The sequence below is a fragment of the Rhinolophus ferrumequinum genome (assembly GCF_004115265.2).
Source record: "Rhinolophus ferrumequinum isolate MPI-CBG mRhiFer1 chromosome 13 unlocalized genomic scaffold, mRhiFer1_v1.p Super_scaffold_3, whole genome shotgun sequence".
Classification (NCBI taxonomy): Eukaryota; Metazoa; Chordata; class Mammalia; order Chiroptera; family Rhinolophidae; genus Rhinolophus; species Rhinolophus ferrumequinum.
Window position 1 is genome coordinate 271,119 of NW_022680356.1, and position 104,853 is coordinate 375,971.

Here is a 104,853-nt window from a genome sequence, read left to right on the forward strand (position 1 = left end):
ATTGGCCCAGAGCAATGGCGGTGACCACCACCACAGGCAGTCCTGCTTCCACAGCTCCCTCCCCTTTGCCAGAACTAGTTGGGCTGCAGATCTGTGTGCAGACCACAGTTCTCAGAACTGCAAATATTCTGTTCTTTTGATCTGACACTGCTACTCTTCGGCTTCTAGCACTGGGCAGGTGGGGGCGCAGGGCGAGCTCTGGGAGGGTAGGGAGGGGGCGGCTAGTCTCAGTGCCTAAGGCTTCCATTCTCTGCGGCAGTGAGGGCTTAAACCACTGTTTTCAGCCTTCTTCCCTCAGTCTTTGCTCCCTGGTCTCTGCCATGAGCGTTGGGTTCAGCCATGCTATGTGCTGTCCCCTCAGCCCTGTGGGCCATAAATGGAGCCCTAGCAGTCCAAGTTCTTCCCTCTCCCACAGCTGCGGTAGTTCTGGGATGCAGCGAGTTCGGAGCACTGAGCTAGGTCTGCATCCTGCACCTGCGGGGCTTTGTCTCCACACTTCTCCCTTCCCACCTCCCCTGCTCATGTGATTTGCCCACCTTTAGGTGAATTCAGTAGTGGGCCTCTTCATCTTGCCTGTCTGCTGTGCAGGGAGTCCTTTGTGGAGTTATAGTTGCTCAATTTATTGTAAATTCCAGGGGAGATTTCCAGAGGCTCACTTCATGCCGCCATTTTGATGACGTCTCCCAATTTATGTTCAACTACAGTTGACACACAATGTTACATTAGTTCCACGTGTGCAGCATAGTGGTAAGACATTCATATAACTTATGAAGGCCCCCCCACCCATAAGTATAGTCCCCACCTGGCAGCATACACAGTTATTATGATATTATTGACTATCCCCTATGAAATGCTGTCATCACATCCCCGTGACTTCTTTTAAGGTGGAGGGGATTAAGACCCATGTCACCACTTTAATGGCTGCAGGTGCTCTGTAACTTCTTTGTCCCATCAATTCCTGATGGGTCTGTTTCTTTGCTGTAACACTGCATGTTGGTAAATGCTAAGTGAGCACGTGTCTGCAGGTTGGCCAGGGACTCTGAGGAGGAGTGGCTCCAGGTGGAAGTGGGGCCTGTGGCCGACTCTCTCATGATGTCTGGGAAGAACATTATGCTGGTAGCTCAGAAGCTCCATCTCCAGCCAGAATGTCAGAGCCACCGGGAGGAGCTGGTGACCACAGCTCAGCAGATTCTGCTGGCTACCACGAAGGTGAGGCTGATGTCAGCTGGCTGGCCGGTGGGGCTGGGCAGAGAGCTTGTTGCTGTGAGGCTTGGATGGGTCACACTACTCCCACAATGGACACCAGCCCCAGAGAGAGAAGCCTGCCTGTGTTTCTGCCAAGATCACAGGCACAGAGAGTATTACCAATTGAATAAATGCTACATGTGGAAGGTGCCTTAGGGAGCCGGGTAGACATACCGAGTTAGGGTCGGTGACCTTAACTCACGTGGAGCCCCAGCCCCACATATCCACCAATCCCAAATGAGAGGGTATCCCGGAGGGGTTCGTTTCCCACCCTGCCTGTGGCCAGAACCTACGGGGAGAAGCTACAGAAACCGCTGCAGCCCTCAGCTTGTTTGGCAAACCTGCTCCAGGAGGAAAGCTGTGCTCATTGGCCTATCGCTGAGGGGACGGCGGGGCCAGGACAGCCCCGCAGCCTCCGTGTCCCCTGCTCTGCATCTAGACGTGCTGTCATCTGGCACCACATCATGCACCCTGTTAGATTCTATGTGCTGTACATATCAAATATCAGCAATGTGCATCGTTAAACCTTTAGCACTGTGGGTGACTTGCGGGAGCATTTGTAATTTAACAGATCCGCACTGGAGTAAGATGGAAATGGGGAGGTGAGAGAGGCAGAGCCCAGGGCATGGGCACTGCTGACCTGAGAAAAGGGCAAAAAGTGCGGGCTCTTGGAAATGGTTGGGTGCCAGCTCTGTGGCAGGGGCGGGACAGGGCCCAGAGGGGCCATCAGGCTAGGAGCTTTCTCAGGGGCATCTCTCCTACCCCTGCCCCCACCATCCCCATCCAAACACTGAGCCCTTCCTAAACACCTTCTCCGGTTATGTGCCCGTCCCATGCGGACGTTGCCAGCCCCCACTTACCTGGAGATGGACACTCAACCCACGCTGGACCCCACAGGAGCTGTAGCTCCAGTTCAGGAGGCAGTTACTGCAAACGTCTTCCCTAAAGGACACTCCTAGGTGACTTTTTTGGGGGAAGGGGGTGAATTGAGATTCCATTTTCTTTAGTGTTGGGATGTTCGGACCTTCATTTGCAAAATGGGGCGGGGGTAGGGGAGGTCGCTGTCGCTCCGGACACATGTGGGCCTTTTCAAGCGTATCCCCCACTGTCCTCACAGGTGCTGCTACTGGAGGACGCTGCGGCGGCGAGGACCACGGCGCGAGCGGCTGGCCGGTGCCTGACCTGCCTGGACGCGTTGGAGGCAGCGGGCACGCGCTCGCCCCGAGGCCCCTGGGCCGACCTGGCCAGCGCGCTGCTGCGCCTGGGCAACCTGGGCGCGCGCGGGCCTCCCGGGCGCCTGCTGCGGGACCGGGTCCCCGCGCTGCTGGCCGCCGCCCGCGCCCATCCCCAGAGCCGGCGCCGCCTCTTGGCTCTGGCCCGGGAGGTCCTGGGCGAGCTGCTGGCACAGCTGGAGCCCGGCCCCCTGGGGCCCCCGGCCCCCGTGCGCGGTGCGCTGCCTCGGCACCTGCGGCAGCTGCACGCGCTGCTGGCGGCTCCCGGGCCGGAGCGCCTGCCGGGCCGGCTGGATTCGCTGCTGGCCGCGGTGCTCGGGCCCTGCATGCGCCTGGCCGTCGGGGCCACGCCGTCCGAGAGGCTGCGCCTGGTGGCCCGCTGCTGCCGGCTGCTAGAGCTGCGGGGGCTGGAGCCCGGGGAGCCGGGGGAGGAGAGCGCGGCGCTGCGGGCGGCCACCGAGGCCCTGTCCCAGGGGGTGCGTGCCGGTCTGCTGCGCCAGATCCTGCGCGCGTTCACCGACATGCACAGTCCTCTGCAAAAGCTGGTCCGGGCCGCCTCAGCGACGACGCCAGTCAGCTCCCCGTGCGACGGCGAGGTCGTGCCTAAGAGCCTCCAGCTTCTCCTTGCGGATTTCCACGACCAGGCCACGCGGATGCTGCGGGTGGCCCACTTGGTCTTGATTTGCTGTCCCCAACAAGAAACCGGCAGAGACTTGGAGGCCACCATGGCAGGCCTCTGGGGGCTTGTGGTGACAGTGCAGCAGCTTTTCTCACAAGGCCGGCAGGGGGCCGGTCTGGACTGGAGCCCTGCCGCCTTGCAGACCCTGCTCCAGGCCTGGGCCAGGGCCTCAGAACGCCTGCTGGCATGTTTCGACGGTGTTCTCTACATTCCTGAGTTCCTAAGCGTGTCCATTGAGGAAATGGCCAAGCACACAGGCTTCTTTTCGTGTGCCTTGAGGAGTGGGGATGGCAGAGGGTTTTCCAGGCTGGTGTCGTATGTGCAGGGCCGGGCCACACACATAGTGCAGGTGATGAGCAGGTACGTGGCCCAAGATCGAGACCCCATCTTCCGAAACGGCCTGAGGGTCTTGATCTGGCAGCTGGATCAAGCCTCCTTGGTCCTGGGTGTGGCCGCAGAGCGCTGCGAGGATGGACACCGGGCTTGGGACACAGAGGCGTGTCTGACGGCGGCGAAGCATCTCATCTGCGCAGCTCAGAGCCTCCGAGATGGATTGGATGGGGCTAACCACCCTGACCTCCTCAGCCCCCTTCGGGACCACGGCCAAATGTTTGACATGTCTCACAGACAGCCTTATTCCCTTCTCCTCAGCCGCCAGGACGCCCCAGCTCCAGGCCTGAAACCCCAGAGGCGGCGTGGGTCGGGGGAAAGTGACCCAGGCACTTGCTATGCCCCCAGGGACCATCTTTCTGGTCCCTTGGTTCCTGACACCTGTACACAGAGTTGGGGGCCTCCACTCCCCGCCACCGAAGAGCTCACCCTCACAGTAGAGAGCAGTGGCCATCAGGCAGTGGCATCAGCTGGCACCAACCCGCAGGAGCAGAGTGCAGCTATGGATACAGCTCAAGAATCCCCGGCAGGGGAGAGACCACTGGGACCGCAGAGGGTGACTGGACTCCAAGAAATCCCAACAACAGCACCTTCTGTTACTGACCTAGAAGGGGAGATGGCACAGTGCATAGCCGCTGCAGCCAACCGGCTTCTGGAAGTGTCTCTCCAGCTGTCTGAGAGAACCAGGGACGCCAGGCAGGGTTTGGTAGCCATGGCTGGTGACTGGTACACTCTGTGTCAACAGCTATTTTGTTGCAACCCAGCAGCTGACCTTCCAGGGAGCATAGCTGTGTTCATGGAGCTTCAGCAGAATTTAGTTTCAATGGTTCAACTAGCAACCAAAAGTGGGCCTGTGGATTTTGGTGAGAAGGACCCTGACTCAACTGGGCACCTAGAAGCACTTTCACAAATGCAAAGCCACCTGGAGGCGGCAGAAAGCCATGCTAAACAGCTGCTGAACAAGGTCCGGGCCTCTGGTGGCCTCCATGCCAGCAGACTATGGGAGGAAAGCTTCAAGGACAAGTGCCTTCTGTGGTCAGTAGCTGTCCAAGAGCTGCTGCAGGGCCTGGAGAGGCTCAGCGGGAGACAAGGGCTGTTCCTGCTGTCCCTGCGACAGGCTGTGAAGGGTCAGCAGGGGCTGCAGGGGGCGCTGGCTCAGATGGCAGACGTGTCCCAGAGGCTGCAGGAGGCGGCCCGGCTGTCTGGCCTCCTGTGTGGGGATGAGCAGGTGAGAGCTGAGCTCTCCTTCCTGTGCAGAGAGGTCCATGTGCTCACAGACGCTCTGCGGGACGTGGCGCAGGCCCTGGCGCCCTCCCCCAGGCCGTCCCCCAGCCTGTCCACGCGCTTCCAACTTCTCTGCCTGGAGCTCACCCTCCAAGCCAAGACCCTGACTGGCCACCTCAGCAGCATCAATGCCGACTATGGACAGGCCCTCGAAGATGCCTTCTGCCCAAGGCTCTCTGTCTGCAAAGACCCCCAGACTGCAGGCCTGAAGCCCCCCAGGCCAGAAAGCTCCCTGCAGAGAATGGTGTCTGGTATTGAAGCTGTGCAGGAGATGGTGGCAGGAGGCCAGGGGTCTGGGCCCTGCCCAGCAGGCCTTCCTGTGGCCTTGGACAGCATTCTTGTCCTCACCAAGGAGGTGGCCCAGAGGGTCCCCATGCTCCGAGAACACCCAGAGGACGGGGGGATGCACATGCTGGACTGGCTGCAGTGGGAGTGGGCGGCCAAGGCCCACCACGCCGTGGCTCAGCTCCAGGCCTGGCAAGGTGGCCACACGGAGGCCTGTAGACTCCTGGCTGGCTGCTTGAAGCCCAGTGACAGACAAGACCTCGCCCCGCCCCAGCTCCTCTGCTGGGAGGGAGCCTCAGGAGCGGCTGCAGCGGGCAGTGTGGATTCTCAGGGTGCCACCCCAGGGAGCTCAGCGGGGACCTGCACTGCTGGTCCAGATGTTCCCGGGACAACCGAAGCACACCTGGACGTGGTAGGACAGTCGCATCTGCTCTCCTCCCTGTCCTCAGCCCTCTTTCTAGTAACCAAAGCCCACTGCCAAGTTCCCGGGGAAGCTGTGTTGGTGGCCCCGTGGGAAAGCCTGCTCTGGCAGGCAGGGCAGGCAGCCTGTGAGAGCCCAGGCTCGGGAGTCAGACCTCCTGGGCTGCAGGCCACGGCGTGCAGTTCTGACACCGCACAGAAGCTTTGCAGCTATTTACACTCACGATTCTAGTCGAGAAAATGGGAATCTGATAGTTTCCTGGCGGAGGGTGAATGAAAGCATCCACATAAAATACTGGCCCTTGCCTGGCACATAGTGAGTGCCTTGCAGTGGGGCCATGATCTCTGACTTCCAGCTGGAAGTGGTTCCCCTGCCGTGACTGACAGCTCAGGCCACCTTGAGCTCCGTGATGGTACCGTCCTGCTCTGCTCAGGGTTCTTTTGTTTGCAAGTGGCAGGGATCCAAGTAGAATCAGCAAAAGGAAAGATTTGTTGGAAGGGTGCTGGGTCTGTTGAGCACCCTCCACACACAGGGCACAAGGCAGGACAGCTGGGCATCGTGCAGCCCCAACACCTGACTTACTTGCATGGATGGTGAGCAGAGGGAGACACAGTGGGTGCAGTGCCCGAGAAGTTCCCTAGCAGACGGCTCAGCCAGCGTTTTGGGCACAAACTCATCTGTCCCCTTTGTGACCTTATGCTTGGTGTCCCAGACCCTCCAAACCCATATAGGACAGCTGCTCATGTGAGAACCTTAGCTCTGCAGTCCCGAGGCGCCTGGCCTGACCCCACCCATGGCTGCTTGGCTGAGGAGTATGTGACAAGCACTGGACACAGCTGATCAGCAGGGGGGTGGAAGGACACTGGCACAGGCAGGTGTGTCCACGCCCGGAGCAGCTACCCTTTGATTTCCATTCCTCTCTTGCTGAAACACCTGCTACATTCAATATTTACATATATTTACAGCCTTGGACCAAACAAGGTCGTGAACTTAACTCCCTATTTAGATAGAGTTCACTGTCACGTCTGTGACTGTGTGCTTTTCCCACAGCTGCATCTATCCCATACAGGTGTTAGTATGCTTTGTGGGGTGCCAGGGTAGATGTGGGGTGGCGGGGAGGTTCCTGCACCATGCTCTCCTCCTCTCCCCACATGGGGCACAGCCCCTGCCCCCAGGAGCTTGGGATCTGGCTGGTGAGGCAGTGCGTGGTCAAGGCCACTCCTGACTGTTGTCACTGGAATTACCACCAATCGGAGGACAGCTTGTGTGGGTGTCTGAGTCTGGAGGAGGCTCAGGGAGGGTCCCGCAGGCCCCTGCATGACTAGGGTGGCTCTCTTCTCACAAGACAATATACCCGAGTTAATAGGGGAAATCTCTACTGTTCACAGCAGAACTGCCATGTCCTTTCGTGTAGGAGGTGGAAGTGTTGGGGTTCCCACAGGCGGGACATTCAGGGGGCCCTGATTTCAGAATCCACCATTTCTTCCTTCTCCCAGGTGAGGCCTGAAAATTCACGGAGGGAAAGGGACTGTGACATTTCAACTATCCTGCGGTCTGAGTATGCCCAGTCTTGTCCCACTTTATGCAAATTCTCGATGGATGGACCAGGGTGACGGGGATGCACTGTTTCCTCTTTGCATCATCTTCCTGTCTATTTGGAAAAGAGGCTGAGAGTGGACAGCCTGCTGGGAGCCGGGAACCCTCCTGGTCCCTGCTCTTCTTTAAAACACGACAGAAAGGCCACTAACTGCCCTCGCAGTTGAAAAGTTCTGAGGCGAGGCGTCTCATTAGCTCTGTCTTCTTCCCACAGCACAGGCCCGGCGGCACCCCTCCCCAGCTCCCCAGCTGCCCAGCCTGGCCGCTCACCGGGCTGGACCAGCCTCTCGCGGAGGACGGCAGCGCAGACAGTGGGGACAGAATCACCCAGATGACCCGGCAGATGGCCGAGGACGTGTTCCTAATGGCTCAGAGTTTGAGCAGCAGAGGACGTGGCTTGGTACTTGGCCTTCAGGGGGCTGCAGGGGTGGGCTGATGGGCGCCCAGCTCTTAGTGTTTTCACGTGCTCTCCTCTTTCTCTGTCTGGTGCATCACACACGTCTCTTCACGTCTCCCTGCCCTCCTCTTTGGGGTTCAATCACTACGGTTTTGTCTTATTCCACCAGGGGAGATAAGTTCACAAAAGCTGCGATTTTGTAAAAGCGAGGACTCATTTGTATCCCAGGAGAGTGAACTGAGGGGGCCACTTCCATATCTCAAAATCCCCAAGTACAGGAGCGAGGGCTGCAGCCTGCACAGGACACTGGTCACAGATGGGGGGAGGGGCTGCCTCCCACGGGTTTGGAGGCCAGCTCCCATCCTGTGCGACCTGTCCTGACTGTCTCGGGCCCTCAGTTCAGTTTAGGAAGCATTGTTTAACATCCACACAGCAGCCCCACTTACTGAGTGGCGAGCAGAGGAAGGGGGCAACGGCCCCAAAGCCATTCAGACAGCCTCCCGTAGGTCTGCCGGCTGCCAATGGCTCGAACACACGGCTGGGCCCTGTGGGCCCCATTTCTCATGCTGGGCAGGACAGGGGGCTAGACGAGAAGCTGGATGCCAGGGTGCCCCTAACCAGGTGACTGCCCAGCCAGACCCAGCAGCCCCACCACACTCAGCCCTGTCATTGTCCCCTCCCGCCTCCCCACCCCGTCCCACCTCAACCAGCCAGTGGCCCCAAGGTCATTAGGTCAGACATGGCAGTAGCTACCCCTTCTTGCTGACTGCCGTTCTCTTCCCAAACATCTCTGATACCCTAATTTCTATGGAACTTGAGTGCTGGCCATGCTGTGTGGCTGAGGGCCCTGGCATTTGCAAACCCTGGATCCCACGGAGTTCCCTGGGGAATGTCCCAGAGCGAGGCAGCAAAGGCAGGCCTAAGGGAGGCTTACGCCTGGTGAGAAGGGGGGACATGCAGAATTCCCCCCAAACCCTCACATGCCTGTCTTCACACCGACCAGGTTTCAACCACCAAAGTGCCTGGTGCTCCTGGGCCAAACAGAGAAAAGAATTTGAGACGGCGGTTGTGGGGGGGGGGGCATGGGCCACACAGGGGAGGGGGCCCAGGATTCCTGACACGGAGCCGGGAGCTTCTGTGACGTCACCTGGGGGGCCCGTTGGAGGTCTTCAGCATGGGGTTGTAGTGGAGCTGGAGGAAGGCGAGACGATGGGCACAGGTGTCCCCTGAGAGGCACAGAGGTCAGCGTGTCCTTCCTTGGCAGAGGTCTACACGACGCTGTTCTCTGGTCTGTTTTCTCTGGCCCCTCTGAGACCCGGGTTATGAGTTCTGGAGTATTCCAGCTTGAGCTCCACAGTTGAGCCCTTCCCCTTTGCACATGGAGGTGACCTCACTAAAGACTTCCCATGACGTCATGGTGTCTCAAATCAGCGTTTGCTCAACACATACTTGTTGAAGCCGAGACGGCCGGCTTCGCATGCGCAGTACAAGAAGGGGGAGCCAGCGCGGGTGTCGCTGGAAGAATGGGGCTGGCAGTCAAATCCTGCCCATCCCCTCAGTGCCCACCCCTCATGCATCAGGGGTTCCCTGGCTGGGCAGGTGCAGTGGGAGGCAGGCCCCCTTTGAGTGTTTGCTGACTGCCCCCAGCTCTGCTCCCCTCACTCCACACTGTGGGGAGCCCTGGCCCTGCCTCCTTGGGGGCCAGTGGAAGGTTCCAGCCACAGAGCCCTGGCCCATCCCTGACCTCTCCTGCTCCCTCTGGCCTTTGCGTACCTGGCAGGGAGCCTGCCCCACTGTCCCCAGCAAACTTCCTATGGGAGTAGTAAGCGTCTTCATACCTTGTTGGTTCATGGCTGGCATCACCCATCTGGACGTGTGGACTGGGTGTGGGAGGAAGGGTCCTGCCCGTCCCTGCAGGCGGGCTGTACCAGAGCACGCGTGGCCTTCCCTGGGTTTCCCCTTCCAGCCCGCATCCACTTTCCTGTGGCCTGTCAAAGGCCACGGCCTGCTTGTCCAGACCGATGGGAGGGGTTTTATTTGGGTTCAGCTGGTCAGCCCGGCTTTTATCCTATTAGCTGTCTCAGTAGTCGAGACTTTATTGGAGTAGACGGGCCCGTGGCTTTCAAAAAGGAAGAGTTTGGAGACTGATGACCTGGTCCAAACCTCTCTTTCCAAATGAAGAAAACCACAGCCTGGAAAGATTAAAATTTCGGCTGACTAGTAGGCAGCTTCTGCCATCAGCCCATCAAGTGTTAGTCCCCTTATGGGGTCTCCACATGTGACTGTTGTCCTTCACACCTTTGCTCCAGCCAAGACCCTCTTCAACGGGACGGTTCCCACATCTGGTCCTTAGGGCTGCATTTCTGCCCTGGGCCTACCGAACACCAGCTCTGAGCTCAGCGCAGGCAGCTCCTGAGACAAGGGTTGGGTCATGCCGGGGACTGCTGCCCCCACAGAGACAGGCCGGCCAGCTGGTTCTGCTGGTTTCCAGGGCGACAGTTTTCCTGCTGACCCAGGAGGGGCTCCTGACCCCTTAGGAGGAGGTTCAGGTCAAGTTGAAGTGTTCGCTCTGGGGCTGGAGCAGAGCTGCCAGGCATGCTGGCTCTTTACAGTGTGTCACTGACTTCTCAGGGGAAACGGTGATGGCACTGTCTGCCTGCATTCACTCCATCATTTCTTTTGACACAGACCAAAGAGGAGCTCATTGCCTCTGCGAGGAAGGTTGCGATGTCGGGACAAAGCTTCGCCCAACTTCTCCACATTGTCGCTGAGAGCTGCACTGATGCCAGGTGTTTGCAGGAGCTTCTGTGCGCCCTGGAGCAGGTGCAGACCACGAGCAACCAGCTCCACATCATCTCTAGGTGGGGACATTGTGGGGACACTGTGGGGACGGGTGTGGGGACGGGTATGGGACTCTGTGGGGACGGGTGTGGGGACACTGAGGATGCTGTGCGGATGGTTGTGGGGACATTGTGGGGACACTGGGGGGGATGACTGTGCGGATGGGTGTGAGGACACTGTGGGGACGGGTGTGGGACGCTGTGGGGACGGGTGTGGGACGCTGTGGGGATGGCTGTGTTTGTGTTGATAATATTGCACGTTGTAATGTGAGTATGGGACGGTTTCGTTTCAGCCCGAGTCCCTTAACATCTGCAGTGCACACTAGTCAGTAACAAATCTTTACTGGTAATATTCTGATGTGATGGAAAGCTTGATAGTTAAAACTGTCATCAATCACTGTGACACATGAAAACATCACCAAGACCAGAGGGTATAAACTGTGTTTAACCTAAAAATAAAACCTGGTCACTGTTCTCTAGGAAATAATGTTTCAGGTACCAGGTCATTCCAGATTAGCCACGCACACTTTTCTGCTGCAGGTACAGGACCTGTGATCAATCGCCGAATTTCAAATAGGGGGTAGTTGTCAGGGTGCTCCGGGCTGTTTGCGTTAGGCGTGGTAAGACTCACAAACGTGGAAATGACTCAGGAAGGAAGAAGACCTTCACAGACCCTAGAAAGAGGATGCTGTGCAGGGCCTGTCAGCAGCAGGAGTGACGGGAAACAGGCCAGAGACTCACTGGTTTCCTGGGAAGGAATGCGCGAGGCTTAGGGTAGGCTCTGCAGTGCAAGGCTGTCCCCACGTATGTGGGACCTGGCCATGATGGTGGGGTGTGCATTTGCTCGGTTAGTTTGCATATGGGAGGTGCATTTGCAGACGGTCATTGAGTATCTCTGGGAATTGAACCCCTGGAAGGGGCCGTCTTCCCAACGTCAGCAGGGGCCCAAGATGCTGGCGCACCAGAATAAAGATAAGACGGAGTGGATCACACAGGAGTGTCTGTCAAGCTCTTGATCCTCTAAAAGTCCTGAGATTTCATCCAAGTTCACCACTTAAGTCTCATGGTGTCTTCGTTTTCAATGGTGATAAACAACTTGTGTCACTGAATTCAGTTATGTTCAGTTTAAAACAGAAACTGTTGAGGTGTGTGATTCCCTCAGAAAGTACCAGCCCGATCTTTGGTTAGAACCTTTGCTCCAAGTCCTGAATGAAACAAAATGTCTCGTTGCCTTTCATCCTATGTGGATGCTGCCATTTGTTCTGCACTTCTCTGCAGTTATGTTCATTAAAAACATGCCTCCTCTTGTTAACGTACAGATAATGCATGAGTATCCAAATCTACATTTTATTTTCAACTGTTAAACGGCACCTTTAGAACAGCCTTTCTCTGACAGTCCCCACAAAGGCTCATGGTGTTACCTTCTGGTGCCTGCATTTGAGATGGTGTAATGTCAGCTGCTTTCCTCCCATAAACTCCAAGTGTGAAGGCCTCCCTGGCAAGAAGCAAGTCCTCTGAGGAGCTCCTGGTGGGAAATGCACAGCAGGTCCTCCACGCCGTTGGCAAGACCATGAAGGCTGCAGAGGCCGCGAGCCTCAGGGTGAGTGCTGGTCTCAAGCTGCATTGGTGTAGAGCACACGTGCATGGCACTGTCTCAGGTCACAGGTCGAGAGGAACATGATACACTGTAGACATTCTCAGCAAACTCTACCTTCTTAGCTATTAAATTCAACCCTTCCTTCTCGAACCTGCCACCTGGTTTCGTGAGTTTCAGGTTGGCTGATTTCTATCCACTTACTTTCAGCTTCACTGATTCTATCTTCAGCTGTGTCCATTCTGCTAATGAGCCTGTCAAAGCATTCTTCGTCTACTACTGTGGTTTTTCTTAGTTTTAGCATTTCTGTTCGATTGTTGCTAACAGTTTGCATCTCCGTGCTAAAATTCTCCATCTGTCCATGCATTTTGTCTACTTTTCCCACTAACATCAGCAATATATTAACCACGGTTATTTTAAACTTCCTACCTGATAGTGTCAACATGTGGCTCATATCTGAGTTTGGGTTTTTTGATTCCTTGTCTCTCAACAGTGGACTGTTTTTCTCTGCCCCCCGCCCCTTTTTGCATGTCTCATAATTTCCATTGAAAACTTGACTTTATATGTAGACTGTCAGAGATGAAATGAATAGTGTCCATGCCTGAAAATGGGCCTCCTCACTTAGACCTTTCACATGGGGTGAGTCAGGGCAGTCAGGAGTTGAGCTGAGTGTGGGTGTTATTGTTATAGTGACCCTTCAGGGCACCACTGGCTTCAAATTTCCTAGCATTACTTTTGTGTGTAGTTGGGGGTTTGGATTTTTATTAACATTCCTGCGCTACTCTCATCTTGAGGCTTGCCTTGTGAGTGTGCACCTCAGAGCTGCTCTTCTCCAGGTTCCTGTGTCTCCCATAGCTTACTTGTCACTTGTGACTTGAGGCCTGGAGAGGAGAGGGTGGCGTTCATCACTGTCCTCATTCAGCTCAATCGTAGGTAGGCCCGGTGTCCCAGGTCTCAGGATTGGGGCTTTCTCAGTGATTCTGCTTCTCCCTTAGCAATAGGGGATTTTCAGCAGTATGAATCCAGGATGATTTTCTGCTTCTTCCCCAGGGGTAGACCCTGTATTGTATTCCCTTTCTACAATTGACCTATGCCCTAGGGATGATGGTTTGCTGTCCTTCCCTTAGTGACTTCAGGCTTTTGTTCCATTAGGAAACAATGTGGGCAGAGCTTTGGGGTCCTTGTCACAGTGGTGGCTGCTTCCCTCCCCCACAGCCCGCACTGCAAGGAGCCATTCCCGACCACCTGTCCTACCCTGAGTCTTTCTCACAGTCCCAGGGAGGGCCTAGAGAAAGCCTGAGAGCAGGTGTTCAAGAAAAGTTATGATTTTGTGGATTATCTGACTTTTTCTTGTTGTTAGGGTGGGAGCAAGACTCTTTCCAGGTTTCTGTATCCTGAGCAGAGGATGGAAATGGGAAACATTTGAGTGCCTAAGAGAACACTGCCCAGGGCCTTGACAGGAGCTGACATGGGCATCGTTCTACCTGTGAGATGCATCTCTGTCCCCTTCACTTCTACCAAGTTCTCCCATATCTGGCTCCTTCTATTCTTTAGGCACCACATTAAATTCTAAACTACTGTATCTAAACTACATCACACCCAGTTTTCTCTATTTTAGTGCCGTGTACGATTCCTTTGTAACACTTATCAGTTCGTAGTTATATTTCTCTGTTTTCTTCCCCTGGCAATTATGTATTTGTCTGGCTCTTTTATTAGGATGTAAACTCCATGAAGCCACAGGCCTGGACCAGTGGGCTGTTGTATGGGGGTGCTGAGTACACAGAAGGAGAATTTTTCATTTCAACTTTTGAGAAACTGTGTACCAGTTAAGACCACAGAGTTTATAAAATAGACACACCCAGGGAAAAGCATTTGAAAACTGTGCCTATTTTAGCTACAAGTTCCGGAGTCTCTTGAATCTGAAGAAGGCTGAGAGGAAAGCTGGGGTCCAGCCCTTGTGTAGCAGTGTCTTTCCCCTAAGCACAACCACAGCCTCCTACTGACCCTGAGGCACCAGCTGACCGGCCAGTCCCCACGCCCCAATCTCCAGGCCACCCAGAGCAGGACAGCCTGAGAGTAAGGCCAAGTGTCCACCTGTGACCCAGCTTAACTTAGGCTAATGGCGAGACGCACGGAGAGTTTTCATAGAGCAAAATGGATAGGCAAGGTCCAAAAGGAGGCAGAATTAGGGGTAAAGAGATTTGTTTTTGTTTACTACATTCTCAGAACGTTCCATTGTGACAACGTAAGATCCTTTGCTCTGTTGTGCTTCTCCTTCAACCCTGAGGACCTCTTCAAACACCATTCCTCGGTTTCTGGTAAATGAGGGCTAGAAAGTCAGAAAAGCAGCTCCCACTCCCCACTCCTCTCGGAGCACTCCCCCAAGAGCTCCATCCAGCAGACAGGGGAGCCCACGGCCATCCAGTGCTGAACTCTGTCTGTCTCCTGCAGGGTTTGAGACACCCGTCCCCTGATCCGGAGGAACTGGACGTCGTTGCCTTGTGCATGCGGTGGAGGCGGAAACTGCTCCGGCACAGGCTTCGGGAAACTCGGAACCTGGCGGGTGGCGAGCTGGGCCTGCGCACCGCGAGCGCTGACCCTGCCCCCTCAACTCGCGGCCCTGGGGCCCCGGTTCCGGAAGCTGTATGAAAGCTAACAGAAGTTCTCCGAGTCGGACTCTGTTGACGTGGACGCTGGCTGCCCATGGGTACCAGCCTGTGGGGACACAGGTGACACGGCGGATTGGAGGGGTGCTCACTGTCATCAGTATCCCATCTTGGCACTGTGTGTGCTAGGCCTCGCCCTGTCACTGTCATCCTTCCTGTGCGGTGAGGAGCTCTCCAGCGATGGCACCGCCGGAGTTTCAGCGCCACCTTCCTGGAAGCGGGTGGCAGCAAGGAGACTGCTAACACCAGCTCCTGGAACAGCCGGCGACACGACTCAGTGAAGCCCGGGCTCGGTGCAAGCAGCACACCCCTTGGGACATCTGAGGAGCCTCTCTGAGCCCGTGTTCAAATGAAATAGAAACCGGTGCCTCACAGTAAACACCGACCTGTGTTGCCCCACCTGCTGCGCTGGCCGCCGGGGCTGCCACGCTGACCTCTGGGGACTTCCGGAAGGCAGGCTGACCTTTAGCATGTCCATGGGCCGCAGAGCTCAGTTCGCACAACTCATACGCGGAAAGCAGTGGTTTCTATGCCTTTACAGCACTGCGGGTGGTGGGGGGGCCTGCAGCTTTGTGTGGGTCCTGGGGTGACCCCCAACCACACTTGCTGGTCTCTGGTGCTGTGTCCACACCTGGGTACACTGTGACCCTCTCTTTTTGGCTGGGAAGTGCTCCCAGGGAGCATCAAGCACCCGCCTTCACAGACTTGGCTTCTCCTCAGCTCTTAACAGCTGACGAGCATCAGGGGACCCCTTCCCTGGCTTTTGCTGCGTGGTCACCTCGTGCTGTCAGAGGGCACCATGCCACACAGGAACAGTGAGTGCCCAGAGAATCAGGACGGAGCAAAACTGCTCGTTGGCGTGGCTGCTCCACAGAGTGAGGGGGCGTCCCAGAATCTCAGAAAGGATCCAGCTGCCACAACCCACCGTCCCCCAGAAAACATGTGGGCACCCGTCTCCACTTGCTTGTCTTTTCCTCAGAATTTTCAGGGATGAGAGGAAAAGCTTCCTTCACCCCAGTCCTCTCCTGCCTGGCCCTACATGACACTCTGGTCATCAACATATTGAGGGGGACAGAGGGACCCAGACAGTCATTTAGAACCAGGCTACTGGACTGCTGCAAAATCCCACTTTTGAGTGTCAAAGCTGAGTGTTACCTTTATTCCCTTTGTGGTCTTTGTAACAAATGATAACGGTCTCTCCCACTCCTCTGTCCACAGTCCTAGAAGGATGGATGTCACAAGCCAATGAGGCAAGTTCGCAAACTCAGAAAGACAAGAGAAATCCCATAAGTGATCTTAAAAACAACACACCTTTTAAAGGCCATTTCAGATGCTACCTCAGGGGTGGAGACAGAGCTAGGATGTAGAGAGGACTCGCTTACCTTTGGGAAAAGCACATCTGCAGGTATTAAGGATACTCGGGTCCCTCCAGCGGTCTGCTGTGCTGCTTGCCTAGATCAATGGAAAATCGGCTTGTCTTCGGTTATGGCTAATACACCCCTATTGGAATTCTGATTTGCTTTATAGGAACGCCTTGGTCTTTCCACTTTCTTGGGTGCCACCATGATGGCAGTGATGCCCATATTCACTGCTCTGATCCCACCTCCCGCAGTTGGCTGTCTGGCAGATCCCAGAAAGAGTTATTAGCATTTTTCTTACTCTACATACTCCGTGTACAGTGGAAGATGACTTTAAGTGTGTGAGCCTTTCCCAAGCTTTTCTAAGTAGAAACCAATTTATTCAGTCAATAAGTATGTATTGAGCATTGTATTAATGGTGTCCAAGGATGTGTTGTAGTGAAAAGAAATGATGTATGTGGACATGTCATGGTGAGTAATATTAAATAGCTGCTGCTGGGATGCATTTGCTTCTGGCTGGTCCCCTACTTTAGCTTAAGGCAAAATTGTCACACCTTGCATAAATTCGAGTTCTCTATCCTTTCTAACCTGCAATTACCAGACAAAGCGGGGAATTTACAATCATCTTGTCTGAAGTCCCTTTCAAGAGTAAAAAAAAATTGGATTTTAATTCTCCAGATAAAACGAAAGCTTTGTCTGCCTGTAAATACCATGTGCTGAGTGGACGTGACGTTTGCTGTTATGTGAGGGAGCCTGTGCAGAGTCACCCAAGACGATGCTGACTAGCCTCCTAATGGGAGGGGAGCAGCCCATTTGCAGGCAGTGAGGGATCAAGGATCTCTTTACCGCCCACTTCACAAAACCCAGACCACGATTCTGTAGCCCCGAGAAGGGTCTGGAGAGGCTACTGAAAAACAGTCACTCCCAGTTGTGTTTTGTGAAACCTGAGAACACCATGACTTGGGAAGTTGCTGGATGAGCAAATGAAAGGGATTTCGAGGAGAGGCATTTGTGCCAAGGGAGTGAGTTGTCACCAGAGTTGGGGCTCACTCTTCCAAGAGTCTGTGAGTGCTCAGGCCAGGCGCTCGGCTGGGCCGGTGTGTGCAAAGCCCAGTGCTGTCGGCGGCATGCAACCTCATCTCTGACAAGGAGGTGAGAGCCAGCTCCTGGGGACAAGGAGCGTCCTGCATCCCGCTGGTGGTTGGGCTGAGATGCCTGTGAACACCCAGCCAGCACACACTGGGGTCTGGCTGTAATTGCTGTGAACACTTGGGGGCGCTGCAACGCTGAGCGGATGGACGTGGCATCCGAGGGTGAGGGCAGCAGCACCCCCAGTGTGAAGACGGTGGAGGGGTACACTGCTGGGCCTCTGTGTCCATCACGCGTTTCTTCTGTTCCTTGGACTTTCTATGTTCTGTGCCCTGGATCATGTGATCATCAACACAGGGCAGTGTGACTTTGCAGTGTGACTTCGCCGTCGTCACTGAAGAAGCCATCCGCCTTAACCATCTCTGGAACTCAACATCCATCAGCGGACTCTATGTGCTGAAATCGCGGCAAGTCTCCATTTTGTGATGAGGAAGCGACGCCTGGTGACGCCCGGACTTACCTACTGTCATATGGCTCGGGGGACGGTGCCAGTTCCCAGGGACGGAGTGTCCACCACAAGCAAGGCTGGGGCGCCCTCACTTGAGACGGAACACATTCGAACAAGAAGCAGGAAAACTTCTCCTAATGAGGTCCCCTGACCTAGGAAGAAGCTTGACAGTGGCCTTGTCGTTACTCAGGACTGTGGGGGAGGAATGGCCAGGCTCTCGGGGTGAGACTCTAATTTGACCCTTAGCAGCACGTTTGCCAGCAGCCTCAGATGCAGACTCTCCAAGAAAACTAAGCTAAGCTAAGGCAATGTGCTTCCTGGAGGAGGCCGCAGTAGGAGGGGGCCTTAGAGCAGTCCATCGCTGTGCTACTGCAGCAGCCTCTGTGGCCAAGGGAACAACGAAGGACAAGCTCACTGCCACCCCCTCGTGTGAGTACACGGCTCCCTGTACTGTCTTTCAGTGCCAAAGATTTGTTAAAGCAAAGCCATGCACTGCCAGACAGATATTATTAGAAACATTTTTATTTAAAGTCAGACATGCAAAGGTGTCACAGATAAACAATGACAGGAACTCGCAATAACACAATGTAACTTAGAAAGTGATTAGTCAGCGAGAACAAATAATAGACGGTCCTGATCTTACCAAGTGATCTGCTCATCCTCACGCAGACTAATTTATTGATTCAGCAAAACAGCCTTTGTTGGAAACTTTTGAACAGTAGAGTAACAATTTAGCTAGTCTACTAAATTGGTATCTCCTAAAACCTCCCAGAGTGAAAACAATCAAGGCAGTATTTCCCTAACATTTGAGGTACAAACTGGGGAACTGAAATAATAAGTCTACGAAGATCAAGAAAACCCCATCTCATACTGAATAGGTTCACGTGGATTTCAGCCCACAGGTGGTGCTTCTAGATCTATTGTAAGTCTGGACGCAGCTCCCCACTACACACACACACACACACACACACACACACACACAGGCAGCCAGATACACGTGCATACACACATGTATATACACATGCACATGGCATCCGAGGACACAAGTGCCACCAGTGTCTTTGCCATGTGCAGGCACAGAAGCCCTAGACTAAGAACACAGTGGCCTGGGCCCTGCCACCCGGGTCTTTGCTGAGCCTTCCTGTATCCTGTGTAGGGGAGCCGTAGGTTTAGGGCAGGGAGTATAAAGGTTTTTTTAAACTTTGGCAAGTTAAGTGTACAAGTAACTAGTTCTTGATTGTCACTTTCATAAGGAAGTATCACTCTACCACTTGAAAGATATTCTAACTTATTTGACTTCCCTCTCAAACATTTGGAGGGCAAACTCCTGTAAAACACAGGTGGACTAGAACTTCTTACCTGTAATATGGTTCGTTTATTATTTTCCACCTTCTCTATTTAAAACACATACAGAAGGTAGAGTCTGTCACTGACAACTGACCCCAAGATCTTGCTCGTAATGGAGCTGTGGGAAAAGGGTTTTTTAAAAAAATTGGGCCTCTATATACTTAATTCCTTTACAATACACTCTATACCATGTTTCCCCCAAAATAAGACCAGGTCTTACGTTAAGCTTTGCTCCCAAAGACGCATTAGGGCTTATGTTCAGGGGATGTCATCCTGAAAAATCATGCTAGGGCTTATTTTCCAGTTAGTTGTCATTTTTGGGGAAACACAGTAACAGACCCGATAAAACAGTATTTATTACCTAATGCAACCAGTCACCGATTCCAGGAGATGCAGCCAGGAAGTCACGAGGAGGCTGAAACTGGGAAGGGCAGCAATGGAAGAACTATGAAAGGTCACCAAGAGCACACATGTGTCATGTCATTAGGGCCAAGGCTGAGACCAGCCCCCTCGTGTTCCCAATTCCTACGCACGGAATTTCGTGAACGCTGGACAGTGCAGAGGCTGAGAGGAATAAAATGATTCATTTGAAATTCGCGCTGGGGGAGAGCTCTGCGGACCCCCTGGACCCCCAAAAAGATGCACCAGTGGGTCAGAGCAAACAAACTAAGCCTGGAACACCACTGGAGGCAAAGGGACAAGATGAAACTGTCCTACTTCGGACACATGGTGACAAGGCCGGGTTCTCCGGGAAAGACAAGAATGCTGGGAAAACAGGAGGCAGAGGGGAGACAAAGGCCAAACGTGAGATGGACTGACTCCATAAAAAAAGCCAGAGGCTCAGTCTCCAGGAGCTGAGAGGGGCTGCTGGGGACAGGACACTGTGGACGTCACTCATTCGTGGGGTCACCAGGAGGCACAGCCGACTCAATGGCACGTCACACACAGAGAGTAATGAGTCAAGAAGTATGGGGCCTGATAATTCACAAAACTGATTTTTTGGTAAAATGCTACAATTAGTTGTACATTAACTTTTAAAAATAAATTCTAAGTTTAAAAAAGCGAGAGATTCAAGGATGAATAGAGCTATAAAATACTGTACCAAGAACTCAGTCTCATTTGAAGAAACAGATGTCCGCTGTGTCCACACGGTTCTGCCGCAGGGGCAGTGAAGGCCGTGTGAGGACCAAACACAGGACCCACGTTTACAGTCCAATTCAGGACTTGAAGAGTCAATTACTGTTCATGGTGTTAGGGGGAAAAAAAAGTTAAATGCTACTGGAAATTCACTAGGTTAGGCACATCTTCATAATTTTAGTTGATATCTTGAGGAGAACTGAGAGGTGGAAGTTAGAGAAATACATTTAAAAATAAAAACGTAAGACTCTGGTTATACAGTTCTTTGTCACAGAAAGAGTCTTTCGTAAATCTATCGGAATAAATCACTGATGTATCCAAACATCTGCAGGGAAGCAGTCAAGTTACCTCGTAGGTCTGGAGCATTCTTAAGAGTTACGGATTACTGTAGAAACGTTTAACTCCTACGGAACACTGTACCTTCCCAGTGCGCGGCTGATGGGCGAGGGGAGAAGGTAAGGGCCTGTGTCTACAGAAAAAGGTCTAAGTTATGAACTGTATTTCTTCTACTGCAATCTGTGGCTTTGTCACATCTGACAGCACCTGTGAAATCTAAACCTGGATGGATTCAGGGAGCAATCAAGATGCAGTTAATAAAGCACCCACTGTGTGCCTAGAGCTAGGTTTGTTGCTATGGGGAAACAGAAAAGTAAGAAGACACATGGGACCTGCTTTAAAAGCACAAAATACTGTTTAAAATGTGCTTTATTAACTTTTATTTAAAAATTAGAAACTCTAAACATTCTGTTGATGTTAATCTAAGGCCCTTAGGTCTGTATCCTCCTTTCTTGGGTCTCTGCCCTTCCCAAGAAAGGGAGGCAAATCTGGGCTTTGTTACAACTGATAGATACTGCTGATAACGTAATATACTCAAAACAAAATCCGAGTGATACAGCAAACGGCAGCTGCTGACACTGGTTCTGCAAATCACATTAAGCTACTTGACAAAAAGGCATAATGTAAATGCTACATCATGGCACATCTGGGAGGAAAACAGCCTTAAACACTCAGGCCCTGTTTGGTCACATTTTGTCGAAGCTTGGATTTCCTAAACCCAGAATTATTTAAACTAAGTTTGCTAATGACTGCTATGTGCTACTAGACTTTGTTTTGAGCATATTGATTACCAAATGCTTCCAATCCATTTTTGAAAAGACCATTACAAGCCTTCATTTTAAAAACTGACAGAAAGCCCACCTACTGAATGTTGCAGGGGCCTTGTCAGTGGACGGCCTGACTGCAGATCCCTGTTTGAGGTGGAGCCCCCCAGCCCAGAGCAGGAACTCGGGGAGCATCTCCACCAGAAGACTCTGTGTCGTGCAGATGGAAAGATTTTGCCAAACCCTCACATCTAGGCCCCTGGCACTTCCAAACGTCAAGTTGCCATTAACCAAAGGAAAATGATACCTTTATGAAGCAAGTCACTCCCCAAAACTTGCAGAAACATATACCAAGAGATGGGCATGAGGAGCTGTTGTTTCTGAGAGCCCAGGGCTCATACTGAACAAGCTGGCCACTCTGCCCACACGACACGCTCGAACTGAGCACACGCACCACATAGCACGCACGGTCACAGCACTGTGGGTGCCCCACCAATGTCCAACCTACACAGCTCTCACGAAGGAAGTCCTTTGTCTTCCTGACACACAGTGTGAAAGAACACTGCTAACGTGATGGGTTAACATTCTCTGGAGCAACTTCTCAGGCAATTCTCCTGTGTCTTCAATGTGTATCATCCGAAACTCCACAAATTTGGTGAAACACACAAACCATATCATGTTCTTTGGGACTTTGTACAACTTCATGCACCCTATTGGGAGTGTAATGATTATGTCTGTGAAAGTCACAAAGCAATTTTATCTTTACAAACACTTTAATAACTCACTCACTCCTTACATCAAATCTGTGGGCAGTCACAAGTATACCCACTTCACAGGGAAGGAACTAGACACTGAGATAAAATGCCTATAAATCCATTCAGAACAAGAATAGGAATTCATGGCCTTCAAACCTCCTGCCCTAATATGTTCGCCTCTCCTCCCTCTCCTAATTAATTCAGCAGAGTGCCATCTGTGAATATGCATACAGGGTTCCTTTAGCAATCAACCATTCTTCCCTTCTTACAAGAAGTAGGACTAGCAAGAAAAACTGAAAGCCCTATGCAAGTTAAAAGAGACAAACCTGAGCAAAGATGATTTCCTAATCAGGCTGTTTTGGCTGAGCCTGACTCTGGGGCTTGGCGCACATGGCTGGGTCACATAGGGATCCCTGGCAGAAGCAGACCTAACTGCTGAGGGGGTCTTTGAATCACTCCAACATTTGGTTCATTTTCAAGGTTCAGAATGAGGTCCTAACTGGGAAAGCTCCAGAGGCAGGAGTGTGGAGCAAAAACTAAGCAAGACATGGGAAGTCATCACTGAATTCAAATTATGATCACCCGGGAATCCCGTCAACACCCTGCTCTAACCGTGTTCAACACCCACGTGAGCTGGTACGAACAGCTGTCACATCTTCCAGACTCTTAAGACACAAGTTATACCTATTACCTATAAATATTTGGCTTCTAAGAACAGAGAAGCCAGAGAAGAACAGAGAAGTACACTTTTCAGTGTACTAGTGTAAATCAAATTCCATGGATTCTAAAATCACCATTCACTATAAAGAGGAGCTTATTCATTGGGGAAAATGGCTGCTTGTTAAATTTTGGTGAGAAAATAGGAAAAAAAAAAGAATATTAAAATAATCCAGGTTGACCGGCTATAAAAGAATATCCCCTAAAGTTACCTCAATTAAGAAAGCATCACAAATAGAAATCATTATTTTAAACATAAATAAAACATTTTCATATAAAATATAGTTAAAATTTTAAAGTTAAGTCCAAACTGTCTTGTGAAATAGCCTCTAGGACACCAGTTGATATAATAGGGACTCAAGAATACAGAGTAAATGAACATATTTTACACTCATGGTTTTTAATCCTTACTTTTTAATTAATCTTTTACTCTCTCTCTTAGTAGTAAAAAAAGAGTCTGTTAAGAATTTGGATTCTATTTTCATCTCTGACAAGGATAGAAAGAAAAATAGATAATCTTTTTTTCTGTCAGTTTTATCCATTTTATTGACTTTTCAATGAACAATAAAATTTGTTTGGACAGCAAATCAGAAAATACTTTCTATGGTGGCTTTAAACTGCATTTGTAATCTCAAAATGATATCCAGAGCCATTTTAGGGAACAATGTAACCAAAGCAGAAATAGCAGGCCTTCCCAGTCCCGCCAGCCCCACGGACGTCGGTGGGCGGAGGCGTTCCCCTAACTGCAGTCCCACGGATCCGCGCCCACAGCAAGACGGTAAAGGCAGAAGCGAGCGGAAAGGATGGCACTGACCTTAAACCACACGCCACCTGAGTGTCGGGTGCCCACAGAAACACTCTGCTCTGTATTTTTGACATCACTTCTCAAGGGTATTTGTTTTCATCCAAGGACTTTTTTCCTGCACTTTCATTATCTTTTATGATGAAAGGCTCCTTTTCAAATTACTGGAATTGTTACCAAAAATACTGCCGTAAGCTCCAGCTCAAGACATGAATGTCACCGTAATACTTAGTTTCTGTTATAAATAATAACTGTATAAAACAAATAGGGCTATTATTTTATACTGCAATAAATACACAAGAATGAATATATATTATTTTTCATAAAAATACAATTTATAACCAATTTAGGAGATTTCCAAACTATGAGGACATGAAATCCTTCCTGTCATAGCCCACCAGTCACATGGGATCTGGGAGTTTCTTTATTGTTAGGCACACAGCTGAATATACCATCTCTGTGTTTTCCTCCTATTTAAGAAAAAATATGGAACCTGCACATTTAAAACATTATCAATGCAGTAATCGGTACAGACTCTCACGGGATCTTTTCAAATTTTGTTAAGAATTGCTAAGATCATGATGAATACAATTATTGCAGCTACATCATTTGAAAAAGTAATATAAATTATGGTGCTAAAGACAAAAAACATCACAACACACAAACATCACAATGTGACAGCAGTTAACTCACAACTATTTAATAGGAAAAATTAAATTTAAAAAGTTATGTTAGAGGACTTGGGAAGTTTTCACTTTAGCAAAACAATCTATGTATTTCCAACTTCTATGATACAGTAAAATACTTTTAAAAGATATGACATTCAAATGCTTCATTTACACAAATAATATCGCCCACACTAATAAAAGTGATGCCTTACATGAACTGCTCTGCTAATTGTGATTAAAAAATGCTTTCTTTACTTCATTTTACATTTTAGCTAGCAGTTAGCATTCCATATGAATCGGGTATGTATTGACAAATAGAGAGGGTCCCAGTCAAAATACTGTTTCCCAAAAGGTACATATTGCTCCAAACTACAACCATATAAAAGTGGTCATTAATTATCCAAATTATGAAAGACAACTGGCAGATATTCAGGTGGAGTTGAGTTCATGACGGTTTATTTACAACGGAAGTACTTTTACTAAAGCTAACATGATCTATAAGTTTCTATGTCAATTACTACAGTCTCTTTTAAAGTTATAAAAATATTATATAAAATGCCACAGGCTTTAGAGGATATAACTTCATGTGGTTCTGATACTAGCAGCTGAAAAGTGTTTATAATTTAAAAATAAATAAACTATAGAGGTAAACCAGTTACAAAACAGCAGAGGACTGCAATAGTCACAAGACTGAAAAGAACTGCCTAATTACACAATAGCTAGCAAAATGGTGAAGCAGTTGGATCAAAAGTTTTAAAAACCTCTCTCAGAGACTTGTCATCTGTTTCCCTACTGGGGCCATCATCGGGGGTGGGGCTCAGCTGTCCCGGCTGCTGTGACTGCCTTGGGTCGCTGTACTGGGGTCTAATCAAGCCTGTCAGCGCCTGGACGGGGAGACTGTGCAGTGCGGGGCCCTGGCCAGCACAGGCGCTCCCGGGGGCATCTGCCTGTGGGTCAGCGGGCCCATCGACAGTGCCTTCCGTGTCCGGAGTGCTTTTCTGTGGCAGGACTGCCTCCCCAGGAGAAGGCTCCTTTCTGTCACTACTTCCTGTCTTGTGGTTCTCCGCAGTCCCTGCTGCTGGCTCTGATGCAGGTGACGCAGCCTGCTCCCTAGGGTCATACAAACCAGTGCCACTGAGAGCTGAACAGGGAGGCCCCAGTGGAAGGGCAGCTGAAGCGGGCTGTTTAGGGGTGCACGGAGGCCCAGCCCCGGGCCCCAAGCTGCCACTCCCTGTCCCTGAGGGCTGCGAGGCTGCGTGAGGCCCAGGCCCACTCTGTGACGCGTGTGACTGCTTCACCACCGCCTGCTGAGCCGCCCTGCTGTGCAGCCTGTGAAGTCTGGGATCACATTTTCTTTGCAGCCGAGGGTCTCCTAATTTACTTGGACTGTGCGAGTCCCCACACTGTTCCGGGTGGCCCTCTCTGTTGGCTGTATTAGTTTTGGCTTTGGCTGCTAATTTTGAATCGACGGGCACTGCGCTGGGGTGAAGATCGCGTTTCGCATCCCACAACTTACTGAGCCTTTGGTCAGCGATAAGCGGGGGCAGAGGTAAACTGATCGACGACACGGGGTCGGGCTTAGGCAAAGGGACCGGGAGCAAGTCTTCTGGAGCCCACACGATGTGTTTTGCGAAGTTGGGCTTGGTAAGGATAATGTCCATTTTAATGTGACTGAACTGTCTCAGCTGTGACCTTGGATCCTGGAGCACGACACTGGGGGAAGCGTCCAGAGGTATCAAGGAAGCCTTTTCTCTCAGCTCTCTTTCCATGTCCTCCTCCTCCTCATCTCCTCTCCTGTGTTTGACGTCAGCGCCAGCACCTGCGTGACGTAAACCGCACTTTGCTGCACCAGCGGAGGGGCCAACATGCCCACTCCCATCCCCTCTCAGCCTCCTGGGGTCCCATGCCAGCCTGAGACCCCGGGCAGCAGACTCAGACTTCCTACCGTCGTGCCTTGGGACAGTCCTAAGTCGAGGGTCAACGACCTGGCTCCCTTTACTCTTCTCTTTAGCAAGTCTCGGGTCAGCAGGGGTACTGGATTCTGAAGAAGGCTGCTGACTCCTTAAAGTTTCTGTCTGTTTCTGCAGTGTTTTCAGGATTGACTTGACACTGCTTCCTTCTTCCTCTTCACTACTGGAATACCAGTTAACAGTGTCATCTAAATGCAGACAAACACTCATTATAAAAAAGGAAGCATTCATATTAGACCTTAATTAAGATAAAAAACACATACTATTGCTGAAATAAGTGAGGTCTAACTTCAAGAAAGTACATCACAGAAGTACCAGTTTCAACACTAGAACAAGGTAAGATGCCAGGTATTGTAATGATCAATTCTGACACTATACTCCATAAAGAGCGAGCTGTGACATTGGAACATGTGCCATGTCCTTACAGCCAGAGAAAGTCAGGGCCTTTCATTCCAACGGGTCCAAGGGAACTCATGGAGTGTGTGACATGCCGGGAAGTGGGGTGGGGGGGGGGTAGATAGTCTGTGAAAAGAACACTAGTGCTTTGGATCTCTTTAAGCCAAGCAATCCTTAAACTCTGGATTTATCAATGCAGCAGGGAGAGATATAAAAAAATATTTGGAAAGAAAACAGAACACTGATAATATATATGGTTGAGGAACTGAGCAAATGAGGGGCAAGGTGGAGGCTTTTGTGTTTATACTTTACTACATTTTCAGATGTTTGATCTATGTGAATATATTAGCTACTCAAACATTAAATTAAAAATAACAAATAAGAGGAACATCCTCGAGTTTATATACTTGTCCTTCCTGAGAACACTCTGGGGCTTACTCCCGAAGCCCACTTAACCCTCCCTCGTGTGTTAGACACGAAATTGTGCTTAACTACCAGAGGCCTACTCTCTCGAGAGCAGGAGGGATTAGAGCGTGATTACTCTCCATTCAGACACACGGGCTGGCTGACTTTCCCCCACCCTAGAATATCCCGGATTGACACACTATCATCATCTCATTTTAACTCCTCGCACTGCTCACTAATGTGTTTCCACTACATGGAACTCGTGTTACACATTTAGTTTGCACAGAGCAGTGCTCACAAGACGAGCGGTGGCATTTAGGGTGGGGTGTGGCTTACGATGGAATACACTATGTCACTATGGCAAGAAGTTTTACTGGTATCTCAGTGTCTGGAAAGATGGCTTCTGGATACCAGGTCCCTTTACTTCTTCTCCTTGACCTCCAGGAAGCCCAGAGCTGGGCTTCTGATTCACTTCGAGTGTTTCTGAACATTAACTTCACTCCTCATAGAATTTGTTACCTGATCCCAATATGTAAGAAGCTACTTTAGTCTCACTTTCATATTAATATATTTTATAAGCAGTTAAATCCTTTTTGCCATGAGAATAGATATAGTACAGAAGGAAAGTAGAACAGCAGAAACAGGCCAACAGATAGCAGATATTATATAGGAAATGATGGTTAACAGCTTTTTATCAAAGGGCAGCTAAGATTTATAAAGATATTAAACTTTATAAAAATAGTGCTCGCTCCGGCAGCACATATACTAAAATTGGAACGATACAGAGAAGATTAGCATGGCCTCTGTGCAAGGATGACACACAAATTTGAGAAGCGTTCCATATTTTTCCAGTTTCTTAGCCTACTTGTCATGGTATTTTTCTGTAGAATGCATCTTCCAATAGTTTTATTATTTAGAAGTTTTTTCCCCCCACAAAACTGTCTGTGTTTTGGGCTTAATAAATTTGAAACTGCTGATAAAGAGAAAACTTTATAAAATAAACACAAACACGAAAAACCTAGTGGGTCAAGACTTTTTCTGTATGCAGAGAAAGCAGCCCTCATAAAACATCACCAATTGTATATTATAGTATAAAATTTTATATCATCTAGAAAAGTTTTAATCTTGTCTATGAAAACATAAAACTCTCTAAGACCTTATAGAAAGATTACCATTAAATGGTCGTTTCTTAAAATTAAGTTTTAGTGCTTAAAGGAATGAATATAAACTGTATAGGAAATTAACAGGAATCCTTCATTTCCCTGCATATAAATAAAGTTAATATTACCTTCTTTGAAAATATAACAAATAATGTTCATATAATAAACAGCCTATAGCTACCTAGTGTTACCTAGTTTTGCATAGTTATTCATAAATTTTGTTTAAGAATGGTCAAAACTTATCAATTTTGTAATTCATGAGAACGGGATGCTTTAAACTTTTCTCTGCTTAACTGAACTAATTGCTGTACATTTATCAATATCAAAACTACTAAGTAAACTTAGTGTCTCCACATAATCTTTTATATTAAAAAATAATATTCCTTGGGGTGGCCAGTTAGCTCAGTTGGTTAGAGTGTGGTGCTAATAACACCAAGGTGGCCAGTTCGATCCCCGCATGGGCCAATGTGAGCTGCGCCCTCCTTAAAAAAAGAAATTCATTCATAATATAGCAGAACCTGAAGTATACAGACTACGCCCATCAAAATTTCTCTAATATCTGAACTTGGTCTAGAAGTCAAAATTCCTGAACAAGACGGTGGCCTATTCCTTTCCTTCCAAAAAAAAACCCCAAAAAGGCCTTGTAGAGAGTCTGCTCACCCGGGCCTCCTACTCTAGCTTCAGATTTACTCACTGCTTCCAGTCAAGGCCTTGGCAGTGACTCACTAAGGCACTGATGGTCCTGGAGACCACAGACCATCCCAACAAGACAAGACCGGAGCTTACAAGGTGAACTGGAAATAAGAGTAGACCATTCAGAGCAACCCAGTTCTCAAACTTTAACCTAGTCAAGGGCTGAGTGACCCAAACAGGAGAGAAGCTTAACACCTGACATACCTTCTTCCTTGCTTGGTGCCCTCTGAGGCTGGATGCTGCTTTGTTCTTCATCTTCTTGGTACTTCTGAGTAAGTCGGACAAAAAGAGCTCTCTGCACTGCGGGGAGGAGCCCTGGTGCAGGCAGGGGTCCGTGGCCTGTCATGTTGCTGCTGTCATCATACCCACTCCCATGGTTTGGTGAGTCTTGACCAATGGGAGGCTGATGCTGGGCAAACTCACCGTGCCACATCCCATCTACACATGAAACACGGAGACACGCAGTGAGTTAGCACAAAACTCCACTAGAGAATACCACAGCGAGTATAAGAAATTGAAGCTCTAATAATGATATTTGATGGTCAAATTACTGTGATTGTACATATTTTTAAGTCATCTAAAGCTTGATTGTTACAAGTGTTTGGTTAAATTTAAAATGTATTTTAAGGTCTCAATTTCACCACATTTTACTTAGCTTTATTTAAAACATACATTCTTATCACGCTTTAAATGGAAAACAGGACTCCAAATTTTACATTAGAAATGAGTTATTTCAAAAGGTAAACTTACCACTAGAGTTACTGGGCGGCTGAAAACTGTGTACAGCATGTTGTGAGTAGTAATTCTCATAAAACTCGGCGGGGTTCTGTAGGGACTCATAACTGGCGCTGAGCTGCATTTCACCAGGACCCTGTGGGTGTGACGAGCCTGGAGAACAGTGATTCTCTCTGGGAACATTCATCACATGCTCTGCAAAGCCCGGGCAGTGGTAGGTACCACTCATACTTGGTGCTGTCAAAGGTGCTTCCGGAGGCACAAATACTGCAGCGTGACTGTGAGGACCCACAGCCCCAGGTGGAGCAGGTGGCGCAGGTGGGCTCTGTGGCATGGATCCTGCACACGGGTGACGTCCAGGGGAGCCTGGGTGCGTCACAGGACTGCTGTGCTCCTGAGACATATTAGCTCCAGCACCTGGACTTGACCCAGAACTATAGATGTGCTGAGGATGCGGGCTGCTTTCCTGAAATTGTGGACCTGGTGGTGAGGCACTGCTGTAAAATGCTGGTGGCCTGCAAACAGAAAGAACAGTATTTCCTGGTTCCAAGGAAAGCAGCAAACAAGCATGCTAAATTTCTGAATAGATATTCCTTACGTGTATTTTTCTGTATCAGAATTGGATACTAAGAAGCAATTTATTCTGTATTATTTATAACTGGAAACACCAACATGTAGATCCTGCTTTCATTTTAGCCCATAGTTTTCTTAATTGCTGCTACTATCAGCTGTTCTAGAACTTACTCATTGTTGATATTTCGCAAAATATGCAAAGTACAAAGATAATCACCTCTAATCCTACTGCCCAGAGGCAAATGCTTTGATTGGTCCTGTTCTAGTCCTGACTGCTGTGTGGAATTTCTGAGTTGTGCTAAGGACCCGTAGGGAAAGCCCCATGGCAGGAAGCAGAGGGTAAGGGGGCCACAGAGGAAGTGGGAAGTAGAGGTGCATGTCAGACAGCTGCTATCTCTACCTAAGCTTACTTACATGATTAACGTGGATACAAGTGAGTGTCTTAATAAGAATTTCTCGGGGACAAAATGCCACCATTTTTGAAAATTTTAACTTACTTCTTCCCAATCTTATGTGCTAAATCCACAGTAGGTTTTACAACTATTTCAAAAAGAGATGGAATTTTCTTGAAATCATCTGAGAGCTCTGTCTGAAAATCATCTTCAGGATCGGAGAAGGGGACGTGCTCTGGTGGGGTTGGCAGGAGCCCCACTCCTGGAGGTGGCTTGGGAAGAGGGGTTATGCCGCGCTTCCTAAGCTCTTCTAACTCTCTTTCATCCTCATTTGTGGGTCCCTCTTCAGTATTCAACACCTAAAAATAATTGGCAAAGATGACCATTTTAAAACAAGCTTCCTTCCTCACATTTAAAATCGTGAAGACTTCAGTAAACTAATTTTGTTAATAGAAAAATACTAAGTTGAAATGGGTCAGAGATAGCTAACTCAGTTTTGATAAAGAGAATGAGGTTCAAAGAGGTAAAGGATATTTTTCAAAGTAAATTAGCTTTTTAATGGCACAACAGGATGAGAATGAAAGATTAATTCCTAGTCCATTATTTCTGTGTTTCTAACACACCTATTAATGAAACATATTAGGATGGTGCAAAAGTAATTGTGGTTTAACAGGTTAAAAATAATTGCAAAACACACAATTACTTTTGCACTAACCTAATAAATAACAAGTCCTTGGGTGGTCAGCAGTTTTATAAAACATGATTCAAGTCAAATGAATCTGTAAAGAGAACTAACAAATAATCAAGGTGCAAAATTATTACTCACTTTGTCCAAAAGTTTCTTTGTTTCTTTAGTCAGATCATCATGTGAAAATTTACACTTGTCTCCTTGGTAACATTTTGCCCCACTATGATAGAACTTGCATGGAAATTCATGTAAACAAAAATATTAAGGAATAGACCAAACAAAATCAAACTCTAGTATTTTGCAACCAAAAAACATAACTGCTGGATAAAGAAGACTGTATTACTACGTACTACACTGAATTTTCTATAATCACATCAGACAACTTGTTTCATTTTAAGATTAAATATTTTAGTTATGCAGCAAAACATTTAAAAAATCTTAACTCTCTCTTACTTTATTAAAACTAGAAAACATTTCTTAAAGAAAAAGTACTTATAATGGTTATAGCAAATACTATAGTATTTTAACTATGTAATCCCTGTTGCTTCCTACAATGAAATAAAATATCACACAGAACAAATACATTTTATATTAGGTTGGTGCACAAGTAATTGCAGTTTAAAAGCTTAAAAGTAATTGCAAAAACCGCAATTACTTTTGCACCAACCTAATAGTGTTTATTATCTATGAAGAAAATAAGGGGTTTAATATGTCAAGTTAAAGTCAAGCATCCCAAAAGTAAGAGCTATAGTCTCATCTTACTTATGATTTTGGAGACAAACGTCTAAAGAAAATATTAAACCTAGAAGTACCGTGAAAAATACACCATTTTCAGGTAGTGTATGTTCAGGGAATTCCGGGGTTGTTTTAGGAAATTTATTACTGTAATCATCACACTGATAATATCAAAAGAGAAAAATCATACAATCATCTTAGCAATTTTAAGAGGCAACTGACAAAATTCAAAATCCTCTTTTTCGATTTAAAAAGCTCTTGGTAAAATAAGAATATACATAAGTTGATTTCAAAAAACTATAGCCACAAGCCAATGCAAAAGCGTGTATTATATGCAACAATCACTATTATTTAACATTATTCTGGACATGTAGCCAATACAATTAAAATTAAATAGGACATAGAAATGATTATTTATAAATGGCATGATCCTAGGGGAAAAAAAAACAAGAATAGACTGAAAGCTTTCGGAAACAGTTCAATAAGGTATCTGGTTTCTAAAGAAATTTGTCAAATCTGAAAAGTTATTTCTTTTTCTTGAATAAATCAAATTTATCATAACATTTTGATAAAGAAAGGAGAATTATTTGCCCTACTAAATATCAAACACGCTCTTACAGAGGGGAGAGGTCAAACAACACTATGTATGATAGTCATATAGAAACAGAGCTGTGCACACAGGGATATTTAGGATCTAGGATTAATGCTGCCATTTTAAATTGGTGAAGATGAGACACCAAGTTAACCAAGTTATTTTTGGAAAAAAGTAAGCTCCTTACTGCGCCTCATATATTAAAATAGAATCTATATGAATTAAAGATGTATTAAATAAAAAATATAAATTTACAATCATAGCTGGATCACATTTTAATAAAAATTTTTATAAAAAATTATGTGTAAAAACATATACATGTATACATCCACTCACACATACACACATTAGCACAGAAAAAAAAAGTGACTTTATGCCATATTGTTAGCATGGTTATATCTGAAGAGTTGAGATTACTTAGGGTTTTTTTAAAGTTAGTTGGAAAATTATCAAACATACCAAAGTAGAGAGAATAATACAATGAGCTTCCTCATGCTGGCCACGTCAATTCAATTTCCATCATCTGGCAATTTGGTGAGGTCTATGCCACCCCCACACTCTCCTCACAACTCTCCCTAAAAAACACTGGAGTGTTGCAAGTATAATCCAAATATATTTAATCTGTAAATATCTCCACATTTATGCCAAACAGATAAGGAATATTTTTCTTAAGTCACAACCTTATTATCAATCTGAAAAAGTCACACATTAATTTTATCCACTACCCTGTCAACATATAAAATTTTCGGACTGTTTCCAAAAATGCCTTTTTATAACTGCTTTGTTCATATTAGGATCCAGACATGATCCACAAATGGCATCTCGTTAGTATACCTCTCAAGTTCCTTCATTAATCTCTAGGAGTTCCCCTCCCCTTTTATTTTTGTATCATTTATTTGTTAATTTTCATATTTTCACAGGTGTTAAAAGACTCCCGATTGCATCATATCGAGAGGCATTTAATGTCTGGTTGCTTCTTTTTAGTGCTAAGACTGATCAATTGGTGCAGGCGTTAGTCAGCTCAACTAATCCATTATAAAGTTTCTCATCAATTTTTCACCTAATGATTTTAGCAGTCATCAGCAATCACTGCCCAGATCCATTAATTCATCCGAATTTGCGAAATGGTAGGACTGCTACGTCAGAGGGTGAATGCTTGTGTAATTCTGCCAGATGATGACAAGCTTCCCTCCACAAGGATGCACCATTTTGCATTCTCACCAACAAGGTCTGAGTGTATCTACTTTTTTACAGCCTTGCTAACATATTTTGCTGTCACATTTTTATTTTTTGGCAGGGAGGGGGTTTGCAAATCAGATAGCTGCAAATGGTATCTCAGTGCATAGTTTAAATTGCATTCCTCTTATTATTATGAAAAAGACTGAGCATCTTTTCATACGTTTTGGGGCCATTTGCATTTTTCTCTTTCTGAATTATCTTGCCCCATTTTTCTTCTCCATGTTTAGAAACTCATATATTGAGCTGTTATCTTTTTGTAAGTGATGTAAGTTGCAAACAACTTTTCCCATTTTATTATTTACCTTTTACTTTGCTTAGGACACATTTTTGTTATTATGCAAATTTAAAAATTTTTATGTAGTCAAATTTTCAATCTTTTCCCTTATTGCTTCTGGATTTTAAGTCACACTTGGAAAAGTTTTTACATTATTTTTTTTTAACTAGACAAGGCTATTTTAAAATTTATCTGGAAAAGTAAACATGAGAATCTACCAAATATCACAGTGTGCTGGTGAGGCCGAAACAATCATAGCAAAGCAACACAAACACGAGGGTAAACAGACCCACAGAGCCAAACACAATGTCTAGAGCAAAAGCGAACGTATAACATTTCATCATGATAAAGATGGAGTTTCAGATGGAGGGGGCAGGAAGGCTCCACAAATCCTAAAAGGTACAAGTAACCAGCTAGATATTTTGGGGTGAGGGGGTTAACAAGGAAAGTACACCATACATATATGCTTTTAAAAGGACTATATACATTCGAGGGCTGACAATTAAGTTCATGAACTTGCCACCGTGCACTTCCATTGGCAGCACTGTACAAACAACTCGGTAAGGTTTTATAACCTTGGTATATCAGTGTCTCACAGCTGTGTTCGTGTCGACATGTGGCGGTGTCTTGATGTGTGGCGTTTATTATCGTTGTTGCATGTTTTTGTGTGCCATTGCAAGAATATCTGAGCTTGCATTAGAGCAATGAAGAAACATTGAATTTCTTGTAAAACTTGGCAAAAGTGGAAGTGCAATCAGGGACATGTTAGTCCAAGTTTATGGGGATAATGCCATGAAGAAAACAGCAGTGTACAAAACAATTAAACGTTTTTCTAAGGGGAGAGAACGTGTCATTGATGAAGACAGGTCGGGGCAGTCAGTAATGAGCAGAACTGATGAAAACATTGCAAACATTCATCAAATTGTGCATCAAAATCGTCGGCTGACTGTGAGAAGCATAGCCAACCAAGTAAACATTGATAGAGAAACAGGAAAATCTTAACTGAACATCTTGGCATGAGAAAGGTATGTGCGAAAATGATCCCGAAGGACCTCACCGATGAACAAAAGCAAAGGAGAGTTGACATTTGCCAAGACCTTTTGCAGAGGCAAGACGATGTTTTGGGCCGTGTTATCACTGGTGATAAAACATGGGTGTACCAATATGATCCTGAAACAAAGCGTCAAAGTGCACAATGGAAGTCAGCCAATTCTCCATGACCAAAAAAGTTCCGTCAGTCCAAATCCAGAGTCAAAACGATGTTGCTAACCTTTTTTGATATCAGAGGGATTATTCATTATGAATTTGTACCAACTGGACAAACAGTTAACCAAGTTCACTATTTGGAAGTGCTGAAAAGGCTGCATGAAAAAGTTAGATGACCTGAACTTTTCACCAACAATTCATGGCTCTTGCATCACAACAATGCACCAGCTCACACGGCACTGTCTGTGAGGGAGTTTTTAGCCAGTGAACAAATAACTGTATTGGAACACCCTCCCTATTCACCTGATCTGGCTCCCAATGACGTCTTTCTTTACCCAAAGATAAAGGAAATATTGAAAGGAAGACATTTTGATGACATTGAGGACATCAAGGGTAATACGACGGCAGCTCTGATGGCCATTCCAGGAAAAGAGTTCCAAAATTGCTTTGAAGGGTGGACTAAGCACTGGCGTCAGCACACAGCCTCCCCAGGGGAGTACTCTGAAGTTACCATAAAGCTACTCAGCAATGAGGTATGTAGCACTTTTTCTAGGATGAGTTCGTGAACTTAATTGTCAGACCTCATACAGTAAAAAGCAATTTGGATGGGGAGCAGGAGTACAATTTAGATGTATAGATTTCCTAAAAAAGAAGTAGGGAAGTATTTATCACTGGGGGTAAGATTTGATGAGACTTTGATTTTATAATATTCCACAACAATTTATTAAGTAAAATAATTAAGTCATAGAATAAATATTTTGCTAACTACTCCTTCAGGAAGCACAGTCTATTGAAATACTTATAAGCTGAGTATATTAAATATAATACAAAGTACCTTTATTTCTTTCACAGATTTTTTTTCCAAAGGGAAGTTATTCCATTTCCCTAAAGAATAAACTCAGTTTGCCCTTTTGAAGTATAAGGGCTGATTTTACTTGGTTTATGTAATGTGCTATTTAAAATTTAAAACCAAACGAGCATTTCTGGGTTGTACTTAACGATTTTTAAAACCCTCAATGATGCTTTCACACCTCAATATGCTGGTTAACTATTTTCAGTAAAGGATATTATGCATGTAAATGCAGTTCTCTCCTTTGGTACAGTATCCTTGTAAATAAAATTTGCAGATCTCTTTTCTCTTCTCCAACTCTGCATCATGGTCAAATTTACATTGTTCTCCCTGTTCACAAAAAGAAAAGGAAGGAAGGAAGAGAAAAAAGAAACCATTGGACTGTTTTCTCCATGGAATTTCACAGTGTACTCATAAATATGGTTCTATCTTCAGTTTTTAAATGATGAGCTAATAATAACTCAAACAGTCCCTGGAGTTCCTGCCCAAGATGGTGAGCATGGCTCCGTGCAGAGGCAGCACAGTGAGGTGGCCTCAGGGGACCCCGCCTGGGTCCCACCAGCACTCACATGTCCAGCTGAGCTACTGTGGGGACTCATTTAACCCTCTGGTGTGGCCACATTTACAATTGGGACAATAACTATTTCCTAGGGTCACTGTAAAGACTAAGACATTTAATATTAGTAACCATTTGCCACACAGTGAGCACTGTGTTTGTTAAAAAAAAACTCTGGTTTCAACAAATTATAATGTTGTCCCAGAATATAATTAAATGATTTCTGGTGTACAGTATTTCCATGCAAGATACATTTTGAAGAACCAGATTTATTACAACTATATGAGAAAAGAAAGAACTAACCAACCCCCAAAAGACTTAAATATTAAAGAGTACTTTGGAAATAAAAGTGTTTATGATATTCCTATGAATTTACCTTAATACATCTCCCTTCCAGAAAATATTTACAGATTTGTTTTCCTTTGTGTTCCACCGTGTGCTGATTGATAAATTCCTGAGTCATAACCTTCCATTTTTTCCCTGGTTTATTATACTGCAAAAAAAAAATCATTTAAATATAACATGAAATATTAAATAGGTACTAAAATGTATAGCCATACATACCAGGAAAAGAATATATATTTACAGAAAATGTAATAGCTACTATAAAGATTAAAAGATGTTAAGAGTTTTAGGGCCAACAGAATTAGTAAGCGTTTAGAATCCATCAAAAGATTGCTTGTTCTGTGACCATCCTTGAGCTCTCAAGAAAGTGAGCTTGGACGTGCAGGGATCCCTGAAAAGGCTAGGACTGGCGGTGGACATGCTGACCACTGAGCACGCCTACTTGCCCTGGACAGGCCTTCCCCAGTCCCTCCTGAATATGGCTGCTGCCTTGGGCTCTGGCACTGTCCTGTTTGTTTCCAGAATCACAAGAAGAAATCTCTCATGATAGCCAATAAACTGAGGCAGTCAGTAATGTATTTTAATCTTATAACATATTTTAAAATAGTTCAAATCTGATGAATGCAAAAGAAAGAACTTACTGATATTCTATTACACGACAGAATGTTTTCGTTGCAGCCCACACCTGTAAACATCTAAAAAGTTAGTGCTTGAAGGAGTCATTAGAGCTAATTTAATACCATATGTCCTCTCCTTCTACTGATTAGCAAACCCGAGCTCAGAGGCAGGCGGTCACTTACTCTACGCCATGCTTTTCCAGAAGCTGATTTTTCCAGGTACAGAGTGATGGATATAGGTAGGAGGAGGCTTTCTTAGAAGCAAAGCACCACACTAATTTGGTCTAGAGAGAGCAGCACATTCCAGAGGTCTGCTGGTGTAGGAAGATGGACAGGCAGCGTATAACCACCCAGAAATCCTCAGCTTGTTTCCCAAGCTGCTGTCTCATGGAACATTAAGCAGCCTTCTTTGTGCCTAAGCTGCTCAGAACCTTTATACATTAGTGTCAACTCAGAGACCTGAGGGTAGAGCAGCGTGTGCAGGGTTTCACAAGCTTATCTGAGCTTTTTTCAGTCACACCTATTTACATCTCCCTAATTAATATTCTAAGGAGTACATATGAAGACATCCATGCCCATTATCTTTAAGCCTACAGATCGGAAAACCAAGCATTTTCCAGTTACAATATATTGCTATCTCCTTGCTCTCAATCAAAGGTGCAGCTTTCTATCTCAGCCTTGCTCTGTAGATTCAATCAAGCCTCACTGGAAATGTGGCAGAATATAGGAAGTGACCCGCTCTAAACCAGGAAGTCACTATGTTCAACTTCAAGTCGACGTGTATTTACTCAATATCTATCTCATTCACAGTTCATAAATTCATCTTCTCAACCATTTATAATTCCTTTTCTTCTCTTATAGTGCTTTCAACTCTAGTAAGTTCATTTACCACCACCTCCCTTCTTGGCCTTGCTACTTATTGGGCTGTTAGCAATTTATTGCCATTTGCATCTGGGGAAGGTGGCTCCTAGGGAGGGGAGGAAGCACAACAGAGGGCTAACGGAACCCACATTTCTGCTTTCAGACATATCACTTTTGCTTTGTGGCACTTTCAAACACACCAATTTTATTCCCAAGTCACCCGAATCTGCATCTCTATAATAGTATCATAATTAATTAAAACAATAATTCTTTTTTTGGAACTCATTTATACTCATCAGATCTGAACTGGAAGTTTTTCATTTGCTATGAAAGTAGCATTCAAATCACAGTGTTTCCTTTGTAGTACATCAGAAGATAGACAAGCCCCTCTCCTCACTGAGTATAAACTCTCAGTACCTCTTGAAAGTCATCTGTTCCTGAAAACACACTGGGCCCTTTACTGGCTCTTCCCCCACGGTCTCTGCGTTTGATTTTCTTCGGCAAACCTCGTCCACGACCAACGTTAAAACTTTTGACCCTCTGTTCGATACCTAAAAAAGTTAAAACGGACTTCAAATATTATAGAAAATAGCATACCTGTCAATATGTTAGTTTGTAGGGGACAGCTTATTTTAAACAGTCTATAATGTACAGTACATTCTTTTTTTCCCCTACAGATTCAATGAAAACAATTAATTCAATCTCTACATTTTACTTCCTGGGCACTGTTTCTTATTCTTTTGTTTCTTAAGGGATGTTAAGAACAAAAGGAAGGGAAGAAACAGGATGTACATGGCTGGAGAAGTCAAATCTAGTTTGATTCTTTTCAATTTTCCTTAGAATGAGCAATTAACAAGCCTTTTTAAGAGAATTAAATATTATATTAATCTCTAAGGAAGACATTGTTGGTACCGTGTTTCCCTGAAAATAAGACCTAGCCGGACAATCAGCTCTAACGCATCTTTGGGAGCAAAAATACCAGGTCTCCCACTAATTTTTGTTCCAAAAGACGCATTAGAGCTGATTGTCTGGCTAGGTCTTATTTTTGGGAAAACAGGTTATTAGTGGCTACTTTGTAGTAAATTGAGTTTCTATTGATAATTTTGAGTAGTTAATACACACACAAACATCTCCAAATAAAATTTATACTTGTCTTTTACTTTTGAAAAACTTTGTATTTAAAAGTATTTCAAAAGATACCCAAATTACAAAAATTATATATTGGGGTAGGAAGTTACAATACAAAGTGACTTCTCAGTTAACCAAAGTCATATTGAACTAATAAGTTTTCTAATGATCTTAAACCTACAAAACAGTCAATAAACAAATATATGAAAAAAAATGTTTCACCTCATTAAAAGAAATCAAAGAAATGAAAATTTAAAAATGACACAGCAATTTTCACTTCAAAGAATAATAGCATGGTAGGAATTTAGAGTTTGGCATTTTTGCATACTGGCAGGGGTATTATAAATTGGTACATCGTTTTTTGGATATCAACTTGGTGTATGAATCAAATATCTTCAAATGTGTGGCTATGACTTTTGACCCAATTCTACACTTCAGAATTTATTCTTAAGAAAAATGTTTGCTGAGATGTTTTCTGAGATATGTATAAATATGCAGGGTTAATCACAGAATTTTAAAAAACTCATGCAACTTAAGTCTCAAATAATTACTATCAAACTAACCTACCTAACAATTTGTGAGACAAATTATGGTTTATCTATTTAATTCAATAGAATGCAGGCATTAAAAGCTACTCATTAACATACGTATAAGTTCAAAATTAAGGGGGAAAAACCAAATTACAACAGTATGTATATTTTCTTGTTGAAAATAATTGTCAGAGGGCCCAGCCCGGTGGCTCAGGAGGTTGGAGCTCCGTGCTCCTAACTCCACAGGCTGCCGGTTCGATTCCCACATGGGCCAGTGGGCTCTCAACCACAAGGTTGCCGGTTTAATTCCTCGAGTCCCGCAAGGGATGCTGGGCTGCGCCCCCTGCCACTAGCAACCGCAACTGGACCTGGAGTTGAGCTGCGCCCTCCACAACTAAGATTGAAGGGACAACAACTTGACTTGGAAAAAAGTCCTGGAAGTACACAGTGTTCCCCAATAAAGTCCTGTTCCCCTTCCCCAATAAAAAAATAAAATAAAATAATAATTGTCAGAAAAATTCTCAAAGAATGTATACTGAAAATGTAATAGGTAATTATCTATAGATGTAGGGATTCAAATTATTTTGTTTTATCTTTGATCTTTGCTGGGTTATCTTTTCCACACATAGACAAAGTTTTCTGTATTTGACCATATATTACTTTCATAATCCAGGAGGAAAACGAATGTCAAAAATAAAATGCAGTACTCAGTTCTGTAACAGAACAAACAGGGAGAGCCTGGAAGGAAAAATCCCAGCTGGGAAGACATGACCAGGCCTCTACATTCCGTGTGGAATGACCCTGACACCACTCTGTCTAGACTCCAGGAACAGGCTTAGATAATAATTACAGTAGCAGATGTATAAATTCCTTTCTCTTTAGTTCAGCAAAGTCTAGATTCATATTTTTCAAAGGAAAGTTGCTAGGAAATCAAGAAAAAATAAAGCCATGGAAATAACCAAATTCACTTATATCTGATTCCTTTTCTCAATGACAATTAAAGGATGGGCTGCGTGCTCACTATTTAACCTTAGTCACATCTTTCTCCAGTTTCCAGTTTTCTTGAAGCAGACACACTGACTGGCCAACTCTCAAGGTTGATTTGACCCTTAGGTGACTCATGGTTTCTATGGCAACTTGCCCTGGTCTTTCCAGGAACAATGTGCCTTAATATAGAAGATGAGTAAGTGATGACTCTAGAAATTTCTTTAGATTATGTTCTTATTTCCAACTTTGAAGGATGTCCATAGTACTAAGTATACTTGTATAACAGAGATGACTGTCACATTTTAAAGCCTAAAAATAGAACAGCTCCCCAGAATTCCATCCTCACAGGTCTAAAATATATAAAGTAATCCATAGAGTAACAGAGGCAACTGAAAAAGGTAGGTTACTTTTTATCAGTAGACTTCTATCATACCAAACGGGTGGGGGACGGGACACAGCAGGAAACTTGTTTTATACTTTTTAAATATTAGGATATCTTTCTAATTCAAATATTAAGATATCATGAGATTGAAATATTTGTGGATTTTTATCCTCAAGGTCTACAAAATAAATAAAAACAAATTCAGAAACACAAAAATAAGTTGATCCAGAGAAAGGGCTAAGAAATTAGCCCTTATAATGCCATAGCTACCTGTTTTAATAAAGTTCTCATATTCAAAAACAGACTGACAGCTGCAAACTTACCTTGCTGAATTCCTTTCATTCTTGGTTTCTTCCCTGGCTCTTTAGAAAACGGTGATCCTAAAGCAGTACTGGAGGTTTCTTTAGCTTGTCTGTATTGTTTCAGCTGACTGGCAAAATCTCCCTCTGTCCCCTGACTGTAGGCGCCGAAATTGTCATCACTGTAGGCACCGAAGTTGTCATCACTGTAGGTACTGTATTCACCATATTCCCTGCTTTTAAACTGTTTGTTATGTTGACTCTTCCTTGATGTCAGGTAGCTTCCTGATATATGTCCACGCTAAGTGAAAATGGACAATTGTTACCGGGACTTTTCAGTTATATATAGGAATTGACAGTAACACAGGACATCTCTCCTCCCCCAGAGAGTCGGGAGAAAGAAGGGGAAAGATAGTTATTACTTCTGCCTCTTGTTCAGTACCTATCTAAGACTCTATTTAAAACTAAATGGTACTCTGATATTATCTAATCCCATAGTGCTCATTGATCCTTGCTGGTCAGTATGTTTTATTCACTTTTCGTTTTCCATGTACCATGTCTCAACACTTGTACACACAGGACACTTAAAAATCCATACCATAATACGTGAATTCCTTCTCCAAAAACAGAAAAGGTCTTTTTGAAAAGAAGGAAAGATAGTAAAACAGCATGGGGAGAGGAGAAAACACATATATTCTCCTAGCATTGAAAAATTCCCAAAAGACATGTTTAAGCACATTATATTTAATTTTTAAAAAAAAACTGTATGTTTGGAAAATCTTATGAAAAAATGTTTTTATCTGAGGTCTAATACAAAATATGGAGATTTCCCTAGAAATGAAAGACTTCTAGTAAATAAATCACTCAATAGGAACTCTTTATTACAATATATAGTATTAATTTCATTGCTTCTTTACTAAAGCATGTAAAAAAAACAAAGAACACATTTTAGTCCTAGAAGTTTACTTAATGATAGTTTTCAAGTGTACCTCTATTCACTGAAATATTTTTGTTAGTTCTTCTGTCAATTTCCTATAAGAAAAAAATTGTACAGAATTACAACTTGAGGATCTAGAAAAACCCAGACCATGATTTGCCTTCAGCTTAGTACGTTTTATATCATCTAAAAATACTGCTCTGTAAGGACAACAGCATGAGACGACGTGTTTTTAATAAAACGCAGCGAAATATTAAGTTCTTTTCAGTAATTATAGAGAAAATATATAACAAAAGGAATCAAGAAAATCAATTAGCTCATCAATTTAAAATTTTGAAGACTCTGTATTTGATTTCTGACTTGTCTGAAGCAGTACTTTGAAAGTTTAAAAACTGTTCTCAGTCTAGCACTTCAGAAATTCAGATGGGGATTTACAATTATAGCCAAAGGCAGTGTTTCTGACAGTTTTTAAAAAGCCACCATGGGGCCGGACTGGTGGCTCAGGTGGTTGGAGCTCCGTGCTCCTAAGGCCAAAGGCTGCCGGTTAGATTCCCACATGGGCCAGTGGGCTCTCAACCACAAGGTTGCCGGTTTGACTCCTTGACTCCTGTGCCCCCTGCAACTAAGACTGAACATGGCACCTTGAGCTGAGCTACTGCTGAGCTTCCAGATGGCTGTTGGTTGGACTCGACTCCCGCAGGGGATGGTGGGCTGCGCCCCCTGCAACTAACAACGGCAAATGGACCTGGAGCTGAGCTGCGCCCTCCACAACTAAGACGGAAAGGACAAAAACTTGACTTGGAAAAAGTCCTGGAAGTACATATTGTTCCCCAATAAAGTCCTGTTCCTCTTCCCCAATAAAATCTTAAAAAAAAAAAAGCCACTATGAAAATAAAAAAATTAATTGCTTAGATTAAGTTGAAGATTAGTTGAATAGTGCTTACTTTTCCTTTTATAAAAAATGTGATCGCATGAATACTTCAATGATATATTTCAATGCTTTATGACTAAAGATTACTCAGTTGATGGTTAGGAACTTTTCTCTAGAGATTAGTCGCTCGTCACAGAAGTTTTTAAATCTTAGTATTAATTCAATTCTCTGATTTTTCACAGCCTTTACAAACACAATCTCCATACTTCTACTTTTAAAAATAGATGTATCATCATCAAAATGGCGGCGTGAGATGAGCCTCTGGAAATCTACCCTGGAATTTACAACGAATTGAACAACTATAAATCCACAAAGGACTCCCTACACAGCAGGCAGGCAAGATGAAGAGTCTCACTACTGAATTCACCTAAAGGTGGGCAAATTGCTCGAGCAGGGGAGGAGGAAAGACAGAAGTGCAGAGACGGAGCCCTGCGGGAGAAGGATGCAGACCTAGCTCAGTGCTCCGAGCTCACTGCATCCCAGAACTACCGCAGCTGCGGGAGAGGGAAGAACTCGGACTACTAGGGCTCCGCTTATGGCCCACATGGCTGAGAGGATAGCATATAACACGGCTGAACCCAAAGCTCATGGCAGAGACCTCAGAGCAAAGACTGAGGGAAGAAGGCTGAAAACGGTGGTTTAAGCCCTCACTGCAGCAGAGAACAGAAGCCTTAGGCTCTGAGACTAGCCGCCCCCTCCCTACCCTCCCAGAGCTCGCCCCGCCCCCACCCGCCTGGTGCTAGAAGCGGAACAGTAGCGGTGTCAGATCAAAAGAAAAGAATATTTGCAATTCTGAGAACTGTGGTCTGCAGACACATATTTGCAGCCCAACTAGTTCCGGCAAAGGGGAGGGAGCTGTGGAAGCAGGACCGGCTGTGGTGGTGGTCGCCATCATTGCTCTGGCCACCTCTCACAACTCACCCCGCCCCTGTCCCCACCTATCTGGGTGGATCCCTGCAGGAGTAAACAGAGCTGCTGAAGCACACGGGCTCTGAATCTGGTGCAGGAAGAGCTCTGGAACTTCAAAAGCTCTCCGCATCACCCCAGGGACACGGTGCCCTTTGACCCAGGCGAAAAGTTAACAGAGAGAAGTCTGCCTCCCAGGGAATCCCTCCATTGTGTGAGAAGCTGGAATAGTGCAGAGAAAACATAACACTACAGTGTGAGAGAGAAAAAAAGGCTGCAGTCGGAGAGAACATGAAACATTCTACCAACACGTATTGGAAAACAAAAGAAAGACCTCTTCCTATCAACTTGTTGCAGAACTCACTCCTGTAGATATCACGGAAGAGAAATAATAAATCATTAATTGCCATGAATAACCAAGGCAACAAGACAGCTCAGAAAGAAAGGGAAAAGTCTCCAGTAAATGAACTTAAAGACATGGAAATATGTGACTTAAATGACAGAGAATTCAAGATTGTAGTTCTGAAAAAACTCAACGAGATGCAAGAAAACACAGAAAGGCAGTTTCATGAACTCAGAAACACAATCAAAGAACAACATGAACATTTTACCAAAGAGATTGAAATTTAAAAAAAGAACCATATAGAATTTCTGGAGATTAAGAACTCAATAGAAGAAATTAAGAATGAAAAGGCCAGCTTAGGCAGTAGAGCTGACCAGATGGAGGAAAGAATCAGTGACATCGAAGATAGAAACCAGGAAATGACATGGATGGAAGAAGAAAGAGACTTGAGACTTAAAAGAAATGAAAGAACTCTACAAGAACTTTCTGACTCCATCAGAAAGAGCAATATAAGAATAATGGGCATACCAGAAGGAGAAGAAAGAGAGAAGGGAACAGAGAGTATATTCAAACAAATAGTCGATGAGAACTTCCCAAACTTGTGGAAAGAACTAGATCCTGGAATCCAAGAAGCAAATAGAACACCTAATTACCTCAACCCCAACAGGCCTTCTCCAGGGACACTGTATTGAAGCTGTCAAAAATCAACGACAAAGAAAGAACCCTCAAGGCAGCCAGGGAAAAGAAGATGGTAACCTACAAAGGAAAGCCCATTAGATTATCATCAGATTTCTCAGCAGAAACTCTACAAGCCAGGAGGGAGTGGAACCAAATATTCAAACTATTGAAAGAGAGAAATTATGAGCCAAGAATAATATACCCAGCAAAGATATCCTTTAGACATGAAGGAGGAATAAAGACCTTTCCAGACATACAGAAGCTGAGGGAATTTTCTAACACACGACCTGCACTACAAGAAATACTAAAGGAGACTATTCAACCACCATCAACAGAGACAATTTGTGGCAACCAAAAATAAAAAGAGGGAGAGTAAAGGCCTGAACTGGAATATGGGAATGGAGAAAATACGCGTGCTGAAGAAAATGGAATACTCTAAATATCAAACTTTCTTTTACATAAACTAAGGGGAACCACTCAAAAAAAATCCAGACCTGAAATATATACTGTAATAAAAGAAGAAACAGAGGGAAACATCACAGAATACCACCGCACAGAAATAATAGACAACAACAAAAAGGCAAAGAAACAATGGAGACACAGTCTTACCAGAAAACTAAAGATAGAACAATAGGAAATCCTCACATATCAATAGTCACCCTAATGTAAATGGACTGAACTCACCAATAAAAAGGCACAGAGTAGCATTTTGGATCACAAAACTAAACCCAACCATATGCTGTCTCCAAGACATGCATCTCAACTACAAGGACAAGCATAGACTCAAAATGAAAGGGTGGAAATTGACACTCCAAGCAAATTGTATCCAGAGAAAATCAGCGGTAGCCATACTGATATCAGATGAAACAGACTTCAGGGTGAAAAAGGTAGCAAAAGACAAAGATGGACATTTCATAATGGTAAAGGAGAGTATACAACAAGAAGATTTAACAGTCATCAATATTTATGCCCCCAATCAGGGAGCACCAAAATATACTAAGCAACTACTAACAGAACAAAAGGGAGAAATTGACTAAAACACAATTAAACTAGGGGACCTAAATACATCATTGACAGCTGTGGATAGATCGTCCAAACAGAAAATAAATAATGAAACAGCAGCCCTAAATGACACATTGGATGAAATGGACATAATTGACATATATAGAGCACTTCATCCTAAAACATCAGACTATATATTTTTTCTAGTGTACATGGAACATTCTCCAGGATAACCATATATTGGTACATAAAACTGGCCTCAGCAAATTTAAGAAGATTGAAATCATCCCAAGCATATTCTCTGATCACAAGGCTTTGAAATTGGATACCAACTGCAAAAAGAAAGCAGGAAAAACGACAAATAAATGGAGATGAGACAACATACATTTAAAGAACGACCGGGTCAAAGAAGAAATTAGAGGAGAGATCAAAAGATACATAGAAACAAATGAGAATGAAAACACATGCTACCAAAACTTTTGGGATGCAGCAAAAGCAGTTTTAAGAGGGAGATTTATATCATTACAGGCCTATCTCAAGAAACAGGAAAAATCCCAAATAAATACCTCATGTTACACCTTAAAGAACTAGAAAAAGAAGAACAAATGAAACCCAAGGTCAGCAGAAGAAAGGAAATAAAAAAAATCAGACCAGAACTAAATGAAATAGAGAACAAAAAGACAATAGAAAAAATTAATGTGACAAAGAGCTGGTTCTTTGTAAAGATTAACAAAATTGGGCTGGCCCCGTGGCTCAGGCGGTTAGAGCTCCATGCTCCTAACTCCGAAGGCTGCCGGTTCGATTCCCACGTGGGCCAGTGGGCTCTCAACCACAAGGTTGCCAGTTCAATTCCTCGAGTCCCGCAAGGGATGGTGGGCTCCGCCCCCTGCAACTAAGATTGAACACGGCACCTTGAGCTGAGCTGCCGCTGAGCTCCCGGATGGCTCAGTTGGTTGGAGCGTGTCCTCTCAACCACAAGGTTGCCAGTTCAACTCCCGCAAGGGATGGTGGGCTGTGCCCCCTGCAACTAGCAATGGCAACTGGACCTGGAGCTGAGCTGCGCCCGACATAACTAAGACTGAAAAGACCACAACTTGAAGCTGAACGGCACCCTCCACAACTAAGATTGAAAGGAAAAAACAGGCCTGGAAGTACACACTGTTCCCCAATAAAGTCCTGTTCCCCTTCCCCAATAAAATAAAATAAAATAAAAAGTCCTCTAAACTTCATTTAAAAAAAAAAAGATTGATAAAATTGACAAACCCTTGGCTTGACTCACTAAGATAAAAAGAGAGAATACACTAACAAAAATCAGAAATGAAAAAGGGGAAGTTATCACGGATGCCACAGAAATACAAAGGATCATCCAAGAATACTATGAAAGACTATATGCCACCAAATTCAATAACCTAGAAGAAACAGACAAGTTCTTAGAAACATATAGCCTTCCTAGGCTGAACCATGAAGAACTGGAAAATCTAAACAGACCGATCACCAGTAACGAAATTGAATCACTCATCCAAAACCTTCCCAAAAGCAAAAGCCTGGGACCAGATGGCTTCACTAGTGAATTCTACCAAACCTTCAAAGAGGATCTAATACAATCCTGCTCAACCTCTTCCAAAAAATTGAAGAAGAGATAGTACTCCCTAACTCATTTTACGAGGCCAACATTACCCTGGTATCAAAACCTGGTAAGGACAACACAAAAAAAGAGAACTACAGACCAATATCTCTGATGAATACAGATGCAAAAATCATAAACAAAATTCTAGCAAATCGAATAAAACAATGCATTAAAAAGATTATTCATCATGACCAAGTGGGGTTCACCCCAGGGGCACAAGGATGGTTCAACATACGCAAATCCATCAATGTGATACATCACATAAACAAAATAAAGGACAAAAATCATATGATTATATCAATTGATGCAGAAAAAGCATTTGACAAGATACAACATCCATTTATGATTAAAACACTTAATAAAATAGGTATAGAAGGAAAATACCTCAACATAATAAAGGCCATATATGACAAATCCTCAGCTAATCTCATAATTAATGGTGAAAAACTGAAGCCCTTTGCTCTACGTTCAGGAACACGACAGGGCTGTCCCCTATCACCTCTGCTTTTCAACACAGTGTTGGAAGTCCTCGCCAGAGCAATCAGGCAAGAGAAAGAAATAAAAGGCATCCAAATTGAGAATGAAGAAGTTAAATTGTCACTCTTTGCAGATAACATGATGCTATACGTAGAAAATCCTAAAGACTCCACCAAAAAGCTATTAGAAACAATCAACGAATACAGTAAAATTGCTGGCTACAAAATCAACGTACAAAAGTCCATTGCATTCCTATATACTAACAATGAAATCTCAGAAAAAGAAATACAAAAAACAATTCCTTTTGCAATTGCAGCAAAAAGAATAAAATACCTAGGAATAAACTTAACCAAGGATGTGAAAGACCTATATGCTGAAAACTATAAGACATTTTTAAAAGAAATTGGAGAAGACACAAAGAAATGGAAAGACATTCCGTGCTCATGGATTGGAAGAATCAACATAGTTAAAATGGCCATATTACTCAAAGCAATATACAGATTTCATGCAATCCCCATCAAAATCCCAATGGCATTTTTTAAAGAAATAGAACAAAAACTCATCAGATTTATTTGGAACCACAGAAGACCCCGAATAGCCAAAGCAATCTTAAGAAAAAAGAACAATGCTGGAGGTATCACACTCCCTGACTTTAGCTTGTACGACAGGGCAACAATAATCAAAACAGCATGGCATTGGCAGAAAAACAGACACGTAGACCAATAGAATAGAATTGAGAACCCAGAAATAAAACCACATAAATATGGACAGATAATTTTTGACAAAGAAGCAAAAAACATAAATGGAAAAAAGACAGCCTCTTCAATAAATGGTGCTGGCAGAATTGGACAGCCACATGCAAAAGAATGAAACTGGACGGCTGTCACCATGTCCAAATTAATTCAAAATGGATCAAAGACTTAAGCATAAGCCTGAAACAATAAACTGCACAGAAGAAAACATAGGTACTAAACTTATGGACCTTGGGTTCAAAGAGCATTTTATGAATTTGACTCCAAAGACAAAGGAAGTAAAAGCTAAAATAAATGAATGGGACTATATGAAACTTAAAAGCTTCTGCACAGCAAAAGAAACCATCGACCAAATAAAGAGGCAACCAACTGAATGGGAGAAGATTTTTGCAAACAGTGCCTCCGATAAGGGGCTAATATCCAAAATATACAAGGAACTCATGAAACTCAACAACAAAAAGACAAACAACCCAATTGAAAAACGGGCAGACAACCTGAAGAGACATTTCTCCAAAGAGACATACAAATGGCAAATAGACATATGAAAAAATGCTCAACATCATTAATCATCAGAGAAATGCAAATAAAAACCACAATGAGATATCACCTCACCCCACCCAGTCAGAATGGCTATCATCAACAAGACAAATAGTAACAAGTGTTGGAGAGGCTATGGAGAAAAAGGAACCCTCATACACTGTTGGTGGGAATGCAGACTGGTGCAGCCACTATGGAAGGCAGTGTGGAGGTTCCTCAAAAAATTATGAATAGAATTACTGTATGACCCAGCAATCCCACTCCTAGGTATCTACCCAAAAAATCTGCAAACATTTATCCATAAAGACACGTGTGCTCCAATGTTCATTGCAGTTTTGTTTATGGAGGCCAAGACATAGAAACAACCAAAATGTCCTTCGATAGATGAATGGATAAAGAAGTTGTGGTATATATACACAATGGAATATTATTCGGTGGTAAGAAAAGATGATATAGGAACATTTGTGACAACATGGATGGATCTTGAGAGTAAAATGCTAAGCGAAATAAGTCAGACAGAAAAAGCAGAGAACCATATGATTTCACTGATATGTGGTATATAAACCAAAAACAACAAAAGAACAAGACAAACAAATGAGAAACAAAAACTCATAGACACTGACAATAGTTTAGGGGTTACCAGAGGGTAAGGGGGTGGGGGGTGGGAGATGAGGGTAAGGGGGATCAAATATATGGTGATGGAAGGTGAACTGACTCTGGGTGGTGAACACACAATGGGATTTACAGATGATGTATTACAGAATTGTACACCTGAAGTCTATGTAACTTTACTAACAATTGTCACCCCAATAAACTTTAATTAAAAAAAAAATAGATGTATCCCTTTCAATTGATCTCCTCCCTAGTTTTCCCAACTGAAATACTCCTAGAAGCCCTCAAATGAGGCAGACACCGGCCAGGGCCGCTTGTGCACAGGAAGGCTCCTGCCACTTGCTGAGGGCGGGTGGGCCCCGAGTCCTCACCACTGTGTGTGAGCCTCGGGAAGCCCTGGATGGAGCAGGTCACAGAGCAGCCGGTTGGCGCTGGACTGTCTCCCGTAGCCGCGCGTGCTCCTCACTCGAAAGGAACGAAACGCATGCAGCAACAGAGTCCCGCAAGGAGATAGCAGCCCCGGGAAGGTGATAAGAGGAAAGACTGACTCCTCTGACCGCTGTGCTGTCTGGTTATTAGCCCACCTCCACTGCTGGCCGCGTGCAATCTCTGCAAACGTGGTCCCTGGGACTAGGCCCAGGAGGCGCAAAGGGAAGGCCCAGCAGATCCTCTCATTTACTAGCTGGATGTTACCACTACATTCAGTTGTGGGCCTGTGATTTTGTACAAGTTATATAGCAGATCCCTGTTATTTAAGAAAATGGGGTTTTAGGGTGTATTAGGGCATTTATTTTCTAATCGCAGTGAGTCAACTCTAAACACATGGGGGAAATGGCACGGACTTTCTTTCCGCCTAACGGCAGGCTCCATTCTCCCATCAGAGCATCCTCTTCCTAAAAAACAGTACAGAAGATAAAGATAGACAAGGTGTTTTTTCCGAGGCCACCGTAGCCATCGGAGAGCTAACAATGAGTGAAGGTCACTGGACCGTCGTCATCCATGGAGCCGGTCACAGTCCCGAGTGAGCAGCATCAGCTGAGGTCCAGAGCACTTCCCACTGTCCCTGGAATCTCAGGAAGACAAGGAAATTCCAGAGTCTGGAAAAAGTGGACGCTTTAGGAACCCCCACCTGCCAATTTGAGGGGAATCTCAAAATGTGACATGGAGGCTGCCGTCCAACAAGTCATCGCTGGCCCAGAAAGGTCTCAAGTCCTGACGCTGGAATAAAATCTAGGAAGGGCACCAGGAACCCGGCAGGAACAGGTGAAAATCCTCTCTGGAGGAAATGAACATCCCGCGAGGCCTCAAATTATTGCCATAAAATGCACTACATTTTGCAAAAACATTGCTTGGCACACAGTACAAAAACAAACACCCAGGCAGATGAGACAAGTCCCATGAAAGAGAATGACAAAAACAACAGCTAATAGAAATACGGACTCCAGACACTGGATTTATTTGACACAGATTTTAAAATATCTGTGCTTGCTCTTTTCAAGTAAAAGACATGAAACTTACAGCAGAGAACTGAAAACTATAAAAATTACTTTGAAAGTCTAGAATCAAGTAATTTCTAGATGTGAAAAATACAAATACTGAAATGAAGAACCTAATAAGTGGGTTTAAAGGCAAATCAGACCCTGGGAAGAGGAGAGGAGAGGCGAGAGAGAGGTTAGAGCAAACCACAAGCGGTTAAGCATTAAGCACCGGTCTGGCTGAAAGACACACAGGGGCCCTTGTGGCAACGTTTCTGTAAGTTCTTAAAATAGTTATTAAAAATAGAGTGAAAGAAACAATTTCCCAACAAATAGCAGCTGAGAGAATTTACCGATAACAAGCCCACACTGCAAGAAATGTTAATAAAAGACTAAAAGTCCCTCAGGTTACAAGAAAATGATAACAGATTGAAACTCAGCTCTACATGAAGAAAAGGAGGGAGAGCAGTGGAAATGAAACATGGGTATGTTTCACCCTTTTTAAATTTAACTGATTTTTGAAACAAAAACAATTACATTGTGTCTGTGGGGATATACAGAGGTCATCCCCACAGACACAATGTAATTGTTTTAAACACTAGAGTTATTGTTAATAAATAATAAATAACTCTAGTGTTTAAAAAACATGAGTCACTTAAAACAAATGTGCTCTTGTTTGTATGTAGGGACTTACTGCCATGCAGAGTGGCCCCCAGACAAGGCTATGCCTTTATTGCGATACTTCTGCCACTGTTTTAAATATTCTGTATCTCCTCTTCTGCTGGAGTTACTTTTAGTGACAGTGTATGAATCAAGAGCTCAAAAATCTGACTGCCCGATATTTTCAAATTTTAAAAATCTCTTACTTGACACTATCTGAAATAACAATGCCCATCCTGAGCATTTTTCTCATTCACTGAAGTCTCCAAATGACTTTTGAGTATTTCTAACAAAAAAAACAAACAAAAAAAAACACCAAAAATCCAACTGCAAATGATGACATTTAAGCACCACGTCAGCATTTGATGAACAGGACTAATTAAAATTTTGCTATTATAATTCCAATGAATAGTTGTTAAAATGTTCTGAGAAATGAAATGGCAGCACCATTCACTCCAAAACCATGAGGCACACTGCGGATTATACACATATATTCTAATATGCACCTAACTGGATAAAATTGTTAACTAGAGGATGATTCCTTTCAAATTTTAAAGAAGACATTTTATTAAAACCTACTTATTCGATGGCCGCTCACTGAGCAAGCACAACTATAAAGGCGGCAGAAGAGAAACACAGAAAGGGCTGGCAGACACAGTGAGGTGGTCTACACACGCAGGGGATTGTCAGTCAGCTTAAAAGGAAGGAAATTCTGCCGCACGCTACAGCATGGACGGACCCTGAGGACACTTAAGTATAAAAACCAGATACTGCATGAGTCCATCTACATGAGGCCTCCTGAGTGGGCAGACTCATGGAGACAGAAAAGAACAGTGGTCGCCAGGAGCTGGAGGGGGTTGGGGTGCTGCTGCCTAATGGGGACACAGCGTCTGTTTGGGAGGGAGACAAAGTTCTGGAGATAGATGGTGGGGATGGCTGCACGACACCGTGAATGCGCTTCATGCCAGTAAATTGTACATTTAAAAATGATTAAAATGGTAAATTTGATGTTATATATATTTTATCAAAATAAAAGGTGATACCTGAGGAAATGGAATGTCATAATCCCTGTAGAAACCAGTTCTTTTCTTGTGGAAACTTTCTGTATGTTCAACATCTGAGTCAAGACTGTAGTCTGAACTGTCATCACTGGATGGAGAATTATGCTAAAAGGAAAAGCAAATAAATAGGTTACATTTGCAAAAGGAAGAAAGTCTAACTTGTAACTAGATAAACTCGCTTTAGCCAGAGGTGCCAACCAACACATTATATTATATAGTAGGTTCTCAAGTGTTAATTGAAAACTTCTTGCTGCAAAGGCCATCACCATCGAACTTCTCAACAATTTTCTGAGGAAAAGTATATCTTCCCCTCTTTTCAGGGACTTCCTGGCAGCATTTTCCTCATCATCCTTTTGGCCCAAGGACTTCAAACAGGAAATATTGCACTAAAGTGATCTTAGATTTATATTAATCTTAAAGACAATAAAATTGCTTTCTCATCACCAAAAAGGGTCCTAGAACACGAGTAGAGTATGAATTAATTTATTTCTACCTAAAATGGCTTTGGAGTTCTTATTCTATTTCATAAGTACCCTGAAGCTGAAAGACACCAAAACATTCCAAATTACAAATATAAGATAAATCCAACCCACAAAACTGACTGAAAAACAAACCACAAGTAACTGATAATGAGTGACAAATATCAAGAATAAGCTTTTCCAAGTATGAGAACAATTTTTTAAAAAGGAAGTCACCAAATCTCCTTTCTTTAGTCAAATTAACTACCCTCCAGGCTGAGCGCTCCCTTTAAAGCATGGGGAGAGCTCTAGTCAGTGAAGAGGTGGCTCTGTATTTTATGGTCCTTGCACCCCAGTTTCCAGCCCTATAACAAACTCAGTGAAAATGGCGGAACTACATTAAACTCTGATGCTTCTAAAGCAGAAGGATGTTTTCTTCCTTTACTCCATTCTTAAGTGCTCCTTTAAGGAGGACACACAGTTTTCCTCCACTTTGTTCTTCAACGTTCTGCATTTAATTTTGTGGTGCTAATACTGTTTCTGTTGTTTGCAAGGTCATATGAAGAAACGTTTTTCTAATGATGCTATGAAAGGTTTCCGGCTTAACTGCCTAATCTTTGTTGGCTGGGGTTTGAAATAAATATTGTCCATTCAAAAGCCAAGTGTGCTCAGTCACTACAAGTCTGTTCCTGCCCAGAGGAGAACCTGTCACTTGAGGAACACGACCTGATAAAGGAGCTCAAATGAAGACACTGCTCCAGGAAGAAGCACCAGAGGAGAGGTTTTGATGAAGGGAGGTTAGCCAGGCCATTCCACAAGAGAGGCAACGACAGACTTCACGAGCCTTCCAGAGGGCCATTAGAAAAATCTGTGTGGCTCACAGGTAGGCGTAAGAGGCAGAGTAACCACTGACCTGAAACTAGCAATTGGTCTACATTACAAATGGCTGGAAATTGCAGAGAGTAATTAAAAGTTATTCAAATCTTAAGTGAAAAGGATGGTACACGTTTTTATTTCAGAATTTTTGGATCCTTTTTTTCCCCTCCTTTTTTGGTATTGTTTGGTATCTGTTTAGTGTTTGAAAATGTTCCTTTAATTTTTGTTATTTTACTTATAAATACACTGATGGATTATTTCCTTCAATGTGCTAGGGTAAGCACTAAAGTTCAAGTCTAAATTATGTTTTCTACAGAACTCTTTAATAACAAACAACATCACACCACCTCATGGTGAGTGAAGAGAGCAAAAGGCATATAATTTAAGAACTAATAAACAGGGAGCCACTTAGTGACCTCCTTACATATTCAAATAGTGCCAGAATTTAGGACTTCAGTGACTGCCCCAAACATGCCATCCTTTACCCCTTTTTTGCTTTTGTATTCTCTGTGTCTCTTTGGCCAACTACCTAATTCCTACCTGTCCTTCAAGCCTTCCACCAACGACCTCCATGTTCAATAGGAAGAGGATTTACTACAGACCAGTACACAGCAATCAATTAAAATGACATGCTGGAAGATTTGTCAGTAACATGTTTATCTGTAATATTAGGTGAAAATACAAAATATAAACACTATGTCTCCGATATTAAGGAAAAAAATCACAGAAAAAAGACTTGAAAGGAATATACCAAAATGTTAACAGTGGTTGCTCTAGTTGGTTTAATTTGGGGGGTTTCATTTTCTTTTTTATGTTTCTGAAGTGTCTAATTTTCTTGGAGTACATAGCTTTTACCTTGGGAAAAAAAGACTATTTTTAGACTATATTCAAAGACTCGTGAAATTCTTTTCTGATTTCCTCCATCACTAAGCAGATGCTCATCCAGTACTTTTCAGAGACATGCTGAGATTCCTTGGGATGGTACTGGGGGAGAAGGCTTCTCCCACTTCCGAGTCTCTCCCACCTCATTGTAAGCTGCTTTGCCCTAAGCGCCTGAGGGCCCTGTTCTCCTCACCCTGCCCCTAGGAGACCATTCTGTGAAGGTTTCAGCTCTCACGAACCTTTCAAAACTACTCCCAACAACACGTCCCAACAGAAACTCTCCTCCCTGTATTTCCAAGTCATTCAGCAGGATTCCCTAGGCATCTTTGAGGCATCTTTGCCTCAAACTCATTATCTCTAAATTAAAATCCATACCCCTTCTTCTAACTGTCTGGCTTTGATCTATGAGTAATAGTATTACACTCCTTGGCTGAAAATGTGGGTGACACCTCTGATTCCTTTCTTCCAGTCCTCTCTAAGCTTCATCAATTCCTTCTATGGGATTTCTTAGATTTCTTTATTTCTCACCACTCTTACTAACACAAACTCAGATGAGTTGCTCGTCCTGCAAACTGTCAAACAAATTCCAGTACAGTCTGTTTGAAACAGAGCAAATACAGTACCAATATTATATTATATGCCAGCACCAGCCTAAGAATAACATCTCAAAGACTGTTGTCTCTGGGGGTGATATACAGGCTCTTCTCTTTTTATTTCTGTCGTAATTGAACTTTTAAATAATTAACTTCATGTTGGCTTGGTAATTTGAACAAAGAGTACACGAGTGGACTTCCACGGCTGTCTGTCTCCTGGACCGTCTGCCTCTCATCTCAAACTCCCTGTCTACCCAGGACCCCACTGCTCCCGCTGGTTGACCTCCCTGAAATGCCAGCCACGCAAGCCAGGCTTTCTCACCTGAAGTTTTCCTCACACTGGCGCAGCAATGCTAAACTACGCCGTTACTTTCAAGACTGCCCATAGTCCCAGCTTCTGTACAGAGAGAGCATGCCTAGACCTTGCCTGTCCCGAGGTCTTCCATGTATGAATCACATGGCATCTCCCATCACTGGAAACATTTCCTTCTCTCTTTCTTGCAAATCCCATTTTTCACATCAATTCTAATCCTTACTACTCTCTCCCTTTTCTCACTGTATTTGTATGATATTTGAACTGTACAATTAGCACATTGCAAAATATCTAACTTTATAGTTAGCACTTTATTACATACTATTTCATTTGATAATTGTTTTATAGTTAATGATCAATGTCCCTAATCTCACCAAATAAAATCAAAGCTCTCTGTAGACAGAGTTATGTATTTTTCTTCTTCTTTAATCATAGTACTGGCCAATACATTCTTATGTATTACCTGATTATTTCAGGCTTGTTGAAGTTTATAGACAAATAAATAAACAAATCTTACAGGGAGAAAGTTTAATAAAGTTAACCTAAAGCGGTCTGAGCAGTAGCTACAGAGTCCCAGGAGGAAGAGGTATTGATCTGAGCTTTCCTACCTGAGCTCATGGAACCTTCTAGCCTAGACCCCTTCAGGGCAGTCAATAAGAGAGAGGCCTGGGTACAATGTCCTTTAATGTTTCTAACAGAAGTTACCAATTTTCTGACAACAAAGTGGATGCTAGAATGCATCCTCTTCATTAAGTTGTATTACTTGCTTTCTAATGCAAAAATCAAGGAGATATGTGTACACTTTGAACCAGCAGGAAGAATCTGTGGGTTCAGTAGAAATGGACTCTTCTCATACTCCCAGTTGGGCCTCGTCTTGTCCCTAAAACTTTAGTTCTCTTGGACTGCAGGTCCTCGAGTGAGGGCCAGAGGGGAGTACAGAGTCTTTCTTTTTTGTAGTTGTGTCCCTTTTACTTTTATACTTTTATGAAGAGAAGTTTCTTAATTCCTCACTGTACTAAGAACTTGGATCACAGTTAAAGGGTCTCCAGTCCCAGGTGGGGGACCTCACACATCTTTTATTCTAATACGTGTACTGTTTCATGTTTTTACATGTATATTTGTGACCAATCTAGAATTATCCATGATGTTGGAAATGAATCCACTTTTGTCCATTGTCACTACCCAATTCTCTCACCACTCCTTACTAAAAAGTGCATCTTCTCACACTGGTTTGAGGTGCCCCTGGATCATATACTATTTTCCATGTGCATTCAGTCAGTCTATGCTTTCTGCTGCCCTGGTCTCCTTTCCCATGCCCCAGCCTCACACTGCTTGAATACCCGAGGCGTTACTGGGCTGTAGCACGAGGCTCACCTCACATGTTCTTCCTTTTTGGGTTTTCCGATCTATTCTTGGATGGCAGTTTTTAAAGTAGGTCCGTAAGTTCATTGTTCCTCTTGCCCTCAAGAAGTGGAGGTTCATCCCTCTCCCCGTGAGTGGGGGCTAGACTTAGAAATCTGGTTCTAGCAAACAGAATGTCAGAAGTGATGGCATATCACCTCTGAGATCAGGTTATAAAAAGACTGTGGCTATCACCATGAAGGCTTGCCTGCTCTGTCAGTTCACTTGCTTGGGAGGAAGCCAGCTGGCACCATGAGGATACTGAGGCAGCCTGCAGATGGTCCACATGGCCGGCCAGGAACTGAGCCCCACCAGGAGCCACAAGAGTGAACTTGGATGAGGATCCTGCCTCCGTCAAGCCTGGAGGCGACTGCAACCTCCCAGAAATGCTAAGTCAGAACCACCCAGTTAAGCCGCACCCGCAGTCCTGACCCCCAGAGAACGGGAGATGAGTTTTTGCAGGTTTAAGCTTCTAAGTTTGGGGTAGTGTGTTTGCAGCAGTAGTTATGGACACAGACGGTGACGTCTACTTAAAAGGTAGATGGTTTGGGAACCAGGCAGCGGGTGCCACTGGGACTTTAAAGGGGCATCAGTGAAAGACTAAACTGCATTGAATGTCTTAGTAAACCTTAGATTTTGAGGCAACTTAAAGGAATGTGAGAGACATCTTACTAAAACTGGAAGAAGGGAGATCCTTGCTATGCAGTGGCAGAAAATTTAGCAACACTGTCATGTTCAGGAACATGGAAAGCAGACAACGTGTCTAATGAACTAGATGATCTGGTTAAGATTTTCAAGCAAAATGTTCAAGGTACCCCACCTATGAGGGAAGATAGATAAATTAAGGGAGGACTGTTACAAAAAGGAGCCAGGACTTGATGGTTTTGAAAGTTCTTAGGCTCAAAATATCTAATTTTATTTTTGCTTTTCCTTTTTTTTTTGGTTTGTTTTCCCAATGATTCATATATGTTGCTCATCTTAAAAAACAAAACAAAAACTACTGTTTTTCCATTCTAATTCATCAGGTTCTGCTTGTAACTTAATTTCTTCCTTTTTATTTCTTTTGTCTTGGTTTGCTGTTTTCTACCTTTGATGCTGTAATTGTATAATTTTTCTTCTCATAATTGCTTTAGCTCTATCTTATATGTCATGGTTTTATCATCATTTTCATAAAATTATGCAGTTCTAATCTGTGTTTCTCTCGTGTTCCACAGGCAATTTAGAATTTGAATTCGAAAACAGAAAGGTATTTTTGTTTTTTGACTTTGTTACTAATGTCTAGTTTTATTGAAGTGTGGTTTAATATTGTTCTTTGTGCTATTTCTACTCTTATCGAATTAATTGGAGTTTTCTTTATAGCCCATGATATGGTTCATTTTTATGAATATTCCTAGTATACTTGAGATTAAGATGTATTCTCAGGATTCAGAACTTATTATTAAAGATGTAATATCTCTTTCATATCCTTACCACCTTTTCATCAACTTGTTTGGTTGAGAGAGGCATTTTGGTGTGTCTCCTGTTATTAGAGTGTTTCTGTTATTTCTTCTCGCAGTTCCTTCAGTCCTTGCTTTATGAAAGTTGATGTTTTGAGGGACATGAAATATGAATAACTTATATCTTCATGATGCACTGTAACCCTTAACATTGTAACAATGCCCTCCTTTGTTTCCTTCAATGTCTTTTGGCCTAAATTTGATTTTTTCCGCTATCAGCACTGTGATCTCTACCTTCTCTTACTCTGCATTTGCCCAGGATAGCTGTGCCCATTTTTAAATCTTTCTCTAAGCTCTCTTCCAGCTTAGAGTTGGATTTTGCATTGTTGAGGGTATATCTTTTGATATTTAGAAAGACAGGTGTTTTTGTTTTAATTATTTCCTCCAGATTGTGTTTCCCAATAACCTACATCCTGGCCCCTCTGTGCATACTATTTGTTTACTAACAGAACCAGTACTGAAATTAGGCAGGACCCTCTTCTTCTACTTTCCCTCTTTCAGCCCAGGATAATAATTTGAAGTATACTCTTTCATTCTCAGTTAATAACTATTAGGCAATAAATGACTTATTCTGCTTATCATGTACTCTTCGGCTTTTCCTGACAATTTTTTACAGTTGTCATGTTCCAAATCATAGCATGCTCCCCACCATATGCCCATCATTTAGTCTTAGTTTTACAAGTGTGTGTGTGTGTATGTGTGTGTGTGTGTGTGTGTGTGTGTGTGCAGATCATTCTTGCTTTCTCACCCAGTCATTTTGATTTTCTGAACTCGTAGAACTAGTAGATTCTACAAGAAGGCTCATGATATCAATATTTCCTGAGTTCTATCACAGACACTTTTTCTGAAGAGTTTCTATTTGAAGGTCAGTATTCAGCTGGATATAAACTCTTTGGCTCACATTATCTTCTGGCATAAAATGTTGGTATCAAAAATTGTTACACAAGTCTGGTTTTCTTTTCTTAATAAGGGACTTGATCTTTTTTCTTAGATGACCAAATGACTTTCCCCTCAAATCTTATTTATTCTGTTTGACCATAGTTTGTATTGTTTTTTCAAATCATTTTGAAATATTAGGTTAAATTTTTCATCTTTTGTGGACATTCTTTTCTGGAAGAACATTATTCTCTTTTTTTTATAATAGTAACTTAAATGGATCATGGTCCTATCCTGTTGCTCAAGTGTAAAAGGAGAAACGGGCCAGAAAGTTTTCTTAGCTTCATTTCTCTAAGGTTATTTCTTCTGTTGGTAGTGAAGCATTTACAAATATGGTTGTGTATCTTCTGAGATACGGCATCCCTGCTCCCTTCCGCCATTTATCTGACCATTTCTCTCCTCGGCCCTAGTGTGTGTGTCCTCTCAGTTCAGATTCTGCTCCAGCAGTCATGTCCTCAGTGTGGGGTTAACCTCGGAAAGAGATTGGGTTGATGGGTATGAGGAGTTCACAGGGCCCAGACTATTCTAGCACTATCCCCCTACATGTGGTCAGTGTCTCCTCTTGGGTGAGCTGGGACTAGAAAAGCCCAAGTTTCCGTTGCTGTCCTGTCTGGCCCACAGACTTCCTGTTCACCGGGCACTCTGCCATTTGAGATGAACACCTGTTGCAATTTGTTTTCTGGAACTTCCTTTACCTTCCCTCTGCTTCACTGTGCAGTTGTTGTCTAATGGTTTGGTCTTCCCAGTTATATTTTTGACATTTGTGGGATAACTTGCTTCACTTTTTTTGTAGATGCTGCCAGTGAGGTTTTGGTTTTGCTATCCCAATTGCTCTGTTTTTATGGAAGAAATTCAGGGAATTTCAAAAACTACCCTACCACTGCTGCCAACTTTCCCGAGTCCTGTCTGCATCAGCCCCTTCTTTTTCTCCACCTTAATCCACATTATCCATCTAGCACCCTACTGTTTTTTGATAGAATTTGTTCATTGCCTCTCTCTCCTTCCCTTTTCAATGTAATCTCTGTAAGAGCAGAGACCGCTTCCCTCATTATCACCCCCAGCAAACAACACATTTCCACAGCAAGCAGGGATGACACATGTGAATGAATGAAAAAATGAATGCACAACACCAGTGCACTGATCTATTATCTGTAGAGTGAAACTTTCTTTCCTTAAGCTTTGGCATCTTACAAGCTTCCATTAATTAAAATTATTTAGTTTGGACCACAAGATAGCCACGGGGTTTGAAAATTAATCTGGAGAACGTAATTTAGTGGTTACCAGAGGGTAAGGGGGTTGGGGGTGGGAGATGAGGGTAAGGGGGATCAACTATATGGTGATGGAAGGAGAACTGACTCTGGGTGGTGAACACACAATGTGATTTATAGATGATGTGATACAGAATTGCACACCTGAAATCTATATAATTTTACTAACAATTGTCACCCCAATAAATTAAAAAAAAAATTATTTAGTTTGGGGCTGGCCTGGTGGCTCAGGCAGTTGGAGCTCCGTGCTCCTAATGCCGAAGGCTGCAGGTTTGATTCCCACATGGGCCAGTGGGCTCTCAACCACAAGGTTGCCGGTTAGACTCCTGCAAGGGATGGTGGGCTGCGCCCCCTGCAACTAGCAACGGCAACTGGACCTGCACCTGAGCTGCGTCCTCCACAACTAAGATTGAAAGGACAACAACTTGACTTGGAAAAAGACCTGGAAGTACACACTGTTCCCCAATAAGTCCTGTTCCCCTTCCCCAATAAAATCTTTAAAAAAAAAAGTCATTAACCGTTAAAAAAAAAAAATTTTATTTGCATTAAAAGCTGCCTTGATTTTTTTTTAATCTTTAAGATAATTCAAATAATCTTCACGTTCAGAAAATTTATTAATCACATAAACAAAAAGATCTAATCCATATGTTTTGTAAGGAAATAGGCAGGATTTATACTTCTTAGTTTTCGGTATTTTACGTATCATAAAAATGTACCCAAAGAATAAAAAGGAGATTGTAACTAACTAACCTTATGTTTCTCACGTTTTCTCCTTTTGGATTTTTTCTTTTCTCTTTCTTTCTTGTGTTTTTTTCTTGATTTTCTGTAGGCTTTCTCATTTTTCTGCTTCTCATCCTCTTTTGCTTCCTGTTCTTGTGTTTCTTCGAATCCTGCATCATCTATTTCGCCATCTTCTAGTTCACCATCTTCTCTGTAGAAAACAATGAAAACTTTGATTTTCAAATGTCAATTCTAAATAAAATCTTATAGAAAAATTTCCAAAAGGAAAAAAGCATGTGCCAAGAATTTAAGTTTCATTAATTTAGATCAGGTTTGACAAACTTTCTGTAAAGGGCTCGATAACAAATATTTTAAATTTGCAGACCACATATGGTTTCTATCATAAATTCTCCCTCTTCATTTTAAATAGTCCTTCAAAAATGTAAGAGCCAGCCTCAGCAGCCAAAGTTTGCCAACCCTCTGATTTAGATTAAGAGTACTGACTCTCACAAAATGAACGCATGAATGCAGTGCCATCCCAAAGGACTGCAATAGTTACCATCCACCAAATGGCCTTTAAAAAAAGTGAAACTGAAATACCTTAGGAAGCAAACACTCTTAACTACAGGGAGGGATTTTTTAACTTAGGGGCCTTCAGACATCTATAAATACTTTTAAAACTAAAGCAATCTATATTAATCATCATCAGAGAACAAGAAGCAAACACATTTCAATAAGTAGAGAGGTAATAAAACATTAGCCACAAAAGCAGAATAGTAAATTCCTCAACTTGAATCTGTAAAAAATACTCACAGTAAAACCATAAATCTAATTCTACTTTCTAAATACTAGTACCTTTTCTATTATGGAGACTGAATCCTAGAAACAAACCTTTATAGTGATTATGACATTTTTATAGTTGTAGAAGCCAAAAATGCTTATTGATAGTATTTTTAAATGTAAATTAACCATCTGATCTATGTGGGAGGATAAATAAAATAGCTTTAACATTTAATGCAGTTTCCATACAGTTTGAAAAAACACAAATTACGACAAATAGTATAGATGCAGAAAGACAAATGTCTTGTGTGACGAGGCCAATGAAAAGCGCCCGAGCTGCACTGTGTGTTTTTGTGGGTTTTTTCCCCCTTCTTCCGCCTCCCTCCCCCACTCTGGTTCAAGCCGTTGTTTCTCAGTCTAAGCTCCCTGGCCCATGCTGGTATTATGAGCCTTGTGCTTCCCCCAGCTGGGGCAGTCAGTCACCAGTCATCGGTCGGCCACTCAAAGCAGCTCACGGCAGCTCTCGCCGGCTGCTGGCCGCTCACGCTGGCCCCGGCCACTCACGCTGGCCACTGGTCACTCACGGCAGCACACGGTAGCCCATGGCAGCTCATGCCAACCTCCAGCTGCTCATGGCAGCCCAGTTCCAGGGAGAGCCATTGTTTACAATCTTAGCTGTAGAGGGCGCAGCTCACTGGCCCATGTGGGAATCGAACCGGCCACCTCGGAGTTAGGAGCTCAGAGCTACAACCACCTGAGCCACTGAGCCGGCCCCGGTGTGTGTTTTTTAAATAAACTCTAAAATTACTACGAATGAGTGGTTTCTGAAGTGCAAAGCTGATCATGTCATTCTCCTGCTAAAAATCTTCAGTGATGATGTGGTATCTCGTTTGCTTCAAAACAATGCACTGGGGATGGAGGAAGTGGCCTCAACAAACTTGGGCATGAACTGGTAATTGCCGGATGGTGGGGTATGTATATGAGGGTTCATGCTACTATCCTCACTACCAGTGTTTGAAGTTTTCAGTGATAAAAGGCGGTACTGGCGACCCCCTTCTGACCCAAGGAGGGTATCAACTGTCCCTGATACTGCCAAAAGGCCCTTTATAATCGAGTCCCTGTGACCCGGCCACTTCTGATTTCCCCACTCTTAGCCTGAAAGACTGCCTTAAGGACTCCCGCTGCCCTGCTCCTCTCAGCACCCACCCTACTCATGTACCTGGCTCGCCCCAATTCAATCTCTAGGACCCAGTTTAGATGCTACTTCCTCTGAGGTGCCTCCACTGACTACCCAGGTTTAGGTGAGATGCTCCATCCGAAGTCATGCCCCCATATTCTCATTTCTTTATCACCACTCTCTGCAAATTATGTGCCAATGACTTGTTCACTGGTTGGTGAATGCAGGGCATGTGACTATATAAAGACAATTAAGTTCATGAACTCATCCTAGAAAAAGTGCTACATACCTCATTGCTGAAATCACTACGGTCACCTTCGAGGTACTCCCCCTTGGGAAGCTATGCACTGAGGTCAGTACCTAGTCCACCCTTCAAAGCAATTTTGGAACTCTTTTTCTGGACTGGCCATCAGAGCTGTCATCGTATTACCCTTGATGTCCTGAATCTCATCAAAATGTCTTCCTTTCAGTATTTCCTTTATCTTCAGGTAAAGAAAGAAGTCATTGGGGGCCAGATCAGGTGAGTAGGGAGGGTGTTCCAATACAGTTATTTGTTTACTGGCTCAAAACTTCCTTACAGACAGTGCCATGTGAACTGGTGCATTGTCGTGATGCATGAGCCATGAATTGTTGGTGAAAGTTCAGGTCATCTAACTTTTTCACACAGCCTTTTCAGCACTTCCAAACAGTGAACTTGGTTAACTGTTTGTCCAGTTGGTACAAATGCATAATGAATAACCCCTCTGATATAAAAAAAGTAGGAACATCATTGCAAAAAGTTCGTGAACTTAATTGTCAGACCTCGTATCGCCAGCCCCTAGCATGGCGCCCTGCTGTCCACTGAATGTGCAGTACCCATGATTCCTGCCACTGTAGAGCACGCCCGTGACATCACCCTAAATCTACTGTGATATCAATGTTATTTCCCCCTGGTTTCTATTACAAAATCAAGTTATCCAGTTAGGTAAACTTAAAATTTATTGGGAGGCAGGCGTGGCATTCTGGCTGTTTTAATAAAAAAGTTCTGAACTTTTATAATACCATAAAACCTTACGGCCCAAGAAAAATGAATGCATATATTCACCAAAACACAAGTATACGAATGTCCTCAGCAGCTTCAGGCATAATGATAAAAAACTGTAAACAACACAAATTTCTATGAACAGGTGAATGATAAATAGATTGTGCCTTATTTACATAATGAATACTACAAAACAAAACAAAAAAACCCTACTACTATATATGATATGAATGAATGTTACAGATGAAGCACAAGAAGCCAAACACGAGAGACTATTGTTAGGTTCCATTTGTATGCACCATGATTCTATGGTGACATAAGTCAGAGTAGTGATCACCTCCTGGAGGGCCGTAACTGACAAACACAGTGTACTAAGGAGACTTCGGGGTGTTGAGATGCTCTGTGCATTATCTGAGTGGTGAATACTACAGACATAGACGTGAAAATTCATCAAGCTGTACATTTAAGAATGGCGGGCTTTCCTGTCCATATTTATACCACAAAAAAATTTAAAATACAAACAGTAACAAAACCCTATCGGTGTTCCCTCTTTTACCACCTCTCCTCCAACTTGAGTTCCTTAAAGCATTTTTACATCTTAAAACTACTAATTCGGGTTTAGCATTTTGACTAGAGCTATTTAAATAAATAAAGTACTCAAGCTAAAAATGTTGCATGTAACTTATGTCCTACTTTACATAAATTCTTTCACTGTGAAATATAGAGCATTTACATTTGTTATTAGACATAAAACTGAATTTTAAAAAATTTTTCTTTCACCTCCCTTAGCTTTTTTATCATTGCAGCGTTCATACAATAAAAAGTTTGAACTTGTGAATTTATGTTTGGTTACAAAAAGGGGGAGAGAACAAGGAAATAAAGAACAGTGATCCACACTTCTATCAACTTCTTCCAAAAGCTTTCGGCACATATGGAAAGCATGTGTGACATAAAGGAAAGAGAAGGAGACTTAATGGAAGGAAAGCTGGATTCTAAGTCTCGCTGTCACCAAGATAAAAATAAAGCTCCCTTAACTGAGCACCTATTGTTATATTGGTTACTTACTGATCTAGCTCTGTGAAAATGAAAAACAGAAGGCGTAATGGAAGTGATTAAGAGTGCTCGCATGTCTAGATTTTGAATTAGCTCAACACTATCATGAAAGCTGTTTTGTTTACTAAACCCAAGATAATTTTTAAAATCTAATAAATCAAAAAGAGAAGTTCCTAGGTCAATTATATATGGATGACTTTATTAATATAAAAATAATAGAGTGATTATGTCCATTTCTGGAAGAGTTATGTTCATGGTTATGGACATTAAATAACTGTCCAGTGAATAAAATTATCTTTAAAAGAATTTATCTCTTAGGCAAATTCATGGAGACAGAAAGTAGATTAGGGGCTGCCAAGCATATCAGAGAAACAGGGAATGAGTGCCAATGGGTACGGGCTTCCCATTTTGAGTGATAAAAATGCTCTAAAATTAGATAGTGGTGATCGTTGCACAACTCTGTGAATATGCTAAAAACCAATGAATTATATACTTTTAAAAGGGGGAGTTTTATCTCAGTGAAGCTATAATTTAAAAAAATAATACTCAAAAAATATTCTACTTCTAGATTTAAGTACCTAGAGACAACTGGAGAAAATCATGACATACCATGGTTTAAAGACTCCAAAATTGGTGAATGCCCTCACAGTCCCTGACAGGTCCCTATGCTGAGGCCATTATTCACCAAATCTTCATAAACTGACACACCTCATGGAGGAGGCTACTTTCCTCATTCTGGTTTTATTGGCTAGTAAAAGAAATTAACCTGAACCAATCAGAGTTATGTCCTCCTTGGGATATGTTCACTACATATCCCAAGGCTGTGTTCACTACAACAAGGACATTTATCAGATCTTTTCACAGCCCAGGAGCAGACGTGAGACCAACACACCAGTTTCCTTGGGTTGGAAACTGTCACTCCTACACTTGTCTCTTTAGGCCTCATCCTGATTTGGCCTGTCCCTCTCCTGTCTCACAGATGGTAGTGTGGGGAGCTGCTGTGCCCAGTGCCGGGACACCTCATATGTCTGCACGGTGGCCACGCGGACACCCTGCCATCCTCCAGAGCCCGGAAAGACAGGCAGTCTTGGGGCCGCTGCCACAAGACTTTCCACCCATAGTGGGCCGTGGGAGGCTGCTGGCAAGCAGGTTGTCACCCACCTCGCCTGCTCCTCATGCTACAGCTCAGGCTAAAAAATGCCTAGCTGCTGTGTGGAAGCTGCTCATCACCTGTGATCACCACGCCTCTTTGGTCTCAGGATCCTCCTGAGGACGAAGGACACATGGAGCTGAGGCCTTCCTGATCTTGCATTTGTGGTCTACGTGGGTAACGAGCCAGCTGTATCTGTCACCAGGCCTCACAGAACACACGCTGGGTCTAGGGTTTGCCTGCACCTGCTCCATCTGCTCCCCCAACCTGCAGAGCTTACACGTGACTCTCTGGACTAAGCCTTGACCCAACTCCCCATCTGACACCTCCCAAACTTGGTACTTCCGCCTGAGGGAAGTACTGGCTGCTCAAACTGGGCCATGGAAGAGACCTTGAACGTTTGCATCCTATATGGTTTATTGTGTTTATTTCAGAAAAAGTTTCTTTACATGTCACCAGTGGTACAGTCTGGGTATCTGTGGCCAGCGAAGTGCTTTTGTCCTTATCCTTTATCCAACACATTCTGACACTCTGGAATGTATCTGATTTGCTGAAACCCAGCATATCCCTTTGTGACCATCTAAAGCCATGGAAATTTTTACTTGGTTTTACTCAAGCCAGTCTTAGAATCTGTCAAAGCCTTGACCCAAATACAAACCTCTTCAGGAATGGGACTTGGTACAAGTGATTCCTCCTTTGTTTTTACAACTGTACGTGGTGGCCCTTCTAGTCTTTACTTCCCGAATCAACAACATGCTTACTCATGTCTGCCTCACCAAAGCCTAATTTGCACAGGCAAATAACACCTGCATGTAAGAATGCAGCAATCAGACAATTTCAGATCTTTCCTTCCCCACTCCTTTAGGAGACCATGCTTCTCTGCTTGTGTCTGAAGGGACACTGACGTCCCTGGAGAAAAAAAGTGTTACTCCTTTCTGCTGGAATCATGAGGGCACCATTTTCAACTATAGGAGTCATATAACTTGAAAAATTTATCAAGGTTGTTACTAACATTGACTGATATGTAAATAATACTGTAAAGCCCTAGCAGTACAACCCATTAGAGTCACTGATCCAAGTGTCTGTAGACAACACACAGCCCTAGCTCCCTTGCTGAGAGGCCAAGAAAAATGTATGAAACACTAACAGTTCTGGCTGCCCATGGGATGATGCCACAGGGAACTCAGACTAAAAGAAAGGACAACTTGAGGCCGGCCCGGTGGCTCAGGCGGTTGGAGCTCCGTGCTCCTGGTGCCGAAGGCTGCCGGTTCGATTCCCACATGGGCCAGTGGGTTCTCAACCGCAAGGTGGCCGGTTCAACTCGACTCCCACAAGGGATGGTGGGCTCCGCCCCTGCAACTAAGATTGAACGCGGCACCTTGAGCTGAGCTGAGCTGCCACTGAGCTCCCAGATGGCTCAGTTGGTTGGAGCCGATTGAACACGGCACCTTGAGCTGAGTTGCCGCTGAGCTCCCGGATGGCTCAGTTGGTTGGAGCGCGTCTTCTCAACCACAAGGTTGCCAGTTTGACTCCCGCAGGGAATGGTGGGCTGCGCCCTCTGCAACTAACAATGGCAACTGGACCTGGAGCTGAATGGCACCCTCCACAACTAAGATTGAAAGGCTTGGAAAATAGTCCTGGAAGTACTCTGTTCCCCAGTGGAGTCCTGTTCCCCTTCCCCAATAGAATCTTTAAAAAAAAAAAAGGACGGACAACTTGACCGTGAAAAGTTCACTCAGGCACGTCAGGATCTGCTGTCCTGGTCAAAGTGAGGGGCTCCTCGGTCATCACCGAACGTGCCTCCAGCTTCTCCTAACAATAGCCATGGCTGCCCTTACTCATGCCCCAGTGCCTGGTCCCCAGAGTCAGATATGCTCCTGCACAGCTGTCATTTCATCACATGGCACAAAAATTTATTTTGCAACAGAAGGAAAACAAAGGGATTCTGATAGTCTAGCCAAATACCAAAGAAGGAGTTTGAGTGGAACCCCCACAAAGAACGTCACCCGCACAGCAGTGAACTGCTGCTCTCCATGTGGGTAGGACTAAGGGGCTAAAATAAAACTGCCCAGTCCCCAGCACGTGTACCCAGAAGTGCTAACACATCTCCCCGAGCCTACCAACTCTCTCGGGTCCATCCTCAGATGTCTTTGTAAAGCAATGTCCGCAATTTTGTGACATAAGCAGGAAAACAATCAAAAGAATTTCTAGTTCATAAATGAACTGATCAGAATCAACACCCAGAATTTCCCCCAATATTCAAGAAGCTTTTCATTTTCCTCTTTTTATCACCCCACTTTCAGCATGGAGAGACACAATGAAGGTGTTTCTTACCTAAGCAAGCAATTAACTTTTTTTTTTAAGCTCTGCTAGAGTTTTATTATTCCCTGAAAGGTATTTATAGAGCCTTTTATTAAACAAACTATAAACTATATAAGTAAGTCACAGTTAAAATTCTAACGAGTAAGGTGATGCTAAGACGAAGATGAGTACACACCTGACTGATTTTAGATGTGACGACAAGTTTGGCTCTGAGCTTCAGTAAACAAGGCTGGGATTTAAGACAGAGAGCTTCGGGACAGAAGCAGACCAGCTGTCCAAGAGAAACACTTTCTTCTGCGCGAGAGACCGGAGAGCAGTTTCCGAGTCCTCATGAAGACACTGCCGTTACAATGGACACTATCCTCAGTAGTGTCCACACAACCAACACAACAGCTTTTCACTGAAGGCACACCCCAGTCTGAACCAAGGGCATGCTGCCAGTTCAACTGAGAAAAAGCAGCACCAAGAGGAAACGAGTAATACTGTCCAAGAATACTGAGTGCCTGATGCTCGGATTTAACCCAGGGATGAGGCCCACAACACCCAGAGCAGTGATTCTCGAAAACTGTATGGATAGAATTTTCTGTCCCCCTAGGAGAAAAAAAAAGCCACTCATTCATTCAGCAGGTATTTATTCACCGCCTCCTCAGTTGGGGACACACTGGCAAACAAGAAAGAGATGGCTTTCTTTTCGCATGAAGTTTTCAATGGAGTGGTGGGGCAGACAGACAGACGGACAACAGAGCATCAAGTAAATATAAAGTGACAGCCACACAAGTAAAGAAGGAGGTAAACAGTGCTGGAGACACACGTAGGGGAGAGTCTGGAAGGCTCCCTGAGAAGGTCCAGAATGCACTGAGATGAGGAGTTAGCCCAGGTAAGGGGTGGGGAGGGACCTCGGGCAGACAGGAAATCGGATGCGTGAAACTTCTGTGTAGAACCGAGACAGGAACCGAGACAAGACCAGGGTGGCTGGACCATGAAGAAAAGTGGGGAGGCCAGCACATTATGCAGGAGTGACGGGTAGCACAGACTACGCAGAGCTCTGAGCAGCTGGAGTCTAAGAGAAAGAGGAAGCATGGGTGTTTCCAGGAAAGGAGGTGGTGTGGACAGAGAGTGAAGAACAGATCTAGGGGGCAGACTGGTGAGGGCAGGCAGGCGGGCCACACTGCAGTGATACCGAGACAGCCTGAAAAATGGCATACGCACGCAGATACACCTCGGTCACTGACGGGGACGCTGTTTCTCTAACAGTGTTGAGGCAGAAAAAATTGGTTGAAAACTACTAATATCGAGAAATGAATAGACGATTTTCCTTCAAGCACTCCTCCATGAATATTGCAAACATTCCCATGATTTATACCTTTAAAATGTCACCTGATTATTACTGCTGAGGCCATTCTTTGACTAGAATGAAGATTTTCCTTCAAAATGGTAAGAATAAAAATGAATGTGTTAATTTTCTGTATCACAGCAAGACATAATCGCAATCATTTCAGCCTCAAAAATTTCAAAGTAGGCACAATTACCTGGGGTAGGTAATGAACACACCAGTAACATTTAATGAAACATCTAATTCAAGCAATGTACCTGCCTGGGGAACTTCCCAGTATAGACTTGGTGCAGCTACACCATGAAGTTATTAAGTTAAAAGAACTCTGAACAAAGGAAAGGCGTGCTTATGGGACATTCATGCTTTTATTTAAACACATTTTCAGGAAATAAGAAAAATTAAGGACAAATGAGCCACACACACATTATTCAACTAAAGAACTTGGGAATGGGCAAATTCGAAAGAATAAGAAAGAAAATAATATATGTAAGGACAGAAATCAACAAAATGGAGAAAACAATGGAGAATGTACATAAAATGCTAGCCTATTGTTGAAAGAAGTATTACCATTCATCACTCACTATTGTACCAGTTGGCCTCAGTGGTTCTACAATCACTCAAAACTATGAACAAATAGAAAACGTTCATGACTCCCTTTTAGACATACCTTTAAAAGAGGACACGTTAACTTTGTTGTTCTCCCCATAAAGGCCAGAGTGTCTGGAACAAAACCTTTAAAAAGCTTGGGGCCATCAGAGGATTATGGATATCCAACTTTAACAAATAATTTAAAAATAATTCTCAACAATTTTTATTCCACATTTTTTATTATCTAATTCTCTCACTAGCTGCCTATCTTTCATTCCAGCTGTGTTCCTAATAAAGTAACAGTAATTCTGAAGCAAAATAACATCTGGATTCCAATTTATAGTAAAAAAATAAAAAACTAGTATGATGATAGTTAACAATTTGCTGCCAAGCATGTTGTTGCGTCAGTTCATTTCATCTTCATGTGAACTCTGAAATACTGCCACTACCCCAGTAAACAGGCGAAGAGAGGAGACAGAAAGCCTAACTAGCTCTGCGAGCAGACAACAGAGCTGGAGCCCGAAGCCCAGGCAGGCAGCTGCCCGGGCCCATCACTCTCAACCATGTGTTTGTTCTCAGGAAGAACTTGCCAACAGTCAAAGCAGCTAATGGCAGCTAATGTGAAGAAGATGCTTTACGAACCTCACCAACCAGTGCACAGGATGTGGGGGTGTTTACTGTGAAAGTTTTTCCACATTTTTATACATTTAAAACTTTTCATAATAAAATGTTGGCGAAAAGACTTCATCAATGCACCATTTACGTGGTATTTTAAGAGATGATACAAAAAACTGTTAGGGTATGGAAGTTGCATTTCTGACATGCAAAAGTAAACCTGAGTTACTCCAGCTCTACAGGAGCCATTTTACTGTTTGTCAGGAAATGGTAGCCAGCAAGCTAGACCAGCTGGAGTGATAATACAGGACTTGTAGTTATGACACGCTATAGGATTTTCTTTTTATTGACCAGTATTTTTTCAAGTGCTCAAAAGAAATTAATCAAAATTTTTATTGTACAGATTTTAAAAAAGAGATAAAAGGCTTAAATCATGCGGAGATGGAAAATGAGTCTCCCCATTTCATTCCGGGGTCCCAGACAAATTGCTAAGAGAGGTGCAGTGGAGGTGAAAGCCTCCACATCACAGTCAGACATAGAAGGAAAGAAGGGATACTGGAGAAATGGAAATTGCTGTTATTGTTAAAGTTTGCCATTTAATCAAAACAAAAAGGGGCAAAGCACCAATATCCAGAAAAGAGAGTAGAATACTAACAAGGTAGCTGGCTCCCAGAACAGCAATTTTCACCTAAAGTTAAAGAGAACCCACACCAAAATCAAACAAAAAAAACCCCTCCTGTTTAATGAGGACCCAGGGTTCTGGCAAAGCGAGGTCACCTGAAACTGGAAACTGAAGCAGCAGTTTTAAACAAGAACAATCAGCAACGATAGATTTTTTAAAGGGGAATAATTAATGCTGTATATTCATGGCATATTGAAAACGAACACGTAAGAAGACGTCATTCATCGCAGGATAGAACAGAAGCTTAGAGCCAGAAAGATCTGGTTCAAGTTCTGCTTCCCAGCCTTATGCTCCCTGCATGACCTGGACCAAGTGAGTTCACTCCTAATACTCAGTGTCGCCTGTCCACCGTGCTGTGGGGCCAAGTGGGAGAAGGTTAGGTGAGCACTGAGCACTAAGCCTAGCATACAGCCCTTTGCTCTTGTGATTAATTGAAATAGATGCATTGAATAAAATGGGTACAATAGATCACAGGGATTTTCACTGAAATTGGGGAAGGTTATAAACCCAAGAAGCACAGATTCTTAAATAAGAGGAAATTTCCATTTTCCTTCAGAGAATAGCAATGAAAAACTGTCCCAAACAAGGAAAAGCAGAAAGGAAGCTGGGATGGACCAAGCTGGAGTCTGTTTTTAAGGGTGTTTCCACTTCTCCATCATTCAGCAACACTTAGCACCGGTGTGTGGCAGCCCCATGTCTCCGAAGTCTCCTGACCACAATTAACACAACACAAGACGGACGTAGGGCCTAATGCTGAGTGACTGCGGTGACAACCGATACTCACGATGACCCAGAGTAATTTAGAAAAGGACAGGTGAGTAAGACGGGAAGGTATGCCATGTATTTACAGAGTTCCTTTGCAAATATTTAACAATAAAATTGGTTTCTGATAAAATACCTGGCAGTGCTGAATTCTCTGCCACCATCCAATGCCAGACAGAACTTTGCTGTATATATTAATCTATGAAATTAAGAATTTTAAAAAATATCCTTAAACTTGTATGTCTGACAGTTGTACGTTTGGCACCACTGGGATGTACAACTCCAGGGGGCATCTCTGCATAAAAGAATATGCTGGCAGCCTTACACTGGAGGCTGACCTGCTGAATTCAAGGTCACCATTTCTGTTGAGCGTTTTGGTAGCCAGATTGCCAGCCTGTCCAGGTGAAAACATAACTCCACTGAGTAACAAGGGGGTCACAAACTCAAGTTCCTAAGTAGTCAGGCAGGTCACTTAATGAGTGGAACCGACCTTGGGTGCCGAGTTTGCATAGAAAGTAAGAGTGGTAGGACTGCGGAGATTGGAGAGCATAAGGCAAGCTTGGAGGCATTCAAACACAAGTATTTTTAAACCTCCTGTCAGACAAACCACAACGTGGGCAGACTTTAGGCCTGAAGGCCACCGGTTTGCAAATCCTGCAGCATTTTCATTCAAGTTTTTAAATGTCCTAATTTAGTACATCCTGTAGCCAGTTTTCAACCCTTACTTTTCTTTACTGGCTCTGTGATCATCCCTTTCTTGAAAATGTCTCCTACCTTGGCTTCTAGAAAACTTCTCTCCTTAGTGGTCTCCTGCACGTATCTGGGAGATCTCAGCATTTCAACTAACACCTCTGCTGAAAACCCCCAGATCTTTGTTCCAGTTCTATCAACTCTAACAAATATCTCATGAATTTTGCTTTTCGTCTGCTTTCTCGTTGCCAGTGCTTTTGATCAGGGGCTCATTACCTAATTTCTAGATGGTTATGGTAGCTGTGACTCATTCCTTCCATGTTCCACATCCATCCAGCAGCAAATCCAATTGGTTCTACCTCAAACCATATCCCAAATCCAGCCCTTCTCACCCGCCAGCCTAAACCATCATCACCTGTCACTCAGATTACTGCAGCAGCTTCCGGATCAGTGACCCTCGTCTGGTCGAGACCTCCAATGGCGCCCACCCCACTCACTCAGATCCAAGTCCCTCACAATCGCCTTGTTGCCGATCTAACCTCATCCGCACTGCTCTCACCTTGCTCATTCTCTTCTTGAGCCACACGGCTCCCTTGTTTCTCCTTAATGACATGAGGTTCATTTCTGGCTCACTTCCCCCGACCCCCTTCTTTTCCCCTTATCTGGAATGCTCTTCCCCCAGATGTACTGGCCTGGATTATACCCTTGTTTCAGGGCTTTGCTCAAATGTTACTTTTTCAGTTAAGTGCTTCCCTAAGCACCCTGTTTAAAGTAGAAACACCCTCCCCACACCCATAGGATGTCCCATCTCCCTTTCTACTTTATTATCATCTAATATACTTGTTTTTCATGTTTATTGTCTCTCCAAAGAAAATGTAAGCTCCATTAGGTAAAGGATTATTTTCTTTACCGTCAGCTTCCCCAAGTCGAGAATACATATTTAGTATTAGGTGCTTAATATTTAATGAGTGCAAGTCCCTTATCTCGTCTTCCTTCTACTGACCTCCCTTTTAGTAGTCCACTTGCTCCTAGCCCTGGTATCATACCCAAATTGCATCTGATCATTAACCTGCTTCAAAACTTTGATGAGATCTTTACATCTGTCAGGGTCTGAGCCCTAACTCATTGAAGCTTTTTTCTCATTCCCCAAAATATGTTGTACATGCTCCACATACTAACACTTTTCCCAGCCCCGAATCTACCCTGCCATTTCATTTCATGCCTTTCACGTAATTCTGCCTCTGCTTGGCCCAGCTTTTCCACAACGCCTCCCTGAAGGTCCCCCTGTATCACCACAGCACCCAGTCCCCACCTCCATTGTACCCGGTGCTGTCACTGTGTGTTTACCGACCTGTTTCTCCATCTGGGTCGTAAGATCCCAGAAAGCAAGTTCAGTGATACTGTATTCAGATTTGTTTCCCCAGTGCTTACCACTGTACTTGGCACAGAAAAGTATGTTGAATGAAAATTTAATGCAGGAAGTTAAAAGTGAATGAAATAGTTTATAAAGGGCTAGGAAAAGAAAGATGTCTTCCTAAGAGTCAAGTGCTTTCTAACATCAAACCTGAACGTGATGTATAATTTGAATTTTTTGCTAAAGAAAAAATCACTTTGGTAGAATCAAAAATAATGATAGTTTCAGTTTTGCAAGATGAAAAAAGTTCCGGAGATTAGCTGTACAACAATGTCAATGTATTTAACACCACTGAACCGTGCACTTAAAATGGTTAAGATGGTAAATCTTGTTATGTGCATTTTACCACAATTAAGAATAAAATTAATTAATTAATGGCCTAGTGAGGGAAGATATTTATTTCAGTAAACACACTAATTTACAAACAAGATACTGTGTAGAGCATCAAGTGAACTCTCTTTTGTGAGAAAGGCATCTGCAATTTTTTAAATTAAAATTACCGACTTACTAAAGTAGGAAGGGAGATTGGAAATAATCTAGTTCAACTACCTGATTTCACAGGTAGTTGAACTAGATTATTTCTTATTAAATAAGAAAAATAATAATGAAAAAGAACATCACTGAATTTGAGGAAAAACTGTGATCAGAACCCAGGTTCTACGCAGAATGCAAGGCTCTCAAAATGCCAGCACACTACATCACAATTCAAGAGGTGAGGGTTTGCACCTACTGCATTACTTCCCTGTGCCGACCTAATGAAGAGGGAAATAATGCTGCAGGTAGGAGCTTGCACACCTGGCTTCTCACTGAGGCTCTACCTATGGGATCTCACACGACTCATGGCACACGGTAACGCAGCTACCTCAGAGATGAATGTGAGAACCAAATAAAAGCACTACTGCCAACGGAGCGTAACCATATCCTCCATCCTCATCCTCCAGATTCTCCATGAGAGGCAGTCAGCAAGGCTCCCATCCTTCTGTGGGTGTGAGGGAGACATAGGCCCCACCATTCTGACTAGCTGGAGTTTTGTTCTTGTTTTACATGAGGAAGAAAAGCAGGAAGAGGTGGGAAAGAAGGTAAGAAGGTTGTCCCTAACGGGCAAAGAAAGAATAACCTCCTCCCAAAAGAAAGGATTATCCATACCTCCTATCAAGGAAAGAGTCTAAGAACTATAAGCTCTTATGTTGTTCATGTTAAAACTATCTTTTCCCCACTATGGGCCCTGTAAAGCTTTTCACCTTTAGCATACTTCAGAAAACCCTCCAATAGTTACTGGTACCGTGTTTCCCTGAAAATAAGACCGGGACTTACATTAATTTTTGCTCCGTTAGGGCTTATGTTCAGGGGATGTCATCCTGAAAAATCGTGCTAGGGCTTATTTTCCAGTTAGGTCTTATTTTCGGGGAAACACGGTATCTCTTTCCTACTCTCCTGTAGATGTGTCCAAGGCAGGGACTCACAGTAGTCAGCCTGTAAGCTTTCTGTGAATTGTTTTAATTGGGTCAACATCCAGCTGCCATATAAAGCTAGATGGCTGGAGCTGTGCCTAACAGAACTGGATGAAAGGGAAGAGCTGAATGAATAAAGAGACAAAAATTTTATCTCCATTTGGACCCTTAACCCCTTTTCCACCTCCATCATTTATTTCTAAAGACTCAGGCAGAAGACTTCTACTAACATTCCACATATCTACATGTTTACTTGCAAGTACTTTTACGTTAATAACACTTTATAGAAATACAATGTTTTCATCCCAAAGCATGAAAATATTTAGAGGGAAGTACACCAAATGAGTAATTTTTTAAAAAGCTAACTCATTTGGCAAACAAATCTTGTGCAAAATGTTCACCATGTAAAACGTGCAAGAAAACATTTTTTAAAATGGAGAAAAAATTGTGCATTCTATGTATTTCCATTTCTCTTTAGCATCTAATGCTCATGTAAACTATAATAGTAATATTTTAATTTGTATAACCAAAACAGTTGTAAGTAAAAACCACAGATGTAACTTTTTTCCTGTATTCACAATATATCTTAATCTTCAGGAATGTCAGAAAAAGAATATCCTTGAGACAATGCCTTGCTCCAAATACGAGAATTCATCTATCTAAACCACCTAATTCACAGAAACTTTTATTACAGTATAAAATAAATGTAATATAGGAGCGCAAAATATTTGGGGTTCCACAGATTAGTCCATACCCCCACCCCCCACAATTTCTTAAGAATCACCCAGTGAGCATATTGAAAATACAGCTTACCCCTAGAGACACCGACTCAGTTGCTCTGGGCAGGACAAATGTTTCATTCCTCAGAGATCCTGATAATTAGCTAAGACTGGAAAACAGTGATCTAGTAAAGGGGTTCTCAAGTCGGCACATATTAGAATTACTTGAGGAACTTTAAAAAAAACCCCAAAACCCTAGCTAAAGCTGACATAGAAATGACATCAACACTTTTTAAGAAGCTCCCCAGAGACGGATGAGAACCACTGATCTTGCAGAACCCTCTTGTCGATGAAGAAACGGGCTTGCTCCAATTCACCAAGCTAAGCAGTACCAAAGCTGGAGCTAGAACCATTTCTTCTGACCTCTAGCTCACTTTGTCTTTTGATGTACTCGTTTCATTTTCATGTTGGTTGACAAAAAAATGTATGAAGATAAATCACCTTTTTCATCAGAATAATACTGCTATTTAACAATTGAATGAATTAAACTGGAGCTAACGTTTTTGTTTCCAAAATTATTAGAAAATATTTTCTTAGTTCTAATATAGAACAAAAAAGACTAAATATCACTACCAATCTTTAGTTCCTACTAAGCTGTTTAATACATTTTACAAAGAATTCTTTAAACTTTTCTTTTTAACTTCTAATTCAGTATTTTAAAATTTCAAACACCTTTTTAAAGTCTGGCATCACAGCTCCTTACTAGCAAAATTATTTCAATACGAATTCGGCCACATGGTTTCTTCCTTACATAGAATATATATAACTGCACTTCCTGAAGTACTCTGAGAACAGAGAACACATTTCCTTCTTCCACACAAAAGGATGAATTTTAGGCTGCAGTAGCAAAACCCCATCACTGGTTTGTCCACAGATATTCAGAATAGGAAACTTCTCAAGATATTATTAGTTAACCCATTCCAAGAACTTTCTCATTTTAATAAGATCATGTGAAAAAAATTCATGAAAAATGTGTCAAGTGCATTTTTAGGAGTGTTTTTTAGTTTCAAAAAATTACTATATGTTTAATTGACTTACCTTCTGGCGGTGTACTTTTATTATTACACTACCAAAGTGGAAATATTTTTATTCCTCTAAAGGTTGCTATTTAGACATTTCAAATTTCTGTGATGTTTGTGATTTCTGCTTCTGGATTTTATAAAGCAGGTTTGGAATGCTTTACCAAAAGCAGATCACATTACTCCACAGGGAGAACTTCAACAATTTGTACACAGTCCAGAGTACAATGTATGCTGTTGACTATTTTATTCCCAAAGGAGCAATTGCCAGATTCTAGACTGTTAAGTATTCTACCTAAGAATCAGATGCAACGGATTTTGCAATCATATTCAATGGATTCTAGTAATTTTAAAGAAGGAAAGCTCTCCCTTTTTCTTAATCATTAAGATATCAATGTACAGTCAGTCATGTGCTGCTTAACTCATGGGGATACATTGAGAAACACCTCGCGATTTCCTCATTGTGTGACCATCAGAGTGAACTTACACAAACCTGCAGGGTATAATCTCCTACTGGGATTGTATGTGCTATACACTTACAGGCCTGGCATCGCAGGAGGTCTGTTTACACCACAAACACGTGAGCAATGCCTTGTGCTCTGTCATTACTGCTACATCATGGGCCCACGGAAATTTTTCAGCTGCATTACCGTGTAATCGTACAGGCCCACTGTTGTATATTTGGTCCATTGTTGACCCAAACGTCACAATGCGGCACAAGACTGTAAAAACCCAACCAAAACTTCAGTTTGCGCTATTTAAAATCTGTAAAGACCGCAAACTATTAAATGGAACCAAGAGCATGCCTCTAAAGGTGTAGCAAAAATGAAAAAAATCAGGATCTCAGTTAAATGTTCCAACGAGATATAGTATTCAGAAAACTGGGCTATAGGGGGTAATCCGTAGGGTTTTCACTTGAGAAAACTGTGCTGTACACTAAGGTTGGCGAAGCCTAAGTAGTTTGTGTTAACATTTTTAACGTGAATCGTGCCATTTCAAATACATGGCCTTTCGGGGTTGCTTAAAAATTTCCTTAAAAAAAAAAAGCCAAATATGTTTATTTTTAGGAGTGTGCTAGGGTACCAAAGACAACACCGGCTATTACCAACTCGTGGCGGGTCCGGGCTGGCCCTGGCCCCAGCCCGGGGCGGGGGTCGCACGTGCGAAGGGAGGAGCGGGGGCCGGAAGGGCCCGCGCGCCAGGAAGGGACGGGACAGGAGTGGAGGGCGCCGGCCTCCCCGCGGCCGCCAGCCCGGCCTCCCAGGGCGCGTCTTGCGCGGCGGCCCCGGAGACGTCTCGGTCATGCAGGGCCCGCCCGCCCCCGCCCAGCCCTCTCCTCCGACACACAGACAGACAAGGTTCCGACCTGCCGCGCCCTGCGTGTTCACAGTCTGTCATGTTTGGTCAGGAGCGGGGCGGGGCTGCGGGCCGGTCTGCGGGGCGCGGGACCCCGGCCGCCCGCCGTGACGAGGCGGTAAAAACTCACGGTTACTAGTGAGCGACACAGACACAGACTTTCCAGTCTGTTAACAACCACGCCAGAGAGATGGGCTCTCTGCAAACACTGGGCGCGGCCGCGGCCGGCGCCGCCGCGCTAGTCTCTACTCGCCGCCGGCGGCCGAGGCTCGGGAGCGGGCGGGCGGGCGGCGCGCCGCGACGTAGGGGTTTGGACAGTGGCCGTGGCGGTGACTGCTCCTCACCCACATGGCGGCCCCGGGACGGCGCTTGACAAGATGGCGTCGCGCACCAGCCCGGGACTAGAGGCGCGAGATCCCTCCGCGCGCCGCACCGCGCCCCACCCGCCGGCGCTAGTGCGTCGGCCATTGGAGGATATAGCCCGTCAATCACCTGCAGGGGCGGGATCCCGGGCTTCTCTGCGTAGCGGCGGACGGGGCTCAGCGCAGGGAAGCGGCTTTCGGTCCGCGAGTGGGTGCTGTGCTGCTGGTGGGGTGTCGCCTTCCGAAGGCTGGGGAGACCGGAAGGCGCCCTAACAATTGGACTCTAAAGTCATTCCCCGTTGTGGGCTGGGTGGGAAAGTAAAGGACGTGTGCTGTTCACCTGTCATTTAAAAAAAAAATCTTTGTTTCTTAAATGATGGACAAACGTACTTTGTCCTTCAAGGTTGCGGCGAGTCCCTTTGTAATGTTCAGTGCTCAGAATTGCGTTTTGAGGGAGATAACTTGACGTGTAACTTTTTGATATTTGACACTAAGTTTACCCGGTTATTTAATAAGAAAAGCAACTATTAAGAGAATTATATAATCTTTAAATTATTTTGTAAGCAAGTGACGTAGAATATAGGCGGATATTTTATAAATAAAAACAACTGACCATTACATTTCTTTTCATTTATGAACGTGATCTTAAATAATTTCTTAATAACTAGTTGGTGTTTTGGCCTATTTAGTATATTGCTTACTTCTGGAGGACAGGTCCTTGCTTTTGTCTTTGCTTAGTGTGAAAGAGGTGACCTATAGGCTCAACAAGGGGGGCGGGGGGGCATGTGACAAGCCTGCCAAGCTTGGTGATTGAAAGTAATCACCTAGGACGGGCTGATCACAGGTTCCTAACTGGGCAGGTTGTGGCTGGTAGTCACCACCCACGCCTGCAGCTTCCTTAGCAAATGTCACTGTGCCTTAAGTGTTCCCTGTCCATTGTTCTTACGCATCTAGGATGACACACCTTTAAAATGTCAGAGTAATCTTCCTACCCCTGGAAGGCACAACTGGTGGCTTGGGCACAAGACCACACACCCCATCGTTGTTACCTTGTTCAGGCATACTTTGTCTCTGCTGTAAATGTGTTAACTGTCCTGTACCCGCCCATGTGAAAGAAGTCTGTTTCTCTCCACTTTGCTTTCTATCCAGTCCTAGGCATTTCCTGGCTTCACTTCCTCCCACCTCCCTCATCTACCTCCAGTGATTTTGAGCACCTTCCTTACAGGCTCTCCTTTGATTCTAATATATAAACAAACTGGAGAACTGGCCACTCTCCTGAGCCCATTTATCCTCCTAGAATCATCTCTTCCTGTGGAAATTAAATCAGTGCTGAGCTCAACAATTGAAAGTGCTGAGCCCTTTCAAGAAGCCTTTCCAACCACGTGCTGTTTTGTCTTCTAAGTCCTCTTAGCACTTGGTACTTTTTAATGGAGTTTTCTGCCTTAAAGTTGCTTATTTTAAGCCCACTAGATGACAGGGAGACTAGAAGTCACGTGAGCAGTGCGCACTTCTGTTTCTTTATGTAGAAAATGTGGAAAAGCCGTGTAGTACTTGTCCTGGAGAACTGCTGTGAGCATTAGGTGAGCTGAATGTGAAACATGCCTGCTGTACACTGAGCTCTCAAATCAATGTTAGCTGTTGCTATCACTTCTTAGAAACATTGGGATGTCTATCAAAAGAAGCATTTCAAGGACCAGCCTAAAAACTACAGCAAATATCTGAGATAATGGATGGAGAAGAGCAACAAGAAGCGTAGAATTATGGCGGAGCCGCTGTGCACAGCAGAACGCGTGCGCAGTGGGAGCGGGTGGCGCGTGCGCAGAGGGGGCGGGCGGCGCATGCGCGGCCAGTATGCGCAGCACCAGGTCCTCCTCTATTCTCTGTCCCATCACGCCGTAGTGGTGGTCACTCGGAGGCTGCTGGGCTCTCCTCCGGGGGATGGATTTTGAGAATCTTTTCTCCAAACCCCCCAACCCGGCCCTCGGCAGGAAGCCGGCCACGGACTCCGATAACAGGTGATGCCTCTTATTTTCATGCTCCGAGCGCCGGGGCCGCGGCCGGTCCCGCCCCCTCGCTCCTTTTGCAGGACTGGGGCCGCGAGGTCGCTTGGGGCGCGGGGGCGTGGTCGCGGGGGTCTGAGGGCGAGCGTGGGGCGCGCGGGACGCTCGGCTGTGGAGCGGTGAGACGTGGCAGGCCCGCGGGTAGAAGCCGGAGGTGCGGGGGTCCGGGCGGAGCGAGGGGCGGCAGGACGCTCCCCTTCCTCCCGGCGGTTAGGAACCGCCGATGGCCTCTTAGCACGTGTGAGCTCCGGGAGAACAGCGGTCTTGTGTTATTTCTCACCGACACGTGCTAGGCGCTTTTCTTTAGAAAAGGTGGGGGAATAAGGTGCCTTTGCTCAGTGGTTTGCATCAGAAAACCCGAAAGACCACCATAAAGCAGCCAACACCATTTGGATATAGTATTTCCTTTAGGTTGAAAAGGTAACAGACCGCTGGTCAGATGGCGCTGATTTATTGATTTACACCCAGATATCCATTTACTTCATTCCCTGGGACTTTGAAGTGCTAAAAATCTCTTCTAAACCTGCGTCTTTGCCCCAATTTCTATAGACTATAACCGTGACACACAGTGTTTATTTCTTTATTTCTCACAAACTTGATAAATCTTATTATGGATGACTTTATTTCTCGAATACCACTCCAATCTGTTAACTTCTGTCTGTCTCAAACGCCTTAATTGAAACTGTTGCATTAATTCAGGATACCATCAAGAGCTTTACTATATACTTGACGCAAAATAGGTCATTTCATTTTCACAGCAATCTTGAAAAGATATCCTTGTTTTTGTAGATGGGAAAGTTAAGGCACAGAGAGGATAAATAACTTGCCAAAATTACACAGTCTAAGTGGCAAACCAGGATTAAGTTACTCAGTCTTACTCCAGGGCACATGATTTAATCACTGTGCTTCTAGGGCAAAATGACTAACGTAAGATCTATAAACATTGAAAAGAGACACTAATTACTTGCAGGTGATATGATTGGCAACAGAGAAAAACGAGTAATCAAACTACATAAGACAAATTATAAGGTGAATCATCACAAAAAAAGCATGGTAATGTATAAAAAACCAATAGCAGCCATCAATTTGAAAATGTGTTGGACAGAAGAGTCCATTCACAGAAATTTTACTGAGTTACTTTTATGTCCTTTTATGATACTTGGATTTTTGCCAAAATGTCAGGTGAAGAGTGGTATTGCCTTATGGTTATAGGGAGTGAGCATCTGTATACTCGAACTCATTCATAGCCTTTGCCCATCTTTCTTTTTATTGGTCTTTCTCTTTAAAATTTTAGGGTGTCTAGTCTGCAAATGTGTCATCCCCAGTTTATTTGTCTTTTGACTTTGTCTATGGCATTATTTTCATTTGGCATTATAAAACTTTTTGTTTTAAATGCAGTCAGATGAATCAGTCTACTGTGGTTTCTGGGCTTTTTCCATAGTAATTTTACAATGAAACTACTCATTTATTGAGCACCTGCTGCATACGAGACATTATTCTCAGCCCTAGGGTACAGTACTAAGTAACCAAAGAAGATAAAAATCCTTTTACTTGTGAGATTTATATTCTTGGGGTGCACACAATACCTAAATACACAGCAGGTCGAGTAACATCATCTCATTCTAACGTTGATGGCGTAACTAGGAACTTAGCTTCCACGTGTATCAGTCAGCCTGTGGTTCGGCTGGTTTGTTATAGTTGTTTTGCTGCAGTTCCAAGAAGCAATGGATGACGGTAAGGGAGGACCTACTGTGTGGTATTTAGGTGATGATCAATGCCCTAGAGAGAATGAAAGCAGGGCAGGTAAGTAAGAAGGGAGGATGGCATGGACGGGAGGATGTAGATACTTTAAAGGAGGTAGTTGGGGAAAGCCTTACTAATGACATTGATAAATGAGATGAGTGGGGACCTGAAGGAGGTGAGGGAGCCTGATATCTAGCATGGAGAGTGTTCCATATAAAGGTCCCAGGGTGTGATTGGGTGGGTGGTGGGAGCAGAGGCCACAATTCTGTTGTCGTCATTATTCTGCCTAAGGAGAGGTTGCTTCCTACTCCGTGTGAGTCATTACTGAAAACTGGAGCAATGAAGGTTCACAGTATTAGGTTTAGGAGCTTCTGAAGAAGGCTCACAGTTTGTTCGTTCATCTGATGGATGTGACAGAAGCTCTGACTGGAGACAAATCAGTGGTGAACTTGGACTGGGTGGAGCTGTGAAGCCTGCGCTAGTCCTGTGACTTTGAAAGAAGCACAGAGCTGCTACTGAAATTCTTGTGCTAATGGCGCTTCTCGTTTGTAATATGTTATTTTGAGAATGCCTAGTCCTTGCCTTTATCTGGCACGTAACTTGTATCTTAAGCTTTATTCAGTGGTCACTGTTTGCTGAGAAAAAATTGTTTTCAGCCCCCCCCCCCATATCTGTAGCATCAACCATTATTTCTGTTTACCTGTAAATTTCATTGGCTTCTTTGTTCACCAGTTTCTTCCCATCTTCATCTTTCTTGGGTTCATTTTCAGTTTTGCTGGAATATCCTCGAGTAATTGTCTTGGACGATGTGTATGAATGTTTAACTTCTCAGTGCCTGTGAGTCTGAAAACAGCTTTTCTTTTTCATCTTCCCACTTGAGTATACGTTTGGCTCTCTCCTGACCTGGAAAGGCAGCTGCATCTTACCTGAAATGCTCCTCTTACCTGAAATGCTCCTCTCTGCTCACGTTCCTATTTGTTTTCTACCCCATGCGTTTCTTAGGTTCAGAAAGCCTCTGGCCTCCAAAGCTAGGCTGTGTTCCCCATATGTACCTATCCTTGTCTCACCATATTGAAATTCTTTTTTTCTCCCAAGCACATAGAAAGTTCTCAGGAGGCAGGGACAGGTCTGTCTTGTTCACTGTTGTGTTCCAGAATTTAAGGCCCAGAGCCTGGTGTGTGGTGGACACTCAGTATATGCTGGGTGAATGGAATGAGAAATGAATGGATGAATGATATAGCTGCTAATATGTCAACAGTAAGGTTAACATTTTTTACCTTTTACTCGTAAACACGTTGACATTTACTGCTCATCATAATTTTGTACATTATTCCTCTGGAGTATTCAGAGTAGAATTGGAATTTGGGATTTCTTTGAGGCTAAGCTGAAGGTAAGCCAAAGCCATGGATTTTAATACTGTGGTATGAACCCTTTTCAGGTTGGAAAAACCCTCTTGTGTTATTTGATATTTTTGCTACAGAATCAGTGATGAAATAGATGATACAGAAATTGAAGAAACACAAGAAGAGAAAATAAAATGGCAAGTAAAACTGAAGCGTGAGCCTGTCCCCAAAAAGGTAAGATAAAGTTGGCATATTGAACAAACGGACAGGAATGGATGTGAAAAATTTATTCGGGATCCTACTGTCTCATTTTAGTTAGCATCTAAGACCCAGTTACTTATATCAAAGAGACCTGGTTCCACTTTTTAAAACATTTATTCAAGATCTTGGTTATCATTTAACATGAGCTGTTTTTAGTACATTGATTTTCAGTTTTCTCTGTTTTTGAAATGGGTTGTGAACTGTTTCAAAAACTTCTTTTCAAATTAGATCAAAATTTTAAGGGTGTTGATTTGCTAACTTAACTAATCTTAGTGATTTAGCACTTAAAGTTTCCTGGGGTTGCCATGATAAAGTACCGCAAACTGGGTGACTTAAACAACTGAAATTTATTGTCTCTGAGCCCTGGGGGCCAGAAGTCCCGGAGCAGAGCAGGTAAGGCAAGGTGGGCTCCTTCTGACGCTGTGAGGGAGGGTCGGGCCCATGCCTCTCCCATAGTTTCTGGTGGTTTGCTTGCATCTTTGGTGTGCCTTGGTTTGGCTTCCAGAAACCTCACCTCGATCTTTATCTTTATGCATGTGTCTGATTCTAAAATTCCCATTTTTATAAGGACATGAGTCATATTGGATTAGGGCCCACTCTAGTACCTCATTTTAATTACACATTCAATGGCTGTGTTTCCAAATAGAGTCACATTCTAAGGTACTGGGATTAAAACTTCTATATAAGAATTTGGGGGGTGGCTGGTTAGCTCAGTTGGTTAGAGCACCGTGCTCTTAACAACAAGGTTGCTGGTTTGATCCCCACATGGACCACTGTGAGCTGCACCCTCCACAACTAGATTGAAACAACTACTTGACTTTGAGCTGATGGGTCCTGGAAAAACACACTTAAAATAAAATAAAAAGCTCAAAAAAAAAAAAAGAATTTGGGGAGGACACAATCAACCCCTAAGAGAACTAATATCTGCTCCTCTATGCTTCTTGTTCTCTTTTGAACTTTTTTTTAAAATTACGAATTTTAACACACTACAAAAGAATGGGCTTCAATTGGCAGTGAGACTCACAGACACAAATAGGCTTCAAGATGATCCTCTTTAAGTTTTAGATTGTGCGCAGTTCTGAGTAATGTGATAGAATCTCGCATCCTCCCACTCCATTCCGCCCAGGACGCGACTCAGACCTTTGTCTAGTCCATCCACACTGGAGATGCACCCCTGCCCGTTAGTCACTGACTGGTTGTTTTGGTTACCAGATCGAGTGTCCTGGTATCGCAGCGTTTGTGGTCAAGTGACCCGTATTTTCCTTAATAATGGCCCCAAAGCACAAGAGTAGTGATGCTGGCCGCTCAGATGTACCACAGAGAACCCGGAAAGTGCTTCCTTGAAGTGAAAAGATGGATACAGTACGAATGAGATATTTTGAGAGAACCACATTCACATAACTTTTATGACAGTATGTTGTTATAATTGTTCTATTTTATTAGTTATTGTTGTTAATCTCTAACTATGCCTAATTTATAAATTGAACGTTACCATAGGTATGTGTATGTAAGAGAAAGCATAATATATTATAGGGTTTGGTACCATCCGTGGTGGTGCCATCGGGCATCTACTAGGATCTTGGAATGTGTCCCCCACAGATGAGGGGGACTGCTGTGCTCTGCATTTACCTCGGAGTGGAGCTGCTGGGTCTCAGAGTGTAAGATTCTTTACCTTTTCCGTATGCCAACCTGTATTCCAGAGTGGTTCTGATTTTTGTTCCCAAAGGCAGTATGTGAGGGACTATTTCTGCTGTTCCACACTTGCTGTTGTTGCCCTTATTTTTCCCATCTGGTGAGGTATTACTATAATTTAGTTTGCATTTTCTTGATAACTGCTGAGATATGGAGCATCTTTTCATATGTCTGTACATTTGGATTTCCCTTTTTTGTGCCTGTTCAAGTCTTTTTGTCCTTTTTTTATTGGTTTGTGATTTTTTTTCTTGTAGTTCTTTACTCTGTATATAAGGCTTTTTTCTTCATTGTGGATCGTGTTGCAAGTATCTGCTCAATTTGTGGCTTTCCACTTTTTTGATAAAAAGTTCATTTTAATGTACTCGAATTTATTAGTCTTTTCCTTTATAGTTATTGCTTTGCGTTTCATTTAAATATCCTGAGATACAAATATTTCCCAACAGTACCTTCTAAAGTTTTATTGTTTTGCCTTTCACAGTTAAGTTTATAATCACCCAGAATTGATTTTCGTATATACTACGAGGTAGGGGGGATTTTGTTTTACTTTTTTTGTTGTTGTTCCGGCATCATTGTTGTTGTCAAAAATCAAATGTTCATGTTCAGATAGGTCGGTCTGTTTTTGGACTGTATTCACTTCTACTGGTTTACTTGTCTGTCCCGTCCTATGAATTATGGAAACGAGTAGCTGTGACATAGCTGAGCATGCTGGGTTTTTAAGGAGGTTGCTATAGTTTATTTGCAGTTATGAAGTGATGAGTTATTAAATCAAACCACTCAAAGTGTAGTCGATGCAAAGGAGAAATAAAATGTGAGCTATAATACTGTAATTCCTTTATATCAAATAATTAAGATTTGGGGGTTTAGTCTTTCAATTCAGTAAAGTACATATAGTACACAAATTCAGAATTTTCCCTCAAATTATCTTTAAGGGTGGGTGTTCAAATTATCTTGAAGGATTTTGTTTGAATTCTGGAAAATTACAAATACATGAGTGGAAAGAATATATATGAACCCCCACGTACGCATCACCCAACCTCAGTAATGATCGATTCATGGCTGGTCTTTGTTTCTTCTTCATAACCAGATTGTTTTGCATCGTGCTAGGTTTTTAAATTGAAATTTTAATGTTTACTTAGTTTAGGCACTTTGGAAACTCCCCGAAGAATTTGCTACATAGAAAATCAAGAAGTAAGGACTATGATGTATACAGTGATGATGTTTGCGGTCAGGAATCTGAAGATAATTTCGCTAAAGAGCTTCAGCAGTATATACAAGCTAAAGAAATGGCAAAAGCTGCACAGTCCTTACCGTTTCCTGAAGAGTCCATGAAGAAAGAGGAAGACAAAGGTGCCCGGAAAGGTAGAGTCTACCTGGAGGGCCATCACGTGTCCATGTCTGTAAGGGCAGGGAGGGCTTCCTCCTGCGTTTTTATCTCACGATGAGACCATGGGTCTTCTCTCAGATGTGAGCTGTGCAGCCTGAGAGCCCCCAGGCCTGTTTGCAGGCGCTCAGTTTGCAGGAAGAGCTCAGAGCGCAGGAAGGTTATCAAAGGCCGTGGCTCCTTTGAACGGGAGAATGCCAAGTCCCGGGGCCCTTCCTGTGTGAAGGACATGCTGGCCTGTTTGTACTGCTGTCTGCTGAAGAGGAATCGGCTTAGTAGATGTCAGGGCTGATGAGGTCAGAATACTCAGACATACATGTTTTAGATTCTCCAGTGAAATTTAGCCATAGACATGAGGACAAATGACAATTATAAATGAAATTCTTAATCCTCAGTTTACTGCTTTTTCTCCCTTTAAATGTTTTTCTTTTTTAAAATAGGTCATAGGTAAATTTAATTTACATGAAATGTTTTCAATGAAAAATCCAATAGTAATATTGTGTTTCCCCGAAAATAAGACCTAGCTGGACCATCCATTCTAATGTGTCTTTTGGAGCAAAAATTAATGTAAGACCCGATCTTATTTTAATATAAGACTGAGTCCAATATAATACAAGACCAGGTCTTATATATAAGACCCATTAAGACCTAGTCTTATGTAACATCACATCACAACACAACACAACCTAACAGATAACATAACAACATAACCACCGGGTCTTATATTAATTTTTGCTCCAAAAGACACATTAGAGCTGATGGTCCGGCTAGGTCTTATTTTCGGGGAAACACGGTATATGCAGTTGGTTTAAGCATTTAGAGCTTTTCCTGTTGTAGCTCTCTGGCAGGCCCTATTTAGATCCAGCAAACTCCGAACACTTCAGACAGATCTGGTTGGTGGCTAACAAGATTGGTTTCATTCATTATCATGCTTCTTTCTTGGCGATACAGTATATATTTTCACACAGAATGAATTGGGGTCCCGAATGTATTGATTTTCTCTTTGGTGTCTAATCCCAGAGCTTCTAGAAAGACAGGCCAGCATCATGCCCATTTCACTCGCTGAGCAGGACCCCTCCTGGATCGTTACAGAATGTACTTCTTAAGTAAACTGCTGTTGTACTTTTATGGCATCTTTGAAATTAACTTTCTGTTTTCAGCTGTTAAACAAAACAATAAAAACCTTAAAGCTGCCCGCAAGAATGGTAAACAGAAGAAAATGAAGCGGAAGTGGGCTGGCGCTGCAGACAAGGGCTCAAAAGCGTCACCAGGGAACAGTGGCACGCAGGAACAGGTACGAGGACATATACATAGGTACACGTGGCAGATGGCAGTGGCATGCTCTTGGATTTCTGTCTTACCCTCCGTGACAGGCCACAAAGTGAGGGTCGCTGGTAGGGAAGTCCCCTCCCACCATGTTGGGCTCCACGTCCTCCCTCTCACGCAGGAGCTGCACAATCACTAGTAGCCTCAGTCCTGCATCTGTGGCCCCGAATACATACCCAGAGCCCCTGACTTCTGAGTGTCATGCTGTCAGTGACGGAAAACTGGTGGGGACGGGGAAGCAGGGAGAGGACGCAGTGACCATGGGCACACTTCCAAGGCCACGCATCTTACAGTTCCTACTCTTGCAGGCCCTGGCCAGCTGGTTCTTGATGCCCTCTGGGCATTCCAGATGAGTGTTTCTGAGCATTGGCCGTACAAGTACTCCCCACCTCCTGGTACTTAGATTCTACTTTGTGGGAGTCCCCCTCTGGTCTGCATAGGTAAACAGGGTAGGACAGGAAGTGACTCTTGGACTCTGCTTTTCCAAGGGCTGCACTGGGTAGGGGGACAAGTGTTAAGGCTGATAAACTAGTAGAAGTGGCAGATGTGAGAGATTGAAACATTTATATAAAACCTTGCTCTGCCTCCATATTTACAAGTGAGGAACCTGCAGTTCTGGCTGCGGTGACTGCCCGTGGTCACGCAGGGCCAGGGCAGCCCTAGAACTTCGTTTCCTGACCCTCATCGGCGCTGCCTTTCATCTGGTTCACATCGACACCGGTGATTATTCAGCCAAAGCCAACAGCCCTCCTATGTGAGGAACAAATTCTGAACATGTACGTTAGAATTTAATGATGTACTCAGACAAATCGAAGCTTGAAACTGACACACACTTTAGGAGACATACTTGATGATGCTAAGTGGAAACTTGATGTTGTTTGTGAAGCAGATCGTGATATAACGGTACAGTGAGCTCCCTTCTATGCACGTCTGTCTTTCTAAAACTGCTCAGAAATGGTGTGCTGAGGCTGTGGGCGGTGCCACAGGTAACACGCTAAAGGTGGTTCATGCCTCTGAAGAGCCCAGATGCTGTGAAGCCCCCCTTGTTTTTCACCTCCTCGTCGCCTGTGAGGGTGTGCTCTTAGTTACGTGTGTAAATGTGAACTGTTGGCAGACTCAGCCCAAACCCAGTGAGCATCTCTGTGACATTCAGAGTGCGCTGCTTTCAGTTCACCTTATTTCTGGTTTTGTCTCCATTGCTCTCAGGAGCCTTCTTCTTAGACTTCGCTTTTTATCACAAGTAGTAGCACTTTTTTAAGTTTTTACTCATTTTTTAAAAATAAGGGCAAAGTAGAATAAAATATTCAGATTCCTTAAACAGTGATGGACTGCTGTTGAAACTGACAAAACATTCATTTTTCAGTGTGGGTACACAAATCTTACACATGAAGGCCAATTTAGAAGTCATTTTTAATGTTTCAAAGGTGGTTTAACGTAATTTTGTGCAGTAGAATAAAATATTTAATTCGGTTTCTATCATTTAGTTTTGTCCTTGTTTTCGAAGGGTGGTGAGCCCAGAGAGAAGCAGCAGCACGTGCATATGAGTCAGGGGTTCATCAACCAGCACACCGTGGAGCGCAAGGGAAAGCAAGTGTGTAAATATTTCCTCGAAAGGAAATGCATTAAGGTATAAAAGAAAGTAAGCAAAAATATACTGAAATGTATGATGCCACAAAAATGTACTAACACCCACCCCAGTTTCTGTTAGATGCTCTAAAAGCGTCTTTAACACTGTTTCCTTCTGCAAAAAGTTCACTTAGAAAATTTACGGAGCTACTCTTTTATATTTAAGAAAGTAGATGATTTTTTTTTTTAAGTTTGTATTAAAAATATTTAGGACTTAACAAAAGTTTAAGCAGATAAATGTGATATGATCATAAAGAAAGCTTATTAAGAATTAGATGGTACGGCTTCTAAGATATTGTTTTTTTCTGGAATTATTTTCTTATCTAAAGTTCAGTAGGAATTGTAAAGACTTAACAATGAGAAATAATGACTTTTCCTTGTCCTTTCTTTTGATCCAGGGAGACCAGTGTAAATTTGACCATGATGCAGAGATAGAGAAGAAAAAGGAAATGTGTAAGTTTTACGTACAGGGATATTGTACCAGAGGCGAAAACTGTCTGTATTTGCATAATATCCTTTATCACAAGGTATTGTCACTTTCCTCTTCAGGCATATTTATGGGAACATTTTAAATATGTGTAATTTTGAATGAAATCAGTGTTTTAGCTATGGCAAAATTACATTATCCAAGCGCAACTCAGTATCGAAGGGATTAAATTGTATACAGATTTTCCCCCAAGTAAGAAAAGAGGAATTCTTTAGAAATTCTCTCAGATGAAATATAGTAGCTCAGAAGACCTGTCTGTTCAAGTCCCAGAAAGACTGTGAGAATTTCTGCTGTGACATTGAGTCGCTGAATCTGTATTCATACAAGACCTTCATCAAAAGAGGCAGAGACTGCGGACTTGGGGAGAGCCGTACTGTGCGGAGGTTGACTGTCCCTTAACTTGAAGAATAACCCTCCTGCACAGATGGCACGGATGTGCTGTAAAAGCAGTGATGCGAGCATGGGGGTAACAGCACCTTTGGTCACCACACAAGTGGTTTCCTTCAGTCAGTCCTTCAGCACAAGAACTCTCAGACTCTACCTTGAGACTCTTTAGCTAGAGAACAATGTTGGCATCGTATAAATTGATCCTGTTACAGCAAGAGTCCAGATTTGTAAGACATGCAATTGTCCTGGACTTGAATTCCTCCACCCTAAAAGAATGTTTTAAAAATAATCACATTTCTCAAGGTATCTTTCTTGTATCAATGAAACGTATCTGTAGTCTATTATAAGCACAAATATGAAGGCAGAAAGTGTCCTGTGATAGCCCATAAACTTGATTTACATTATCACCCTAAAATTAGGTTTTTCCATGTAACCCAACTGGTTCATTGGCTTGTATTTTAAATGGAGAAGTCAGTGTTTCTATTAGTCAGAAAGGTCTTTAATTAGGAAAAACAAAGTCATTAAATTAATACATTATTTTAGTTGGATTAAAATTGTTCTCTTCCTTAACATTTGGATACATGAATACCCTTGCAAGTTTTACCATACAGGAACAAAATGTTACCAGGGAGAGCACTGCAAGTTTTCACATGCCCCTCTGACTGCTGACACACAAGAACTGTTGGCTAAAGTAAGTGCAGCTTTAGTAATCTTTTGTTTTTCTTTTTTAAAGATATGTTTGAAGGATGAGAATTTGAAGATACTGTTCTTTAAGGAGAATGCCTCGGGTTAGCACGTGGTATGTGTTAGGACTAATAATCTAAGAATGACTTCAATTTAGAATAGTATTGTTCAGTTGAGTATTTTTTCTTGTAGCTAAAGGAAAATTTACACTCTCTTCGTTGCTGGTATAAAGTGGAATGTTCTTAAAACATTCAATGTAGTTAGAAACATTAACAGCTAAACTAAGCAAAGTAAAACCAAAGAGGAGAAGTAGTCCTCTTGCTATACTCTTCGGAGGAAGTTAAGGGTCAGTGGTTGCTAACCATTTTAGAGTTATATCACCGAATACTCAAGTAGTTATTTCAAACGGTTGTCTTCAAATATTCTTTCAGCCTATGAGAAAGGATAATTGAAAAATATTACAATAGTCATTTATATTCTACCATTTCCCATTTGTTATTTGGAGCAAGTCTCTTCAAAATTAAATTGAAATATAAGTGTAAATAAAAGATTCTTTTAAAACCAAACCATACCATCTTGTGGCAGAAGTTTTTCTGAACACATGCAAGTGTTAAAAAGTCAAAGGTCTTATTTCTAGATATTTTTGGATTATAAAATATGGAGGGTTACTCTGGAATTAGAAGTCGTACCAAATATTTAGTTTATTAGTATGAAATTATATGGGGAAAAATGACATAAAACTTGTTTTTCAGTTCTTACAGTCAATATTATTCAATGATTACTAGGATAAATATTAATGGGATCATGAGAAAATTAAAAAAGTATGATGATGTACCTGAATTAGACATTAATGCATAGTTGTGACTTTTCCTATTAGGTTTTGGATACTGAAAAGAAGTCATCATGAAAATAAAAGGTAAAATTAGGATTTAGTACATTTCTTTTTCTCTGAAATATCTCTAGAAGTTAGTAAGGAAACATAGGACTTTTTCCTTCTCAAATAGAAGTCATTTTCTCTCTTTCCCCACTAAATTATAAAATATTGGATAAGCATGCGTAGATACATATTGTGCATAGATACATATCGGGCATGGATACACATTGTGTATAGATACGTGAGGTGCAGGGATACACATCCTGTGTGGATACATTTCGTGGATCTCTAGGGATCTGCTTCCTCTTCCCGGCTTGTCACTATCCTTTATATTTTTATTCTCCTCTACTGTTTCTTTGTAAATATACCGAAGGTACATGATTCACTAAATAGTGTATTTAGTTGTGCTTGTGTTTGGATTTTATTTAAATAGCATCATACTCAATATATTAATTGGTGACTTGCTGTTATCACTCGACAGTGTTCTTCTAAGACTCATGTAGATGTGTGCAGCTGTCATCATTTTTACTCCTGTAAAGCATTTCAGTCTTTGCATATGTTATTTAGTTATTCTGCTACTGATGGACACCTAGGTTATTTTCAGTTTTTTAAATGTAAACTGTAAGTAATCATGTAATTAACCATGTGCATGTCTGTGATACAAATGTGTGTAGATGTCCTGGTACCCATCTTCCCTACAGCAGTTGTAACACTTTATACTCCCATCGGCTGTGAAAAGACTCCTGTCACTCCATACTTGCCAATACTCTGTATTATCAAGACTTTAATTTTTTTCTTTCTTTCTTTTTTTTTTAAACCAATTTAGTGGGTGTAAAAATGGTGTTCCATAGCTTTATTTTCAACAAGTTCAGCATCTTTTCTTATGCTTATTAGCTCTTGAGTTTCGTCTTTGTTGAAATGCCTTTTAATGTCTTTTGCCTGTGTTTCTCCTGGGCTTTTTCTCTATAAATTGGTTCTATATTCCTGATACTTTTCTTCGTGAGATACGTGTGGCAGGCCTTCTCACATTTTGTGGCTGTCTTTTCACTTTTTTCGAGGTGTTTCAATGAGCAGAGTGACTTACTTTGGCAATCTTTTTCTTTGTGCTAGGTTTTGTATCTTATTTAAGAAATTCTTCCCTATCATGAGGCTGTAAAGTACTTGAATATTTTTTTAAGTTTTATGTTTTAAATTTATATTTTAATCTTTTAGAAATTGTATCAGTTAACAGTTGCCACAGTTGCGCTGTGTAACAAACAAAAGGCTCTCCATAGCATGTAACGATAAACATTCCTTTTTCCTGTATGTGCACATGACAAGGTTGACTCTCCTTGGCTGTGCAGCAGGCGGTCTGCAGTGGTTTGCCCCTCCTGGGGCCAGTGGGCTAGCTGGGTGTGTTCTCATGGAGAAGCTCAAGAGGGCAAGGCCCTCTGTGCATCACATTTACTTACAGCCCATGGACCCTAGTCAGTCACATGGCCTAGCCCAAAGTCAAGGGGTAGGAAGTACACTCTACTTTTTGTACTTTCCATGTAGGAGGAACTGCTAGATTACATGGAAGAGTGGGGCTGTGGCTAGGGAGAAAGGAAGAATTAAAACTAATCATCCTTTCTTTAAAGGGAAGGCTGAATTCCATTGGCGTGCCATTGTGTGGGTGACACCACGTTTTGCTCATTCGTTGGTCAGTGCTCACTGGGTGGCTTCCGTGTTTTAAGTTTGTGAGTAATGCTGCTGTGGGCGTGGATGTGCAAATGCCTGAAATGGTTGCATTTTCAATGAATACTCTTTTACCTGAAACAACAACTGAGGGGCCAACTGGTGTCTTCGGCCGTGGTGGTTGGGCAAGCGCTTTTCCACAAAGAATGGAGTGACCCCGTCACTTCAAGGAAAACAACTGAAAATACTTATTTTCGATGATAAAATTCTGGCTTTTAAGTGAAAATGACAATTTCTGAACAGGTGACCTGCCTCTGAGGTTGAAAAGCTTTCCTCTACCTACAGATTTTGTGGTGAGGTTGGTTGGTGATATTAAAGAATGTGTATTTTAAACACTGTGTAATGAAACACTTGAAAGATCTGCATACATTAGTAATCTAGCATTTTCCAAATAAATAATGCACAGAGTTAGGCGTGAGCGAGCCATCCATCCCACCAAGACCAAGGGGTATTCATGTAACTGCAGGAAGTTCCTTGCTGGCTTCAGATTCTGCATTGCAACTGGAAATTCGTCCACATTTGCTTTTAATATTCATCTGCCCACCACTTTATTTTTAGCTTTTCTGAGTAAGTTTTAGGTTTGTTTCTTATATGGAGCATATAGTTGAGTTTTGCTCTATGAGCCAAACCAGAAATTCTTTTTTTCTTTTCATAAGTGAATTAATCTATTCACATTTATTGAGACAGTTGAACATTGCTTTAGCTTCTGTCATTTTATACTATAGTTACTGTGTATATTACATTTGCACGTTTTCCTTCTCTATGGTATGTTTTTTTCCTTTAGTAAATTTTACTTTCTTCATCTCATATTTAGTCTTCTTTTTCTACTTTGGATCAATAACCCTTATTAAGTTGCTATTCAAATCTGTTCTTTCTTGTAATATAGTCTTTGTATGTGATTTTTTTTCTTGTGTTATTTCTGTGGTCGGTCAACTCTTGTTTCATTACTTCCACTTTTTTGGTCAGTTTTGCTCTTAGTTTTTGAATTTCAATTCAAGATTTTTGTTTTTGTTTTTTTAATTCCCAAACAGGGATATTTAATTCAGTTTGGATTTTTATTCACAGTTTTCTTTTGCTGCATGTTTTTTGGGGGGTAGGAGTGGGTGGCTGTGTTGGTGATTTTCACCAGCTGATTGTGCTTTTGTTCTGTTTCTTCTGTAGCTTTGTATAGATGAAGAGTGCTTCTGTTGGTGCCTGTTCAGGACTCTTGAAGATTGGTGATTTGGACGGGCTTACCAGAGTCCTCATTTAAAGCACCTTCCTGAGTCATTCTGACGATGCTCAGCTTCTTTCATGGGTGATCTGGAGGGACAGAGTCTAGTGTACGAGTATAAGTGAAGGGGTTGGTCTTTAGCCAGTGGGACCAGAGAGGAGATGATGGCAGAGCTGCTGGCGGGGGAAACACTGTGGTCTCTTCTGCTTCATTGAGTTTTCTCACTAAAAGAAGAAGCAAGCTTAGGCCAAGTGAGTGTGGTTGGCATGGGTAATGGATGAAAGGTGAGTGTGCAGGGAGCCGTTCACGTCATAGTCACAGCACTTAATGGTTGTTCCCAGTGCTGTTTTATGGCTTACATTATGGCTCTGTGTGTTTGTATCAAATTTCCTGTTGTTGGATATTTAAGTTGTTTTAATTTCTTACTATTAAAAATAAAGTGGAACAGTGTCTCCTTTTTTTTTACCTGTATGCATTATTTATAACAGCTTTATTTGTAATAGCCCAAGTCTGAAAAACAATACAATGTCTGTCAACTAATGAATAAACACAAATTATCGTCCATCAATACAATGACATACTCTTCAGCAACAAGGAACAAATTACTAGTACACAGTAGCAGGATGAACCTCAAAAACATAAGGCAAAGTGAAGGAAGCCAGATACAATAGGATACACAGGGCATTGGAACAATGTCTCTTGCTATTCCTAAACCTGGAGTTCTTAACGTTTTTGTTGTTAAGATGTAAGAATGGTTATCTTTCTCATTGGTGCATAAACTAGTCAGATTACATACTTGTGTAAATGTAAATTTAGGCGTGTGATGATATCTGTAACATAATATTCAAATACAAAATTTTCCAAGCACACATAATAATATTCAAAATACATTTATGTAGTGGTACTGATTATTACTAGAAAAATGCTGACACTGAAATTGTCATCATATTGTCTTATTATTGGGAAAATAGCATCACTAATGTGCTGTTTATATAGAAAGCATCACAGTTAGCGACACTTTTTAGCAAAGTCTTATTTGAAAACATGAGCCAAAGTTATTTTGGTTGTAACCTAACCCCACTAAAGTGAGACAGGGAATGGCACATACTCCTAGAAAGGTGTATCAGGACCTAGGAAAGGAGGAGCTGTGCTAGACCCTGGGTCCTCAGGTTAGGGGTCTGAGCTGGGCGTGTGTGTTCCCAGTGCCTGCAGCTGTCTGCCCCGTCCTTGGCTCACCCTCTGAAGGTGGCTGGGGAAAGGGGGTAGGCGGGAGGAGGTGGGGTAGGAGGGCGCACCAGAAACTGCCAGAGGGGACAGGCTGTTGATACTTTAAAAGGACCCACTATAAAAACCCTCAATAATTGCATGAAATTTTCCAAAGGAGTGGTTGTATTACCTGTAGAATCACCACTTTGTATCTTAAAGATTACTTCTAATTGAAAGATTATTTCCAATTCAAGATCCTGTCCTAGCCCACAGCTAGAAGGTAAATTGCGTGGCAAAGCTGTGTGCAGCTGACGTTGGCCGACGCGCACTGCACGCTGACACTGACGTGTGCTCCCCACATGCAGGCACTGTGCTGTTGTCTCATGCTGTTTGACGTCCTCGTTTAAGCCTCATGACCCCATGAACGGGAGCGGGGTCCATGCCTGGGATGGGAATGCAAGTAGGAACATTGATCTTCCACCTGTTCTGTTTTCCGAGCTTCAAAAATGCTTGTATTTAATCTTAGATGACGATTTAATAGTTTATTTCCTGATGATATGACCTCGTGTAGTTTAATACTGGTGAGGTATACAAGTTTATATGTGAGGTTTATGTATAGGAAAAAAGCAGTTGCTATATTCCAGGAGGCAGGACCCATCTCACCTGTAAACTTAAAAGACCCAGCAGAGGTGTGAGGGACTGAGAAGTCAGAAGTTCAGAAGGCTCCTGTTTTACAGCTACTGTGTGTCTTTTGGAGCAAAAATTAACATAAGACCTGGTCTTATGCTTCAAAAGATACATTAGAGCTGATTGTCTGGCTAGGTCTTATTTTCGGGGCAACGGTATTTTCAAAAGGCAAACATTTGTGTCAGTGAAATCTCTCAACTTGTGTTCAGTCAAGTTGAAGGAGAGACTCCGATAAGCCCTGTGTTCCTGAGGCAGCAGTCAGGGCTGAGGCCCCTGAAAGCGGGATCCCCGCAGCCTTCCCGCTGGTCGGCCTCCACTTCCCACTTCTGTGCAGCTCGTCTCTGCCTCGTTAGAGCCCATTCCCAGGGCACTGCTTCAGCCATGCCGCGGAACCCCCGCCAGGACCGAGGCCCACTTGTCTGCCGGCTCTGGAGTGCTCTGGAGTGTGGCCATCTCTGCCCACCGAGCTTGGCTTCCTGCTGCCCTCTGCTGCTCTCTGCCCCGCTGGGTTTCCTTCTGTGAAGTGTGTCCCCTGATCCCTACAGCTCCAAGTACAAGTGGGATGAAACCATCATCGGTTAACAAAATGTGGCCCAGAGCGAACCTAAGTAAGAAAGTTGCCATGGAAAAGCCGCGTATGGACTTAACCCTCGTTTGGCCAGCATGGGTATTGTGGCTGTACAGAATTTATGTCTGACCTCTTTTGGAGCCAAAACAAGAAGGATGAAGAGGTCATCTATTTCCCTCTGAGTATCAGGAGGGTAGGATGCAAAACCTCTCCTGATAATAATTTCATGAGAACAGTTCTGAGGTCTTCATTATGGAAATCACCAGGTAGGATGGACAGAATCATCCTAAGATTCCACGTGACAAGCTTCATATAATTGTTCTGCGGTCAGTTACTAAAAGCCACATGACAGTAAAACTCAGTTTTTGTCAGTCTATAAGAATATAAATCAAGTACGTGGTCTTTTGGTGTTCTGACTTGCTCCATTTATAGACCTTACAGGGTTCAGTCCCAGAGATGGTAAGTGACTTGTCCTATCTTCAGAGATTGCCCGACCACCAGCATATTGCTCAGCCCACCAACTCGTTCCCGCTCAGTGTACCCGTTGGGGGTCTTCTGAGGTCGCTTGTGGAGGTCAGAATACTGCGTGCTCTGGTGATGTGGCCTACATAATAGGGGCACAGACTGCCAGTGAGAAGCAACACCACACTTGGAATTTAGTGAGATCAGAGTGTCTCAGGCCAGCACCTGCTGAGTGCACACATGTGACACCCTGCTTAGCACCTGTACAGTCTTGTCAGGAGTTACGACCATAAAAACAGTTGTCACTATTGTTTACAGATGAGAAAACCATGTCTGGAAGGTCTCCTAGCTCTTATTCTCAGGTGTGGCCCGTCACACCTGTGCACTCCCTTCCTACAGGCCCAGTGCTGCTGAGGTGTCCCCTCCACGGCACCATCTGCTTGATGGGAGGTGGGCCTGTCCCCAATCCTTAGGGCTGTATCAACAGGGTCTAGAGTTGTGCTTCTTGACCTTGGTTCACTTTGGATCATCTAGGATGCTTTTAAAAACTGATGTCTGGGGCCCACACCCAGAAATTCTGATTTGGGGTGAGGCAGATAAGCGTAGGTGTGTACATGAGTTCTCAGTAGCTTCCAGATGATTTGAAGCACAGCCAAGGTTGAAAACCATTAGTCTCAACAAACATTGGAAGTCCCATTCTCGCCAGCAGTTGGTTTAGGCTCAAGTAGGAAGGCAGGTTCCTGTGCATGTCTGGAAAGGTGATCACATCCTGGCATAGGGAGAGGCTAGACACTGCCCTGTCTGAATGTGGCACCCAGAACCATGCAGCTGCCTAGGACTTCTAGGGGAGCTAGCACACCAGCTGAAGGTGACAGAGGAGAGTTGTGAAGAAACTGGGTCCTTGACAACTGCCCCATGGACTTCACAGGCCTAAGGGAGGAGAGAGCTGGCCTTTATATTGCATGTTATAGCACATGAAATAGCATATTTTCCTTAGTGTTTAAGCCACTGTGATTTGAGTTCTCTGTCACCTGCAGCCAAAGGCAGGAGACTAAATAAGAGCCAAGAATCAAACCTATGTCCGTCTATCCCAATTCCACGTCTGTCTATCCCTTCACCCTCTTCACTGAACACTGCCCTCACTGCCGGCTCCTGCACACAGCACACGGCAGGGCACCCGACAGCGTAGCGCAGACACTGGCAAGGGATGGACACACTAAGAGGGGCTACGAGGAAAGGAGGGAATGTGCGTGTTGGGTGAGGAGGGAGAAGCTGCCCTCTCACCTCAGAGGGCTGTTGGTGCCGTGCACTTTGTATGTTCTTTACATGACATAAATAAAAGAAAAATAGATATTTTAGTTATTACATGTCACTAATTCTAAGGTACACATTTTCATGGTTAACATGTCTGAAAGTGGAATGTCTCACAGTTAATAGAATACCTTATTTTATTTTTACTGGCACGTAAACATGGTAGATCTTACTAAGGGATGTATTTAGACTTGAATGTAATTGTAAACTGAAATTACACACGTACATAGTCAAGTTCATTGTGAGATAAAATCTGTTATGAAGTTTACTTTGGATTAATAAATTATGAAAACAAAGTTGTTTTTATGAAAAAGTACTGTCTGCCTCCCCCCGACCCTCCACCTCCTTAGTGGCAGGTACAAGTCAGTCTCCAAAACTCCTGGCCTAGAGCTCAGGCACCCGTCAGACTTCACTCCCAGAGTCGCTTCCTGCAGAGATTAAGCCACTTACCCCTGATGTCATTAAGTTGGTTTGGGGGCCATCAAAAGGGAGGTGATCCCTGATGGACACTTAGAAGTCATTGGGGGAGGGGGGCGGCCCGGTGGCTCAGGCGGTTAGAGCTCCATGCTCCTAACTCCAAAGGCTGCCGGTTCAATTGTCCCATGGGCCAGTGGGCTCTCAACCACAAGGTTGCCTGTTCAACTCCTCGAGTCCCGCAAGGGATGAGAGGTTGCGGCCACTGCAATTATTAAGATTGAACACGGCACCTTGAGCTGAGCTGCTGCTGAGCTCCCGGATGGCTCAGTTGGTTGGAGCACATCCTCTCAACCATAAGGTTGCCGGTTCGACTCCCACAAGGGATGGTGGGCTGCGCCACTTGCAACTAGCAATGGCAACTGGACATGGAGCTAAGCTGCGCCCTCCACAACTAAGACTGAAAGGACAACAATTGACTTGGAAAAAAGGCCTGGAACTACACACTGTTCCCCAATAAAGTCCTGTTCCCCTTCTCCAATTAAAAAAAAAAAAACTTAAAAAAAAAAAGAAGTCACTGGGCCCTTTCTGAGGTCAAAGATGACGAGCATTGCTACCCTTCGGGATGCAGGGTGCCATGGGAACTCGGTGTCACAACCACAAGGTTCTGAGGCCTGCCCACTGCCCGAATGAACTTGGCGGAGGCTCTCCAGACTCCTGTGTATGTCCCCAACTCAGCCCCCAAATTGGCCATTTCCCTAAGGAGCCCAGTTCCTTGTAGCAGAGGATCACATCTGCAACCCAAGACCTCGGTTCCCGGCGTGCTCTCTGCTGTGCAGTCTGTTTGGATGAGGACACCCTGAGAACACCACTTGTCAGCGAGCTGTCCTACAGATCAAAACCAACAGCTCGGGGGCTTTTGAGACACTGCAGGTCTGCTCTACTCACCTCGGTCCCAGGTGTAGCTGTGGTCGGGGGGAGATTCAGGCATTGGCCACTTCACAGCTGTTGTTTTTGAGTGAATTCTCTTGGGACTGATTTCCAGGGCTCTGAAACAATTGTTGGGCCTGTTTCTGCCAGAGCACTCATGCCTTCTGTGAAGTGGTGGGTTTTCGGGCCCCGTGAACCCTGTTCCCCAAGTGGCACTGGCTCACTCTTAAGAATGTTTGACGTCACAGTACTTTATCAGTACATGCACCTTAGAAATGTTTGTGACTGGTACAAAGTCTGATCACGTGCCATCTCCCAGTCCCCCAGTCCAGCTGGCTGTGCAGAGACCCCTCTTCCTGAGTATTTGGGACCTTCCCTCGGACTCCATTTTTAAGCTACATTTTTATGGGGTTCCAAAGAAGTGGCCTTTTTACTATTCACACGGGTCTTAAATAAATACAGGGTTTGTATCCCAGCTGTATCCTACAAAAACATTCCAGATTTATTTGCCTGGACATGTACTTGGCGGGTATATTTGTTACATAATAACATAAACTGGACTTTAATCTCAGACTTCCTGAACAATTTGTGATTCAGCCCCTCGTCTGCTGACACACAGCCCTTTCAGCTTTCCATGTGCCTGCAGACTGCGAGCCAACTTAAACTTCCTCATGTGGTCAAGCGCAGTTAGGTAAACCAGGGCTCGACAGAAGTGCCCTTGTTTCAGCCAAATGCACATAACAGGCATTTCAGTCCACGAAGAAGGAAAACCTGGTCCCAGTGAGTTCCTGATCGTCTCACACTGAATGCCTGTCCTTGTGCCACTGTGAAGGGTTCTGTGTCCTCCCGGAGCTGAGGAGGTGATGTGAGCAGTGGCTGTCTCCCCGGCCCCAGGGCCCCTGCTGCTCGGACTGCCAGCACTTATTTGGGTCGCACCCTAGGCTAGATCTGCACCAGGAAAAGGAAAGGAAAGGAAAAAATGACCGTGATTTTTCAGATGGGATGTGCAGGCGCCTCCGTCGGGACAAGACAGGGAAGGGGGAACCCGTAACAAATGGGAGGACCTGGGAGCTACTTGGCCTGGAAGATGCTGCAGGTGCCTTGTGACATCTCGGTGACGAGGCTGTGGTGCGGGGGCTGCAGGCAGGGCCCACCACGGGTCAGCAGGGCTGCTGTCCACAACTTGGGAAGTGGGGGTTCTGGGCAGTGGTCCTGCCCACAGTGCAGTCTCCCATCGCCCCCTTCCTCTGGGGCCTCACGGCAT

The 104,853-nt window shown here is 43.6% G+C and overlaps 2 protein-coding genes and 1 non-coding gene across 4 annotated transcripts; 2 read left to right on the top strand and 1 right to left on the bottom strand.

The window, feature by feature from the left end:
* Positions 1 to 19,531: 19,531 nt before the first annotated feature.
* ZC3H6 (zinc finger CCCH-type containing 6) lies at positions 19,532 to 81,227 on the bottom strand. 2 transcript variants are annotated; one of them, XM_033100926.1, is made up of 13 exons: positions 80,867 to 81,227; positions 62,695 to 62,875; positions 53,704 to 53,826; positions 41,748 to 42,024; positions 38,815 to 38,948; positions 36,951 to 37,067; positions 36,237 to 36,348; positions 31,261 to 31,370; positions 30,540 to 30,793; positions 29,485 to 29,984; positions 28,939 to 29,172; positions 26,056 to 26,268; positions 19,532 to 25,929 (listed from the first exon to the last, which is right to left on the bottom strand). In XM_033100926.1, exons 1-13 carry the CDS (start codon positions 80,896 to 80,898, stop codon positions 24,830 to 24,832), a joined length of 3,387 nt encoding a protein of 1,128 aa, XP_032956817.1. In that variant the 5' UTR covers positions 80,899 to 81,227; the 3' UTR covers positions 19,532 to 24,829. The 2 variants fall into 2 exon arrangements, with proteins under 2 accessions (XP_032956817.1, XP_032956816.1); XM_033100925.1 differs by having other exon boundaries at positions 19,532 to 26,268.
* LOC117019344 (U6 spliceosomal RNA) lies at positions 27,623 to 27,729 on the top strand. The gene has a single exon (XR_004422479.1). It is a non-coding gene; the product is annotated as a U6 spliceosomal RNA (small nuclear RNA).
* Positions 81,228 to 83,056: 1,829 nt separating the features above from the next.
* On the top strand, positions 83,057 to 98,467 carry ZC3H8 (zinc finger CCCH-type containing 8). Its single transcript, XM_033100961.1, has 9 exons — positions 83,057 to 83,233; positions 86,502 to 86,598; positions 89,454 to 89,676; positions 90,859 to 90,992; positions 92,529 to 92,651; positions 93,049 to 93,160; positions 94,106 to 94,215; positions 95,086 to 95,124; positions 97,960 to 98,467. Exons 1-8 carry the CDS (start codon positions 83,157 to 83,159, stop codon positions 95,113 to 95,115), a joined length of 906 nt encoding a protein of 301 aa, XP_032956852.1. The 5' UTR covers positions 83,057 to 83,156; the 3' UTR covers positions 95,116 to 95,124; positions 97,960 to 98,467.
* Positions 98,468 to 104,853: the final 6,386 nt, after the last annotated feature.

Excerpts from the sequence above, each read along its gene's own strand:
- ZC3H6 (XM_033100925.1), bottom strand. The coding sequence starts at position 80,898 with ATGACAGACTGTGAACACGCAGGGCGCGGCAG. Across the intron at positions 31,371-36,236 it reads GAACTGCATTTACATGCATA|ATGAATTTCCATGCAAGTTC; the intron begins ATATCCTTTACT and ends ATTTTTGTTTAC. Across the intron at positions 29,173-29,484 it reads GCCGCCCAGTAACTCTAGTG|ATGGGATGTGGCACGGTGAG; the intron begins GTAAGTTTACCT and ends TTTCATGTGTAG.
- ZC3H8 (XM_033100961.1), top strand. The coding sequence starts at position 83,157 with ATGGATTTTGAGAATCTTTTCTCCAAACCCCCCAACCCGGCCCTCGGC. Across the intron at positions 89,677-90,858 it reads AGACAAAGGTGCCCGGAAAG|CTGTTAAACAAAACAATAAA; the intron begins GTAGAGTCTACC and ends TTCTGTTTTCAG. Across the intron at positions 93,161-94,105 it reads AAACTGTCTGTATTTGCATA|ATGAATACCCTTGCAAGTTT; the intron begins ATATCCTTTATC and ends ACATTTGGATAC.